Genomic DNA, 144,179 nt, shown 5'->3' with positions numbered 1-144,179 from the left:
CTAGTAGAATGCACCTGCTTTTCTTGTAGAACTGTCAGGTTATTTTTGCTGCTGTATGGAGAAGTAATTCTCCTCCCTCTTTGTTGAGCAAGGAGATCTTGTATACCCATATTAGACATTTTGCATGCTTACATGTCCCAGGACTGCCCCTTGGTCTTATGCTGACTATGTAACCCTAAGCATATATTAAGCCTCTGTTTTCTGTACTCGTCAGACTGCCTCATTCAGTTGCTAAGGCTTCTGTGTGACGTAGTCTACCTCATTTGAGGTTAATAAAGTTGTTACTTTTATATTTCAGCTTCTGTGCCAATTTCCTCTTTGTTGGTTTAAAAGGACCAGGTAGGGGGGCGTGGCCAAGATGGCGACCTGATCGGTCGCAGGTCTCAGTGGCTCCCTGCCCCGATCTCCCCGAAAGCATCTTAAATAGCATTTTTACCCCCCGGACGGTCACATATCCTGGTGGTGGAATACTGGAGAGCGCCGCTGATCCCTAAGAGTGGTTTGACCCCCAGAGCCGGCGGACAAACGAGGTGTAATCTGGCTGGGATCTCTGTAATGGCGGCCGGCCGGACGCAGTGACTGACTGAAAGCCCGCGTCTTGTCAGCCCCGGCTGGTGGAGGAGCCAGATTGCCACTGGCGAGGAATTTGGGGGGCCCTGCAGCTCACTGACCCAAGAGAAGAGTGGGAGAGGAGCTCCGACTGCTGCAGCTGACGCCCGACCGGTGGAGAGCAGGAGGGCCTGAGGTGGACTGCGAAAATCGAGGTCCTGGTCTTGGGCCTCGCCAGGGCGGAAGGTCGAAGCCTGAGTGGCGAACTGGTCTGGAGGTGGGAGCCGATCTGCCTACACGGCGACCTGCAGGGAATCCCAGTGGCATACGGCCCGGATCCCAGAAAGAGGCTGAGAACCGGAGGCCACTGCTTCGGCCTGCTTGAGAGGCCGGAGGGGCGCGAGCCGGGAGTGGCGAAAATCGAGGCCCTGGTCTTGGGCATAGCAGGAGGGTGTGACCAATGCCCCCACCGCGGTGTGGCCAGGATGATTCCAGAAGCCGGAGGTGTGGCCCGGTGAGCACCTTCTGACCTGGCGAGATCGGACGGGCCTGCCGGAGATTGGGACCCCAGTGTCGTGCCAGGCCGACTGCCAGAGGAGGAGAAATAGTGTCGCAGCACCTGATACACTCCCAGAGGCTGCGGTAAGAAGGGCAACACAGGCAACGCGGAACCGGGCGGCGGCTACCTGCGAACAGAGGTGAGGAGAGTCACGGAGGGTGGCTATGGCAGAGGCTCGGGGGGCTAAATCGAGCTCCCGGTGCAAGGCCCGGATAGGCCTGAGGACGGTGTGGCATAGTCGGGGAGTTGGTGAAAGCCGCACGCGTGACTGGGCACTGCCGCCCTGTTGGCCCCAAGCCCCCTGCACCTCTACTACTCAGAGTGCCGCCTGGGGTGGGGGGGGTGCGAAACTGGAAGAACCCCCCAATACATCGACCTGTTGGACTGGCCAGCTGGGCGGCTAAAGATTGGCCGTGAGAAAGGGGTGAAGATCTGAAATACCAGTGGCGGCTCGCCAGAGCGCTGCGGCCCCTTAGGAGCGAGGCCGCAGCCCGATCCCCCAAAGGCAGGAAAGGCTCCGGACATTCTACAGCAGGTGCCTCATAACTGCGACCGCACAGCTCGGGGGCGGACGAGACACTGGGGGATCCAGACGAAGCTGCAGGGGCACATCACTGACAAGGAACTCTGCTACAGGCGAAGGTGCAGGGCTTGGCAGGCAGCATGTCCAACATTAGCCGTAGGGGCAACAACCGCAGCATCGCTGACATGCTCAGCAAGACCACCCCAAAAGGGGGGGAAAGCTCCGACACCCGCCCCCCCCCACGACCCATGCTACAGAGCAGCAGCAAGAGGACATTTCTAGAATCCCTCTTTAATACCCTCTGAGATGACTTCCAAGCGTTGAAGCAGGACCTCGCTGGGGAACAACGGGAGCTTCGTAAGGAGGTCGATAGCTTGGGTGAAAGAGTGATCGCGGTGGAGGACTCTGGCCACGCCCGAGATGAGGAGCTGGTTCACCTACAGCAGGAGGTCCTCTGCCTTCAGGAACAACAGGTGGACCTGCAAGCCCACGCGGAGGACCTCGAGAACCGTTCCCGCAGGAACAACATTCGAGTTCGGAATGTACCAGTGAAAGCAGAGGGGAATAGTGTCACCTGCTACTTGCAGGACCTCTTCAGAGACATTTTGGGGGAAAAGCCCGATTTCACCATCCGTATTGATCGGGCGCACAGAGTGGGCATAGCGAGGCGCGCACCGGCCCGCCACCAGACATTTTGGCATACCTTCCGGATTTCCCTCTGAAGGAACGCATCTTACAGGCGGCCCGTCAAAAGCAACCACTACAGTTTAGGGGCGACTCCATCGCCCTGTTTCAAGACTTATCAGCGATCACGCTGCAGAAGCGCCGAGCCTTCAAAGCGGTCACGACGTTCCTACGTGACAAAGGGGTGCCATACCCATGGGGCCACCCATTTAAAATCATCTTTAAATGGCAGGGGAAATTACACCAACTCCGCTCTCTTACCAACACATGTGCCCTGCTGCAGCTTGAGCTACCAGAGGACATGGACCCCGGAGATTCTTCACCACACAGATCCCAAGACGCACCCGTACAGCGCTCCCGCGATGGATGGCAACAGGTCCGAGGACGGCGCCGTCCCAAAATGCCTCTCAAGTCAGACCCGGAGACGATTGCCCAGGAGCGGGCAGCAGCAGTGGAGGAGGTGGTTAAGGATACCACGGATTCCGCCTAAGAAACTCCGGTAGGGGGAGAAGACCTTCATTCCTGTGTTTGAATGGGGGGGAGGGGCAGGGGGCCAGAAGGGTTGCCACGTCCACATTTCCCACCATGATGACTCTCTACGGACCTGCACCTGGTTTTGACAGGCCCGAGACTATGGTTCACGATTGGGGTTTTCGAGTTGGGGGAATGAGGGGGAGGGGGAGGGGAGGGGAGTGGATGGGGATTGGGGGTAGGATTGAGGGTTCTGAAGTTGGGGTTAGGGGGGGAAGTGGGAGGGGAGTTAGGGTCATCCAGTGCACCAGGCAGGTCTTAACCACCTCAGTTGTGATCCCACACCTTGCTCCACCCGGCCGGACAACAGCGCTCTTGCTTCTAATACCGTACATGCCATCCACAACCGTTAAGATTTCGACCCTCAATGTGCGGGGGCTGAACAATCCAGTTAAGCGACGCGCTGTACTATTCCACTTAGAAAGCACCCGAGCGGATATCTGCTTACTACAAGAGACCCACCTGCTACCCCGCGACTGCCATAGGCTACGCTCCCACAAATTCCCAACACAACTTTTCTCATCTAGCACCAACAAGACAGCTGGGGTGTCAATCCTGGTGGCGAGGCATTTCAGGAGTGAGGTCTTACACAAATGCGCAGAACAAAAGGGGAGGCTGCTGGCAGATAGATTTAAGACAGGGGGTCAAACATTCACGGTTGGGTCCATATATAGCCCTAACGAACAGCAAGAACGCTTCTTGAGGTCGGCCCTGATGGACATCACAGCCACACCAGACAGACATGTCATTATCGGACGGGATATCAACATGGTCTTTGACTCGGTCCTGGACAGGTCCGCACAACGCATTCCGCAAACTGGGACGTTCTCGACCGGGTGTAAAGACCAGATAGCAGAATTGGATCTTCATGATCTGTGGTGTCGCACGCACCCCACCGATAGGGAATATTCATACTATTCCAATGCACACAAAACATACGCGAGATTAGATCATCTCCTGGTCACTAAGCCGGTATGCGCTTTAGCTACTGCTACAGAGATGGGAGTTATCTCCCTGTCAGACCATGGGCCAGTCACCACCACGCTCTGTTTGCCACCGATGTCTTGTCCACCCAGGGTCTGGTGCCTTATGGACACTTTCCTACACCGGCAAACAGCGGTGAAGCGCATTACAGACACTATCTGCGACTATCTCTCTCATAACGCTAACACCGACACCTCCTTAGCGACACAATGGGCGGCCATGAAAGCGCTACTTAGGGGGGACTTTTTGGCTCTTTCTTCGGCAGAAAATAAAGACAGGCAATGCAAATGGGACGAACTCACCCAGCGGGTACAGGAACTCGAGCAAAAGCATCAACGAACTGGGGCGCCCAGAATCTGGAAACAACTCAAAGTGGTGAGAAAACTTCTAGCGGCCCTGGACATGGACCGCGCGGAGTACGCAGCATTACGCTTGCGCCATGCCTACTATGCAAGGGGGGACAGATGTGGCCGTCTTCTAGCGAATAAGCTTAGAGTGGCACGCCAGCAGCAGCTGGTAAAGGAGATCTCCAACCCCGACGGGATAATGGTCAAAGAGGATGCCCAAATAGCTGATACTTTCCGCAGGTTTTACACGGATCTCTACACCAGAGACCCCCCGGATGACCTTGCCACAGCGGCATACTTAGATTCGGTCACTCTCCCCTCTCTGGCCCCCTCACAGGCAGAATACCTAGACAGAGACATCCGAATTGAGGAAGTGATTTACGCCATCGCCAAACTCAAGCACGGTAAAGGTCCAGGGCCGGACGGCTATACAGCCCTCTTCTACAAAACATTCTGTACAACGCTGGCACCGATCCTCACCCGCCTTTTTAACTCATTCTCCACACCTGGCGCTATCCCGCCTGACCTCTTATGGGCCTCGCTTACGGTTATCCCCAAGCCGGGGAAAGACAGGACTAAGTGCGGCTCTTACAGGCCGATATCACTTCTAAATGTGGATCTTAAGCTATATACTGGGATCCTAGCGTCTAGATTATGCCCCCACTAACCGGGACTTGTGGAACCGGACCAGGCGGGGTTTATCCCCGGACGGCAGATGGTGGACAAAACCAAAGGGATCGTCCACCTCATAGAAAAAGCCTGCCGGATTCCCGGTGAGAGAATGATGCTGGCGGTGGACGCCGAAAAGTCATTTGACCGCGTACACTGGCCTTACCTAGAACGCGTCCTGATGAAGGCCAGCATCAGAGAGACATTTCGCTCCCTAATATTTAATTGCTATAAATTTCCCACGGCGTTGGTGCGTTTGAACGGATATAGCTCGCAGAGTTTCGCCATTGAGAGAGGTACTAGACAGGGGTGCCCGCTATCACCCCTGCTCTTTGCCCTATATATGGAGCCATTTGCTCAAAGGATACCTCAAAATCCTGCTGTGACAGGGGTGAAGTTCGGCGGCTCCCATCATGCAGTTAGCCTCTATGCTGACGATGTCATACTGTCCCTGGACAACCCGAGCATAGCTCTCCCGGCCTGCGTAGCAGAGTTAGACGCTTTCGCTAGAGTTGCTGGATTTAAGATGAATATGGGAAAATCTGTGGCCCTAGACTTGTCACTTACACCGTCCACCAAAGCTTACTTACAAGACCTCTTTCCCCTGCACTGGTCATCGGACCTAGTGCCGTATCTCGGAATCCAGCTGGCCCCCACCCTGCCAGCCATGATCACAGCCAACTATACCAGCCTAGGAGGGAAGATTCGGGAGGAACTGAGACGTTGGAGTTGCGGCACACTCTCTTGGCTGGGCAGAATAGCGGCGGTTAAAATGACTGTCTTACCCCAAATTCTCTACTTATACAGGGCTTTACCGCTACAGCCACCTAAGGGGTGGATTCAACAAACGCAGGCAGACCTCTCGCGGTTTATCTGGCAGGGCCGGAAACCAAGACTGAAGAGGGCGCTATCCGCGCTTGCCCCGGAGGCCGGGGGGCTGGGGATGCCGGATTTGCGCAAATACTTCCAGGCAGCACAACTGCGCTACCTGGTGGAATGGAGCAGGTGGGAATCGGACAAGCACTGGCTTTTCCAGGACCAGGCAGTGGCCGGTTGACCCCTGCAGGAAATACCCTTTCTGCGTAAAGCTCATCGTCCCGCTAACTTATATGCCTCCTTTATCACAAGAGTTCCCCTGCAGGTATGGGCCGCCACTAACATTACACACGGACTCACCACGTTCCCTTCGCCGCTTACTCCTCTGGTCGATAATCCGGACTTCACTCCGGGACTAGAAAAAGGGGCCTTTACACACTGGCGGACGACGGGTGTCGGGCCTTATCCCATTTATATGGTCCAGAGGGCGCTATCCCCTTCCCGCTCATCAGACGGGAATACTCATTGGCGGAGACGGACAGACTGCATTACATGCAGGTCCGCAACTGGGCGTTACACCCGCAGGTGCGGGAAACAGAGGACAGGAAACTCCTACCTTATGAAAGATGGCTCTTATCCCGTACCTCAGACGCGAAATTGATACCAGACCTTTATAAGTTCTTGCAACCTCCATCCTCACATTTTTATAACTCAGGTAGAGAAAGCTGGGAACGGGAATTGGTCAGAACGTTGAGTCATAAAGAATGGGATCAGATCTCATACAGAGCGCGTCACTCCGCATACCATACTGGACTCACAGAAACACTGACTAAGGTATCAACTTATTGGTACTACACACCCAAAAGAATACATGAAATAGATTGCGGTAAAAATAACATCTGTTGGAGGGCCTGTGGGCAAGTAGGCACACTAACGCATATCCTGTGGGAATATCCGCTTTTGCAATCTTATTGGAAACAGGTGATAGATGACATTGACACCCATTTCAACACCAAACTACCACGCTTCCCCGCATACATACTACTGGGACTGCCGAACCGACTGATGTACCCCCTGAGACCCCCAGGGGGCGCCAGATTGCCATTCCACTTGGCTCTGCGGTGCAGAATATTCTTACACATTGGCGCACCGCCACGCTCCCCTCCGTCACAGGGTGGTTACATAGATTATGGCATGTGCTGGGCATGGAGAAACTGTCACTCACAGTAGCTGGGGATAGAGAGCAGTTTGACGACCTTTGGCAGCCATTCTAGTCCGTGCTGGTCACAGAATTCAGACAGCTCACCTGCCAGAGATACCTTCGCCTTTTGAGGCTCACGACACCTGCTGGGACAGCATCTTGAATGAACTCCGGACATGGCTTCCTTGCTGGAGGGCGACAAGGAAAGGCGGGATGGGGTAGATCGAAGCACTGGACGAAGGGTGGGCCTGGAGGGGGGTTCTAGGGGGTGGAGGGTTCGGGGGGAGGCGATCCGGGGGGGGGGGGTTCAATCTTGTTTTGCAACACTTCTTCTATCCGTGTATCTTTGCGGACTGGACTTCGGCTAGAATATCACCTGAAGAGAATTTGTACCTTGTGTGCGCCTCAGGCCGAAGCGGTCCTGCACTTTCTATGCAATGTCTGTTCTGTTTCCTTTTACTTGTATTGCACCAATAAAAATAATTTAAACTTAAAAGGACCAGGTATCAGTGGGACCCCTGAGAAGGTTTCTATTTTCTACAGTTGTGCCGATATTTAGTTAAATTGCGCGGGTGCCCACCCCGTGATATTGCCCATATTTCTATTTTTAATCTGAGTGGGTGCCCACCCCGCTTATCAGAGCCCTAGCTGGTGCCCACCCCGCTTTCTATTTGTAGTAAACAGGGAGCCTACCCCTCGTTGTGCCCGGACTCAAGAGATCACAGCCGTGGCACCGGAATGGGAATGCCGGCAAAACAGGAAGTCAGGCGATGATCTGCCTGACAGTGGGCTGGACTGTGCCCGAGTGAGGAGAAAGAAGAAGTGTTGCAGCTTGTTGCGCGGCACCCATGAGCCGAGGGAGCCCCACGTTGTCTGGAGAAGCCCCGGGTCCCAGGAGGGGACCCGGGTGAAGCACCGATGCACCGCCAGAGGCTGCCCCCGCAATGCACAGGGAGAGAGAGTCCCTGAGGAGTGGGGGCTCTCCAGTGCTTGCCGTGAGTGCTGCAGCCAGAGAGGAGACCGGGAGAAGGATTGTCGATCCCCCCGCGAGGAAGAGCTCGGTGAATGGGGGCTGATCTCGGGCGGACGGCCACTATTTGTTCTTGAAGTCCCTGTGGGGGAGCTTGGGGGGCCATATTTGTTCAGTGTCCGAGCGGCCCCACATGGCAGTGGGCCGCTCCAACGATATGGCAAGAGGATCATAGGGCCTAGAGGGCTCCAACGTATTTGGGGGAAGTTTCTTCGTGATGCATAATAGGCCCAAGTGGGGGCCCAAGGACCAGGGTTGCCTGCCCCTTTACCCTGATGGCAGTTCAGAGCGGCCCCTGATGGCAGTGAGCTGCTCCAACAACAGGGGGCATGGTTGTTCAAGGAGCCCGGTTGGCTCCCCCACTCCCATTAGTTTTCAGATCCAGAGGTCTCCCCTGGTCATACTTTATTGTCAGAGCCTAGAGGGCTCCAACATTGGGTGTGTTTGTGTTTCTAAGGGCCAGCGAGAGCCCATGTCGCAGTTTTCCTTTTACAGCTGCCCAGCAAGTAGTGGGTAGCTGCACCGTTTAGGTATTTCTGTCAGGGCACATGTGCTTATGGACTCAGGAGTGGGAAGCACTCCTTAGCCCCTACCTAGGCCTCCATAGCTGCGCAGCACTTAGTGCCAGTTGCAGCGTTTAGGCCCCATGTTGTTGTTCTCAGCTGCCCAGCACGTGGTGGGCAGCTGCAATGTTTAGGTTTGCACAGATGGCGCACCCCTGACTGGCGCTGCCTTGGCAGCGCGCCCTGACTTTATGGATACAGGGCACTTGAGCCCCTTTATGGATGGCCAGTTGGCCAGGGGGACGGGTAGAGGTAGAGGGCGCAATACCCTAATGGGCTCTATGTGCTGAAGTGATTGTGGTGCTAAGAAATGTAATGCATTTAGTATGTTTTACGCACCCTGTTTGATACCTTTAGATATGGTTTAGGCTTATGAGGTTGCTTTACCTATTTAGGTTTGTGTTAGTGAGATTATACTTCACTGTGTGATTTACTCCCCTAATGTGAGTTATATTTAGGAGGTAGGGTCTAATGTGTTTAGACTAGTGAGGAGATTGCATAATGTGTTTATGCAGGTGAGGTTGGCGCAGGATGTAATTTGTGCCTTATGTGATTGTGCATAATCTAAATTTATGTTACAGGTTGAAGCGGAGTACAGTGATTACCAGTGGCTACTGGTTGTAGGTTTATGATCTATTTTTACTTGTACCAATTTCTGCTCAGTGTTGATCCTGACAGTGGCCCACGTGGCCCTATCCTGTGTAAATATTACCTTGTGAATTTTGCCCAAGCCAGTTGGCAAAGTGTACGTTATGTGTTTACTATCTGATGTGTTTTGAGAATACAAAGGGTATTTTTGATATATCCTTGTGTGGAGTTCCTTTTGTAGTGTGCCTGGGATGTTGTTGCTGTGTGCATGTGCAAATGCTTTACACATTGCCTCCGGGATAAGCCTGACTGCTTGTGCCAAGCTACCAAGGGGGTGAGCAGGGGTTATCTTTGGTGTGTAACTCCCTTGCCCTGACTAGAGTGGTGGTATCTGCCTGGCTTTGGCGTAAGCCTTAGCCAACCAGAAATCCCATTTCTAACAGTATTCAAATTTGAAATCTTATCCTAGTGCACATGATAAGAACAGCAACTATTATGAAAATAAAGACAGTGACAATGATAGTTGTCAAAAAGTGGAACTACAGAAAATAATGTAACATTATGACAGTATGTTAGGGGTTCTCTGCATGGATATCTCCCAACAACTCCCATGCTCTACCTAACTATGCTGATACTTGCACTAAAAAGGGCCTATTTGGGTCTCATTGATGTTGGCAAACACCCTTACACTTTTTCTGAACAATAGAGGCAGTGTTAATTAAAGAGACAGCAGCTTCTGATACTGTCTCCACTTCAAGGCAGCTATGATGTCCCCAAACAGGCCTCAAAGGAAGACTCAATGTACCTTTTCCTTGGCCTTCAACAACCCCCTCAGTGTGAAATCCTTAGATCGAAGTTCCTCTCTATCTAAAAATGCTTTGTTCCAATTTATGTATTTTATCTGAATATTCCTGAACATTTTCAAAATAAACAATCAATAATTTAATGCCTCCAACTATTCATCTACTTATAAACTGTGAACATTTTAAAAAATGATAATCGAGAAACAAGTAACCAATTTCTAAAAAGCCTTGTTCATTATTTAAATACAATAGAGACACAATTCAAACCAGGTGAAAATAAACCTGAATATACTCAGGATAGTTGATTATCGTGTTGCAATGAATCAAATACTTTAACAAGAGGGGGATACCTAGAATAGAAAATATGAAGATTAAATTACACTATGCAAATATGCTTCAATCTCATATTAGCATCTCAAGCTGCAGCACAGACCACAGCTTGTTTGATTTCTTGTATTTCATAGAAAACTACAAAATACATTATATGTATTTGCCTGCCAAAAAGGTTCATTATTTGATTATACTGATTTAACCTGTTGTGAGATTGGCAAACTTGCCTTCCTTTTCAGCAAACAATTTAGCTAGAGATTCTAATCACAATACATGAATACTGTAGAATGCAGCCCCAAAATCACTTCTCCTATTTTATTCTTGTGATCTTATCTACAATACTTGTTATGAGTGGATAAGGAGGACTGGAGTAATATTCTCACACTCATAGGAGCACATGCATCATTTGAAATTGCGGTCGAAAAGGGGCAGATTCTGCGAATGTGCCCCATTGCGACCGCAATTTTTGCATTTGGGATGCATCAATCCCAAATGCAAAAATGGCAATTTGCGATTGCATTTGAAATAGCGATTTTGCTATTATAGACCCCCAAATACCGATTATTTCACCCTGATGGTATTTAGCAAAAACCTTGAAAAATGCACTAAAGTACCTAACGTGCAAATTGTGCATACAATTTCCCATTCCTTAATTGCGACTCGTAATTTGCGAGTTGCAGTTAAGGAATGTTTAGGAATCGCTATTTGTATATCGATTCCTACATGCATAGGCTTTTGCGAGTCCTTAATTGCGATTCCTTAATACTCGCAATTAAGGACTCGCAAAAGCATATCTTGATTCATGTGCCCCATAGTGATTGATAGCACACATGCACGTTTGTTATTCAGTGGAACCCAGAATGGAGCTTTAAAAATGTGTTTAGCACAAGAATCACTGTTAAAACACTAGCGGCCACATGCATCATTGTAAGGTTTTGCGATTCCTTATTTGCGATTTTTAGGGAATCGCAAATAAGGAATCGCAAAATGGGATGCATGAATTAAATCGCATAATATTTGCGATTCGGTAAAAATCGCAATTTTTACCGAATCGCAAATATTATGCGAATTCTAATTCGCGATTTCGCAATTCCCATTGATTCCTATGAGCCAAAAGGCCCATAGGAATCAATGGGAAGGCATTGACATTTTGCGAATTTCAATTAGCAATTCGCAAAATGTTAATGCATTCCATGGGTGCGGGGTGGGGTCCAAAGGACCCCCCCCTGCACCCCTGAAATGTATTTTGAAGTGCATGTTTCACACACACATGTCCTAAGGACATGTGTGTCTGTAACATGACAGTGTTTTAAAATGCAATTTTGAGCATTTTAACACCTTGGCTGCTAATGGTTTTCCCCTCCTGCGCTGATCCTACTTGAACCCCATTGTTCATGACGAGCTCAGCTCGTCATAAGCACAGCTCCAGTGTGCCTAATGACGAGCTGAGCTCATCATGAGCAGCGAAGGGGTTAATACATTTTCGCAAATTACAACGAGGTTCACCCTCGTGGTAATTTGCACCCCCTAATTGCGAATTCGCAATTTGAAACACAATCATGCATGGCTTTTAAGGAATCGCAAATTTGCGATTCCTTAAAAGGAATCGCATTTTTGGAAATCGCTAAAAATAGCAAATTTCACAAAAATGCATGATGCATCCCAAAAACTTTTTTAGGAATCACAAACGGACGAATTTACCGATTCGCACCGTTTGCACTTCCTAAATAGGTTGATGCATGTGGCTGTAGAGATTCCTGCAATATTTCAATTTTTTTGCTTAGTTTCCCAACTGCACATTTCAGCAGTGTCAAGAATGGGGTTATTCATTTGGGAGGGGGGAACACCTACCAATTCATAAATTTACTCTGGATAGATCCAAATCTTACTTTTGATAGAATTTCTGTTCAATCCCTGGTAGCTATGGCATAAGTAGGAGGCAATGCAGAGAGAAATGTGTAATAAGTTCAAGTAGTAATAGCAATTTTAGAAAAAACAAAACAACAGCATAAAAATACCAAACCAATTTAGATAATAGGGATAATTTAATGAACAAAAAGACGACAAGATCATTATATTAGCTTAAAGGGAAGTGGATAAATGTATTTTTAAACAAGCATTCGAAATGTAATAGGTCTCACAATAGTGTGGGTTAGTGCTATTGGTGTTGTAAATGACAATGTGTTTTGGTTTGGAGTGTAGTGGATGTATGAACAGAAACACTGATGTAGCACTGTCTAAAGGACGACATATGGGGAATTACCACTGGAAACAGAGGCAACTCTGTAGCACAGCCGAGAGGACTTAGAATGGAGGAGTTACAATGGGACCAGAGACACAGCTGCAGTGCTGTCTAGGGGACTAAGAATGAGGAATTACCACTGAGACAGAGACACAGCTGCAGCACTGCTTAGAGAACTTAGAATGGGGGAGTTACTGATGGGACCAGAGAAGCAGCAAGAAGCACTGTCTGGAGAACTTACAATGAGGAATTACCACTGGGACCAGCGAAGCAGCTAGCAACACTGCCTAGATGGCTTAGACTGAGGAATTACCACTGTGACCAGAGAGATAGCTGCAGCACTTCCTAGAGGACTTATAACAGGAGAGTTACTGCTGGGAGCAAAGAAGCAGCTAACAGCACTGTCTGGAGGACTTAGAATGATGAACTACCACTTTCACCAGAGAAGAAGCTAGTAGCGCTGCCTAGATGGCTTTGAATGAGGTATTACCACTGTGACCAGAGAGATAGCTGCAGTACTGCCTAAATAACTTAGAATGGGGAGTTACTGATTGTACCAGAGATGCAGCTAGCAGCACTGCCTGGAGGACTTATAATGGGGGAGTTACTGCTGGAAGAAGAGAAGCAACTAGCAGCACTCTCAGGAAGGCTTAGAATGAGGGAATTGCTGATGAGATCAGAGTAGCAGCTAGCAGCACTGTCTAGGGGATTGAGAAAGAGGAATTACCACTAGGAACAGACACAGGTGCAACACTGCCTAAAGAACTTAGAACGAGGACCTGCACCATAAGATGTCTGCAAAGGGACTGCCCCCCAACAGTGGGCAATGCATAACCATTCCTCCAGGAACCTCCCAACCATGCCCACAGTCGAAAGTTACCGGCTCAGGCCGAGCGTCAACAAAGGAGGCACAGAAGGCTCGGCAACCACCTGCTAGGTGGGTACACACTATCACAGTTTCAAGGTTGCCATGCCGGGTCTCAGCATCTCCTAACATGGGAGCAGAGCTACACACATGAATAGGTATGCAATGGTGGAATGGCCTATTCATTAGTAAGTCAGAAGGCAACCTTGAACAGAAGAGAAAATATTAACTAAATACAGTGTTCGGCTGGGGCAAACAAAATTAATAACGGGGCCTAGTTCAGACACAGCCTTACATGGATAACTCAGTGGGTTGCAGAACGTGAATACAAAGGAAATCTAATTTAGCCACACACTGCTAACCTACTATGGCACAAAACTAGTATATAATGAGAATGGTGCTTTTCAAACCTAGCAGACCCTCCTTTTAGCAGTGGAGGCTAAATGCTTTATTGGCACTATCTGGTAGGGTCTTTATAATTCTAAGCAGGGAAGAAAATAAGGCACCTGTATATCAGACATCTTTAATATTAAAAAATGCCCTCATCGATCAACATCATATCCTGTATGTCTTGCATCATCATAGGGGAGACTTTATTATCTTGCTCTGGCAATTTAGGGGTAGGGTGAGCTTGCTCACACAATAGGTACATCATGCTGGAAGGCAGTTGACACAGAAACAGCATGCAAAGACGACACCAGCTATAGCTGTTAGAAAAATAAGTATCTTCGAGAATCACCCTGACAAGGACCATGAACCATTGTCTTGATGAATATCAGATGCAAGCCTATGTAGCTTATGTATAGCAGAATATACATTAGGGGCGTGGTCAGGGATATTAACACAGCAACTGCTACTGATGTCACAACAAGCTCCACCCCTATCTGCAAGGATGATATCTAAAACCATCCGATTTTGAAGAGCAACAAGTCTGGTAGCCTAGTGCTCAGCTGTAATGTTAGTGAGTATACCTGCTGTGGTGTTGATAACCCCTTCCGCAACTCTGGTGAGGTGACAAATACTAAGTCTATTGTGCTTGGGTCCCCAGAAAGACAGAATATCCTTCATTACATCTGTGAATTGCTGTAAAGTAGTATCAGTCTGATCAATGTCTGCTGTATTATTAACTCTCCTTACTCGGAACAAGTAGGCACTCCTTTGTTGCAGTCTATGATCTCTGTGATAGTTAGATGGTGCAATGTAAATGGAAGGTAAAAGAAAAGAGAGATAGCACTGGCCAGAACATCCTCTACGGAGCCAGGTATAAGCATGGGCTTCACAAAAAAAGTATATATTAGGGTGTGTGAGCAAAGGTGGGCTCCTGGTGGTGTTCAATTGATATGTGTAATTACAGCTGCTTAGTCCCACTGGAATTTTCCCAAAACCATCAACACAGAAACTAGCTGCGGTATGGATGACAGGTACGGGCATAGTTTCATTTTCAGTGATGTTTCATGCATGGAAAGATTTAAAGTATTCAGTAACAATGAATCTCTAGAAGTCCAGCATTTCATCTCGCAGCCATTCGACATTTCTGTTATTCTCGAAGACGTTCATGCTAGCATCTGAAGCTAAAGTACCCACCTTTCCTCCTATCCTGGTAGTATAACCCTGGTGTATCACTACATACTTCAATGCTGCTTGTTAATCAGACTCTGTCATATCCATAGCATCAGCATGATAATGAATATACACCATAGAAAGCAACTGGAAGGATGTCTCACAGCTACCTAGGTACGAAAAGGGTAAAGACACCAGTAAGTCATTCTTGTGTACGACAGAGGGGAGTAACCCACACACCCAGCAATTTGTGGCATTGGCAGTGTTCTGTACCTGATGAAGCATTTGCACAAATGCGTTCTCAATGTATGTCTGTTTATGTATCTCCTTGGGAGGAGCCAATTTACCAAACAGATGCTCAGGTGGAACCGGGGTAGTCACTATCAGATTTTGTGCTGGATGGTGTTCTTCTAAATACCATATGACCCCGAACATTGTGTTCAAGAGAATGAGAAAAAAAATCCCTACGACAATCTTACTCCTAGTGGACCAGCTAGACCAACCAGGACTACTCTACCCTAGTGGTGAGGGTGCTAGGGGCTTGCAATATGGGCTGGTCGGCGACTGTGATAACCGAGGAATCCAAGATGGCGCCCGGCTCGGCGCCTGCCGAACCAACAACAATCGATCTAGTCTCGCTGGGAGAGACGAAGAGAACGTACAGGAGGAAACGACATTCAGCATTTGGACAGGTTGTGGGGAGTTAGGTGATTGCGAGGGGTCAGAGGACAAGCCGGACGTAAGGAGAAGAGAAGGAGAACCGAAAAGCGGAGCGACGGTGGGAGCCCGAGAACCGACGGAGACTGACGGTCCAGGGGGACTATAGCTCCAGGCAAGTGATGTGGAGAGAAGGGTGGAGGAGGAGGTTGGAGGAAAAGGGCTTTTGGGGGTTCTGGCACAAATAAAGGCACTTACCAGTGAATGATTGTCAAACCCTTTTCACAGACACCCTATACCTTTCCCACTCTACAAACAGTATCTTTTAGTCCTCACTACTTGCGGTGCAATAAGAATGTTGGTGATGGGGAGCACCCTATAGAGTATAGACAAACCAGATAGACAGTGACGTAGTGTCCTTTTCTGTTTGACTTTTAGGCGAGCACTGGCCCTGGTCGCAATGTGGAAGCAGTAAAGCTTGAAGAGGAAAGCTGACTACTGAAAGATTATATCCCAGAACTGTGTCCCAGGACTGTGTAGTCCCTCCCCTTTGTGTGGTGGTACAATCAAACTGTCAGGACTGTGTGAATAAATATTACTAAAGTGGAGATAATTTCAGGTCACATGTGTTTCTACTTGGAAGACTGAAAGTTCAAAGTCCTTATAACCCCCCCTACTCTATGCAAGAGAGGTAAAAACCATCACAGGACTGTTCTTCTTCCATAACAGCATGACCAAATGGATACATTTATAAAATCTCAGGAGCAACTTATATTTATCAAAAGAAAAAAATCACGAACTGGAGCCACTAATACTACAACACAACTATAGGGGCACAAGTTACCCAGTGTCCTTCAGAGCCTCACTGGTACACTCCTGTTGTTCATCAATGATGGTGCTATGAAGAAGTCTCTCGGGGGAGCTGCGCAATTGCAGCCCTTGCTGAAAAACAAATCCTCTTCTTTTAGAATAGGGCACCCTCCCTTCTAGAAAGACACCCTCAATTAATCCTGTCCAGTGTCAGGGCCAGTTCACCAATCTCTTTTCCCTACTCTTATCACAGGTACCTTAGACAGGGCACCTACAACCTGGTCTCAAGTCCTTCCCTAGCTCCTAGACTGTCCCTCTGATGTGCTGTCCTTCTGTTGGGGCGCATATTATACCTGGTGACTCCAGGCACTGTCTCATCAAAAAAAAGGGGTTGAAACTCAGGGTTAGGTGGGCAGTGAGACTTAGATTCTTGTGAATCAGAAACAGGAGTAACTGGGGCGACCCTTATCTCTGGGGGAACCGCCTCAAGCAAGGCAGCTTCACTTTCTTCGTCCATCTGCGCCCACATCAATCGAGTGTTGGAGAAGGGAGCAAAAAGGGGCACCCACTCCCTCTCCTGGTCAGCAATGCCGTAGAGGGCCCACAGGTCATAGGGAAGTGGGAGGGGAACCTTCCTGATGTGCGTCCCATGTACTCAGTGTTTCCAGCCGTCGAGCTTCACTGCAGTGCCAGTGGCAATGTGGACCAGGAGTGGCCCTTTCCAATGAGGCTCTAGGCAGCTCTTCCTCTGGAAGTTTTTTACAAGCATGTAGTCACTGGGCAGTAGCTGTTGCCTGGGCCCCTCTGGTACTGGCCACAGTGTGTCTTAAATCTGTTGATGGATAGAACAAAGATCTTTAGTCAATTCATACAGATAATCCACAAGCAGGGGGTACTCTATCTCCGAGATGTATTTGAGACTTGGAACGCCCCAGACGTTAGCAGGGCGACCGAAGACCACTTCGTAAGGGGACAACCATGTTATAGAATGCGCTGTCGCTCTGGTAGATAAAAAAGCCAAAGGTAGAGTATCTGGCCACCGTAAACCTGTACTTTCTTGCGTCTTTGCGTAACTTCAGTTTGAGGGTCCAGTTGTATTTCTCCACTAGACCCGCCGACAGGGGGTGGTTGGCTGCATGGAACTTCTGTTTAATGTGCAAATATTCACACACTAATTTGATGACCTTTGAATTGAACTGACTTCCGTTGTCACTCCCATTCAAACATGGCAATCTGAAGCACAAGAACTCTTTTAGGAGTGCCTTCGCCGTCACCACAGCTGTGTTTTCTTTAGTTGGGTAAGCTTCGATCCATTTACTGAATGCACAAATCACGATCAGTATTTTCTTCAAATTGTTCACTTATCCCATTTCGAATCCATCAAGAGGAACTCGAAAGGGAAGGAATGTGGTACAAAGTAACTTGAGGGTGCAGGAGTGCCTTTCCCTGGATTATGTCTCATACAAATAATGCAGTGTTTCACTACATGCGTGGCTACCTTAGAGATATTATCATTCTGCCATACTAGGTCCAGTAGCTTACATATTCCTTTGGCACCAATGTGTGCTGGGCCATGGGTCATGGTAACAACAGGGAGCACGTAGGCGTACTCTGAAGATCCCAGATTTTGACAGTGCATTCCATATATATTTCACCTTTCGTTTGAAAGTGATTTGTCTGCTCTTTGCAGTGAAAAGAGCGGGTGTATGAAAGGTTATATTAGACTGTGAGGAGGTGCATCAGATTATCACGTGGATGATGTCATCAGTGATGTCATTTGAGATGTCATCAGTGATGTCACTGACCATGTCATGAGTAATGTAATATGTGATGTCAACAGCAGTGCATTGCGGGGGCGCGAGTTATAGTAAGCTCATCTGACTATAACGGCCGAATTTCTCTGGTTTTGTACGAGTGAAATTTCAACTAACTATAACGTCCCTGAAACCTATGGTTTGTTAAGTGAATTTCAAAGGTTTTTTAAATTCTAATTTCTAACTATAAGATCCCTGAAACCTATGGTTTTCTCAGTGAATTTCTAAGGTTTTTATCAATGCTAATTCCTAACTATAACGTGCCTGAATACTATGGTTTTTTCAGTGAATTTCAAAGGTGTTTTAAATGCTAATTTGTAACTATAACATGCCTGAAATCTATGTTTTTTCCAGTGAATTTCTAAGTTTTTTTAAATGCTAGTTTCTAACTATTCCTACAGAGGTAGGACATCTGAAGAAAGAAGAAAAAAACACACAGAAAGAAACAAAAGAAACACAGAATTGCCTCCCGGGGCCTGGGCTTTTTATTTATTTGTATTATAATTTTAGGAGGGGGCTGGGTTGCCCCCCTCCTTAGGCCATTTATGTCCCCGGGGGGCTGCGTGGCCCCCCCTCCCGGCATTGCTTTTTCACATGGGGAGCTGCGTCTTTGGTATTTGGAAGAGAGAGCAGGGTTCCTGCTCTCTCTTCCAAATACCAAAGCAGCTTGCTATGGCAGAGTGAGTCTCCCGCCCTGCCATAGCAAACTACAGTGACCCGGGGTGGGCACCTCGAACACTGCAGGAGTCGGCCCTGGGGGGTGGCGGTCCCCAAGGCCATGACAGGGCTCCAGGAGGGGAGCCACGTTGCCCCCTCCCAACATTACCAAAGCCCCAGGGAGGTGGTGGTCCCCGGGGCTGGGGGGCCCATCAAGGACCCTCCAATTATGATACTTAGTGCCCCAGAGGAGTCCCCGGGCATGTGGGGGGCTCAAGCCCCCCACACAGGATTCATTAGCCCAGGGGGCTAAATACCAATGAAGCGCGGGAGCCCCCACTTTGTTTTTTTGGGCCCTGGTGGTCCTTGTGGGACCCCTAAGCAGGCCTAGGTTGTCAGGGTGCTTCTACCCTGCCCGCTTTTTGCGTATTGTGCCTTATTTTGACTAATTTCTTGTGCCGCGGATCTGCACAAGATGGCTGCCAACACTTCTTGGTTTGGAGTGTTGTCAGCCAATTAGCATAAAGCTTGTGATCTGGAGGGTGCACAGAAGGTGCACAGATCCTCCGAGGCCATAGATATCACTATCTTTATTCCTTAATTTCTCAAAAACTACTCAACTGATTTACACCATTTTTAAAATAGTCGCTTTCTGAGCCAAGCAGTACCCTTTTGCCAAATTTGGTGTAATTCCGTTCAACAGTTTTAGCTATAACAGTGTCTAAATTTTCCTGTGGGAAAATTATTTGTTGACCACTATTTTTTTATTTCTCAGGAACTAGTGAATGGATTTACGCCATTTATACAACAAAAGGGCGCTTTCTGAACCAAGGGCTACCTTTTTGCAAAATTTGGTTTAATTCCGTTCAACAGTTCGGGCTGTAGCCGTGTCTAAAATTTCCTATGGGAAATAACATGAGGAAAACGCTTTTTGGCCCCCCCCCTTTTTTCACATCCCCCTGCTTGACGAATCAACTCCAAATTTCCAGAATAGGAGCGGACCGGAGCTGACCATAAGTTAAAAATTTTTTGTGAAGATTCGTCAACCAGCGCCAAAGGTATTGCAAGTAGAATTTGGCAGTGTTGGCATCCATCTTGTGCTCGATAGACCGCGGCACAAGAAAGCAGAAAAACAAATGTGAAGAACACAAAAAGGGGAAATAGAAGAGGATTTGAGAAGTCACTCAAAATGTGCCCTAATTTCTCTTTCTGAAGCACTAATCATACTTTCTATTGCAAAATGAGCCCCTCATTTTGTTCCTTTTTAAATTAAATGTTTTGAGACTTACCACTTCATTCCAATCAAGATGGCTTCTGGTGTGCCATACTTTTGTCATAAGTAAGACTGTTAGCGCTCTAGTTGTTCTTTAGAACACTCTGGGACATTCTGTCATTGGGCTATACTTGGGCTACATCTGGGCGATATTTGGGCTACATTTGGGCTCTTTTGTCTCTCTTGGGCATCTTGGGAGACTGCATGTCAGAATATTTTAATGAAATAGAAGAGGATTTGAGAAGTCACTCAAAATGTGCCCTAATTTTTCTTTCTGCAGCACTAATCATACTTTCTATGGCAAAATATACCCCCTCATTTTGTTCCTTTTTAAATTGAATGTTTTAACAGATACCACTTTATTTCAATCAAGATGGCTTCAGGTCTGCCATACCTTTGTAATAAGTAGGACTGTTAGCGCTCTAGTTGTTCTTTAGAACACTCTGGGACATTCTGTCATTGGGCTATACTTGGGCTACATCTGGGTGATATTTGGGCTACATTTGGGCTCTTTTGTCTCTGGTGGCCATCTTGGGAGACTGCATGTCAGAATTCTTTATTGAAATAGAAGAGGATTTGAGAAGTCACTCAAAATGTGCCCTAATTTTTCTTTCTGCAGCACTAATCATACTTTCTATGGCAAAATGAACCCCCTCATTTTGTTCCTTTTTAAATTAAATGTTTTCAGACTTACCACTTAATTCCAATCAAGATGGCTTCTGGTGTGCCATACATTTGTCATAAGTAAGACTGTTAGCGCTCTAGTTGTTGTTTAGAACACTCTGGGACATTCTGTCATTGGGCTATACTTGGGCTACATCTGGGTGATATTTGGGCTACATTAGGGCTCTTTTGTCTCTGGTGGCCATCTTGGGAGACTGCATGTTAGAATTTTTTTAATGAAATAGAAGAGGATTTGAGAAGTCCCTCAAAATGTGCCCTAATTTTTCTGTCTGAAGCACTAATCATACTTTCTATGGCAAAATAAACCCCCTAATTTTGTTCCTTTTTAAAATAAATGTTTTCAGACTTACCACTTCATTCCAATCAAGATGGCTTCTGGTGTGCCATACTTTTGTCATAAAAAAGACTGATAGCGCTCTAGATGTTCATTAGAACACTCTGGGACATTCTGTCATTGGGCTATACTTGGGCTACATCTGGGTGATATTTGGGCTACATTTGGGCTCCTTTGTCTCTGGTGGCCATCTTGGGAGACTACATGTCAGAATTTTTTAATGAAATAGAAAAGGATTTGAGAAGTCACTCAAAATGTGCCCAAATTTTTCTTTCTGCAGCACTAATCATACTTTCCATGGCAAAATATACCCCCTCATTTTGTTCCTTTTTAAATTAAATGTTTTAAGAGTTACCACTTTATTCCAATCGAGATGGCTTCAGGTGTGCCATACCTTTGTAATATGTAGGACGGTTAGCGCTCTAGTTGTTCTTTAGAACACTCTAGGAGGCTGCAGTAGAACACAAAGGAATCAACTGACAGTCTCTGTCCTTGTTGTATGTACATGTTTTACTGAGAATGTCAGACTTCATTCTCACATGACTGAGAAAGATAATGTGAATTTACAGAAAATATGCTTTCAGATTAGCTTATAGATCTCCTTCCAAACCACTGTGGGAAAAGCATGAGATAATAGTTTTCTTTCAAACATGGTTCATGATATCCCAGCAGAAGGCTTTTTCACATGGTAAAATCACCTTAGAACACACCACAATTCCTAAAATGAGTATGGTACCATCAACAAATGATTTATAATGTAACTATTAACTACAATGCTTTTTAATGAGGTGCTATCATGCATATTGGTCCCAAGATGGCTGCCAACACTTCTTGGATGAAGTGCTGACAGCCAATCAGATCTCACAATGAGATGTGTGGTTAGGCTCCACCCAGATATATATGTGTTTTTGAAGTTAATTTTCATAAAAGCCACTGGAGCAATTTTCACCAAATATAGAAAAGGCACTTCTGCATACCAGTCCCTACAATTTTGCAAAGTTTGGTGTAATTCCATTCAGCGGTTCGGGCTGTAGCCTTGTCTATTCATCCTATGGAAATTAACATGGGGAAAACACGTTTTGGGACCCCCCTTTTTTCTCTGCCCCTGCATGACGAATCCCCCCGAAACGTCCAGGGAAGAAGCGGAGCAGAGATGGCCTAAATTTTGGAAAATTACACGCAAATTCCTCAACCGGCGCCAAAGTTATTCCCAATAGAATGTTGCGGATTTCCTATGGTAGCTAGGTCCTAACTATATATACCTACTGGCTATCGCCAGTAGGTAATATACATATATATATATATATTCCCAACTCCTTACTACAGAGTACGCCGTCGCCTGCCAGAACAGCGGGTGTGTCGTCGCAAAAAGGACTTCCGTAGTCGAGTCCTTAATATTAAATTCTCCAGCACGCAGTAGAACAACACGCTTGACGACACCATGTGCTGGCCAAAATTCTTTTATTGAGTCAGCCCCTCGGACGCGTTTCGCCTGACCTGCAGGCTTGATCACCGAAGGTTTATGTTTTGTGGCGGCCATTATAACCCATGTGCAAAGCCCCGATCATGTGATAGTAAACTACAAAGCGGTAGACATGAATAACAGTCTCGTAGTTCTGGCTGAGTTACACAATGTTATCAAATCATTAGCGCTCTTAGATCAAACGCGAAAAGCTGTAAAATGCATGGTTTAAATACTTTTTACACAATGCAAAATTAAATACATGCATGCAAGTTATTAGCATAGTAATTACAACAATTAAAATTTTAGGCTAGAGGAAACTGTGTTAACCCTATACCATAGCCCGTTTTTTTCCAAAATTGTCATTTTGTCAGCTTGCTAATCGCTTTTTCTCTTCTATACTGCCCCAGTGGGCTTAAACATCTGTGCACAACTCAGAATGAAACCCATGACATTTCCATTTTATTGAGCCTCTAGTGGGCTAAACTGTCTTATGTCTATCGCTGACCAGTGTGAAAAATCCCGTTCATCCCCGTGTTGTCATTTAATTACATTAAAAGACCAAACATTAAAACCTTAAAGTAGTGCTTAAAAAAGGTTGCTGTTCCTAATTCCAAAATTTCAAGGTTCATTTCATATCATAAAGCGGTACTATTCATAAGTGTGTGATCAGGTCCTCTTCCACATTCAGACCCATCGGTGCCTTAGTATTTAATTCAACAATATATCGCGACTCCAGACGTCTCAATTTTTTCAGTCTGTCCCCACCTCGGGCATTATGTGGCACATTGTCTATAACAAAGTAGGATAAACCTGTATCATCTTTGTTATGCTCAAGCTCGAAATGGCGTGCCACCGGGTATGCTTTATCTGCACTTCTTATGGCCCTCATGTGTTGTAGAATTCTAAGGTGGACAGGATTAATGGTGCTCCCCACGTACTTCAGTCCACATGGGCACTGAGGCACGTAAATAGCATAGTCTGACTTACAGGTGAAACTTCCTCTTATCTTTTTCTCCCTCTTAGACAGGTTTGAAGTAAACTTTTGTGTATTTCTGCCTTGTTTACATGCCTTACATTTCGTGCATCGTACAAAGCCCGGTTTACTTTTAAGCCAGGTTGTGTTTCCTTTAGTTTTTTGTGGTAAAATATTGGAAACTAACATTTGCTTAAACGATCTGGCTTTCCTGAATGTTATTGCTGGTCTTTTGGGTACTAGCGGTTGTAGTATTGGATCATTGCTTATTAAATGCCAGTGCCTATTTAGAATGTTCCGGACCTCTCTGTGTTTACGATTGTAAGTGGTAATCATCCTTACCTTGGAACTCTCTTTCTTGCTTTGATCTTTTTTATTTTTAAAAAGGATCTCCTCTCTGCTCTTTAGTTTGGCTTTGTGGATTGAGCTTTTGATGTTTTCATCTGTATAACCCCTCTCCTTGAATCTAGAACTTAGGGTGGCTAGTTCTGTTTCTAAATCAGCTTTGTCACTACAATTACGAATAGCTCTCAGGGTCTCCCCATAGGGGATACTTCTTATCAGATTTTTCGGATGGAAACTTGCTGCATGGAGTCGCGATATATTGTTGAATTAAATACTAAGGCACCGATGGGTCTGAATGTGGAAGAGGACCTGATCACACACTTATGAATAGTACCGCTTTATGATATGAAATGAACCTTGAAATTTTGGAATTAGGAACAGCAACCTTTTTTAAGCACTACTTTAAGGTTTTAATGTTTGGTCTTTTAATGTAATTAAATGACAACACGGGGATGAACGGGATTTTTCACACTGGTCAGCGATAGACATAAGACAGTTTAGCCCACTAGAGGCTCAATAAAATGGAAATGTCATGGGTTTCATTCTGAGTTGTGCACAGATGTTTAAGCCCACTGGGGCAGTATAGAAGAGAAAAAGCGATTAGCAAGCTGACAAAATGACAATTTTGGAAAAAAATTGGGCTATGGTATAGGGTTAACACAGTTTCCTCTAGCCTAAAATTTTAATTGTTGTAATTACTATGCTAATAACTTGCATGCATGTATTTAATTTTGCATTGTGTAAAAAGTATTTAAACCATGCATTTTACAGCTTTTCGCGTTTGATCTAAGAGCGCTAATGATTTGATAACATTGTGTAACTCAGCCAGAACTACGAGTCTGTTATTCATGTCTACCGCTTTGTAGTTTACTATCACGTGATCGGGGCTTTGCACATGGGTTATAATGGCCGCCACAAAACATAAACCTTCGGTGATCTAGCCTGCAGGTCAGGGGAAACGCGTCCGAGGGGCTGACTCAATAAAATAATTTTGGCCAGCACATGGTGTCGTCAAGCGTGTTGTTCTACTGCGTGCTGGAGAATTTAATATATATATATATATATATAAAGTTCCACAAGTGCCCAAGACTTCAGGACGCACTCGCCATCAGTAAATCTCCGTTTATCAGGCAGCAGCGCAGTTTAGCCAACTCACAGTTCGATATTCTAATGCCTTACGCGTTTCAGATTACCATCCTTGTTCACAGGCACGGGCGGCAGCACAATAACTGGAAGAAGACTCCCGATGTTATCACCAGCACTTTTATTGCCCACAGGTGAGGGCCTTGCATAACGTTCAAAATAGCATTCTGGGATCGGTAGTCTTTTAAATATCTTCCTCAGTTCACAATGCAACTGCTGCTGCTCGCTCGTAATTAACATGTTCCTCAATTCAGCCATAAGTGAGCTTACTGAAAGTTGCATGCTGCGTTGCAAATTATAAAATTGCCACAACTGATGGTCCGATGACAGCTCCCCACGTTGGAAGCCCATCGGCCCGCTGTCAACTGCTGCGGTGGTGCAACCTCACGGCAGGACTGCCGCGTATAGATAAAGTTCCACAAGTGCCCAAGACTTCAGGACGCACTCGCCATCAGTAAATCTCCGTTTATCAGGCAGCAGCGCAGTTTAGCCAACTCACAGTTCCATATTCTAATGCCTTACGCGTTTCAGATTACCATCCTTGTTCACAGGCACGGGCGGCAGCACAATAACTGGAAGAAGACTCACGATGTTATCACCAGCACTTTTATTGCCCACAGGTGAGGGCCTTGCATAACGTTCAAAATAGCATTCTGGGATCGGTAGTCTTTTAAATATCTTCCTCAGTTCACAATGCAACTGCTGCTGCTCGCTCGTAATTAACATGTTCCTCAATTCAGCCATAAGTGAGCTTACTGAAAGTTGCATGCTGCGTTGCAAATTATAAAAATGCCACAACTGATGGTCCGATGACAGCTCCCCACGTTGGAAGCCCATCGGCCCGCTGTCAACTGCTGCGGTGGTGCAACCTCACGGCAGGACTGCCGCGTATAGATAAAGTTCCACAAGTGCCCAAGACTTCAGGACGCACTCGCCATCAGTAAATCTCCGTTTATCAGGCAGCAGCGCAGTTTAGCCAACTCACAGTTCCATATTCTAATGCCTTATGCGTTTCAGATTACCATCCTTGTTCACAGGCACGGGCGGCAGCACAATAACTGGAAGAAGACTCACGATGTTATCACCAGCACTTTTATTGCCCACAGGTGAGGGCCTTGCATAACGTTAAAAATAGCATTCTGGGATCGGTAGTCTTTTAAATATCTTCCTCAGTTCACAATGCAACTGCTGCTGCTCGCTCGTAATTAACATGTTCCTCAATTCAGCCATAAGTGAGCTTACTGAAAGTTGCATGCTGCGTTGCAAATTATAAAAATGCCACAACTGATGGTCCGATGACAGCTCCCCACGTTGGAAGCCCATCGGCCCGCTGTCAACTGCTGCGGTGGTGCAACCTCACGGCAGGACTGCCGCGTATAGATAAAGTTCCACAAGTGCCCAAGACTTCAGGACGCACTCGCCATCAGTAAATCTCCGTTTATCAGGCAGCAGCGCAGTTTAGCCAACTCACAGTTCCATATTCTAATGCCTTATGCGTTTCAGATTACCATCCTTGTTCACAGGCACGGGCGGCAGCACAATAACTGGAAGAAGACTCACGATGTTATCACCAGCACTTTTATTGCCCACAGGTGAGGGCCTTGCATAACGTTAAAAATAGCATTCTGGGATCGGTAGTCTTTTAAATATCTTCCTCAGTTCACAATGCAACTGCTGCTGCTCGCTCGTAATTAACATGTTCCTCAATTCAGCCATAAGTGAGCTTACTGAAAGTTGCATGCTGCGTTGCAAATTATAAAAATGCCACAACTGATGGTCCGATGACAGCTCCCCACGTTGGAAGCCCATCGGCCCGCTGTCAACTGCTGCGGTGGTGCAACCTCACGGCAGGACTGCCGCGTATAGATAAAGTTCCACAAGTGCCCAAGACTTCAGGACGCACTCGCCATCAGTAAATCTCCGTTTATCAGGCAGCAGCGCAGTTTAGCCAACTCACAGTTCCATATTCTAATGCCTTACGCGTTTCAGATTACCATCCTTGTTCACAGGCACGGGCGGCAGCACAATAACTGGAAGAAGACTCACGATGTTATCACCAGCACTTTTATTGCCCACAGGTGAGGGCCTTGCATTACGTTCAAAATAGCATTCTGGGATCGGTAGTCTTTTAAATATCTTCCTCAGTTCACAATGCAACTGCTGCTGCTCGCTCGTAATTAACATGTTCCTCAATTCAGCCATAAGTGAGCTTACTGAAAGTTGCATGCTGCGTTGCAAATTATAAAAATGCCACAACTGATGGTCCGATGACAGCTCCCCACGTTGGAAGCCCATCAGCCCGCTGTCAACTGCTGCGGTGGTGCAACCTCACGGCAGGACTGCCGCGTATAGATAAAGTTCCACAAGTGCCCAAGACTTCAGGACGCACTCGCCATCAGTAAATCTCCGTTTATCAGGCAGCAGCGCAGTTTAGCCAACTCACAGTTCCATATTCTAATGCCTTACGCGTTTCAGATTACCATCCTTGTTCACAGGCACGGGCGGCAGCACAATAACTGGAAGAAGACTCACGATGTTATCACCAGCACTTTTATTGCCCACAGGTGAGGGCCTTGCATAACGTTCAAAATAGCATTCTGGGATCGGTAGTCTTTTAAATATCTTCCTCAGTTCACAATGCAACTGCTGCTGCTCGCTCCTAATTAACATGTTCCTCAATTCAGCCATAAGTGAGCTTACTGAAAGTTGCATGCTGCGTTGCAAATTATAAAAATGCCACAACTGATGGTCCGATGACAGCTCCCCACGTTGGAAGCCCATCGGCCCGCTGTCAATTGCTGCGGTGGTGCAACCTCACGGCAGGACTGCCGCGTATAGATAAAGTTCCACAAGTGCCCAAGACTTCAGGACGCACTCGCCATCAGTAAATCTCCGTTTATCAGGCAGCAGCGCAGTTTAGCCAACTCACAGTTCCATATTCTAATGCCTTACGCGTTTCAGATTACCATCCTTGTTCACAGGCACGGGCGGCAGCACAATAACTGGAAGAAGACTCACGATGTTATCACCAGCACTTTTATTGCCCACAGGTGAGGGCCTTGCATAACGTTCAAAATAGCATTCTGGGATCGGTAGTCTTTTAAATATCTTCCTCAGTTCACAATGCAACTGCTGCTGCTCGCTCGTAATTAACATGTTCCTCAATTCAGCCATAAGTGAGCTTACTGAAAGTTGCATGCTGCGTTGCAAATTATAAAAATGCCACAACTGATGGTCCGATGACAGCTCCCCACGTTGGAAGCCCATCGGCCCGCTGTCAACTGCTGCGGTGGTGCAACCTCACGGCAGGACTGCCGCGTATAGATAAAGTTCCACAAGTGCCCAAGACTTCAGGATGCACTCGCCATCAGTAAATCTCCGTTTATCAGGCAGCAGCGCAGTTTAGCCAACTCACAGTTCCATATTCTAATGCCTTACGCGTTTCAGATTACCATCCTTGTTCACAGGCACGGGCGGCAGCACAATAACTGGAAGAAGACTCACGATGTTATCACCAGCACTTTTATTGCCCACAGGTGAGGGCCTTGCATAACATTCAAAATAGCATTCTGGGATCGGTAGTCTTTTAAATATCTTCCTCAGTTCACAATGCAACTGCTGCTGCTCGCTCGTAATTAACATGTTCCTCAATTCAGCCATAAGTGAGCTTACTGAAAGTTGCATGCTGCGTTGCAAATTATAAAAATGCCACAACTGATGGTCCGATGACAGCTCCCCACGTTGGAAGCCCATCGGCCCGCTGTCAACTGCTGCGGTGGTGCAACCTCACGGCAGGACTGCCGCGTATAGATAAAGTTCCACAAGTGCCCAAGACTTCAGGACGCACTCGCCATCAGTAAATCTCCGTTTATCAGGCAGCAGCGCAGTTTAGCCAACTCACAGTTCTATATTCTAATGCCTTACGCGTTTCAGATTACCATCCTTGTTCACAGGCACGGGCGGCAGCACAATAACTGGAAGAAGACTCACGATGTTATCACCAGCACTTTTATTGCCCACAGGTGAGGGCCTTGCATAACGTTCAAAATAGCATTCTGGGATCGGTAGTCTTTTAAATATCTTCCTCAGTTCACAATGCAACTGCTGCTGCTCGCTCGTAATTAACATGTTCCTCAATTCAGCCATAAGTGAGCTTACTGAAAGTTGCATGCTGCGTTGCAAATTATAAAAATGCCACAACTGATGGTCCGATGACAGCTCCCCACGTTGGAAGCCCATCGGCCCGCTGTCAACTGCTGCGGTGGTGCAACCTCACGGCAGGACTGCCGCGTATAGATAAAGTTCCACAAGTGCCCAAGACTTCAGGACGCACTCGCCATCAGTAAATCTCCGTTTATCAGGCAGCAGCGCAGTTTAGCCAACTCACAGTTCCATATTCTAATGCCTTACGCGTTTCAGATTACCATCCTTGTTCACAGGCACGGGCGGCAGCACAATAACTGGAAGAAGACTCACGATGTTATCACCAGCACTTTTATTGCCCACAGGTGAGGGCCTTGCATAACGTTCAAAATAGCATTCTGGGATCGGTAGTCTTTTGAATATCTTCCTCAGTTCACAATGCAACTGCTGCTGCTCGCTCGTAATTAACATGTTCCTCAATTCAGCCATAAGTGAGCTTACTGAAAGTTGCATGCTGCGTTGCAAATTATAAAAATGCCACAACTGATGGTCCGATGACAGCTCCCCACGTTGGAAGCCCATCGGCCCGCTGTCAACTGCTGCGGTGGTGCAACCTCACGGCAGGACTGCCACATATAGATAAAGTTCCACAAGTGCCCAAGACTTCAGGACGCACTCGCCATCAGTAAATCTCCGTTTATCAGGCAGCAGCGCAGTTTAGCCAACTCACAGTTCCATATTCTAATGCCTTACGCGTTTCAGATTACCATCCTTGTTCACAGGCACGGGCGGCAGCACAATAACTGGAAGAAGACTCACGATGTTATCACCAGCACTTTTATTGCCCACAGGTGAGGGCCTTGCATAACGTTCAAAATAGCATTCTGGGATCGGTAGTCTTTTAAATATCTTCCTCAGTTCACAATGCAACTGCTGCTGCTCGCTCGTAATTAACATGTTCCTCAATTCAGCCATAAGTGAGCTTACTGAAAGTTGCATGCTGCGTTGCAAATTATAAAAATGCCACAACAGATGGTCCGATGACAGCTCCCCACGTTGGAAGCCCATCGGCCCGCTGTCAACTGCTGCGGTGGTGCAACCTCACGGCAGGACTGCCGCGTATAGATAAAGTTCCACAAGTGCCCAAGACTTCAGGACGCACTCGCCATCAGTAAATCTCCGTTTATCAGGCAGCAGCGCAGTTTAGCCAACTCACAGTTCCATATTCTAATGCCTTACGCGTTTCAGATTACCATCCTTGTTCACAGGCACGGGCGGCAGCACAATAACTGGAAGAAGACTCACGATGTTATCACCAGCACTTTTATTGCCCACAGGTGAGGGCCTTGCATAACGTTCAAAATAGCATTCTGGGATCGGTAGTCTTTTAAATATCTTCCTCAGTTCACAATGCAACTGCTGCTGCTCGCTCGTAATTAACATGTTCCTCAATTCAGCCATAAGTGAGCTTACTGAAAGTTGCATGCTGCGTTGCAAATTATAAAAATGCCACAACTGATGGTCCGATGACAGCTCCCCACGTTGGAAGCCCATCGGCCCGCTGTCAACTGCTGCGGTGGTGCAACCTCACGGCAGGACTGCCGCATATAGATAAAGTTCCACAAGTGCCCAAGACTTCAGGACGCACTCGCCATCAGTAAATCTCCGTTTATCAGGCAGCAGCGCAGTTTAGCCAACTCACAGTTCCATATTCTAATGCCTTACGCGTTTCAGATTACCATCCTTGTTCACAGGCACGGGCGGCAGCACAATAACTGGAAGAAGACTCACGATGTTATCACCAGCACTTTTATTGCCCACAGGTGAGGGCCTTGCATAACGTTCAAAATAGCATTCTGGGATCGGTAGTCTTTTAAATATCTTCCTCAGTTCACAATGCAACTGCTGCTGCTCGCTCGTAATTAACATGTTCCTCAATTCAGCCATAAGTGAGCTTACTGAAAGTTGCATGCTGCGTTGCAAATTATAAAAATGCCACAACTGATGGTCCGATGACAGCTCCCCACGTTGGAAGCCCATCGGCCCGCTGTCAACTGCTGCGGTGGTGCAACCTCACGGCAGGACTGCCGCGTATAGATAAAGTTCCACAAGTGCCCAAGACTTCAGGACGCACTCGCCATCAGTAAATCTCCGTTTATCAGGCAGCAGCGCAGTTTAGCCAACTCACAGTTCCATATTCTAATGCCTTACGCGTTTCAGATTACCATCCTTGTTCACAGGCACGGGCGGCAGCACAATAACTGGAAGAAGACTCACGATGTTATCACCAGCACTTTTATTGCCCACAGGTGAGGGCCTTGCATAACGTTCAAAATAGCATTCTGGGATCGGTAGTCTTTTAAATATCTTCCTCAGTTCACAATGCAACTGCTGCTGCTCGCTCGTAATTAACATGTTCCTCAATTCAGCCATAAGTGAGCTTACTGAAAGTTGCATGCTGCGTTGCAAATTATAAAAATGCCACAACTGATGGTCCGATGACAGCTCCCCACGTTGGAAGCCCATCGGCCCGCTGTCAACTGCTGCGGTGGTGCAACCTCACGGCAGGACTGCCGCATATAGATAAAGTTCCACAAGTGCCCAAGACTTCAGGACGCACTCGCCATCAGTAAATCTCCGTTTATCAGGCAGCAGCGCAGTTTAGCCAACTCACAGTTCCATATTCTAATGCCTTACGCGTTTCAGATTACCATCCTTGTTCACAGGCACGGGCGGCAGCACAATAACTGGAAGAAGACTCACGATGTTATCACCAGCACTTTTATTGCCCACAGGTGAGGGCCTTGCATAACGTTCAAAATAGCATTCTGGGATCGGTAGTCTTTTAAATATCTTCCTCAGTTCACAATGCAACTGCTGCTGCTCGCTCGTAATTAACATGTTCCTCAATTCAGCCATAAGTGAGCTTACTGAAAGTTGCATGCTGCGTTGCAAATTATAAAAATGCCACAACTGATGGTCTGATGACAGCTCCCCACGTTGGAAGCCCATCGGCCCGCTGTCAACTGCTGCGGTGGTGCAACCTCACGGCAGGACTGCCGCGTATAGATAAAGTTCCACAAGTGCCCAAGACTTCAGGACGCACGTCGCCATCAGTAAATCTCCGTTTATCAGGCAGCAGCGCAGTTTAGCCAACTCACAGTTCCATATTCTAATGCCTTACGCGTTTCAGATTACCATCCTTGTTCACAGGCACGGGCGGCAGCACAATAACTGGAAGAAGACTCACGATGTTATCACCAGCACTTTTATTGCCCACAGGTGAGGGCCTTGCATAACGTTCAAAATAGCATTCTGGGATCGGTAGTCTTTTAAATATCTTCCTCAGTTCACAATGCAACTGCTGCTGCTCGCTCCTAATTAACATGTTCCTCAATTCAGCCATAAGTGAGCTTACTGAAAGTTGCATGCTGCGTTGCAAATTATAAAAATGCCACAACTGATGGTCCGATGACAGCTCCCCACGTTGGAAGCCCATCGGCCCGCTGTCAACTGCTGCGGTGGTGCAACCTCACGGCAGGACTGCCGCATATAGATAAAGTTCCACAAGTGCCCAAGACTTCAGGACGCACTCGCCATCAGTAAATCTCCGTTTATCAGGCAGCAGCGCAGTTTAGCCAACTCACAGTTCCATATTCTAATGCCTTACGCGTTTCAGATTACCATCCTTGTTCACAGGCACGGGCGGCAGCACAATAACTGGAAGAAGACTCACGATGTTATCACCAGCACTTTTATTGCCCATAGGTGAGGGCCTTGCATAACGTTCAAAATAGCATTCTGGGATCGGTAGTCTTTTAAATATCTTCCTCAGTTCACAATGCAACTGCTGCTGCTCGCTCGTAATTAACATGTTCCTCAATTCAGCCATAAGTGAGCTTACTGAAAGTTGCATGCTGCGTTGCAAATTATAAAAATGCCACAACTGATGGTCCGATGACAGCTCCCCACGTTGGAAGCCCATCGGCCCGCTGTCAACTGCTGCGGTGGTGCAACCTCACGGCAGGACTGCCGCGTATAGATAAAGTTCCACAAGTGCCCAAGACTTCAGGACGCACGTCGCCATCAGTAAATCTCCGTTTATCAGGCAGCAGCGCAGTTTAGCCAACTCACAGTTCCATATTCTAATGCCTTACGCGTTTTAGATTACCATCCTTGTTCACAGGCACGGGCGGCAGCACAATAACTGGAAGAAGACTCACGATGTTATCACCAGCACTTTTATTGCCCACAGGTGAGGGCCTTGCATAACGTTCAAAATAGCATTCTGGGATCGGTAGTCTTTTAAATATCTTCCTCAGTTCACAATGCAACTGCTGCTGCTCGCTCCTAATTAACATGTTCCTCAATTCAGCCATAAGTGAGCTTACTGAAAGTTGCATGCTGCGTTGCAAATTATAAAAATGCCACAACTGATGGTCCGATGACAGCTCCCCACGTTGGAAGCCCATCGGCCCGCTGTCAACTGCTGCGGTGGTGCAACCTCACGGCAGGACTGCCGCATATAGATAAAGTTCCACAAGTGCCCAAGACTTCAGGACGCACTCGCCATCAGTAAATCTCCGTTTATCAGGCAGCAGCGCAGTTTAGCCAACTCACAGTTCCATATTCTAATGCCTTACGCGTTTCAGATTACCATCCTTGTTCACAGGCACGGGCGGCAGCACAATAACTGGAAGAAGACTCACGATGTTATCACCAGCACTTTTATTGCCCACAGGTGAGGGCCTTGCATAACGTTCAAAATAGCATTCTGGGATCGGTAGTCTTTTAAATATCTTCCTCAGTTCACAATGCAACTGCTGCTGCTCGCTCCTAATTAACATGTTCCTCAATTCAGCCATAAGTGAGCTTACTGAAAGTTGCATGCTGCGTTGCAAATTATAAAAATGCCACAACTGATGGTCCGATGACAGCTCCCCACATTGGAAGCCCATCGGCCCGCTGTCAACTGCTGCGGTGGTGCAACCTCACGGCAGGACTGCCGCGTATAGATAAAGTTCCACAAGTGCCCAAGACTTCAGGACGCACTCGCCATCAGTAAATCTCTGTTTATCAGGCAGCAGCGCAGTTTAGCCAACTCACAGTTCCATATTCTAATGCCTTACGCGTTTCAGATTACCATCCTTGTTCACAGGCACGGGCGGCAGCACAATAACTGGAAGAAGACTCACGATGTTATCACCAGCACTTTTATTGCCCACAGGTGAGGGCCTTGCATAACGTTCAAAATAGCATTCTGGGATCGGTAGTCTTTTAAATATCTTCCTCAGTTCACAATGCAACTGCTGCTGCTCGCTCCTAATTAACATGTTCCTCAATTCAGCCATAAGTGAGCTTACTGAAAGTTGCATGCTGCGTTGCAAATTATAAAAATGCCACAACTGATGGTCCGATGACAGCTCCCCACGTTGGAAGCCCATCGGCCCGCTGTCAACTGCTGCGGTGGTGCAACCTCACGGCAGGACTGCCGCGTATAGATAAAGTTCCACAAGTGCCCAAGACTTCAGGACGCACTCGCCATCAGTAAATCTCCGTTTATCAGGCAGCAGCGCAGTTTAGCCAACTCACAGTTCCATATTCTAATGCCTTACGCGTTTCAGATTACCATCCTTGTTCACAGGCACGGGCGGCAGCACAATAACTGGAAGAAGACTCACGATGTTATCACCAGCACTTTTATTGCCCACAGGTGAGGGCCTTGCATAACGTTCAAAATAGCATTCTGGGATCGGTAGTCTTTTAAATATCTTCCTCAGTTCACAATGCAACTGCTTCTGCTCGCTCGTAATTAACATGTTCCTCAATTCAGCCATAAGTGAGCTTACTGAAAGTTGCATGCTGCGTTGCAAATTATAATTAATTACGAGCGAGCAGCAGCAGTTGCATTGTGAACTGAGGAAGATATTTAAAAGACTACCGATCCCAGAATGCTATTTTGAACGTTATGCAAGGCCCTCACCTGTGGGCAATAAAAGTGCTGGTGATAACATCGTGAGTCTTCTTCCAGTTATTGTGCTGCCGCCCGTGCCTGTGAACAAGGATGGTAATCTGAAACGCGTAAGGCATTAGAATATGGAACTGTGAGTTGGCTAAACTGCGCTGCTGCCTGATAAACGGAGATTTACTGATGGCGAGTGCGTCCTGAAGTCTTGGGCACTTGTGGAACTTTATCTATACGCGGCAGTCCTGCCGTGAGGTTGCACCACCGCAGCAGTTGACAGCGGGCCGATGGGCTTCCAACGTGGGGAGCTGTCATCGGACCATCAGTTGTGGCATTTTTATAATTTGCAACGCAGCATGCAACTTTCAGTAAGCTCACTTATGGCTGAATTGAGGAACATGTTAATTACGAGCGAGCAGCAGCAGTTGCATTGTGAACTGAGGAAGATATTTAAAAGACTACCGATCCCAGAATGCTATTTTGAACGTTATGCAAGGCCCTCACCTGTGGGCAATAAAAGTGCTGGTGATAACATTGTGAGTCTTCTTCCAGTTATTGTGCTGCCGCCCGTGCCTGTGAACAAGGATGGTAATCTGAAACGCGTAAGGCATTAGAATATGGAACTGTGAGTTGGCTAAACTGCGCTGCTGCCTGATAAACGGAGATTTACTGATGGCGAGTGCGTCCTGAAGTCTTGGGCACTTGTGGAACTTTATCTATACGCGGCAGTCCTGCCGTGAGGTTGCACCACCGCAGCAGTTGACAGCGGGCCGATGGGCTTCCAACGTGGGGAGCTGTCATCGGACCATCAGTTGTGGCAGTTTTATAATTTGCAACGCAGCATGCAACTTTCAGTAAGCTCACTTATGGCTGAATTGAGGAACATGTTAATTACGAGCGAGCAGCAGCAGTTGCATTGTGAACTGAGGAAGATATTTAAAAGACTACCGATCCCAGAATGCTATTTTGAACGTTATGCAAGGCCCTCACCTGTGGGCAATAAAAGTGCTGGTGATAACATCGTGAGTCTTCTTCCAGTTATTGTGCTGCCGCCCGTGCCTGTGAACAAGGATGGTAATCTGAAACGCGTAAGGCATTAGAATATGGAACTGTGAGTTGGCTAAACTGCGCTGCTGCCTGATAAACGGAGATTTACTGATGGCGAGTGCGTCCTGAAGTCTTGGGCACTTGTGGAACTTTATATATATATATATATATATATATATATATATATATATATATATATATATATTGATTACCAGTCCAACTCCACACCAATTACGGAAGGCACTGACACCGTGAATCTTCAACTCAAGAAAAAAAGTTTATTCCATGAAACTGCAAAAAAGACGCGTTTCGGCGGAAGCCTCCGCCTTGCTCACTTCATCTGCACAAGGTAATGCTAACATGTTTTATGCATTCCAACACATCTGAACAAACCTATGTTTTGATTGGTTGTTCATCACCATAGTAACCATGAGTCACTCCACTAAACATAATGGACATGGAAGAGTTTAAAAGCACTTCTACCTGTGCATGTCATCTTCATAGTTCTGGCAGTGTAAAATACTCTTTACATTTGTCACAGTTATCTCGAAGGTAATATTATTGTTGCACTGTATCAGCAGCCTAGCCAAAATTAAACCAGCCGATTTTTACAATTCTAATACATTGCAGAGGCCACATTCAAGCGCTTGTGTACAAACGTGAGTGAAATAATATTGAACTCATTAATCAAACTTAATTATAATTATAAGAAATCTAGCACAGAGTTAAATTATCCATTGCAAGTGATGGCATTCTATTGATAGACTAAGGATTTTATGGCTATTTCTAAATACGAGCTGCTTCTATATAGAGAGCACTCATACACAAAGTTACATGTGCTAAAGTAAATACATCGCACTGTCAAAAGTTAAGTGTGGCTAAATTAATCGTATCAATTGAGCCCAAATATGAAACGATCCTCATCTCCAAGTGGAGTAAGGGAATTATCTTGTCTAAAGACAATATCAGCATAAATGCCTCGCTGACAACCCATTTACATGTCTATTTGTGTCAATAGCTGGTCTTAAATGTATCTTTCTGTGCTTCTAGATGCTATAATCTGTACTGTCTCTTAAATAATTATGTGTTAGATAACGTGTGCATAAAGGACATTTTTAAGAAAAAACATAGTATTTACATAAATGAAGTTGCAGATGTATTTAAAGAGTGGGTTTCAGTTAAGGAAATGGACTGCGCTGGACTATAGATGTACTGTTAACGCTTCATCCGAATTAAGTCCATTCGGGATCTTGGAATCTAACAAGATAATGTACCTAGATTCCAGGCGTCTCAGGGCTAACCTGCGGTTTCCTCCTCTAGGGTTCTTAGGGACACTGTCAATTACAAAATAGGAGAGTTGTTTTATGTTGCCTTCATGTACCTTGTTTATATGTCTGGCCACTGGGTACGTTTGATCATCATTGTTTATGGCTCGCAAGTGTTGTAGGATTCTGACATGTGCCTGATGGATGGTACTCCCAACATAGCGCTTTCCACAGCTGCAAACAAGTACATAGACAGCATACTCTGTCTTACAAGTGTACCCGCCTCTGATCATGTAAGGTCTATTTCTAAAGGGTACTATCACCTCTTTAGTATTGATACCTTGTTTACACGCTTTACATTTAGCGCATTTTTTGAAACCTTTCTGGGTTGGGGGCCATGTAACATTTTTGACCACCGCCGGTGCATTACAGACCAATTGGCTTCGCATCGACTTTGCCTTTCTGAATGTTATTGAAGGTGTGTTACCATTCAATTGGCCTATTACGGGGTCATTACGTATAAGTGGCCAGTGCTTTTGCAAAATTCTCCTAACATGATTGTGATATGTGTTGTATCCCGTTATCATTTTAGGAAGGTTACCACTGGACTTAGATTGACTATCTTTATTTGCCTCTTTATTTGCAAATAAAAGATCTTTCCTGTTCTTATCTTTGCATTTTTGTTCTGCCTTAGCCAAAGTAGATGTCGTGTATCCTCTTTTGCCAAGTCTCTCAAAAAGATTGGCTTTTGCCAGTTCCGTACCTGCTACTGTACTGCAGTTACGGGTCATACGCAGACATTCCGCGTAGGGGATCGACTCCTTGAGTTTGACCGGGTGAAAACTTTGTGCATGAAGCACCGCATTTACTGCCGTAGGTTTTCTGTATGTTCTGGTTTGTATCCTGTTCTGCTCTACATACAGTTCTAAATCAAGGAATTGGATGGTCTCTGTGCTCGTGGAACATGTAAACTTCAAATTCAGTGCATTGTCATTTATTTCTGTGGCGAATGCTACAGCACTCTCAACAGACCCCTTCCATAAGATGAAAATATCATCTATATATCGTTTATAGAGTATCACATGTTCTCTCATGTTGGTTTCCTGCGTGGTTGCCAGTACTTGCTCCTCCCACCAGCCCATATGCAGATTAGCATAACTGGGGGAGAAGCAAGTACCCATAGCCGAACCTTGTAGCTGTTTATAATGCAGTTTGTCAAAAAGGAAAGTATTGTTATTCAAACACCACTCCACCATGTGTAATACCATTAAAGAGTGTTGGTACAATGCAATCGGTCTCTTGTCGAGGTAATGTTGTAAAGCTCTCAAGCCATCAGCATGGCGAATACTTGTATATAAAGACTGCACATCCAAAGTTATGAATACATATTCCTCATTAGGCATGGGCGTAAAATCCGTTCCGCTCGCGGATTTTGCGGATTTTCGGTAAATCCGCAATCCGCGAGATTCGCGGATTTCCCGCAAAATCCGCAAATCCGCGCGCTGCGGATTTTTTGCTTGTGTTCGCACTGCTCGCGGCCCGCGGCGCGGGCAGCAACAATCTCGCACTCGCGAAATTACAAAAAAAAAAAAATGGCGGAGGAGTGAAGGAAGGAAGTGGCCCAGTCTCCAACTTCCTGTTCCTGTCCAGCAAGTTCCTCCATTGGGGAGGGGTGAAGGAAGTGCCCCAGTCTCCAACTTCCTGTTCCTGTTTCCTTTCCTGGCCATTTTGGATTCGATCTTGACTGGGAAGGATTACTTTTTGTGGATGCTGCTGGATATTTGGATTTGAGGCCTTTTGGATTCAAAATTTGATTTCACAAGTAAGTTGATAAGTTGATGTTGTTTGTGGTGATTTTTGTGTGTGTTTTTCGACTTTTGGGGTGGTGTTGGGGGCTGGCTATGTTGCAAAAGGAAAAGCTATGAGCAGGTGCAAAAGTTCAACCTCATCATTTGTAACCATTCCCTGTAGTGCTTCCTGAAGGGGCCCTCCAGAATTCGGTTAGGTTCCTGTTAAAAAAAAATTACATTGCAAAAAACAGGAAAAGGAAAGGAAAGGGAGCAGACAAGCAGGTGCCAGCCTTCATTAATGTCAGTTGGGGCAGGGCAGGTGTTGTTGTAATTTAATTATGCAAAACTTAAGGCACTTAGCAGGTGTGCTTTGCTTTGCCACAATAATGTACACTCACTGGTCAATCAGAGGGTGCTGTGATGACACCGAGGGTGGCATGGGTGTGACAGCCAGAGGGTGGCATGGGTGAACCAGAGTGCCAGTGTTGACAGAGGATGGCAGTGCTTTGTTTGCCCCAATAATGTACACTGGTGAACCAGAGGGTGCTGTGATGACACAGAGGGTGACATGGGTGAGCCAGAGGGTGGCATGGGTGAACAAAGAGAGTGCCAGTGGTGACAGAGGGTGGCAGTGATGAAGAAAGGCTTGCAAACAGGCTGGGCACGTAGAAACAACAAGTTCGCAAAACTGGCGACCTGACAAGTAAGTTCGCAATTTGCGAAATTGCACAAAACCCTCGCGAACTTGCAGAAACCCGTGCGAACACCCAAAAAAAAAAAAATCCGCAAAATCCGCGAGGATTCGCGGATTTTGCGGATTTTCGCAATCCGCAAATCCGCAAATCCGCAAATTCGCGGACTGCGAATCCGCAAAATCCGCCCATGCCTATTCCTCATTCCAGTCAAAATTATACACTTTTCTAAGGAAATCTCCACTATCCTGTACATAGGCCGGTAAGTCTTTGACATAAGGTTGTAGGAAATGGTCCACATAAGTACTAGTATTTTCAAATAATCCGCCAATGGCCGAGATTATTGGTCTCCCAGGAGGTCGTGTATGGTTTTTATGCACCTTAGGTATCAAATATAATTGGGGCATGGTACGATAATAATTTTAAAAAAAGTTAAATTCTTGCTTGTTGATCAGCCCCATGCCTTTCCACCTATATAGTTCTGCATGGTACTTTTCTTGGATTCCAACAATCAAGGTGGGACTCACTCTGCAATAACATTCGTGATCGTGTAGTTGACACAATGCTTCCTCATTGTACATCTTGAGGGGCCACAACACAATATTCCCACCTTTATCAGACCATCTCACTACAATGTCTGTTCTAGATTTTATTTTTAACATCAGTGCGTTATATTCTTGTCTCTGATTCTGAATTTTAGTACAAAACTTCCTCGTGCTCATTAGTGATAGATCTTTCAGTTCCTTTATTACGTTTTCTGAAAATAAGTCAAGACCATCTTTCAGCAGGATAGGCATAAACACCGATTTGGGCTTAAAATGAGTTGTGACCATTTGGTGTGTGTTCAAATTCGCTTGGTCCGCTATTTCCCCTGGAGTCAATTGGCTTAATGATTCGTAGTACTCCAGTGCATTCATGTCACCTAGAGTTGCCATATCAGCAATAGATAATATGTTATGAGTTCCAGTGCCGGTCTCTTTATCAAGGATTTTTCTGTTACAGTTCCAGAAATGTTTTTGTAATTTTAATTTCCGTATATATTGAAACAAATCTATTCTTGTTTGGGCATAGTCAAAATTTGTCGCTGTACAATACGTAAGTCCCAAGGATAGAATTCTAGTTTCCTGTGTGGTTAGCTCCAAATCGGTTAGGTTGATAACCGTATTATCCAAATTTCTGTTTTGTTCGTCACCCATTATTGTTTCCTGTTCATTCTGTAGTTTGACTTCGCTTTCTTTGCGGCTCCGTTTGCCCCAGCGTCTGTCCTTTCTTTGTCTGCTTTTTTATTTTTGTCTTTTAATTTGCCTTTGTTCCAGTCCTGCCGCGTTCTCAGTGGTCGTAAGGATTGTAAGCGCTGTAAACGAAAAAAAGCTAGTTCTTGTGCTGGGTTGGGGATCGGGCCCATTGCCCCCAATGAACTGTTACTGTCTGAATCCGATTCAACTGATGTACTGAACTCTGTTCCACTCGTGGCGGGTGTTATGTCTACCCCACTTGCTGTTGCTGAAAGTTGTTGTCTTTTAATGTTATCGAATTTTCTGGCGAAGGTATATATATATATATGTCACTATGCTAATCCTATGCTTAAAGACTTTGATAGAAAAGCAGACATTTGAGGTTAGCAAATTCAGAGTGTCACTGGTATTGAAAGTGCTCTTTACAGGAGCCGCCTCCCACCTAATCTTGAGAACTACCCAGAGTTCTCTACTTTTTTTGTTATAATTTATGCCTGAAAGGGTTTTGTTTTGACTTATGCTGGGTTCTCCCTTGTGTCTGGATAAAGCTATGCCTCTCTGAAGAGCTCTAATGAGAGCGGGCCACGTGTCAGGGGTTGCTTTTATTAATTTCAGGGTGGCTTGGATGATATTTTACCAATCCAAATACTGTGCCTGGGGTGCTAAAAGGCTTTGATCATTTTACAGCTTGGTATGAATATCACTGTGCTAAAGCTATGCTGTAAGACGTTGCTGTATAAATGGCAAAAGACTTTGTCCCTTTCTATCTTGGCATGGATGGTACTATGCTAATCCTATACTTAAATACTCTGATAGAAAAGCAGACATTTGAGTTTTGCTGGTGTTGAGAGTGCTCTTTAGAGGAGCTGCTTTCCACCTAAACTTGAGAACTACCCAGAGTTCTCTGCTTCTTTGTTGCATATATACATATATATATCATTGAATAAAAGCATGCATGAACTTAGTGACAAACACATTGGTTACCTGGAACACACCCAAATGCTTGCTGATATGATGATGTTGTGTTTGAACAATAACATCTTTTATTTTAATTGGAGAGCTTTACAGGCAGGTGCGCAGCACAGCCATGGGGATGTGCTTCGCACCAAGCTTTGCAAACCTTTTCTTGGGCATGTGGGAGGAGGAGATTTGCAACAAGAATATGCCCGCCTAGACTTTGAGAGAGTAGTAGTTTGGCTAAGGTACATAGATGATTCATTCATCATTTGGAGAGGGAACAAACTAGAAGCAACATACTTTGTTGAGGAATTGAACATCAACCAATGCAACTTAGTACTTACCCAAAACATGAGCAGACATTGCATTGCATTCCTGGATCTTATCTTATCTTATCTTATCAAAGTCTTATAAAGCGCTCGCACACCCAAAGGTTTCATGGCGCTGACCAGCAGGGGAACTAACTTACAAGAGGCCGTTAGCACTAGGCAGCAACCTGGGTGAACAGCCATGTTTTTAAGAGCTTCCTGAATGGAAGAAGGGCAGTGCATGAGCGAAGCTCCTGGGGGAGAGAGTTCCATAGCTTGAGAGCGAGGGTGGCAAACCTACGGCCTCCTTTGCGCAACAGCTTGTAGCGAGGGACCGTCAGGAAGATTTGGGAGGCAGAGCGAAGGTTGCGGGAGGGGGTGTACCTAAGAAGAAGTTTTTGGATGAACTGTGGGCCAGAGTTGTGAAGGGATTTGAAAATCATGCAGGCCGATTTGAAACTGACGCGGTGTTGAATCGGAAGCCAATGGAGCTGCCTCAGAAGCGGTCTGGCGGACTGCCATCGGGGGTGGTGATAAATCAGTCTCGCTGCCTGGTTTTGTGCCAGCTGTAGACGTTTGCTAAGGGTGACAGGTAGACCAAGATAGATGGCATTGGCGTAGTCTAAGTGAGACAACACCAATGCTCTTACAACCTGCGTCAGAGCAGGTCGAGTGAGCAGCCGACTGATCTTCTTTATTTTCCGTAATTGAAAGAAGCAGGTGGACACAACGGAATTGACCTGAGGTTTTAAGGAAAGCTCATCATCGATAACTACCCCCAGGCTTTTGACTGATCTAGACGGCGCAGGTGGGGACCCCAGCTTAGATGGCCAGTATTGGGGGCCCCAGAAACGGTGACTATCGCCGAACAGGACCAGTTCAGTTTTTCCCGGATTCAGCTTGAGTTGATTCACATCCATCCACCGGCAGATGTGGAGCATGGTGTTTTGGAATTGGTGGATTGAATCAGGGGAGTTATCAATTGTGAAAGTGAGCTGCAGATCATCTGCGTAGTTAAAGGTAGTGACTTTAAATGAATGAAGGGACTGAAGCAGAGGGAGCATGTAAATGTTAAACAATAACGGTGAGAGGGAAGAGCCCTGGGGAACTCCACAGGTAGTGTGGAGTTTGTGGGAGGAGAAAGGGGGGAGTCCGACCGCTTGGGTGCGATCGCAGAGAAATGATCTGAGCCAGTCTAGGGCATGGCCGCAGATGCCCACCGATCTGACACGGTCGAGGAGGATGTAATGGTCGACCGTGTCAAACGCGGCCGACAAATCCAATAAGACCAGCGCTTGAGGTATTCCCAAGTGAGCACTCAGGCGTAGGGAGTCCAAGACCGCTACGATAACTGACTCGGTTGAATGGGCTGGTCGAAAACCGGCCTGTGACGGATGTAACACACCTGACTGTTCAATGAATAGTGAAAGGTGGGAGGTGACGTGCGCTTCCAGTACCTTGGCCAGATACGGAAGCAGGGAAATAGGTCTGTAATTCCAAAGGGTATTGGGATCCGCTCCTGGCTTTTTCAGGAGAGGCAGTAGGACTGCATCCTTAAACGATGCCGGTACAGTCCCTTGGAGCAGAGAGGTATTAAGAAGACTCAAAGCCGGAGTGGGGGCAGCGGTAAAAGCCGTCTTTAGTATGTGAGGGGGGCAGCAGTCAATGGGGGAGCCTGATTTTACCCTGTTTAAAAGGGATGCGAGGGTAGTAGTGTCCAGAAGAGGAAAGCAGTCCAAAACTGGGTGGTTAGGTGGATGGGCCAGGAAAGGCAGGTCCGGGACCATGGCAGGAATGCTAGATTTGATTAAGGCAATTTTATCCAAGAAATATTGATTCAAGGTGTTGCAGAATTCTTGACTGGCAGCGGGTTTACACTCAGTTCTGGCGGGGTTCGAGAGTTTATTAACAATGGAAAAGATCTCCTTAGGACTATTGTTTGATTGCTCAATTAAATTGCAGAAGAACTTAGATTTGGCAGACAGGATAGCTTTCATATAGTCTGCGCGGGCAATCAGGTAGCTGGCCCTATCAGGGGAGTTATAGGTTCTCCTCCATGCACGCTCTTTTTGCCGAGCAAAGAGCTTTTTTTCCCTCAGATCCGATGAGAACCATTTATGGGCTTTGGAGTGCCGAATGGTATTGCATTTAATGAGAGGGGCGTGGGTGTCGCTAGCAGCCTTGAGCCAGTTAAAGACATCTGACTCGGCGGAATTGAGGTTCGAGTTTTGGGCTGGTTGCGAGTCAATTAAACTTTCCAGGAAAGCAGGGGTGTCTAAAGTACCCCATTTCCTGATGAGTCCCTGTTCAGTGACTGCCTTAGTTGAAGAATCAGAGATGGAAATGTTAAACTGAATCAGAAAGTGATCTGACCAGATGCACGGCGAGACAGTGGGGGGAGAGATGTCAACGTGGGTGCTCCAGACTTGGTCCAAAGTGTGCCCTCCAACATGGGTCGCGACATTGATATGAGGCAGAAAGTTGAGTCCCGCAAGAAGCTCCGTGAGCTCCGTGGCTGCAGGGCCTCCCTTCGTACAGTTGAGCCAGTAATTAAAGTCGCCAATGAGCAGTATATTAGAGTAGTTAGTGACCAGGGAGGACAATTGATCACATAGGGAGAAAGGAAAAGACGGCATGTTTTGGGGGGGTCTGTATAGCAATATGCATACAAGAGGTCCCGAGCTGGATTCTAGCTTAATGACCAGGTTTTCAACTTCGGTAAAATCAAGCGGTGCCATCTTAAAAAAGGTAAGATCCTTATTAATAATCGCAGCGACTCCCCCACCTGCTTTCCCTGTTGCACGGTCTGCCTGGAGGATGTAATAATTGTCGGGTAAGGCAGCTAGAACATCAGGGGAGGAGCCGGTATTGAGCCACGTTTCCGTTAGGAAAAAGATGTCCGGTTTATGATCAGTAAGAAAAAGGAAAATGTCCAGGTGGTGTTTGGGGAGTGACCTCGTGTTCAGATAGGCGATGTTGAGGTGTCGGGTAGTGGTGGAGATGGGCTTCAGAGATAAGGTTTGGTGACACTGGGGGGACGAAGATGGATGAGTGCTGGTTGAGGAGAGAGAAATACCTAATAAGTTCAGCGTCCCTTGGGTTGCCAGGGGCAGACAGCAGGCAGAGCCGCGAAGACTCAGCAAGTTTTCAGAAGAGTAGGCGATACGGCCAGCGGAAGGCCAGGGCCCTGGGCCCGTCCCGGCGCGGACGGGCGCAGACGGGCTTGCCTTAGGCGCGCCTTCGGCGCGCCAGCGGCGCGCCCGCTGCGCGGCCGGGCACATTATATACAGTCAGGCGAGCGAGTTAAAAAAGAACTACAGCGCCGACCCTGGGCTACTCCCAAGATGGCTGCTGCCCTCCCAGTCCCTATCCCTGTCACAGCGTTCAATCGGCTGCAGCAAGGGAGAGACAGTACGAGAGAGGAAAAGTCGGGGAAGGCGGGCAGATACGAAGAAATAGAAGCGCTGTGCAGCTAATGTGCAATAACACAGTCAGAGCGGTAAAATGCGGGTAGGTCCGCCGAAATACAAAACCAAAGTTAAAAATACAACAGTAATTTTTTAAAACATAAAACAGGCAGAGACACACAAATGCTCCCGGCTTTCCGCCTCAGGAGTGAAGAAAGTAGCCTACTAGTGCCTCGCGCTGAGTGTAAGTGAGGTTTATATACAGTCAGGCGAGCGAGTTAAAAAAGAACTACAGCGCCGACCCTGGGCTACTCCCAAGATGGCTGCTGCCCTCCCAGTCCCTATCCCTGTCACAGCGTTCAATCGGCTGCAGCAAGGGAGAGACAGTACGAGAGAGGAAAAGTCGGGGAAGGCGGGCAGATACGAAGAAATAGAAGCGCTGTGCAGCTAATGTGCAATAACACAGTCAGAGCGGTAAAATGCGGGTAGGTCCGCCGAAATACAAAACCAAAGTTAAAAATACAACAGTAATTTTTTAAAACATAAAACAGGCAGAGACACACAAATGCTCCCGGCTTTCCGCCTCAGGAGTGAAGAAAGTAGCCTACTAGTGCCTCGCGCTGAGTGTAAGTGAGGTTTATATACAGTCAGGCGAGCGAGTTAAAAAAGAACTACAGCGCCGACCCTGGGCTACTCCCAAGATGGCTGCTGCCCTCCCAGTCCCTATCCCTGTCACAGCGTTCAATCGGCTGCAGCAAGGGAGAGACAGTACGAGAGAGGAAAAGTCGGGGAAGGCGGGCAGATACGAAGAAATAGAAGCGCTGTGCAGCTAATGTGCAATAACACAGTCAGAGCGGTAAAATGCGGGTAGGTCCGCCGAAATACAGAACCAAAGTTAAAAATACAACAGTAATTTTTTAAAACATAAAACAGGCAGAGACACACAAATGCTCCCGGCTTTCCGCCTCAGGAGTGAAGAAAGTAGCCTACTGGATGTCAGGATTGAAGTACGACAGGGTTACCTTATCGCCAGTATGTACCGCAAGGAAACAGCAGGGAATAGTCTTCTTCATGCCCTCATCAGCCACCTAGATGCTCTCAAATGAAACATACCCTCTGGGGAACTGCTGAGGGCAAAAAGAAACTACAGTACTGACAAAGCCTACCTCATAGAACAAGAAACCATGCTTTCCAGGTTTAGAGCACAGGGGTATCCTGATTGGGTACTGAGAAAGGCCATCCTTAAGATGAGCACGTTCAACAGAGAGCAAATCCTTGAAACCCTTGATAAAACCACAAAGAATACCAACACCAGGGTCATCATGACATTCAACAGGAATTCTCAGAAAATCCACAAAATCCTGGCAGACAATTGGCAGATCCTTAAAACTGGTCCCACTGTGGGGCCCACCCTAAGTATAAGACCTATGATCACATATAGGAAAGGAAGGAGCCTTAGGGACATGTTAGTACACAGGGAAATTACAGAACCACGGATGGATAATAAAAATTACCTCAAGGGTTTCTACCCATGTGGGCACTGCAAGGCCTGCAGATTTACCCTCATGGTAAAAGAACTCAAAGTCCAGGGTCAAGTAGGAATAAAAGCATTACCCAGTTTCTAACATGCAGCAGTAGCTTTATCATATATGTCCTGGAATGCCCCTGTAGAAAGAAGTATGTGGGCATCATGACCTTCATGGTCAAAACAAGGATTTTAGAACATCTCAGGGCAATCACCAACAAAGATATGCATTCCCCAATTGCGAGGCATTTCCAGAATTATCACCAATCCAACAATTCCCTCCTATACTTCTATGCCATTGAACAAATAAATATGGGACACAGAGTCGGCAATAGGGAACTAGCACTGCGAAAAAAGGAATCCAAGTTGATACTTGAGTTGGAAACTAAATTTCCTGGAGGCCACAACTTGGATTAGGAGTTAGCAGCACACTTACATGAAGACTGAGAAGTCCCTCCAATTTGTACCTTAGTTCCTCCATGCTTCTGGTTTTTGTTTTCTGTTTTCTCACAAAAACAGCAGACAATTGTTTTTTTATTATTAGATGTAAATAATAACTTATATTCACATTAGGTGTGGTCACGAACACAAGGTTCATTTGGTTTCTTTTCTTGTCTTTTTTACAGGAGGAAAGGAAGGGACCAACCATACTTCGACAGATAGTTCACGGGTTCCCTACCCTCTTCTTACCCCAAGCTCGGGTGTACACTTTGGACATGATAAGAACCTTTTAATGCACTACTTAAACAAATTATTTGGAACCTTTATTGTTTCATTCACATGTGATCTTCATGTTAGTAAACCTGGACTGCTCAATACTTTGCTTTGCCACTTGGAGAATGAAATTGTTTATGGACATTGTGGTTTTTGTGTTTGATCGGCTGCCCGGCAATTTTGACATGTTTCATCTACGAGATACATGTCTTCTTACACCAGAATTATTAGCCACTTGGCATTTATGTTTGCAATCCCCGGATGTGAGAAACTGGCCCAAAGTGAGCGTTACCAACATGCTCACATGGGCTTTTGACACCTACCACCATTTGTGCCTCGCAACTCACTGACACTGTCACACAGCATCTGCACCGCTTCATACAAGCGTAGACATTGTAAATATTATTCAATTGCAATTGCTGGGTATATACACTTGTCTTGCTAATGTTTCACTTGATTAGGCGGTTGGGTACCTCTTTTGAATCATTGCAATAAAGCAGTAGCACATTTTGAGGCAATGTGTGACCTTCAATTTATGATTGAACCAACTTGTGTTATTATAGCTTTTTAAACGTGTGTCTTTACACCTTGCATACTTTTTATTGGCATATGTACGTTATAAGATGGCCGCCAACTTCACGCTGCCATTTGTCATTTGTTTTTGAGCAACAGTCCATTTTCTATGTCACTCTTTTCCATGTAATGCACATGATGCTCTGGCGACGAATCACTGTTAATATTCAATGTGTGTCCAATCAAAACATAAGATTGGTCAGGTGACAATGTAGGGACATAGAAAACAGACTGCAATTTAGAAAACAATTTCACGGCTAATGGCCCCTATCAAGAAAGAGTACTAACATAGAGTGCCGTACAAATAACAAAAAAAGAACAGTTGATATTTTAAAAAAAAACCAATAGATCATGTACACTAGAATAGATTGTAGTAAAATGGAGATATATATAAAACCTTATATTCATGATGAAATATTGTGATTGTAAAACCATATCTACAATAATTACACAGTGATAACTGTCACTGCTTAATAAAGTGTAAGCGCTGTAAGCACAGGTTGTTGTATTTAAATCACAGATACTCTCCCCATCTATAAGTACCATTCTACATAACACACTAAATGGGCAAAATATAAACATACTGTTCCTGAAATTTAGTGGCTGTACACTTTATAAGTACGGAAACCAATGGACAAATTCGTTTGCAATGTATATCCAAATTGTGTGTAAAAAGTGCAAGTGCAAAAACAACCCCCCAAACCTCCAAATGTACACAAATATATATAATCCAAGAGAGGCTGTGCAAAGGCGCATATTAACAATGAAACACAACCAACTGGTTGTAATAAAAGTGCAAGCGCTGAGTTGTTAAAGTGCCTGTGCGACAACTATTGTGAACCATAAAGCATTTCATCAAGAATAAAATTACTCTTGGTAAAGCTCATACAATGAATACCAATGAATAGCAGAACAATCAAATAAAAGATAAAAATACAAAAACCATCTGCATTCAGGAGGAAGAGACACCAGATCTAAAAATAGTCCGAGCTACAACACAAAGTACTAGAAAATTAGAGAGAGAGACCTACCAAGAATAACAGTACTACAATAAATTGTGTAGGTCCTCACTTGTGTTGATCCCATTGGGCATCTTTGTGTCGAGACTCATGATGAAAAAAGACTCCATATGTTGCAGCTTCCTCTCCCTGAGGCCCTGCATAAAAATAGGGACTGCCCCAATAACTGAATATTTCAGGTCATGAACTTTGTTCTGATGTACTGTCTTGAAGTGGTACAAAAGAGGGTGGTAATGGACGGAGCATCTGAACCAATCAAACACTCACACCCAGTCAAAAGATCTGGGTTTAATCCATCACCGTTCTTTAGCCCACTCTGCCACCCCCAGTTCAGACATGGCTATATGCAAATCAGTCTGACCCTGTGCCTCATGGGAACAGTCCAGCCCGAACTGCCAAGCCATGCCTTCCCTGGACCGGAAACAAGCTTCCGAGGACCGGTTTCTGGCATTCCAGCTGTCTTCAGCCCGGCTTGCTTGAATCCAGTGGCAAAGTGAGCAAGGGATTCACGTCTGAGCATACCCTGCCACACTTATGGCGGCCAAAAGCGGTACAAAAGAGGGTTGTAATCACCACCCCCTTTTGTACCGTACTGTCTTGAAGTGGCAGGCCACTGGATAATTAGGATCAAATTAATAACGGCTCGCATGTGCTGCAAAATTCTAATGTCTACTGCAAGATTGGTGCTGCCAATGTATTTGAGGTAGGAAGTACATTCTAACATGTACACTGCATATTCGGTTCAACATGTGTAGTGCTCTTTCATGGGGACCGGGATGGTACTGAAAGCAGTCACATATTCAGTTAGGTTAGTAACAAATTTGCAGGCTCGACATGCTGCATTTTTATAAAAACCTGATTTAGACAGCCAGGTGTTCTTAGATGTTAATTCTGGGCTGGATTTGACAAGAGCATCCCTCATTGAGGGCGCTTGTCTGAATGTAATGGCAGGAGTAGCAGGCACAAAGTTTTTAACGTCAGATCTGTTAGGACAATGGGCCATTGGGCATTTCTGATCCTACGAATTTGATGTTCCTGTTTGCCATAGGTGGTGATTAATCGAATAGGTTGATTTTCTGTACTAACATCATCAATTGTGAGTCGAGTTTCTGAGTCAAAATTACAGTTGTTTTGGGTACTAAACACATGTCACAAGTTTGAATATTGGTTTTGTCCAAAGCCAATTGTAAATCACTGTGTTTGTAGCCACGTCTTAAAAAGCAGTTAAAGGCTTCAAGCTGGCTAGCTCTCAGATCTGATTCTAGACTACATATGCGCCGTATACGAAGAAATTCACTATACGGTATTCTACGTATCAGATGCTGAGGATGCAGGCTGGTGGCATAGAGGGCTGAGTTCCCTGCAGTGCTTTTTCAATGCAATTTGGTTTGTATGCAATTGTCTTAACAAACACTTCCACATCAAGGAATTCCACACTCTGATCACTGATAGAAGTTGTAAATCTGAGATTGAGCCTATTGTCATTAATCAACGTTACAAACTGCAAAGCTTGCTCCTTGGTGCCCTCTCATACCATAAAAACGTAATTGATATATCTGCAATAGTATCTGATATATGTGTCCCAGACCACTTTGTGAAGTTTTCTGAGAGTGTGCTCCTCCCACCAGCCAACCAAAAGACAGGCCTAACTGGGAGAGAAGCACACCACCCATAGCCACTCCCCTAAGTTGTTAAATAAAACTTTATTGAAGAGCAACAAGTTGTTGTTTAGGCATAACTCAATCATGGTGAGTAACATGCAGTTATGATCATGTAGGCTACGATCTCGATCATTTAAAAAATACTGTACAGCCACAAGACCATCAGTGTGGTGAATGCTCATATACAATGAGTCCTTGGACATTCACAAAAAATTGGGTTGCCACTCAACTTCCTTGATCTTTTTCAGGAAATCTCCTGTGTCCTGAATGAAAGAGGCCAACCACATTATATGTTCTTGTAAAAAGAAATCCACGTATTTGGACATAGCTTCCAAGAATATTGTTCCTTGCTAAGATTATTGGTCTACATGGCACAGAAGATATGCCCTTGTGTACCTTCGGATAGAAGTACAAAATGGGTATCGTTGGATGGGCACTCTTTAAAAAAAGATATATATATATATATATATATATATATATATATATATATATATATATATATATATATATATATATATATTACCTACTGGCGGTCGCCAGTAGGTATATATAGTTAGGATTTTTTCCCTATGGGATTTCTGAAAATTCTATGCCTAATAACGTTTGCGTTTGTGGACGGAATTGGCTGAAATTTTCAGGAAAATGGCACATTTTGTTTCTGAGCAGCCCTTGAAAATTTGGGGGGGGTTTGTGGAGGGGGGGCCGAGATAAAAGGGGGGTCCCAAAACACCTTTTTCCCATGTTAATTTCCATAGGGCGGTTGGACTCACTTTTAGCCCGAACGGCTGAATGGATTTTCACGAAACTTGGCAAAATTGTAGGGACTGTTAGCCCGATGTGCCTTTGCTAGGTCTCAATATATGTGCTTCAGTGGATTTTGAGAAATTAACGTTTAAATCAAGATATATATCTGTAACAGCGCTCCGGGCAGCGATCCGGTTAGCGAACCTTTCGCGTATCGGAACTTTGCGATGCGAAGCTGATTGGCCCTCCGGTGTCTGTCAACATTCTAAACAGTCCGGAGCAGCCGCCATCTTGTCTCTCGGTAGGATCGAGAGACAAGAGGAGGCCAAAACAAAGGGGGAAATTACCATAAGGGGGCATAGTAGATCCTCGTTGACCCCCTAGGTTTTATGTGGAGGTTTTAAAAGGGCCTAGGAGGGTCCAAAAAAAAAAAATTAACATTTTTTTTTTTGCGTGGTAAGCGCCAAGTTCGCGAACCGGAAAGCGTTCTGGGCAGCGAACTTTATGGATAAAAGAATGAAAGACTTTTCTAATACTGTATGTTAATTATTTGTTGGTTTTGTTGATTTTTTTTTAATATTATTATTTTTTCAGCAATTTTTTATTGTTGTGATTGTGTTTCAAAATTTAATAACATTTCTTACATTTAACTACTTTATGAATTACATATAAAAATGATTAAAGACTCAAACAATTTTTTAATATTACATATAATTTTATTTTTCGGATTGTTTTTCGAAATTTAATAGAACGTCTAGCATTTCACTGTCTGATATGTGTTCTTGTTCAGTGAACATAAGCTCAAACATTTGACCGTCATCATAATGAAGTAAATGATCCACTGATTCCACACATTGAACTAATTCATGGTCCCGTGATTGATCCATGAAATCAGAGTCTTCATTGTCCTCAATTTCTTTTTGTGTGTTGGTCTCCAGAACAATTTCGAAGGAAACATTCTGCTCACCTTCCATTTTTTTGCTGTAATTTGCATAAAAAATAAATATATAAGTAGAGATAGGGCACTGTTGGGTTTAAGTTCAGACAGGCACTTGTGAGTTTATACCAGAGAAGTAATCTATGGGCACTGTATGGTTTCAGGCGTGAATTAGTACTATTAAAAAGTGCCTGTGAAGAAGCCTAAGTAAATTTATAATTATACCACAGAAACCTAAATCAGTCCATAATTATAATAAAGAAGCTTTTCTCAATGTCTAACTCTTACAGAGGGATAGTATATAACTATCTGAAAAAGTTTACCATATTTACTTATAGTGCACAATATACTTCAGTTTTAAAAATAACAACTTACCTTTAGAAACAAGTTGATGTTATTATTGATATTCTAAATGATATATACAACAACAAGTAGTAGTCAAAATGGCTGTGTTTCCTTCTCTCCCTTTATATATATACAGGTATATAACCAATCAAATGTCAGGTAATAAAAGTAGAAAATGAAAGTAACATTTTCATTGGTTGTCAATTCCAACACTTCAGATGTGTTTTGTGAAGTAATTTACCTCACGGTACTTGGAGAGGTCTACAGGCTAAATGGCTAAATGAAATTTCAATGAAATTTGTGAGAATGGAAGGGATTGTTATGTAGTATGAGCTAATGTATATTTGGTGAGAGTGTCTCTAGTCGTTTTTCTGTAAATTACTTTCCCACCTTTTTTTTGGACCGCTTTCCGGGAAGCGGCCCGGTTAGCGAACCTTAAGCGTCACGGGAGTCCACCATTTTGTGTATCGGTCGCATTAAGATACAAGATGGAGGGCAAATAATGTTTAGAATGGGTAGAAGGGGTCATGGTAGACTTATCTTGACCCCCTAGGTTTTCTGAGCGTGGCTGAGGAGGCTTATATGTGCGGGAAAAAAAACTTTTTTTTAAAAAATTCCGCGAGGTTAGCTTTCGGTTAGCGAACCGGGTAGCGCTCCGGGGAGCGAATTTTGTGGAAAATTAGTGAAAAAAGTTAGAGAAAAATAATAATTGTGAGTGATCAGATGTAGGGTAGCTCTGAGAAGAGCTTTTGGGTTTATGGTACATTTAGGTACTTATAAGTAGGTACCAATGCACAGTCTTAAATTCAGAATGAAAATTCTGTTGCCCTCATCTGAGAAGTGAACTCCATCTCCTCTGTAGATATCTTGCATGTAGTAACGCAAGTTATTGTTGTAAAGAGAGCCCATTCCATGGTCTCTCATGTAAGCTGAAACAGATTTGTTTACATGCTTCCTCGCTTTCTCAATTTGTGGACAAAATTGGTTGGACCACCTCCATTTCTGTCTTTGGCATATATTGGAATATACCAAGGCAGTTTGAGGAAAAAGTGCCATTAATTGCTCCAAGGTGTCCTTTAAAAGCATTTCCAGACCTACCCCTGTCAAAGTGCCCAAATCATTACCTCCACAGTGCACTATTAACAGGTCAGGTTTTGGCAAATGCATAAAGGTTTTCACCAATGGTATCAATTGGTGACATTTTAATCCTCTTTGGCCCAACCACTTAATTTCCACATCTTGTAAATTGAGGTTGTGTAAATTTCTGCTCTCAGCATACCTTTGAGCCCAGTGGATGTAACTATGTCCAACAATCCAGACGTTAAACATGGTGGAAGAAGGTTGTTCTGCAGTCAGATGAAGTGTGGTAATGAAAGGGCAGTTGAAACAGTAGGAGTTTCTAAAGAAAAAAACTGTGGATTTACAATGCTAATGATTCATTAGCAGTGATTGGTGCATTTCCATTTCTGAAAACAGAAAGTTAGGGTGCATGGATGTGTTCTTTGAAAGATGTAATTTGAATGGTCAAGGAAGAAACATTTAATGAAAGATTGCACTGGATACGCAGGTGCACTGAGAGTTCAGAGTTCAATTGAAACATTGTTGTGTGAATTTGCAAACATGAGAGGTCTTCCAGGAGGTGGTTGCTATGGAAACAAGGCAGACAGGGCAGAGGGGGGAAGGGTTTTGATTTGAAAAAAGTGAGGGAAGAGGTATGATTGGCTAATATGAGAGATATGTGAAAAGAATATCTGTATTTCTGTGCTTTCAATAGCTGCAGCCTTTGGAGTGCATCCTTTTTCTTCTGCTGAAGACAATTTGGTGTATTTCTGAGACTGTTTTCAAAACTCAAAAAATATTTGCTAAGGTGAGAAAAGATTTATTTAATTTAGATAGAGAATAGTATGATTTAAGGAGAAAATGATGAAGAAAGCTGTGTTTTTAAAATGTGGTTTTGTCTCTAGTGATATACTAATAGAATTAGTTTCATAGAGAAATTATAATTGCATATTTGGTGTAACATTCTGGCATGCAGTAACACAAGATATTGTGATACATGGAGCCCATTTCATGGTCTGTTATGTAAGCTGAAACAGATATGTTGCTTTTAAAAACGATTTAAGAAATCAATTACATTTCTGGATATGTACTGCTAGAGCTTCATAGGTTGTTTTGGGCCATATTTATAAGGTATTTGAGTGTCTAAGATGTTATGTTCGCCTTTTAAAATGTAAAGTGTTCCTCATGGGGCAAGTGTCTTGTAAATACGCTCCCACTTGTGCTTGGCAAATTTAGATTTTGATTATGGGAGTTACCTAGCCATATTAATAGTGTCCCAAAAATGGTGCTAGGGCATTCCAGAAAACACAATCATGTGTCTCAAGGACATTTTTAGTCATTTCTTCATGACTGCAGGTATACAATTGATTTATATGCTGTGTTTAAAAACGAATTTTGAAATGAATTAAATTTCAGGATATGTACTGTTAGAGCTTCATAGGTTGTTTGGGGTCATATTTAGAAGGCATTTTAGTGTCTTTGATGTTATTTTTCCCTTTTTAAATGGAAAGCGTTCCTCATGGGGCCCTGAGCAGTTCTTAGCCATGTTATTTAATAGGAAGTGGATAACATGGCTAAGAGCATTTGCTGGAAAATGCATGAATATCGCTGACTTTTCTGCGATATTATGTTTACCTTTCAAAATGTAAAGTGTTCCTCATGGGGCAAGTGTCTTGTAAATACGCTCCCACTTGTGCTTGGCAAATTTAGATTTTCATTATGGGAGTTACCTAGCCATGTTAATAGTGTCCCAAAAATGGTGCTAGGGCATTCCAGAAAACACTTTCATGTGTCTCAAGGACATTTTTAGTCATTTCTTCATGAATGCAGGTATACAATTGATTTATATGTTGTGTTTAAAAACGAATTTTGAAAAGAATTAAATTTCAGGATATGTACTGTTAGAGCTTCATAGGTTGTTTGGGGTCATATTTAGAAGGCATTTTAGTGTCTTTGAAGTTATTTTTCCCTTTTTAAATGGAAAGCGTTCCTCATGGGGCCCTGAGCAGTTCTTAGCCATGTTATTTAATAGGAAGTGGATAACATGGCTAAGAGCATTTGTTGGAAAATGCATGAATATCGCTGATTTTTCTGCGATATTCATGCATTGCGGCCTTTTTTTAATCACATTTGCAAGCACTTCTTAGCCATGTTATCCAATGGGAGGTGGATAACATGGCTAAGAGCATTTGCTTCAAAGGTTGTTTGGGGTTATATACCATTTTTGGGAAATTATTAACATGCCTATCTAACTCCCATAATCAAAATCTAAATTTGCCAACCGCAGGTGGGAGCGTATTTACAATAAATTTGCACCATGAAGAATGTAAAATAGCATACTAGATACTCAAATAACTTATAAATATGACCCAAAACATCTTATGAAGCACTAGTAGTGCATATTTCCAGAAATGTATTGGTTTTCATTTAATGATTTACTTCATTGGTAGGCCTTCACATGTTTTTTTACCTTGTTTTTTTTCAGTGAAAATCTTATCTGCAACCATGTGTTGGCCTCACCTCAAATAAACAAAACAGGTGATGGACTGAATGTGGATCAATGACACACATTCACCCCAGTCCAAAGATCTGGGCCTAAACAAACCTTTAGATAGGCTACATCTTATCGTCATCCTGAATTAATGATTTAAAATATTAGGGAGTGATTTATGAGTGTTGTATGCCTGTTTTGTACCATTGAGTGTCATTTTTGTGATGCAGTGCTGGTGGAAAATATTTGCTATGTTAAATAATTAGTACGGCATTAAGTTTTAGATGACTGTTATTTATTTACTGTTTGGTAATAGTGGTTAATAACATTTTATATTATATTTTTTCACAGATTCAACTGCAGATTCTTTCATAGTTTGGAAAATGCCTTCCAGAAGTCGAATACGAAAGGCTAGAAAACGTCAAAGACAGCAGGATGATGTTTTATTGCAGCAGTCCTCTTCCCCAAATACTTGTCAAAACACCAAGAAAGGTCCGGGTAAGAGCACGAAATCATTCTTAAGAAATATTTGTAGTAAAAAAAATTTTGCTCAAAAAAATGTTTCTGTTCACAAAAAGAAAAGTAATTTAAATGGAAAGGAGAGACCCATCACAAATGTTACTGGTAGAGGAAGAGATAACTCTGTGCATGATAGTAGAAGGAAACAACAGTTTAGGGACATTCGACAACGAATGTTCCGTAATAGGATATTAGTTAATTTATTGAAAAATATTAAAAAGAAAGGCCAACAGAAAGCGGCATTTTATAGGAAGAAGAAAAATGTAGAGAAAATTATTGATCATGCTTTTGAAATCAAGCGAAAGTTGTTTATTTTGGTAATCAATAGAATTAGGAAACTAAGCAAGGTAATTTCTGATTTCAAAACAAAAAGTAGATGGAAGAGAGTAGTAAATCGTACTAACTTTTGTGAAGTTTTTTCTGGAGAATGGATGCATAGTTCAAGTTCTGAGGCATTTTTTAATGAGGAGACTTATTTTCAGGATAATGATTTGGTGCATGCAGTTGACATCAGTGGTCGAGCTTATGAAGTGAAGGATGGTTGTCCAGTTGAAAAAGAACAACTTGTGACAACAGAGACAGAAGAGGCGCTAAGTGATGAGGTTTTAGGAAGACGTCCTAAGGGTCCTGTGTACATTTTGAAGTGTAGTTCTATTTGCAGTGTGCGACAGGTTTCCATCAATTTGCTTTGTGATTTTATACGGACATTTAATAAGAAAAGTTTGAAGCAGAAAATGAAGTTGTTGCAAGATTTAGATCCTTGCAGAGTGAGACAAATGACAGGTTTGCGTGGTCATTCACTGGCTTGTCTTTCCAGGAGAGTATGCCAGAGTGTTTTTCATCATTTCAGGATGCTAGCAGTGCATCATAATAAAGTGAGAAAATTAGTGAGAATGTTGTATTATGCTAAGAGTCCAGCAATTATGCTTAAACAGTTATGTGCTGCTCTTTTGCATGGTTCTGAAATAGATGTGAAGAATCTTTGTGAAGAAATTGAGTTTTGTTACTTTGGTAGTAAAGATGAGAATGTTCAAATTGACCCTGAAGTAGAGGGTAATGTGGAAGATAATGTACAGGTTTCCAGTACAGATAATTTTCAGAAGGAAATTGCCACGTTTCAGATGAAATCAAGTGAGAGGCCTAATTTCACTTGTGTATGTTGTCGACGCACTTATTATAAGAATCAGACTAAGGTAGTGGATTTATATGCAAAAAGTGAAAGGGAAAATAATAGTGAATGGAAGGATTTAGCCACATACTTGATGGTAGAAAATTATTTTGATTTGGGATCGGATCAACGTGTGTGTACTTATTGTTGTAATAAATTAAACCAAAACCAGATGCCTGCTAGGGCAGTTCATAATAATCTGGAATTGGTTGAGATTCCTTCTGAATTGAAGGATTTAAATACTTATGAATCTATTTTTATTCAAAGTATCCATCCCTTTCAGGCTATTGTAAGAATGGAGCCAAAGACAGGGAAGTTGCCTCCAGCAGATTTACAGAGAGGATTAAAGGGAAGAGTTGTTTATTTGCCTCTAGATTTGAACAAAAACATTAACACAATTGGAATAGAAAAAGTGGAAGAGGAACCTCTGGTTATCTTGGTTAATGGGGTTCCGACAAAGAATAAGAAAATATGGCAAGATTTAGTGGATGTTAGGAAAGTCAAAAAGGCAACAGTGTATTTGAAGAAAAATAATAAGTACTATAAGAATGTATATGTTGCAGAAGAGGAAGTAAGTGATGAAGAGGATAGCGATTTGTGTGCTGGCCAAATTGAGAAAGTAGAGGCCTCTAAAAGTGAAGAAATATATGAACATTATAGTGTTCATCCTTTGCATTCCAAGGAAGTCATGGGGAATGCTATTGAGTTGTTTCAAATGAAACAAGCCAAAGGGAGTCCCATTAGTGTTTGGGAGGAAAGTTTGGAAGCTCGGTGTTTCCCACAGCTATTTCCCACAGGTCAAGGAGGAAGATATGATGAGCGACCTCGTGAAATTCCTGCGTCTGAATACCGGACTTTACGATTGTATGCAGAAGATCCTAGGTTTCGGCAATGCATTCCCTATTTGTTTCATCTCCTGTTTGAAAGCGATCTGTCTGGACTGTCATATGCAGTGAACCACATCTTAAAAAGTGGTATACAGATGCAAAACATCTCGGCAAGTGACTTTATGCATAAAGTCAATGTCCAAGACAGTATTTTGGATTCTCACTTAATTAATCTCATGGCGTGTCAGCGTGGTACTAATGAGTACTGGTACCGTCGTCATGGTGATTTAAAATGTATGCTGAGGAACTTAGGAACTCCGACATGGTTCCTCACTCTGAGCTGTGCCGAGTATGGCTGGGATGACTTACTTGAATTTCTACGAGAGGCAAATGGAAATATTGAAAACATTGAATTCAAGACACCTGGAGAACTGTGTTCTTTGGATCCTGTGAATGTATGCAGGTACTTCAATCATAGATTTGAAGCTATGATGTCTTTCATCACAAATAAAAAGAATCCACCTCTTGGAGAGGTGTTGGATTTCTTCTGGAGAAAGGAGTACCAAGCAAGAGGTGCCCCTCATATACATATGTTGCTGTGGATCAAGGATGCACCTAAATTTGGAAAAGATCCGGATGACTTAGTGATGAATTTCATCGAACAGTATTCTACGTGTGCTGTTCCAAACGCAATGGAGAAGAAAAGTCTAAGAGAACAAGTTCTACGTTTCCAAAGCCATCGTTGTGGAAAGTACTGTCGTCGTAAATTCAGAAACAAGGACAAGTTCTACACCAAATGTCGTTTCAACTTTCCACGACCGGTGATTTCTAAAGGAAGAGTGAACAGTTTGATGTCTTCGCTGCGACATAATGTGACGAGGAAATCACCCAAGAATACATACAATTTGAAAAGGAACGAAGAGTCCAAGTACATCAATGACTACAACCCAGTGATTTTGTCCATGTGGAATGCCAACATGGATATACAGTTTGTGGCTGACAACTGTATGGCTGTGGCTCGGTATGTGACATCTTACATCACCAAAAAAGAAAAGACCGAACTGAAGGATATGTGGGAGGACATTTCCCATGAAAAGAGCCTCAGCAAGAAGTTGTACAGTTTCAGTCTGAAGATGTTGTCGCATCGAGAAATCGGAGCTTACGAATGTTCTGATCGATTGTCTTCAGCAAGTCTCTATGCCAAATCCAGGAGTCTCGTTTGGGCGAGTCTTGGTCTTGCTGCAACGCGAAATCGAGTTCTAAAACCTGTTCGGGAAATTGAGTATTTGGCAGAAAAGGAACCAAACAGTACCGACATTTTGAAGACCAACATGTTGGATACATATTATCCAAATCGAAGCAGTCACCTTGAGAATGTTTGTCTATATGAGGTTCTCCAAAATTATATATTCAAGAGGAACATCAAAGAAGATATTGAGAAAGGAGTGTATGCTGTAATTGGAAGTGAGGGATGCCTGGTCAAGCAAAGAAAATGCCAATTAGTAAACCATCGAAAATTAAGTGGCGAATCTCCAGAAAAAAAGGAGTTTTTCTATTTAGCACTTTTGCAACTTTTCAAGCCTTGGCGTGCAGAAGAGGAACTGCTTGGAGATTTCCTCTGTTACGAAGACTCTTTCAATGCAGCCAAGGAGTCCATAGAATGTCCTGCTTTTTCTAAATATCAAGAAATGCTAACTTTGGAAATTGAGCAGGAAGCAACGATTGCAGCCGAGATTGCCAGAGACAGTTCTCAGGACAGTCAGAGTTCTGTTTCATTGAGTCAAGATCCACTTGGAGGACCTATTATCGAAAATGAAGCTGCCACTGCTATGAATGAAGTAGAAAGAGCCATGGCACATGCTCAGGAGGATTCAGTTAACTTACAAGACTTGGAAAAACAACTCAACGTTGAGCAGAGGAAAATATATGATGAAGTTACCAAGGAAATTGAGCACGGATTAAGTCATGAGAAGAAAGAGTGCTCGTGTACGTCGTTGAAGCCTGTCCGACTGTACGTGAGTGGAGAAGCGGGAACTGGAAAAAGTTTCCTCATTAAAGCAATCTCTTGTTATTTGCAGGAAAGGACTGAGTCATCGCTGTCTTGTGTTGTCACCGCTCCTACTGGACTGGCAGCACATAATATTAAAGGTATTACTTTGCATCGTCTACTGATGCTGCCGGTGGAGCATGACAACAAATTACAATACAACAAGTTATCTGGAGATGCTTGCTGTGAAGTTTCAAGAGTTTTGAGGAAAATGAAACTACTTATCATTGACGAAGTAAGCATGGTTTCCAATGTCATGCTTGCCTTTGTGCATTTGAGAATGCAAGAAGTACTTAAAACTGAATATGATGTCTTATTTGGTGGGAAACACATTATTGTTTTCGGAGATCTTCTACAGCTGACACCAGTAAAAGGTCAACCTGTGTTCAAAATACTCACGCATGAAGATACCAGGAAGTGCCTAGGGAGCATTGGCAACGTCAATATATGGTTAAACTTCAATTATGCAGAACTGCATCAAAATATGCGTCAGGCAAAGGATGAAGATTACAAGAATATTCTACAAGATATTAGAATTGGAAAAGTGACCGAGCATGGGAAAGAAGCTTTAAATGCACGGTTACTGTCAAATTTGTATCCCAAACAAGAGATTGTGCCTGAGAATATTTTTCAGAAAATTACTGAGAAGAAATCCGGGATATGTCTCATGCCAACTCTTGCAGAATGTGCCATCTTCAACAACAAAATGTTGAATTTAGAAAAGCAAGACATTGTGAAACTGGAAGCTATCGACAAATTAGAGCATATGGGATCAACAATTATTTTGTCAGATAATTTGAAATCAAAATTGGATTCATTAGAGAAGACTATATCTACGACAGCGGGTTTTGAAAAGACTCTGAATGTGTGTTTAAATTGCCGAATCATTTTGAGACGGAATTTTCATGTAGAAAGAGGTCTGGTAAATGGATCAATGGGTAATGTTGTTGATTTTGAGAAATATAGAAATAGAGATGGAATAGAATTTTTAAGAATTAAATTTGATGGCATTGAGGAAGTACAGATAATTGCTCGTTGTTCTGCTAGGTTTTTGCTTGTTAAAGACTTATATGTTCGCCGTAAACAGTTTCCTGTTTGCTTGGCATATGCGGTGACAATCCATAAATCGCAAGGTTTAAGTGTAGACTGTGCATTGGTGAATATTGGCAGTTCAGTGTTCAAGGAGGGTATGGCATATGTGGCATTGTCACGAGTTAGAACTTTATCGGGATTGTACTTGATTGACTGTGATGTCACAAACATTTGTGCGGATCTAGATTGTGTTAAGGAATACAATAGGTTAAGAAGAGAGTATGCGCCACATTTGCCTCAATATCCTTTGTTTGAGAAACGTGTGGTAGGCCGGAAACGTAGAAATAGCAGTAATAGTAGGGAGGTTGTTGCAAAAAGACTAAAAGTCAATGAACCGAAAGTTGTTAGCAGAAAGAAAGTGGATACTGTTGAAGAGATTGTTGGTTTTCAATTTGAAAACAGTTCTGGTGTCAACTGCTATGCAAATGTCGTTGTTAATGTTCTCTTTTCACTAGAGAGTTTAAAACAACAGATTGTGTTCAATTCAGAACAAAGTTTATGCTGCTTGTTGAATTCTGTGTTAGAGAAATGTAGCACTGATCGAACAAAAGTAGAAAGTGTGTCTGAAGTTCGTTATCTGTTAGATGAATGTTCAGGTCAAACAGACTTCTCTGAAAATAATCAGCAAGATTGTCAGGAGTTTTTAATGTATATGCTTGATATATTGCAAGATGAGGGTGTAGATGTAGATCACCTGTTTGGGCTTTCTTATCAATGGCAGCATGACTGCGAGAACTGTATGGTATCAAGTACTACTAGTGTAGACTCAGAAAGATTTATATATTTAACTTTGCCAGACAGTAAATCAGTGTCCTTTAATAAGCTAGTAAATGCAGCGGATCACAACATGGAGTGTAGCCAATGTAAATGTGATATGATGTCAACATTATTTATACGTAGATATGGCCAGTATGTCATTTTAATGATGCAACGATGTAGGCCTGATGGATCAAAATTGTCAACTTTAATAAAAAATTTTGTGGCTTCTCAGCTGTCAATATCAGGGAGGACTTTTGTTACTGTAGCAATTATCTATCACGATGGTCCATCAACAACATCAGGACATTATACAGCTTACTTAAAGTCTGGAAACGGCTGGTCATTCTGTAATGATTCTGTTGTAACTTTCAAAAAAAAATTGCCGTTTGACCTTAAAAATTCTTACCTGGTGTTTTTAAAACCAAAATTTTAAGTAGAGGGAATGTAAGTCTGCAATGCTGTCTCGATTAAAAATCCAACTATATAAACCTGATGCAAGTAAGTCTGCTTCATAGTAAGCAGTATCAGTGTCATAGGAAAAGGAGAACATGAGTGACAAAGAAGAGTAAGATATTAGTAGTCCAGGATTGTGAAAATAATCTCAAATATTTTATTTTTGAAAGTTGCGAAAATAGAAAATGTCGGGATTTGATTGGAAGAATTACAAGACTTGCGAATCGCGGCAACATGATTTGGCCTAGTGGAAACATGTGATATAATGAGAGAAGTTTTTTTTCTATGTAACATATTTCACGTATCGATGGAGGTTTTCTTTCAGAAAGTGGCGGGCTGAAAATATTTAAAGCACAACAGAGTGGATGCTGTTTATAGGAGATCGTTTGACGTCATTGAAAGTAAGTTAATTTTAAGAAGTTTTGAAATCAGATTTCTTAGGTTGTATGGGTTTTTTAAACACAGTCATTTTGATTGTGTTTTTTTTTCCCCGCTGTTACATGATGAATACCTTCAAGTCACTGATTTAAGTGAAATTTGATACATTCTGAGAACAGCAAAAATAAACCATTTAACATGTATAATTAATGTTATGCTTTTTGTCCTTATGATATACATTTAGAAATGTGTGGTACATATGGGTAAGCTGAGTTCTGTAAATATCAATTTTAATGCTTAGAGTGCTGTACTTCTGGGTAGTGTTTTTTTTTTTTTAAAAAAAAAGAGGCCTCACCTCAAAGAAAGCTCTTGAAAGCACACATCTTATTTGCATCCTAAAACAATCATTTACAATGTTAGACACAATTTTATTATGGCTTTACATCTTTTTTGCGCTGCTATTGCATCACTATTGTGAGACATTAGCAGTGCAAGAAAAACATCATGTTCCAAAATAGGCCTCAGTTCAGCAATATCAAGATACAGTTTCTTTCGAATATATATCTTTAGGATTGTGTAGGGGACGTAGAGAAGCAGAGACTTCTGTAAATGTCAAAGTTGTTGAAAAACTGTTTGTTTTTGAACCTTTTCCCTTGTCTTTTCTAATTTTTAAATACATGTTTTAATATTTTTTGAAATGTTTGTTCTTTGTTTTACAGATTGAAAGTATGAAAAAATATTTAAAAAAGGTAACAAGAATTATAAGGTAAATGTTTTCCACTCTTTTTACCCGCAATGCACTGCTGATGATGTCATTGACACTATCTCTCATTTACTCTCTCTAGCTGTCTTTCTTTTTACATTATTCTCTGTTTACTTCCCTTATACTAACTCTTCTTTTTTTTAAAAAAATATTTTTTTAGTTCGCTTAAAGTTCACGAACCGGTCAGCGAACTTGAAGCGAACCAAAAGAAATAGAGCTTGCCAGAGTGATAAACATTCTAGCAATTTTGTTTGAAAGGGGAGGTAGTTCTGAAAAGAACTGTTTTTTTTTGTTTTTGTTGTTTTATATTTTTTTTTTATTTTTTGAACATTTTTTGATTTTTTTGTATTTTTAGAACTGTTTTATGTTTTTTTTGTGTTTTTTATGGAGGGGAGACAACAAAAAACAGGCTTTCAAAACGGCTCAACTGGAGCAAAAAAAAAAAATACTTTTTGGGTGCATTAGGGCATTTATGATTTTCAAATGCAATGTTCATCAGGTTGACACTCATGTTGCCATATGACAGCATAGCACCACAGTAAATACAAGATAACTTCATATGCTGGAAGTTGGGTTGGATGTTTGGCACAGTCTCTTGTGCCTCTCTTCCCGTCAAAGACAATGTGGATGTAGATCTTGCCACAGGAGTTGCCGTCGGATTGTCTTCAAGATCCCTTAACTCAGCCCGGCTGTAGTTCAAGGGATGCCACCTGCTCATGTGACGATGCATTGTATAGTTCCCCATACTGTACTTCTTTTCTGTGCCTCTCGACAATCTGTAATCACAGATGAGGCAGGTGGCATATTTTGCATTCACTTTCTTTGATCCAGGAGGGATGGTGAAAAACTGCCAGATGAAACTGGTTTTTCGTTTAGAAACCCGGGGCAACTCTTCGACAAATTGTTGTTCCTCTCTCTCCTCTTCTTCTTCTTCCTCATCTTCCTCCTCTCTGTTAGTCATAATTTGACTAGGTGGTCCTCTCTTCTTATGAGGAGGTGGAGGTGGTGGTGGGGGTGCACCAGCTGCAGCAAGAATGGAAGCCATTGTGGAACTTCAGATAAATGGTCTTTCTCTCACCAAGATGAAAGTCAGAGTGAGGAAATAAGGAGGGGTTTACATGATTTGGGGAAAACAAAAGTTCTGAGCCAATGAAAAGTGTTATTTTTAGGTCACATGACCTAGTCATACATCATTTGAAACCAAAAGTGAAATGAACCAATGAGAAGTTTGATAAACAAGTCACATGACCTGTTCCGCTTACGTTACGCGGCGCGCGCCGCGTCCCAGATCGCTTCCGGTTCGCGGTCCGGAGCACTTCCGGGAGCGCTAACGCGACGCGTCATTAGACGCATTACGCGATAACGTGATACGTCGCGCTTCCGCGACGCGTCACTGTTCCGCTAACGTAACGTTGACCGGTTCGCGGACTAGATCGCGGCATCAAGATGAGCTAACGGAAAGCTTCCCGGTTCGCGAACTAGAAGCGAAGAAAAAAATATTTAAAAAAAATTATCAATAAATATCTAAATATATTTTGGGATTTAAAGAATAATACATTTTACAGCTACAGATGTTAGCTTTTAAAAAACCAATGAAATTCACTGAAAAAACCATAGGTTATAGACCATATATAGTTAGAAATTTGCATTTAAAAAACCATTGAAATTCAATGAAAAAACCATAGGTTATAGACCATATATAGTTAGGAATTCGCATTTACAAAACCTTATTTTACTCGCACAAAACCATTGAAATTCCATATATAGTTAGTTGCACTAACTATATATCGCGCACCCGCAATCCACTGCTGATGATGTCACATATTACATCATTCATGACATGGTCAGTGACATCACTGATGACATCACTGATGACATCTCAAATGACATCACTGATGACATCACTGATGACAACATCCAGTGACTGTATGTTTCTGTAAAGTTAAAATATGTCTTATATTTTGAAGAATGAGTGGATGTATAAGTGTCTGGATGAAGGATTTAGTAGGTGCATGACTGACTGATTGAGTGAGTGATTAAATGTGTCTCACTGAGTGCATGGGTTAGTGACTAAACTGTTTTAATTTGTGCATCATTATATCTGTTGTTCTACAAACTGCTGCATATGTTGATCAGTAGCTATATGAGTAACTGTATGGGTTGATTGGTTGTCCAAGTATTTGTATGGGAAACTGAGTGTGTGTGTATGGGTGGCTGGAAGGTGTGTGACTCTGTACATAGATGTGTGAGTAGTTGATTCACTATATGTATAGATTCAAAAGTGCATGTGCAAACAGCTGTATGGGCGGTTGACTGTGCATGAGTGTATTAGTGAGTGAATGGATATCTCAGTGCTACATGTCAAATTAAGTACATATGTAAAACACAGTACATGTGAGAGTTGACATCTATAAATAACTGTGCATAAGAGCCAGTGAATGTGTGAGTGGCTGTATGGATCATTGTGAACATGTATCAGAGATTGTATAAGAGAGTAAAGTAAATATGTGTTAGTATATGTTTGAATAAGTAAGGTGTGTATAACTGTATAGTTGAGAAAATGGAGGTGTGATTGATTTTTGGCATAACTCACTAGGTGTGTGAGTAACTCCATGGATGAGTGACAGTCTGTGACTGTCTGTTTACACTGATTGTATCTAAGGTTATATTAGAGTCTGAAGAGGTTCATGGTATTATCACATGAATGATATCATCAGTGATGTTATCAGTCATGTCAAATGAGATGTTTTCAGTGATGTCATCAGTGATGTCATTTGAGATGTCATCAGTGATGTCATCAGTGATGTCACTGACCATGTCATGAATGATGTAATATGTGACATCATCAGCAGTGGATTGCGGGTGCGCGATATATAGTTAGTGCAACTAACTATATATGGAATTTCAATGGTTTTGTGCGAGTAAAATAAGGTTTTGTAAATGCGAATTCCTAACTATATATGGTCTATAACCTATGGTTTTTTCATTGAATATATATATATATATATATATTCTTTCACCACGTAACAAGGATGATGACGCTGTGTACAAGTGCAACAAAGGGATTTTATTCACCGGCTCTAATTGGACGTGTTTCGCCTGTCTTGCAGGCTTGCTCACCAACAAAGAAGTAAAGTTTACCACTCAATCTTCAACATGCATTTTTTGTTGTGAATCATATGTGGACTACCGTGGAATTAAAACTGTAGACAGACTCGCAGTTTTTCAATTCAGTGCATTAACAAGTCAAAATTCAGTTTGACTCAAATCATTTTACATGCCGATCGATAAAAAATGTATTGTACAATTTATACCAGAATATATAAAAAATATATAATAATAATAATAATATGAAACTTATAATGCGCTCAGCTTACCCTGGGGCATCCCGGCGCAGACAGACCAAAAGGGGAGACTCAACTTCATGCGTTTACCAATGCCCTGGATAAAACTAACTCACCACAATTTAATGCAAGTCTAGACAACGGTATTCTAGAATAGACAGCTTTCTCAATCTTTTTATCGTCTCATAATATTCCATGTTCAAAAATTCAAATTCCGCCCAAGTGGGCTTTTTGTACACACTGCTAATGCATATCAACAGTAATTTTTATCGATCGGCATGTGAAATGATTTGATTCGAATTGAATTGTGACATGTACAAGGATTGTAAAGAGGGTTTATATGGTTCAGAATTAAAAGTGCATTATCATTTTAAATAAATTCCACATTTTGTTTAGCTAACAACTATGGAGCTATTTGAAGATTTTTTCACAACAAAAATCATTCACCTTAGCTCTATCCTTAAAGGTTCTATGTTAAGTCATCCAGCAGGGGCCAAGATAAAGGGAATAGAATGAAATTGCATCAAAATTATCACAACGTTGGAACATTACTCAGAAAGTATGTTTTTTTTTAAATTTGGTTTAAATCCTTTCAGCCTTTTTTGAAGTACCAAGGTGCAATAAAAATAATTGAGAAAAACACAACATAAGTGTTTGAGAGATGATTGATGCCTATTGGGGGTTGGGCATTGGACCTTTCGGGAGGAAACACCCAACCCTCTAGTGCCCAGGGACAAGTACAGCACACAGTAGGGGGCCGGCTGTCCATGGAGTGTTGAATCAAACCTCACACTGCACACAGCATTCCATGCTTATTGAGAGGGCTGAGCCCCCACAATCGGTTGGGTGCAGGGCTTGGCTGGAGGCAGACAAGACTGCCCAAGGCCTAACTATACTTTCACTTTAACCTTTGATTTTTCAGCGAATATATGTATGCTAATGTGTGTTTTCTATATTATCAGAATTGACTAGTTCTCTTTAAAGTGGACAATTAGATAATATCTGGATACCAACAGTCCAGATATGCCCAGCTTTTTAACTCCTCCGTGATCAACCTATGCACCTCTTTAAATTTCTCTTAAATTGCAAACTGGATTTACACTTAATAACACAAAGAATGCTTTCTGAATAATGTTGTAACTTCTATCATATTTGGTGTAATTCCCTTCAGCTATCTTTTCTTTATTGCTGACCAATATTTCCTACAGGAAATATTATTTACTCAGAATGTGTGCTTTTTGTTTTTACTGCAAATCTGTTCACCCATTTTTGAGAAACGTTTGGTTAAAGAGGCGCTTTGGGTGGCCATGAAGGTTAAGAACTAGTTATATCTGGACAGTTGGTGTCCATATATGTTCAAATGGCCACTGTAAAAGGGATTAGTCAATCCTGATTGCCTGATCACAACCTGAATCATTTGTGGTGGCAGCCATTACAGGACTCACTGACATGGTCCCTGCAGCTTGAAAATAAATTAAAAAAATTATATAATTGGACAGGGTGACAACACGCTGACCCCAAGGGGCATGTGGCAGTCCCGAAGGGATCACCATAGGTTGGATGTCCACACCATGGGCAACATGTTATGGTAACCATTACTTGACTCAATGCCATGGTCCCTATTGACATGCATTCTTGTGAATGGCAGGTTTTGATGGTCACAAAACAGAGCACATATAAAATGTCATTCAGGTTAATCATTTTTTGGCTGTGCCATACTAATTTTAGGATTTGTGGTGTGTTCTAAGGTGATTTTACCCAGTGAAAAATGCTGAACTAGTTGATGGGCTTTGAAGAACCATGGTTGTGAGATATACTCATGATTTTCTTATAGAGCACATTTTCACTAATTACACATTATTTTCCTCAGCCTGGTGAGAATAAAGTATGACATTCTGAGCAAAAGATGCACTTCCAACAGTAGCAGCAGCAGCAACAGCAAATTGCCTACATTTTTGATTGCTGTTAAAAAAATGGCACACATAAAGCCATCTTGATGGATTCAAAGATGTATAATTTAAAGCATTTCCTTTAGAAATGATCAAAATCAATGTGTTCGTTTTGTCATAGAGATTACAGTTAGTGCTCTAGCAAGATGAAATGTGAAAACATGTTATATGAATTCTCAAATGTATTTTTCATCCATGTCAGTGAAACATTCTGACATGCAGACTAAAACATACTTTCAATACCATCAGAAGTCTGTCAGCTAACTCCTCAGCGTGCTACTGCAGCTTCCCACAGTGCTCTATTAAGCAAATGGAGTGCTAATATTTGTATACACCTGAAGCCATCTTGAAGAAATCAAAGTTGTAAAGCCTAAAACATTTAGGAATGAAAAATGTTGGGTTATGTTTGACATAGACATTATATAGAGTTCTCTAGAAAGCTAAAATGAGGAGAAGCAGGTGACAGGGGCAATGGCAGCATGACAAACTGTAGAGAGCAGAAGGGAGCCTTCAGGGGTATGCACACAGATAATGGATGGCACCTGGGGCTGAGGGAAGGGGTAGGAAGTTGACCTCCTAGGGTAGCAAACATGTTTAGGGATAGCAAGCTGACCATGAAGTGCAGGTGGAGGTGGGATAGGTAGACAGAGAGTGAACAGAGGGCAAAGGCAGGCAGATAGAGAATGAAAGGCATGGTCAAAGGGCAGGGGCAGCAAGATGACCACAGAGAGCAGACTGGCATCTACAGGGGTAGCTATCTGACCACAATGGCCAGTCAGGGTGTGCCAAGTGAAAACAGACAGAGAATAGAGAGCAGGTGGGAATGGGCAGGGCAGGGGCACCAAGCTGATCAGAGAAGACAGGCCAGCATGGAAATAGCAATATTCTGACCACAGAGGGCAGAAGGAATGCAGCAGATAAAGGGGCATTAAGCTGACCATTCATGGCAGGCCGGCAGTGGCAGAGCAATGGACTACTGCTGGAGGTGACTTGGTGCAGGGACTCTCATATGGGGAACAGGGGGAGCAAGCTGACCAAAGAGGGGTGAATGGAATGGGCAAGGGCAGCAAGCTGACCATGGAAAGCAAGCTGGTGGGGCAGTGGCAGTAGCAGCAAGCTATCTTTTCAGGTCATGATGACATGGGGACGGGCATTATGCTGATCAAAGAGGGCAGATCGAAGGAGGCATTGGCATGCAGACCCAGAATGGAGGCAGGCAAGACAGGGCAGGAGCAGCGAGCTGATCATGGGAGGTAGGCTACTGTTAGTTTGCCATGGGTTGCGCTCACCTGGAGTGCTGGCTGAATATGATTACAAAACTGAAATTCAATAAAATAATCAAGGAGAAGTTATAGTTATATCACTGATGGCATCATCTACCAAACAACTCACACATCCACTGATACATGCAACCTCTTATATGCCCACTCACATAACCACTCACAAACCCATTCACAGATCCATACCAGTACTCACACACCCACTAACAAGTACATAGAGCCACTCACACATGTACTCACTCATATAGCTACTCACAAAAACATTCACTCACCCATACAGCTATTTATATAACCAGTCACTCACTAATACAGCCACTTATATAGCCACACAATTAGCCATACAGCTACTCACACACCCACTTATTAACCTAGACAGTCACTCACACATATACACACACTCACTCAACCATACAGCCTCTCAACATGGCCACTCACGCACCCATACAAGCAGTCTCACACTCATACACAATCACTTCCACACCCATTCACACAATAATGGTGATTTACATATGACAGGAACTTTGCAACAAAATGTGACAATTTCCTGCGAGTCACCAAAAAGGAAATAAATCGGTGCTGGGAAGTAATGTCATTGGACAATAACATAGAAGTGGAAAGAGTGCCGTGGGGCTTGCTCATTCTAATAACATCAACTTAACAAAGCCCTAACCCCAAGCTTTTGGATGAATGGTCTACCTTAATGGCGAGCACCTGTAAGACAATGCTGGGACTCCTATCTAAGTATGCAGCTATGGAATTATAACAGGTGGGAGAAAATATTAAGAAAATCCAAGAAGTATTAAACAAACAACCAGCACAGGATGAGATCAAAGTCTTCATGGAGGCTTTGGGAACAAGGTTGACAAAATATGAGGAGGAAATTAGAGATAAAAAGAAGCACAAATTCCTTAGGGACAAGATTGATTATGTCACAGGTAGAATTTTCACGTTTGGCAGAAAATATAATGTGGCAAGGAAAGAGTTAAGGCAAATTAATGCCTTGAAACAGCAAGAAGCAGTCACCTTAGAATTAAGCTCAGATAATTTCACGGATTTCGAAGAGAACGCTACCATCAAAGAGTCCTGCCCTTTTCTACTTTGAGAGAATATAATTTTTTACAGCAAACCATATGCCACGTAGAAAACCACCAAGAAGAAGAGGAGGCAACAACAACAACAAAAATCAGAAGGGGAGGACTCAGCGCAAAAAAGCAGTGTGCCGCATGGGAGGAATACAAGGCAAAACAAGAACAAATAATGGGTGAGAAAAACTTTACAGTTGTTAATCAATCTACCCATAAATTGTCAGATGATGAACGTCCCCTCCTTGATTTGGGTTCATCCTTTTGTCCCATCGCCAATTTTAACTTTGCGGAAAGTCGCATTGACCTTTTTTTATTTGTGTGGAAATTGAAGCTACTTAATTTCAGGAGAGTAGTCTACCAAGAAGAAGGATGGTCTTGGGGGAGGACCCAAGGGACATAAAATCTGACATTTTGAACATTAGTGATATTCAGGAACTCGCTACCCTACATGAGTTTGAGGTGGGTGTGAGAGAATTTCTGTGTAAACTGGGTTTAGAAATATATAGAAGTACTAGGAATGATTTCTGCCCAAAATCTTGATTCTACCTGGTCACACCCTATGACAACATCAACACCTTTTATGAGGTACTTGCCTGTGATCTTTTGAAGCTCTGGAAGTAGAGCAATAATTAGTACACACAAAATCTGACACCAGACCAAAGATTTGCCTTAAAAACATTGAAAGAGAATACATAATCTATCATAAAACAATCTGACAAAAGTGAAAATGTTGTCTTGTGGGACATTTATGAGTACAACCAAGAAGCCAAAAAACAGCTATTGTGGTCAAAATGCTATGAGAAATCCTCTTTTGAGGCATACAATCAAACTATGACACAGTATCACACTTCATTGGTGGGATGGCAGGAGAAGGGACTTTTGATTTGGGATGAACATCAATTTTTTTTGTGGTGAAAGTTCCAGTATCACCCTGTGTGTACCTACTACCCAATGTACACAAACACAAGACTGACCCACCAGGCAGACCCATCATTTCAGCTAACAATAGCCTATTAGACAACACCTCTATCTATTTGGATTTTTTCTTATGCTCTTATGTTCTCAATCTCCCAGCTTACTGTAGAGATGGAAGTGATTTTCTTACTGAAGTACAGAACATTCCCTGGAAGGATACTGACATTTTAGTGACAATTGATGTTGTATCCTTATATACATGCATTGATCATGAATTTGGAATCGAGGCATGTGAATATTTCTTTAGGGATAAACCAATTGCACAGAATTATCATTCTAGCATGGTTTTGAAAACGTTAAGATTTTGCCTAAAAAATACGATATTTTTTGGGGAGACTGTGAGAAGTTGGCCTGGTATTTGCTGTCCACTAATTAAAGTGGGCACCTTGCACCAATCCAAACAACCCTTATGGTGAATTAAGAGTTCAAAGATGACCTTAGAGTGGTCCTTATGACCTATGGTCCTAATGACCTTAGAGCTATCCAAATAGTAGCTGTGGAGAGCAGCCTTCCGGCTTAGAATGTTAAGCAGTTTGTTTTACCAGAAGCAATCCTAATAGTATTGGTTAAATGATCGGAGAACCACACAGTAGTTATAAAAAATATGTATTTATTAATAAAAAAACTCTAACAACGAAACAGTATCTTCTACACGAAGATACTCTCAAAGCACACAATACTGTAGCACAGAAGCAATAGTGAATATCACTAATGCCCAGTGGTCTCCAGGGGAAGACCAAACCATACACTAAAATAGTGGTATAAGAAACACGACTCGAGTCAAGACAGTGTCTAGAGGATGTAGAATCGATGGGACCTCAAGGAGCAACCTAAAGTGAGTAACTAGGGACCCCACGGTACAGTGTGGGAACACGACCGCATGCGCTATACAATACTAAGGTAGAGTCGCGGTTGCAGTTTTAAAATTTAAGGACCCTTCTAAGTGGACTTAGAAGAAAACCTGTGGAAGTTAGGAGTTTGGAGAGCCACCCCACAAGTGGTTACCATAAAACCAGAGTTTCTTATCCCATGGAAGCCAGGTGCATAGGCCTGAAGTGCCTCGGAACCTGCAGTCGATCTATATGGAGGACTACGAAGAAGAGCTACTGCTGAGAAGAAGAAAAGTGTCCGATGGAACCCAAAGGTGGATTATTCTTGAAGAGTACCTGAAAGCAGAGGGGACAGGGTCTGGGTCACTCAGGAGTGACCAGGGGCTCGGTAGACGAATGCCCACCGTTGTCGGGTACTTCAGATGCATTGAGGAAGTTCTTGACCCTGCAGCCATAGGGACCAGGAGACCTCGAGTATGACCAGGAGCCAAATATGAGTTGTCCCACAAAGGATGTCGAGTGCTGAGGGGTCGGTGTCGGGCAGAGCACCAACAAGCCTTGGTAGCATCAACTCATGCAGAAGGTCAAGAAAGGTTAAGGTTCGGACCAGCAAGGTCCAGGAGACTCGCCAAACACAGAGGAGTCAGGGCCAGCCTGGAGTAACCAGGGGAGCCCAAGAACATCAGTTTTGACCCTCAAGAGGACACACAGGCACAGGAGTCGTGAGTGGACTTTGAGCAGTTTCACAAAGCAGCAGCCAGCTAAGCACTCGGTGTGACGAGGCCGGAGTTCTTTGTAGGAAAAGGTGCCAGAGGTTTGGGCTACTCGGAGCCCAGTGCACTTGTTATGGAAATGCCAACAAGCATATGTACATGCAAAAGTACACAGTGCACAGGGGTAGATGTATTGCAGCCCCCACGAGGGATTCTAACCTCAAACTTGGTGAGAGGGCAGCGCAAAGCTCAAGGGATTTGCAAACCCTAATTCTGTGTTGATGAAGCCTTTGGACTCAGTAGTAGCTCAGGAGCAGCAGACCGGTCAGTTGAGATGAGGAGCCTGCGGTTGCAGTGGAGTGACTCCTTCACTCCAAGGGCGGTATCTTCAGTTGTCCTTGATGCTCTACAAGTCCTGCACAGAGCCTGTATAGTGGAGCAGGGGCAAAGACAATGCTTTGGATGGAGTGGGAGATGAAGTCGGGCCCAAACGAAGTCCAGTGAAGTCCAGAGTGTCCAGATGGTTGAAGCTCAGTGGTTTCTGGTTCAGAATCTGGGCCATGTCAAATCTTTGATCCTACAGCCAGGTAACCACTTCTGTACCCATAGGAGAGGGTTGGACAGGTTCAGGGGGCACTCCAAGGGGAGGGTCAGGACAGTGGGGAGGATACATCCCTGTCCTTTGTCCAGTTGTGCACCAGAGTAGGAGCCACTGGCTCCCAGTACTGGTTTGAATTGGACTATCCACAGGGACACCATGTGTGCCCCAGATACAGACTTTCTAGCACTTTGGAAGTGCACACACCCAGCCCCAATATACTAAATCCAATCTGGGAGGTGTTCACACCTCCTTGTGTCGGATGCCTGTTCTGTCTTCCCTTGCTCAAGCTTGACTCAGCAGCAGAGGGCAGAAATGTGTCTCTGGTTGGCAGCAACCCTTTTGGGCTGCCTGGGAGTAGAAGGCTGCTACCGGAAACACCAGGGACCTCACAAAGCTCATTTCAAAGGGGTGGAATCATACATCCGGTGCGGGGTTATGATTCCACAATGTTTGATACCAAACACAATAGGTTTACTTTCAGCCGTTTTATAGTTGGTCATTACGCTGATTGCATAATGCCACTCTATATGTCGTAAATGGCTGCAGCACTAACAACTCAGGAGAATGAACTCCGTAGGTTGCAGGGGTGCCCTGCTCATGCAGTGGCACCCTCTCACTTAGAACCAAGCACACTGCCTTCAGGATTGTTAAGGCCTGCAATAGGGGTGATGTTAGGTTTTAAGTGTAGTGACCCTTAGATTTAGAAAACCTATATCTTAAGTAAGTGGTGCATCCACCAGCTTACACAGGCTGCAATGGGAGGCCTGTAGGATCTATTTTGCATGGCCTATCATGGGTGACATAATACATGCTTTAGCCCATGGGAGGCCTCTGGGGTACCTATGCCATGTGTACATGGGTGCCATAAGCTAGGGACTGACAAGGGTACCCCAGTATCCAATCTGGAGTGTACCTAAGTACAATATATCACAGTTTAGTGAGACAGCAGTTAAACTGGTGTCCTAATTAGCAGGATCCCAGTCAGACTAGTCAAAAACAGTATCGCATGAAGCAAAAAGTGGGGGTAACCATAAGAAGCAGATCCTTCTTTCCTACGTAACCCTCCAAACGTAAGGAGATGAGACTAACCTTGCCCAGTAGAGTATTTATTTTCTGAGTGGAAAGATCTGGAGAGTCCCTCTGCATTGGCATGGTTACTCCCAGGTCAATGTTCTACTGTATAGTCCATCTCCTGTAGGGAAATGGATCACCTCAAAAGTTTAAGGTTTTATTCCTTCATCTGTTTTAGCCATAGGAGGGGCTTATGGTCTGTCTGAACAATGAAGTAAGTACCTAAAAAGTGTGGGCTCACCTTCTTCAGGGCCCAGACCACAGCAAAGGCTTCCTTCCCTATAGCTGACCAACATTTCTCTAGGGGGCAACCTTCTGCTGATAAAAGCTACTGGTTGATCCTGACCCTCTGCATTCAGTCAAGTGTCGTGTCGTAGTCGTGTCCTGTTATATATAAGGGAACAGGATTTTCCGCAATCACAAAAAAGTAATATATAAATCTTTTTAGAAAGGTTAGTTATCCGACAATATAATTTTTCACTGGAGAAAGTCAGTCACACTGTTCATCATGTAATGTTTACAACGGAGTTTTTACAATCGGGTTCTGGGTCTATATTTCTATTTCACTTTCTTTTCTTTTCTTTCTTCACGTTTTGACAACTGCAGTAGTATGTCTGCGTACACTTGCTGGAACACTTTTATTCTTTAGGAATGATGATCTTTCCTATTGTTCACGGGAAGATTATACACTTAAGCACTGCCTTTTTCTCTTTGGAGATTATTTTCTTGGTCTTGACTCAATTAACACTTATGAAAGATTTTTTTTGAGGATTATGGTTGAATAATTCTTTCACGATGCAGGCTAATTGAAATATAAAGACCAATAGCATGTATGCATTTCTGTTATTGTTTTTACAGCCTTGAGGAAGTCACTGGATGTGACGAAACGCGTGTCAGCTGTTGGAGCGCATCTTGATCAAGACTGTATATCTTTGAATTCTCTTTTTAAAAAAGTTTCCCTATTTATTTGTTCTCTTTAACAGGGGTCTTTTACAGTCTTGACTGAAATTGTGATGTTTTCAAAATATTTGTCTAAATTAAAAGGAACGTTTTTTGTATAAACTTATCTCTGTTGTTTGCCTGTGAAATATTGGTGACACAATCTTGTGAAGTCAACAGAAAAAAGTCATACATGAGATGATACACAACTTTTAGAGTGCTGAGGTATTATCATGTTATATTGTACCACACAGTGACTGTTGTTTGTACCTGTGTATTTAAGTACCTAAGGTAGTAGGGTACTATTTTTACCCTGAGAGGCACCACAACCAGTTGTTGCTTTTGTTGAGAGTGACTATGATATATGAAATTATTCACCGAAGCCACGTCTGATTAAACATACTTTCTCTGAGGTGCGATCCATTATACACTACTACTGCCTTTTTTTCGTATCCAATTTGTGTAGAGGTCGGCACTCAGTTCTTTAGATTTAGGGCATTAAATAAGGGGACTAACACATCATTCTAAGCACTACACATTACCGCTGAAGGTAATGGACACTTTTGTTGAAGAAAGAGATGCTTTGTTGAAAGAACTTTTCACCGGCTCTACGGAGAGGGTAACCAAAATGAGTCAAACCACGGAGCAAGAAGGTCTCAAACAAAAATTCATTAAACTGGAAAGAGCATGTAAATAGGAGGGTTCCCGTTGGTTGGATTCTACTGTCTTAAAAAGATATATACACATCAAGCAGGTCCTGCGTGGCTTGCAAATTATAACTTTTCCTACCTTTGAAGCTCTAGCCCCATATTTGTTATAGGAATGGGAGGGTTTAATCTTCTCATCCTCCTATACAATGATTGACATACTAATAAGACACGCAGACGGTAAAAGGGAAATCCTACTAAGAGAAATATAGAAATTGGAATCAGAAATAAAAATGTATTGAATGCACAGCAACTCTACATCAAAGAAAATAAAATGAGGAAACTAAAATGGGACGAAAACGACTACAAAAATGGTAGATTTTTCAATTTCACTAAAAAATTTGATGACATCCAGTCTAGACAGGCAGTGCCCACTAAGATTAGCAGCATTCCCAAATTAATGCCTTCAATCAGTGAGTCAGATGTTTCCAGCATACACAGTGAAATCACTAATGAGGAAGATTCAACATCACCAATTGCAGGTCTATCATCCAAAGCCATCTCTTCCTCTTTTGTAGAGGAAATGAAATGATTTCAAAAGGGCAATCGGACCAATTATGGTCAACAAAATGCAAAAAAAAAGGAGAGGGCGATCAAAACACAAACGTAAGTATGTCAGTATCAAGAAATCTGAAGAACTGAGTCAACCTCATGATTCAAGATATTTGCCGGACACGACTGCCTCTATGGAGAATGTCTCTGTTATACATTTATCTGATCTTGTTCTTTCTGAAAATGACATCAATGTGCTTAGCAAGGGATTGAGTTTTTGTCCCACAATGTTACAAGACTTCACGGGTATCCATGTTGATTTGCTCAAGTTTGATCATCAATTAAAACTAAAGAAGTTTTTTGAAAATCAACCTGCACCTCTGTATCCAGGAAATCTTGTTTCTAGACCATGTAATAAGACAATAAGAGAAATACAGGACTTACATCTGTTGTTATGTCCAGATGATTGTTCCGGTACACCCCCTTCTCTGTCAGATATTCTTTCAGACCTGGACATCATGCCAGATCACAATTTGGTCAGTGGCCTCAAACACAAATCTGTGTTCACTCCTACTTCACAATCTGATAATTTAGTGGACACATTTTATAAGGCGGTAACATCAGACTTATACAAGCTAGAGGATAGATACATCACAAATCATGGCCACATACATTACACTATAACAAAGGAAGAAAATAAAGCTTTGAAACACTTAGCAGCCCAATCAGATGTGATAATCAAGGAGGCAGACAAGGGAGAAACATAGTCATAATTCGAAACACTGACTATGTTAAAGAAATCGAGAGACAACTAACTGAGGGAGAGGCCTACATAAATTTAAGTGGCAACCCCCTACAAGATATTACGTCATCAATACACACTACACTTACAGGGTGGAGAGATCAGGGTCAAATTACAGATATAGAGTTTAAATATCTCTATAATCCAACACCCAGGTCACCATGTTTTTATATCTTACCAAAGATACACAAACCAAGCATCTTCCCACAGGGTCAGACAATAGTTTCTGGCATTGGTTCCCCTACGGAGCACATCTAAGAGTATATAGACGTTTTTTTACAGCCACTAGTACATAATCTTCCCTCTTACATAAGGGATACAAGTGATCTTTTGATCAAATTGGAGGTTGTAGCATGGACTAGTGATTTTTCATTTGCTACACTAGATGTTTGCACATTATACACCTGCATACCACTGGAATAGGGCATACAAGCCCTAGCAGAGTGTTGAGTACATAGGGACGCCACATTCTATGAACACACCCAGATGCTGCTAGACTTAACTTGATTGATTTTGGAAAACAATGTATTCGTGCATCAGAATACTTGGTACCGACAAGCCATAGGAGTATCTATGGGTTCAAAATTCTCACCCTCTTACGCTCACTTGTACATGGGTTGTTTTGAACAGCAACATCTGTTGAAAACATCAAGCAATGAACTTACTGAACACATAATATACTGGGGTCACCACTTCGATTACATTTTTATCAACTGAACGGGTAGCGACCGATGTTTCCAAGAACTACTGGCACATCTCAACAAAAATTCATACAACTTGAAATTCACGCACAAGATCAGTAAATTGGAGATAGAGGGGCATATTATCAAGGGGGTTTATCTCCACTTCTTTGGCTTTAAAAGACAAAAAAGCGTAGATAAAATTATCTCCCTATTACCTAGCTGTGGCTAACACCAGTTAGCGACAGCTAGTAGGAGATAGCGACCATCTTGGGCCCCGCTTTGCATGTCAGTGATATTTATCACTAATGACATGCAAAGTGGGCGTGCCAAGATGTTAGCGACTGGAAACAGTCACTAACATCGCTATCTCCTATTATCAACTTTTGGAGATATTCGCTCTAAGCGCGAATATCTCCGAAAGCTAACACCTGCCCCTGAGCAGTTCTTAGCCATGTTATCCAATGGTAGGTGGATTACATGGCTATGAGCATTAGCTCGGTAATGCATGAATATCACTGACTTTTCAGCGATATTCACGCATTTCAGACGATTTTTATCGCTTAGGAGATAAACCTTGATAATAGCAAGGTTTCTAAGGGATAAAAATCACCGCAGCTCGGCGATAAAAATATCGCCGCTAAACCAACATAGCGATAATTATCGCTAGTTGTTGGTAATATGCCCCAGAGTTTTTAGATCTGGTCCTTTATGTAAAGGAAAAAAGGATTGTATCCAAACTTTTTCGCAAACCTCATGTTGCATGTGAGCAGGGCTCACTCAAGGTCCCAGATAAACTCCATCCCCTTTGGAGAAATGGCAAGATTAAAAAGAAACTGCAGCGAAGACAGGGTCTTCCATATGGAACTCTAGAGATGTATTTATTTATTTATTAATGACATTTAATAAAGTGCGAACAATTGCCCGTGGGTGTCTCGGCGCTGTTACTTCAGCAAACTTCTCCACTACTGAGTTTCTGACAATTACTGATTAAACAACCACGTTTTCAGTTTTTTTCGAAATGATATGAGAGAGGGGCTGGTCCTAATGGACTGGGGTAATGTGTTCCATAGTTTTGGGGCTGCAACCAAAAAGCGGCGATCTCCCCAAGAGACGGACTTTGTACGTGGCACCACTAGTTTGTTAAGAGTGGAAGAACGAAGTGGTCTTGAGGGGCAGTAAGGTGTCAACTGGTCTCTCAGGAACTGAGGTGCTTGTTTGTGCAATGATTTATATACTATGCATAGTGTCTTAAATTTAATGCGGTTTCTTATAGGGAGCCAATGATAGCTTCTGATTGTATCAGCTATGGGTTTGTGCCTAGGAATTCCAGAAAGAAGTCTGGCCGCCGCATTCTGTACGGTCTGCATTTTCTTAATGACCCTGATCTGGGCATTGGCAAATAAGCCATTGCAATAATCTAACGAGGAAAAAACTAGAGAACTTACCAGAGTTTTGCCTACACTCTTCGGTAGAAAAGGAAGATTTTTTTTCACCAATCGTAGTTTATGGAACGCTGTAGCAGCAGTCTGATTGGCATGGGCAACAAAATTAAGGTCATTATCAAAAACAACTCCCAGGTTCCTAACCTTAGAAGCCGGTTTAGGCAGAGTTCCAAAAGAAGTTGGCCACCAGGCGGGGGACCAACTTGGAGATAATTGTCCAAAGGTTACCACTTCCGTCTTTTCGGAGTTAAGTTTTAGAGAATTTGCACACATCCAATGTCCAATTGCCAACATGCCTACTTTGAACCCCTCGGCTACTTTTTCTCCATCATTTTTGATGGCCAGAACCAACTGTGTGTCATCTGCGTATGAGGTAAGGTTCATCCCGTGTGCTTTGATGATTTTAGCTAGGTCTGACACATAGATATTAAAAAGTGTCGGACTAAGGGATGAACCTTGTGGTGCCCCACACGGCAGAGACAAGTTAGCCGACTGGAACGGTCCCAGGGTCACCGCCTGAGATCTATCGTTCAGAAAAGAGGCCAGTAGGCTCTTGGCTGTCCCTTGAATACCCATTTTTTCGACACGGTCAACCAAAATCTGATGGTCGACCGTGTCGAAAGCTGCAGAGAGATCCAACAACACCAATAGTGCTGAGCCTCCTTGATCTCGGATGACTCTAATGTCATCAGCAGCCTTAATCAGGGCCATCTCTGTGCCATGGAACTTGCGGAACCCAAATTGGGTCCCGTCCAGTTGGTGATGTTCCTCAATAAAAGCTGCTAACTGGGTATTCATTGCCTTTTCTACGACTTTTGCCAAAAATGGGAGATTGGCAATAGGCCGGTAATTTTTCAACTCCGCTTTGTCTAGGCGTGGTTTCTTTAAAAGGGGCTTCAGGAGGGTTTTTTTTAACATGCTTGGATAGATTCCTGATCTAAACATGGAATTACAAATTTGCGTGATAACCGGAATCAAAGAATCCATGATCGGGGAAAGGGTTTTTAAAGGACATGGATCCAAGGCTGATCCAGATTTAATAGAGCTTACAAGATCTCTGGTTTGGGCCTCTGTAATATCACTAAACTGAGTGAGTACACTGCTAGGAGAAGAAGGGTGTGCATTGTGTATAATATGATTAGCATTGGAGGAGAAAGCTAAATAAATATCATTCACTTTTGTGAAAAAGAATAGTGCTAATGCATCACAAAAGGATTGGGAAGGGATTGGAGGGGAGATTTCAGAATAGAGAGTACACCCAAGTGATATTGGAGAGTGCCAGTAACAAAGTACACAAGAAATCTAGGTCATGCCTTTTGAAGTCCAAAAGCAAAAAGAAGCGACAAAATAAGGACTGTAAGATTGCTCTGGTGACGGACTATAACACACACAGTCACCAGATTTACAACATCTTTCAGAAACACTGAAATATCCTAAAGCTAGATAAAACATTGGAGAAATACATAGCCAACAAACCCACAGTGTTGCATAGAAGGGACACAAAGTTGAGGGAACTGTTGCGTCCCAGTAACTTGCCCCCTGAGAAAAAAGAGGCCACCTGGTTACCACCGAAACCACATGGCTTCTTCAAATGCACCAATTGCTGTATCTGTCAGTTTGCAGCGAATAAGACCTCTGACTTTCAGTATAACACTGCCACGAGACATCGCATAAAACAGTTTATGAACTGCAACACTAACTATGTGGTTTATTGCATCATCCGTTGTTGTGGACTCATTTACATAGGGAGCACCATATGGCCCCTGAAGGAGAGGATACAAGAGCATGTGAGGGCAATACGTATCAATAACAGCAGTTATCCCTTTGCGGTTCATTTCAACCAGACTCAAACTGTGGAAGACATGAGAAAAATCAGGTTTCATGGCATAGCACATACCCCATGTGTCCCTAGAAAGGGTGATAGAACACTAGCACTAAGAAGAGCGGGGACACAGTGGATCATTAGATTGCGGGCTGTGGAGCTGCGGCTCCATTTTGATAAGGAACTACATGTAATCCTATCTGAATAGGATCCAACACTTGGTGCATAACTTTTAAGGCTAAATGAGAATCCCTAACTGTATATAGGATTATAGACAATCTGTCAGTATTCTGTCAAGAATTATGGAAACTACACTTATAATGTATGCATGGATTAACAACTGACAAACTAGTAACAGTTGAGATGCTATGAGACAGTGCTAATGTGATAATGTTATTTGTTTTTAATTTAAAAAAAAGATATGCCAAAAGAATTAATGACAAATATTCATAATATTGTAACACCATGAGACAGTGCTAATATGGTATTAAATCCTCTCTTGAGTAAAGATATGTTGAAGAAATGTATATAAGTTATACATGACCATTGATCTGATAACTTAGGGACAATGGTGATGTATATAGCCTTGTACGTCTTTATGGCTTCAACATTTGATAGGTCACAAAGAATGTTGATTGTTTTTGAACGTTGGGTCTGCCTGTTCTTACATATCGCCTGACTATCATTGGGTGTTTCTAAAGCTCTACATAATATACTAACACACTATGACTCCCTCACACCAGTTCTTATTAATAGGTTACTAGGGTGTGAACACGTCATTTATTGGCAAGATCGAATTTGAATGCCAATATGGACATCCAACATGGTACTTTGCAGTTTTTGACACTAATCATCACCATCCTAACGTTCTAATCTATACCAATATGAAGTAGGATTTGGTATCATGTAGTAGCGATCTATTTTGTATCGCTTGTCGTTAATATTAAAAATTTGCGGAAAGTATAGAGATCTAAGAAGATTTTAAACAGTTACAGCACCTATTATGAGTTTCCGTAATTAGGATTAACTCCATGTCAATATGGCCGCCACGGCAGCTTAACATCTATATCCCTTGGGGAGGATAGAAAGACTGAAGGGGACTAACAGTCTCCCTTCCCTCATGCTCTGGTTCACTTTCGGGTGTTCGCCTTGGTTAATAGTTTAAAGAGACTGTTAAATTACACACTTGGTGGATGTGAAGTTGAAAGGTGAAGCCGCCGGACTGCGGAATTGACTATGCAGTGAGTGCTAGGGTCACTGTGGTCGCCACACTTCGTCGTAGGAGTCTACATTAGTTACTGCACTCCCAACCGGTCCTGCTCTTAGTAACCACACACTTAATGAAAGCTTGATCAGTACCACCCTTTGTCTACGGTTTATTATATATTTCTTTTTATCGCGCCCTTGAAATTGTGTCTGTGGGTGTTAATGTCGCATTGTGAACAGGAGAAACCGAATATCAGAATTAAGTGATGTCCAATGCGACTGAGTATTAGCAGGTAAATTAATAGGAGACAGTATATTTCTTATCACGCTTAGAAGGGTGCGACCGAGAAGTAGCAGGAAAATAAATAGGAGACAGGATATTTTCATGCGCTTAGAAGGGTGGGTCATCCTCTCATCGCTTCAATGGTTTTTTACTTTTTTTTTCATAGGACCCTCATCATAGCCCAATTTGGATATTGGATATGGATGCGGTTCTACAATTAGATTTCTAAATACAGAAACCACTTCAAGCGTCCAGTAACTAGCATATTTTGAAAATGGTCTTTGCACTTGGAGTGAAATAATGTGTTCTGAGAATATATTCTAGACGTGTCATCCTACAGACAGATACTTCTAGTAAGTATGATGGGGAGAATCACTTTCATAATAGATACACATTGGATGGGATTGATGGTTCCAGTTGTACTCTTCTTTGTTGCCTATTAGGGAAACACGACATAAGTCTTTGGGGATTACCTAACAGATTGGGTCCCCAGGGGGACTTGGCAAAGCCAATGTCCCCCTGGGGTATTTCGCGCGAGGGACGACCTCACGCGGCCTGATTGGGTGGTGGGAGGGGCTAGGTCCAAGTGAAGGGAGGGGAGGGAGGGTTTGACGTCACTCTGAGCGAGTGAGAGGAGCGGTGGTGTCGTGTTTGACAGGAGCAGCTGTGTGGTAATCCTGTCAGCGCTGTCACACGTTCTGTGAGCTGTTTTTTCGACGATTTCTTGTCAGTATTTGAAGAATGGCGGCTGAGGATATTGCCAGAGAGTCAATTAGAGCATTGGTGGCAGTTGGTCGGAGTGATTTGCTGAGACCCGGCGCTGTGGTAGATACCTCAGTGGCTGTGAAGCGTCCTCGTCGCCTAGCAGCGGAGGGAGTCCTGCGCGCTGTGGCTGCCTGCCGGTCTGTTCCCAGTAATGTTTCTGAGGAGGAAGGTGGCGTGAAGGTGCCGGCGGCGAGAGCCAGGAGAGCGCGTTCAGTGAGCAGAGGCGGACGGGGTAAGAAGCTTCCACCCCTGCGCTCGTCATCGTCCCCAAGTGCATTGCAGGCGGGCCGAAAGTTGGCTACCACACCAGCCAGACGAAGGGCCGGCAGGCGCGGAGGCAGTGCCGGTGGCGTGTTTGACACACGTGTGTCGCAGTTTCAGCTGGCTGAGGGAGAGGCTGACAGGGTGTTCGAGGAACATATGGTCACTGCGTCACAGGTGTCCAGAGGGGCTCTGTCACGATCCGGCATGAAGGGGTTTGCAGACACGCCTAGGAGGTCAGACGGTCTGTCGATGAGCGGCAATAGAATTGAAATAGCACCAGAATTAGCTTCTGACAGGCAGAGACAGATTTTGGTAGACTATTCCAGTGATAGTGAGTCCGATGAATATGGTCTGTCAGGAGCTGAGGAAGGCGACGGTCACAGGGGAGGTGCGCCAGAATTAGAGGAGCAACTGCAGCAGGAAGAGTTTATGGACTGCCAAGACATTATTGTTCCTCAGCCTAGAGGCCCCCCAAAGCAATTTATTGATGAGGATGTCGGTGGAAATGTAACATATGATTCTTATTTTCCACTGGATAAGCAACTGGTGGGGGGTGTGATGTGGAAGCCTCGAGTTGGGCAGTTCAGGAGCGAGAGGTGGGGGGATATGGGTGGCAGGGTTGGTGGCAGGCAAATGAAGGATACTGCTGCATTGTTTCCAGACGCTAGGCCTCCGCCTGGGCGTACTCAGGTGGCTTTTGACGTGTGGTCTGCGGCTCCGCAAGGCCAATGGGTGTGGGTGGAGCATACGGAGTTGCCAGTGACAAAAAGGTCTGGTAACTCAGCTTCGCAGGTATCGGGTAAGTATGGAACGGGTCCTCGCTCGAGCGGCGAGTACCTTACGGAGGCTGCTGGTTTGGTGACGGATGAGCAGTTCTTTTTCTCTCAGTCTGCGCCGCAGAGTGCGGCGATTGGGGGAGGGGTTAGTTCAAGAAGCGGATCTGGTGCGGATTTCATACCTGCGACTGGGCGCTTTTCACGGAGGCCTGAGTCAGAGGTTCATGGTCGGTTTATTAACTTGGCGTCTGGCAATAGGCCAGGTACAAGTTTTGCAATGTCAGAAAATGATAAACATTTTGAAGGTGATGATGGTGAATCTGATAAAGAAAATGAGAAATATTCAAGAGGTGGTTTGTTTCATGATGGCCGGGTGGGGGTTGGGAGGGGGGTGAGACAAGTAACTTCTGCCAGTGTGTTTCAGAGTTCTGGAGCGGTTCTCTCACCGGCACGCGGGAATCAGAGCGGACATCATAAGCGTGATGGTGTGGAAGACTTTCGTCAACGAGCTTCGCAGTTACCAGCAGGTAAGACAGACTGGTGGGCTGCTTGGACACGGCCGTTGGCAGGTGGTTCAGGTGTTGCGCCTGCTGAGGTGGTCATGAGGTGGTGGTTGGGGGTGAAGGTTTGGGGACAAAACATGGGGAAAGCTTACAGTCAACGGCAGGGCAAGGTGGGAGGACGGATAAAGAGGGGGGAGGGAGCCCAAGTTCATCGGTTACTAGTTCAGGACAGAGTGAGACACCGAGATTAAGCGGTGCGAAACTGCCTTATATGGGGGTGTCGATGCCGTTGGGTATCCATTTGTCAAACAGAACTAGGCAACGTATTTGGAACCATGATTACGTGGATGTTTTCCGTCTTCTTCATCGGGATTTACAGGCAAGGGAAGGGTCTAAAGAGGAAGAAGCGGAATTGTCCCCGTCGCCCCAAAGTGCCGAAAACGATAGAAAATTGGACAGCGGCGTTCCTTATTTATGCCAGCGTTTATTGCGAACGTTACCCCGAGAGGGCGGTTTCGCTGTTTAAATACATCGATGTCATTAGAAGGGCGCATTTGCAGGCGGGGGGGTATGCGTGGTTGAACTACGACGAGGAGTTTCGGGCGAGGGTGGGTTTATTTAACGATAAACCCTGGGGGGAAGTTGATCAGGAGTTGTGGTTACAGTGGTTGTCTCGACATTCGTCTGCTAACACTATCCATACGGCAAGTGGGTTGCCAATTCCTTATCGGCCCTTTTCCCAGCGTCCCGCCACACTGGGGGCGGGTAGTGTCGGACAGGGCCAGTTGCCCTCAACCGGAGCGTGTTGGAGCTTTAATAGAGGTTCCTGCGTGCGCCAGTACTGTAAATTCAAACATGAATGCACTCAGTGCGGGGGCAGACATGCCATCTTTCAGTGCTTTCCCAACCAGCAATCCGGAGAGCATGGGAGAGGTCAGAGGGGGCGCGGGTCAGTGCTGCCTCTTATGCCAAAAGGCTCCTACCCCAATTAGATTGCAGGCCATGTTGAGTTATTTGGAGAGGTACCCGGACACGGAAGAGGCGGCTAAGTTGTTTTGGGGCTTTTGTCTAGGTTTTAGAATTGGCTACCAAGGCCCCAGAGTTTCGCGATGGGCTGATAACCTTAGGTCTGCAAAGGAGCTGGCTAGGGTGGTGCGGGTGAAGTTGCAAAAGGAATTGGATTTAGGCAGAATAGTTGGCCCTTTCAGGGTTTGCCCCTTGCAAAATTTAATTGTGTCACCCCTTGGCGTTATCCCAAAGAAAGCGCAAGGCGAGTTCCGCCTGATCCATCATTTGTCTTGGCCGGAAGGGCAGTCTGTGAATGACTTCATCTCCACTACTGATTCAGCTGTGTCATATTCGTCAGTGGACGACGCTCTGGAAATGGTGCGTAAGGCCGGGGTGGGAGCTGACCTTGCTAAATGTGACATTCAGGCAGCCTTCCGCCTTTTGCCTATTCATCCGGTGGATTTCGAGTTGCTGGGTATGTATTTTGAAGGAGAGTACTACGTGGACCGTGTGTTACCCATGGGCTGTGCTATCTCTTGCTCACTGTTCGAAACATTTAGTACATTTTTGGAGTGGTGTGTAGTCCAGCGATCAGAGCACGTGGCTGTATGTCACTACTTGGATGATTTTTTGTTTGTAGGAAAAGCTGATACGGAGCAATGTGCTAAGGTTTTGGCATGTTTTCAGGCCGTGGCCAAGGAGTTTGGTGTGCCATTGGCTGAAGACAAGACGGAAGGTCCAACGTCCACATTGACCTTTTTGGGTATAGAGATAGATACCAAGGAAATGGTGGCCCGTTTGCCTCGGGCGAAAGTGCAGGAGATCAGGCTTTTTCTTCAAGAAGTGTTGGGAGCAAAGAAAGTGCAGTTGAGGCAGGTCCAGAGGCTTCTGGGGTATTTGACTTTTGCATGCAGAGATGTCAGGGCAGGTAGGACCTTTTGCAGGCGTCTGGGTTTTGCTATGGCGGGAGCGTCTTTGCCCCACCATCACATACGTTTGACATCAAAAATCAAGGAGGACTTGCTCATATGGTTGCGATTCTTGGAAGAGTTCAATGGCGTGTCCGTCAATTTTGTGACGGAAGACACGGTTTGGCCAGTGCAAATATTCTCGGATGCGGCTGGGGCCATGGGCTTCGGCTTGTTCTGGGAAGGAAGGTGGTGCGCAGAGCGGTGGCCTTCACTGTGGTTGCAACAAGGTCGCAGCATCGCTTTTTTGGAATTTTTCCCTCTGTTAGTGGCGCTGCAGGTTTGGGGAGAGGAATTTAGAGACCGCTGCGTGTTGTTTCATATCGATAACATGGCAGTGGTTAGTCTGGTTAATGGGCAGCGGGCTAAGGATGTATGGGTGCTGCAATTGTTACGGGCTTTCATGTTGCGTGTTCTGCAGTTGAATATTGTTTTTAGAGCTCAACACATTCCTGGTGTCAACAACTCAATTGCCGACGCTTTATCTCGTTGCCAGTGGCAGAGGTTTCGGGAGTTGGCACCTGGAGCGGACAGATGCAGGACACCGATCCCGTCGAGCATGTGGGACCTGGGGAACTGAGAATGGCAGAGTTTGTTGAGCAGTCATTAGCAGGCTCCACGTGACGCAGTTATTAGCTGGCATGGTCTAGTTTTTTGGGATATGCGGCACAGCGCGGCATGAACGGTACAGGGGTGCAAAATGAAAAGTTTATGTGGGAGTTTGTGTTATATTTAATAGACAAAGGTTTGTCGCCATCGACCATTTCAGGCAAGTTGGCTGGAATTTCGTTTTATAGTCAATTGTTTTTGGGGGGTGTGAGGTTCGAATGGGCTTCCGTTTACAAAAAATGTTAAAAGGTTTTGGGAGGTCCATTTGGCATGCGAAAAAGTTGAGAAATCCCATTACTTTTGCATTGTTACAAAAATTGTTGGGTGTTCTGCCAGTCTGCTGTTATGATGAATGGGAATGGTCTCGCTTCAAGTTATGTATGGTGTGGTTGTTCTTTGGCGCATTTAGGATATCAGAGTTGCTGGGGTTGTGAAATCAAGCGGGGATCCAGTCATCTGATATCGAAATTTTGGGAAATGGATTGTTGCAAATTACGTTGAGGCAGTCAAAGACAGACCAGAAAGGGAGTGGGATGCTGGTGCGGCTTGGAAGGAGCGGGGTTGGGGGTTGTTGTCCGGTGGGGGAGTGGGAATCATTTGTTGATTCTGCGATATTTCAAGAAGGAGTGATATTTTGCCATAAGAATAAAACACAGTTGAATTGTTTCCAATTTTTAGCTGTTTTGAGAAAGGCTTTGGTGTTGGTGGGGGAAAATCCGCAAAGTTTTGGGACGCATTCTTTCAGAATCGGTGCAGCTACCGAAGCGGCTAGGCTGGGTTGGGGGAAAGAAGATTTGCAGCGAATCGGGAGATGGAAATCTAATTGTTGCTTTAAATATGTCAGGTTGTAAATGTTTAAAAAAAAAAAAAACTAATCAAAAGGGGTTTTCTGGTTAGTATTAATGTTACTTTTTCCATCACAGGTCGAGTGGCGGATTTTCCTCGGAAAAAGAGGACCTGGATTGTCGGCCATTCAATAGTAAAATGGGCAGCGAACTTTGCTGAACAGCAGCTGTGTGGGAGAGGTCTGGGCTTGTATGGTAATGACCATGAGGTGATTTGGAAAGGTTTAGGGGGGATGAAATGGGGGGAGCTGTTTCCGGTTTTAAACAAAATGGCTGAGGCATGGGGTACTCCAGACTTATTGATCCTGCACTTAGGAGAAAACGATCTGGTTGAATGGTCTGGATTAGCTTTAATCAAACAAATGAAACTTGACTTGGCGGTGATAAAAGACAGATGGGTGGGGACTAGGGTAGTGTGGACGGAATTTTTGTACAGGAGTCAATGGAAAGGTGCCAGGGTTCATGCGGCGGTGGAAAGAGCTCGCCGCAAAGTTAACAGGGCTTTGAAAATATACTGTGCAGCAATGGGCATCACGGTAATTGCACATGAGCATTTTAACAATGAAATGCTGCATTTATTGAGGAATGATGGGGTTCACCTCTCGCAGATGGGTCAATCTTATTACCTAATGGAACTGAGAGACACGTTGGCCAATCTATGGTGTGTTGACTTGTGGTGCTCCAAACCAAAGAATTGATTGGATGAACAATAAAGGCAGTGTTTTCCTTCAATGTGAATTTACACCTGACTTGAGCGGTCCATTTATGATTATGGGAGAAGGGTGTTTTGGGTGGGGCAGGAAAACTCAGAGGTTTTCCTGGGTGGCGTGTGTGAAGGGGATAGGATAATCTAGAGCGGATTCATCCTTTCTCTAAGGGGGAGGGCTTGGGAGGGTAGGTGGGGGAAGAGATGGAAAGAAGGAAAACATACGGATGGTATGAAAACAAGTTATGGCTATTTGGAAATAAAGCATTGGAAAAGGAAATGGTTTATATGGAAAAGGTTTGGAGAAAATAAAAGCAAAAGGATTGTTTGGAAAAAGTTTATGTTGCGGGTCTGTCTTTGGCTGTCCTGGTAATAAAGGTGACCTTTTATGCTATATTCAGAGTTGTGTGAGAGTCCTTATTTGCGCGATGGGTCCCCAGGGGGACCTGGCAAAGCCAATGTCCCCCAGGGGTATTTCGCGCGAGGGACGATCTCACGCGGCCTGATTGGGTGGTGGGAGGGGCTAGGTCCAAGTGAAGGGAGGGGAGGGAGGGTTTGACGTCACTCTGAGCGAGTGAGAGGAGCGGTGGTGTCGTGTTTGACCCACCCACCCACCCTGGTTTTGAAAGAAGTCAAGGGTAGGGTGTTCTTTGTCCATAGTCTCATGTTAGTGTTGTTATGTGTTATATAAAAAAAAATACAGATAAGAAATAAATAAATAAATACATACAAGCATAAATACTTATGATACATGAAAAAATTGTCCAGGATGTCACCTCAGGACACTACGGGCAGACTCTTTTGTTGTGTTGTCGGCGTGTGTGAAGGGGATAGGATAATCTAGAGCGGATTCATCCTTTCTCTAAGGGGGAGGGCTTGGGAGGGCAGGTGGGGGAAGAGATGGAAAGAAGGAAAACATACGGATGGTATGAAAACAAGTTATGGTTATTTGGAAATAAAGCATTGGAAAAGGAAATGGTTTATATGGAAAAGGTTTGGAGAAAATAAAAGCAAAAGGATTGTTTGGAAAAAGTTTATGTTGCGGGTCTGTCTTTGGCTGTCCTGGTAATAAAGGTGACCTTTTATGCTATATTCAGAGTTGTGTGAGAGTCCTTATTTGCGCGATGATATCCGGAATTCCAGCCTAGTTTTTGGGGACAAATGAGACAGTGTGTACATATGATATATACTATAGGATTATCTTATCAGGAACTTCAGCGTGTGCAGCATTTATGAATTATTCTTGTGCTCTGATTATATTTCTTAGAATACTGTCAAGTGTTGTGTTGTAGTCGTGTCCTGTTATCTATGAAGGAACAGGATTTGCTGCAATCACGAAAAAGTAATATATAAATCTTTTTAGAAAGGTTAGTTATCCAACAATATAATGTTTCACTGGGGAAAGTTTTTAAAATCGGGCTCTAAATGTATGTTTCTATTTCACATTCTTTTCTTTTCTCTTTTCACATTTTGACAACTGCAGTAGTATGTCTGCGTACACTTGCTGGAAAACTTTTGTTCTTTAGGAATGATGATCTTTCCTATTGTTCACGGGAATGTTATACACCTAGGCACTGGCTTTTTCTCATTGGAGATTATTTTCATGATCTTGACTCAATTAAGACTTATGAAAGATTTATTTCGAGGATTATGGTTGAATAATTCTTTCACGATGCAGGCTAATTGAAATATGAAGACTGGGACCAGTTTCGGGTTCATAACCCTCATCAGCCAGGCTATATTGAATCCAGTGGCAAAGGGAGCAAGGGACCCACGTCTGAGCATACCCTGCCAACTTAGGGTGAACAAAGCGACATAAAAGACATGGCTTGGCATTTCGGGCTGGACTGTTTCCATGAGGCACAGGGTCAGACTGATTTGCATTTGGCCATGTCTGAACTGGGGTGGTGGAGTGAGCTAAAGAATGATGATGGATTAAACTCAGATCAGTTGACTTGGGGTGAGTGTTTGATTTGCTCAAACGCTCCGTCCATCATCCCCTTTGGTATCGCTTTGATCGCCCTAAGTTGCAAGGGTATACCCAGGCGTGGTTCCCTTGCTCACTTTGCCACTGGATTCAAGATAGCCTGGCTGATGAGGGTTATGAAACCGAAACCGGTCCCAGGATGCTTGTTTCCCGTCCAGGGAAGACATGGCTTGGCAGTTCAGGCTGGACTGTTCCCATGAGGCACAGGGTCAGACTGATTTGCATATGGCCATGTCTGAACTGGGGCAGTGGAGTGAGCTAAAGAATGATGATGGGTTAAACCCAGATCAGTTGACTGGGGGTGAGTGTTTGATTTGCTCAAACGCTCCGTCTATCATCCCCTTTGGTATCTCTTTGCTCGCCCTAAGTTGGCAGGGTATGTCCAGGCGTGTGTCCCTTGTTCACTTTGCCACTGGATTCAAGATAGCCTGGACGAGGTGGGTTATGAATCTATCATCAGGGTTCAGTGAGAGGAGGTCAGGGAGTGGCTCACTCTCTTCCTCCTGTCCCTTATCAGTTGCCAAGAGCAAACCCATGTCAGCCCTGTCAATTTATTGCTTGTGCCTGTTCACATGGAGCACCCGGAGGGGGCTCCTGGGAGTACCACAGTCCACCAGGTAGGTGACCTCTCCCTTTGGCTCGCTCAAGAATGGTATGGGGTACACTCCATTTTCTTGGAGAGCTGCTGGGGCCACAGGCTCCAGCACCCACCCCTTCTGCCCTCACTAATAACAGTCAGAACAGCATTTTGGTCATGCCAAGCTTTATGTAATTCTTGACCTGCCTCAAGGTTTTTAATGGCCTTCGTCATGTACTCAGCCATCCTGGAGTGGAGACCAAGTACATAGTCCACTATGTTTTGTTTAGGAGGTTTGAGAGGTAACTCCCTTCCCTTCTTCACCAAACACAAGGGACCCCTAACAGGGTGCCCAAACAAAAGTTCAAAAGAGCTGTACCCAACCCCCTTCTGTGGGTCCTCTCTGTAGGCAAAGAGAAGGAAGGGCAACAGGACATCCCATTTTTGCCTCAACTTTTCTCGGAGGCCCATAATCATGCCCTTGAGGTTTTGGTGAACCTTTCAACTAACCCATTGGATTGTGTGTGATATGGTGTGGTGAACTTGTATTTCACTCCACACTCCTTCCACATTGAAGTGATATAACTTGACATGAAGTTTATACCTCTATCAGTTAAGAGCTCCTTAGGGAAACACACCCTGAAAAGATTCTCAGGAGGGCCCTGGCCACCACAAGGGATGTGGTGGTTCTAAGGGGTATTGCTTTTGGATACCTTGAGGCATGGTCTACCACCACTAGTATGTAACTGTGTTCAGATGCTGTAGGAGGGTTCATGGGACCAACAATATAAATCCCAACCCACTCAAAGGGAACCCCCACCACTGGTAGTGGTATGAAGGGCGATTTTGTAGTACCACCTGACTTACCACTGGCTTAACAAGTGGTACAGGAGCGACAACACTCCTTTGTGTCCTCGGACATGTGAGGTCAGTGAAAGTGAAGGATAAGCCTGTTCCAAGTCTTACTTTGGCCTAGATCTCCTGCTAAGGGAATGTCATGTGCTAAGGTGAGTAGGAAGCTCTAAACTTCAGAGGTAGGGCCAACTCCTGGTGGCACCAGGCTTCGGGTCTCTACCCTCTGAGTATAGGAGTCCCTTATCCCATAGATCTTGTGAGATCTACTGACACTTCCAGCAGCCTCAGCAGCAGCTTGCTGTCTGGGGGGTTCAAGAGAAGGGCAGGTTTGCTGCTCCAAACTCAAGTCTGCCCTGAAAGGGCCCCCAGTCCCCATGAACTCAACCTGATCAGGTTCCAGTTCATCTGAGACAGTTCCTTCGCAGGGACTGAGATCATCTCCCTCAAGAGATTGATCCTCACACTGTGTCTGGGGGGAACATCCTTTCCCCTCCTGCTCCTTCTCTTGGAAGGTTCTTGGTCAGGATTCAAGGTCTGTTTAGTGTTAGCCAGCTTGGCCTGTGACCTGGTCACAGCAAAAACATCTGCAGTGATGCCCAGCATTGTTGCATGATTCCTTAACTCTATCTCAGCCCAGGCTGAAGTTTCCAAATCATTGCCAAAAAATATTCCACTGGAAGGTGTGAGCGAACCACAACTTTTTTAGGGCCAGTTACCCCTCCCCAGCTGTAATCAACAACTGCCAAGGAATGATCACTCCGTACATTGTTAGCATTGGTCATTTGGCACATTCTTCAAGTATAATTTGGTCAGGGCACACAAGATTCTCTGTTACCATAATAACACTTGCACCTGTACCCCTGTATGCCATGATCAAAGGCTGTTGTCTGTATTTGCTAAGATTACTGGGACTGACAAATAAGGTGGCAAGATCCATGCCACCATCACAGACTAGCACAGCCTGAGCTGGAGTTCTGACTAGGCCAGAACCCATCCCAGAGCCCAAGGTTAACCCTACTAATACCCTGTTCCTGGTACCACCACCTGTACATGTTCTAGGGGGCGCAGTTGCCTTAGGGGCAGTGGTGGTAGGAGGATTTTCCTTAGGCTTTTGGACAATCCGCATCCTTTTTCCAATGTGTCTTCTGTTTACAGAGATAACACCAAGGTTTCTTTTTGCCTTTACCTTTGTTGGATTGTGACTCCCGCCCCCCCCCCCCCCCTTACGAGATGCAGGTTTTTGTGGCCCTAATGAAGATCTCTGATCTTTACCCTAGTCTCCACCTGTATCTGGAGTTTTAGCATCTTGCTTCTTTTGGTCACCACCAGGGTTCTGGTTTCTCTGTTTCACCCTGGTTCTGACCCACTTATCTGCCTTCTTTCTCAATTCTCTGGGAGAAGTCAGATCAGAGTCAACCAGGTATTGATGCAATAACTGGTTTTGGCAATTATTGAGGATCTGTTCCCTCTTAAACAAATTGTACAATCCCTTGAAATCATTCACTTTGCTGCCAAACAACCAGCCTTCCAGAGCTTTAATGGCACAATCCACAAAGTCTATCCAATCTTGATTCTGTTTCTTCTGGGTATCTCTGAACTTAATCCTGTACTGTTCAGTGATTGAGTCAAACCCATCAATAAGAGCAATCTTCAACATTGAATAGTTGTCAGCATCCTCTTCTCTAATAGTGAGGAGCTTATCTCTGCATTTGTCAGTAAAGGAGAGCCACACGATAGCTGACCACTGCTCTTGGGGGACCCTCTGAACTTTATAAGCCTTCTCCAAAGCACTTATCCATTTATGGATGTCATCCCCAACATGGTCTGGGGGGACAATCTTGCTCAGTTTCCTATTATTAAAGGAATGTTCCTTAATTCTAGGGACACTGTTGCTGCCACCATGGGACTCTAGTCCTAACTTTATTCTGGCTCTCTGGATTTCTAAGGACTCTTTATCAAAGACCAATTGCTCTTGCCTGAGCTTAAGCCTAGCTTTCTCAAGTTCAAGCAATTGACATTCCCTATCATAAGAGTGCTCCCTCTTGCTAGATACAGAGGCCCCTACAGACTGTCCTGAGTGATTACTCTCTGCAGAGGGAGATCTAGATCTCCTTGGTACACTCTGCACTCTTCCATGAGGGGTGAAGAGTGGGCCTTCTTGGCCTTCTCCATCACCTCCCTGAAGATCTGAGTTATCCAGGTGGGAACCATCTGGTTCCCCCTGGTCAGGGTTGGAGTCTAGGTCATAAAATGTATAAATTCCTGATCTGTCCTCATTCCTTGTCCCACCCACTCTGTCCTGTTCATCTGACCCAGGGTTCTTCTTTAGGTCATCTAACTGTAACACCTCTACAAGGCAGTGAGTGTTGGCACTTCTCCTTGTCTTCAGCTTTCTAGAGGCACAAAGGGCTTTCAATTCTTAGAATGAAATCTCACTGAATCTAGAGAGCAGAGAGCCGCTTGCATCGTTTTTAGTAGGCATACTAAGTGTGGGGAGGTGTTGCACCAACCTAAACTAGTGGGAACTAAACTCTCTCAGGTTGAAGAATGAGTGTGCTAAACCCTTGACTTACCCAACCCTCTAAGTTCAGTAGAACTTCCTTATTCTAAGCTAGTAATATGTGAACCTAGTACTTAATGGTTTTCAGTTAATCAATACAAAGATTAATCTGGTAAAACAACGCAGGTTTGAAACCCAACCACTGCACATCAATGTGAGAAGTTGGCCTTGTTTATGCTGTCCACTAATTAAAGTGGGCCACTTGCACCAGTCCAAACAACCTTTATGGTGATTTAAGAGGCCAAAGATAACCTTAGAAAGCTATCCAAATGGTAGCTGTGGAGAGCAGCCTTGTGGCTTAGTCTTGAAGGAATAGTAAGCAGCTTGTCTTACCAGAATGCAAACTTATAGTATTGGTTAAATGAAAGGAAAGCACACAGTAGTTATAAAAAATATATATTTATTAATATAACACACTATAAGTACAACACAGTATCTTCTACACAAAGATACTCACAACGCACACAATACTGTAGCACTGAAACAATAGTAAACAGTACTAATACACAGTTGGCTCCAGGGGGAGACCAAACCATATACTAAAATAGTGTTATAAGAACCACGACTCGAGTCAAGACAGTGTCTAGAGGATGTAAAATCACTGGGAACCCAAGGAACAATCCAAGGTGAGTAAGTAGGGACCCCGCGGAGGACGGGTGAAGTGTGGAAACATGACCACGTGCTCCATACAATTCTATGGGAGAGTCGCGCTTGCAGTTTTAAAGTTTAAGGACCCTTCTAAATGGACTTCGAAGAAACCCCGTGAAAGTTAGGAGGTTGGAGAGCCACCCCATCCGTGGATGCCTTAGTACCAGAGTTACTTATCTCAGGGAAGCCTTGTGCATAGGCCTGAAGTGGCATCGGAAACCGCCTTCGATCTCTATGGAGGACTTCGAAGAAGAGCCATTGCTGAGAAGAAGAAAAGTGTCTGATGGAGCCCAAAGTTGGATTCTTTGTGAAGATTACCTGAAAGCAGAGGGTACGGAGTGTGGGTCACTGAGAAGTGACCAGTGGCTCAGTAGACGAATGCCCACCGATGCCGGGTGCTTCAGGTGCATTGAGGGGGTTGTTGACTCTGCAGCCACAGGGACAAGGAGATGTCGAGGATGACCAGGAGCTGGATGTGAGCTGTACCATGAAGGATGTCGAGTGCTGAGGCATCAGTGTCTGCCGGGAGCACCAACAAGCCTTGGCAGGGGCAACCCACGCAGAAGGTCAAGAAAGGTTATGGTTTGGACCAGCAAGGTCAAGAAGACTCCTCAATACAGGGGCATCAGGGCCAACATGGAGTAACCAGGGGAGAGTAGTGTTGACCCTCAAGAGGACCCCAAGGCCAGAGGCACAGGAGTTGCAAGGGGACCTCAAGCAGTTTCACAAAGCAGCAGCCCACAAATAACTCAGTGTGAGGAGGCCGGATTTCTTTGTAGGAAATGGTGCCAGAGGTTGCGGCTATTTAGAGCCCCGTGCACTTGTTTAGAAAATGCCAACAAGCATATGCACTTGCATAAATGCACAGGGGGTACGGGTATTGCAACCCCCGCGAGGGATTCTGACCTCAAAATTGGAGAGAGGTCAGCTCAGACCTCAAGGGAATTGGAAACCCACTCCTGTATTGCTGGAGCCTTTGGAGTCCATAGGCTTTAGGAGCAGCAGACCAGTCAGTTGAGATGAGGAGCCTGGGAGATATCTTCAGTTGTCCTTGATGCTCCACGGGTCGTACACGGATCCTGTATGGTGCACGGGTACAGACGAAGCTTTGGACGGAGTAGCAGTTAAAGTCGGACCCATATGAAGTCCAGCGAAGTCCAGAGTTTCCAGACAGTCGGAGCCCAGTGGTTTCTGGTTCAGAATCTTGTCCACCTCGAATCTAGGGTCCTACAGCCAGGTAAGCACTTTTGTACCCACGGGAGAGGATTGGACAGATTCAGATGACCCTCCTAGGGGAAAGTCTGGATAATGGGGAGAATAGTCAAATGTCCTTTGTCCAGTTTCACGTCAGAGCAGGAGCCAATGGCTCCCAGGACTGGTTTAAACTGGACTATGCACAGGGATACCACGTTTTCCCCTCCTGCACCCACCCAGGCCTAATGCACTAACCGCCCGATTCATGACCCTAAATTGCGCTCGCAAGGGGCCGGATTCTGAGAATCCGGCCCTTTGCGAGAGCGATTTTTGCATTTGGGATTCAGCATCCCAAATGCAAAAATCGCTAATTGCGATGTCGCAAATGTGCGAGGAATTACATTTAAGGAATCTCCATTAGAGATTCCTTAAATGCAATTCAACATCCAATTTAAATTTGCGAATTCGCAATTTCTTGCCGCAATTTACCGCGAGGTCAGACCTCGCGGTAAATTGCGAAAACTCAGAAAAATGCATTTAAATGCATTTTTCTGAGTTGCATGTTACACACACACATGTCCTTTGGACATGTGTGTGTGCAACACCTGTGTGAAATTTCATTTGAGGGGTGCTACAGGGTGTCCTGTGGACACCCCTGGCACCCTTCAAATCGCAATCTTATTTGCGATTAGCTTATTGCTAATCGCAAATAAGGAATACTCCCCATTCATTCCTATGGGCCTTTTGGCCCATAGGAATGAATGGCGAGTTCTTCCTTATTTGCGATTAGCAATTTGCTAATCGCAAATAAGGAATCAGTAGGAATAGCATTTTATTATGCGATTCCTACATGATTACCGTTTTGCGAGTCCTTAATAGCGAATCGCTATGATTCGCTATTAGGGGCTCGCAAAACGGCCCGTTGATGAATCAGGCTGTAAATCATGTCTGGGAGGTGGTCACACCACCCTGTGACAAGATGCCTATTGTTCAGCCTTCCCCCGCTCGAGTTTGGCTCAGCAGCTTGTGGGCTGAAATGTGTCTCCGGTCGGCAGCAACCCTTTCCAGTATCCAATCTGGAGTGTACCAAAGTACAAGACATCACAGTTTAGGGAGAAAGCAGATAGACTGAGGTCCTGATTAGCAGGATCCCAGTCACACTAGTCAAAAACAGTATCACATGAAGCAAAAAGTGGGGGCAAACATAAGAAGCAGATCCTACTTCCCTAGAGAGACTCATGCCGTAAACAAATCAGTGGGTCAACCATGGGAGCTGCTTTGCTCCCAGTTTTGCTTGGATTTTTATGGGGTGGTGGGAGGCTCTACATATCTGGACAGTCACTAACTTGAATTAGACACAGCACATTGTGTTTTGGACACGTTATATATTGATGACCTATTTGTAATCTGGGATGGACCACAGGACAAATTAGAGTCACTCTTAGAATGGATGAACATCAACAAACTGAATTTGAAATTCACTTGGAAAAACCATGAAAAAGTAAAGGAATTTTTGGACATTATGGTAATAGTGGAGAACGGCATGGTACAAACTAGCCTTTTCCACAAGAAAACTGCTCGGAACAGCATTCTTCATGTTAGCAGTCATCAACCGTCCAAATGGAAATGGAGCATCCCCTATGGGAGTTGCTTCATGCAAAATGAAATAACAACAGCCATGAATAGTTTCTAAGGGAACACAATACGCCCGTTCAGGTGAAGGGGCTATGCCACCAGGGTCATCAACCTTGTCCAGCCGGGCAAGGAATTTATTTATCACAAAATAGAAGGTAAATGATTATGATGCATTTCTACAACAATAGCAAGACACAATCCTGTGCTGTACTAGAAGGGAAAAGAAAAATAGAAGAGAGTGAAAGGGGAGTTTCAGGCAAAAGAAAAGAGCAGACAGGGTACTGTTATAAATAAACAATATTGACAGTATCGCCTGGAGTAGCACATATAACAACAAATATAAATTATTTTTATGTATGCCCACTCATGGGTGTCGACGTTTCGATCCCTCGCTCAACAAATCAAGGAGATCATCTTCAGGACTTATGAAATAAGAATTGCCTGAATTGAGAACGCCTGTTGAGGAAATAATAAAGAACAACAAACAGGGAAATTATCAGAAAGGAGTCTTGGAGAGCGGTCAATTCATACCCTTCTTGGCATTTACAATATTCAGAATCGCGGTGTGGGTGCAGTGCTGTGACAGTGGTCTCGTGCTGAATTAAAATCAACATTGAAATACATGAAGTCCTCGGAATCGCAGTGTGAGACTTATATTGATGGTGAGTGATCAAAGGGTTGTGAAGAGGCAAGTGAAAAAGAAGCTCGGGGCCCGGTGCTATGGTGGTTGAGCCGAGCATTGTGCACCTAAGGTTACACAGTGGAGAGGGTTCTCTGTGGCTAGGGTGGAGGGTTGGCTTTGCATAGAACGTACCTCTTGGTTAGAGGTAAAGGATGGTAAGGTTGGCGGAATGGATCTTAAACGAAGCCTTTAGGCGAAGTATTGATGGTATCCCCGGGGCTTGGCAATCAAGTGCTAGTTCCTATATTTGAGGAATCATGAAAAAATGTTAAGTACTGTTATTGTTATTTGTGGTGTGGTACATAGTAAATAGGCGCGAGGGCGATGTACCTTAAAAATGTTGGGTAACTGATTGCTAGCTTGAGGATGAAGCAATAGCGGTATCCACGTAGCGTCGGTTACGGTGTGTAGCCGATCTGTTGGGAAAAATTAGGGAACCGTTACTGATGAGGTACGGGCGTTGAAGTGCATACCAGGGTGTGAACGGGTGAAGGGTTAAAGCCATACCATTCAGCGTTTCTTCAATGCCAGAATGGGAGAAGATATAGTCTTCACGGGAGGCTCAATGGCCGTCACCGAAATTCGAACAATGTCAGGGATGAACCGCTGTAAAGAAAGTGTACAGCTATTACCCATCCGTCAGGACGTGAGCAACGAGGGGCTGTGGATTAAGAGAGGCTCAGAGGTGCTTACTGGGTCAGATTCGAGCTCGCGGAGCACCGCCGGCGTCCTAGGTCCTGCTTCCGGGGTGTAGAGTGGAAGCTAGGCGGGACCTTTTGTGCATGGTGACAGGTGGTCACGTGACGGTGGTAATGAGCGCCATCTTGGAGTGGAGGTCACCCCAGCAAACAAATGGGGAAAGTTAATCGTATTTAGGTGATATTAATGGTGCGGTCTGGGTACAATGGAAATAACAATATTTTATTGACAATTAGGTAGTTTTATTATTTATTTCTATTTCGAAAAAAGTACTCCTAAATTGGACATCAGGATAGCGCAAGAAGCGTTTGGGTGTGCTGAAGGGCAGGCACTCTTAAGGGTTTCGTGGTGGTTGATCTAGGTAGTATCACATTCGCACAGGGGATATGGCATGCGGGAGTGAAGGTGACATAGAATTATAAACACAAGTGATGATTAAAAACAGCATTCTTAGTTCAATCACTATCAGAGGCAGTATCAACAGGTTGCTGAGCCCAGCAACACTGTGTCTTTGGTCAATGTTCAGCTTATCATGAGACTTATAATGACAAAATGTTCTTTCAAAGAAGCGTTGTCCAGTCCTCACTCCGGTTGAGTCCCGTGTGGATGGTGTTGAATTGGATTATGGATTTCAGCTCCTCTCGGTTCAAGAGTTGTTGTAGGTTGCCTCCTCTCGGTGGTAGTTTCACAGATTTCAAAATGGTCCACCTCATTTCATCTGCTGTATGTTTCAAGGTCACATAATGTTCAACTAGAGGGGCAGTGGGAACCCCACATCTAATGCGGCTCCTATGCTGACCTATGCGTGTCTTGACCTTTTGGGTAGTTTGACCCACATACATTTTTGGACATGGACACAGAACTGCATAAATTACATTTGTACTATTGCAATTAGTAAGACTTTTCATATTGACAGTTACATTGTTGTGACTGAAAGTGCGAATCTGACCCGGTAAGCACCTCTGAGCCTCTCTTAATCCACAGCCCCTCGTTGCTCACGTCCTGACGGATGGGTAATAGCTGTACACTTTCTTTACAGCGGTTCATCCCTGACATTGTTTGAATTTCGGTGATGGCCATTGAGCCTCCCGTGAAGACTATATCTTCTCCCATTCTGGCATTGAAGAAACGCTGAACGGTATGGCTTTAACCCTTCACCCGTTCACACCCTGGTATGCACTTCAACGCCCGTACCTCCTCAGTAACGGTTCCCTAATTTTTCCCAACAGATCGGCTACACACCGTAACCGACGCTACGTGGATACCGCTATTGCTTCATCCTCAAGCTAGCAATCAGTTACCCAACATTTTTAAGGTACATCGCCCTCGCGCCTATTTACTATGTACCACACCACAAATAACAATAACAATACTTAACTAGCACATGATTGCCAAGCCCCGGCGATACCATCAATACTTCGCCTAAAGGCTTCGTTTAAGATCCATTCCGCCAACCTTACCATCCTTTACCACTAACCAAGAGGTACGTTCTATGCAAAGCCAACCCTCCACCCTAGCCACAGAGAACCCTATCCACTGTGTAACCTTAGGTGCACAATGCTCGGCTCAACCACCATAGCACCGGGCCCGAGCTTCTTTTTCACTTGCCTCTTCACAACCCTTTGATCACTCACCATCAATATAAGTCTCACACTGCGATTCCGAGGACTTCATGTATTTCAATGTTGATTTTAATTCAGCACGAGACCACTGTCACCAGCACTGCACCCACACCGCGATTCCGAATATTGTAAATGCCAAGAAGGGTATGAATTGACCGCTCTCCAAGACTCCTTTCTGATAATTTCCCTGTTTGTTGTTCTTTATTATTTCCTCAACAGGCTTTCTCAATTCAGGCAATTCTTATTTCATAAGTCCTGAAGATGATCCCCTTTATTTGTTGAGCGAGGGATCGAAACGTCTACACCCATAAGAGGGCATACATACAAATAATTTATATTTGTTGTTATATGTGCTACTCCAGGCGATACTGTCAATATTGTTTATTTATAACAGTACCCTGTCTGCTCTTTTCTTTTGCCTGAAACACCCCTTTCACTCTCTTCTATTTTTCTTTTCCCTTCTAGTACAGCACAGGATTGTGTCTTGCTATTGTTGTAGAAATGCATCATAATCATTTACCTTCTATTTTGTGATAAATAAATTCCTTGCCCGGCTGGACAAGGAAGGTAAACGTATAGCAGCCTATTGTGGTCTGTTTATTATCTGTTCAATTCCCAAAAAGCTAAGAACCTTTGTTTTAAAAAAAAAACTCAATTGATACACATGGTTCATAGCTACCCGCTGGGTCCCCCTTGTTTTCTTAAACACCAGGGTCATCAAAGCAGCATTTGAGAAGGTGGCAGAAAGGAGTAATGAGAGCCTTTTAACATCGAAAATTAGGTGACAGGGTTCAAGTGCTGTGAGACAATAATGAATCCACAGCAGTCAAGCACTTAATTGGGAAACATTGGACTCTGGTAAAATCAGATCAGATAATTGGACATCTAGAGAGCCCCCTTCCCCAGGTAACATACAGGAAGAGCATTGCCCATATGTATATATTGGTACAAAGTTATCCTCCGAATCATCAAGCTAATACAGGGTCCTGGTTAAGGGAGCAACTAGGATTTTACAAGTGTGGAACTTGCATGACCTACACACACAGTAAAAACAAGAAAACATACACTTTGACCATGGGCAGGGAGGACAAGATAAAAAATGTTATCAATTGTAACAGTGACTTTACTGTATATGTACTTGTATGGCTGTGTGGCTTAAAATTTGTAGGGAGCACCATCTTGCTAGTGAAGAAAAGAGTTTTTGAACATTTGCGTGCAATCAGAAACAAGGATCAAAGTTACCTTTTTTGCAAGGCACTGGCAACAGTTTCATTCAAAGGAGACTGATAGAATTTCATTTTTTGGAATTGACAGGGTGACAGTGAGCAAGCAAGGTTAGGACTGAGAATGAGCCCAGCAGAAACTGGAATCTAAATATATTAAATTGCTGAAGAGTATCCATCCCACTGGACTCAATCAGGGTAAGGAGAGGAACACACACGTGTTTTTTTTTTTAAGTTTCAAAAACCTTTATTGTACACCGGATAATATGATACAGAGTCGTTTAGAGCTATCCGCTCTACAGCAGCATGTATTTTACAATCGTATATCAGAGATAAAACAGTCTCCCCTCAATCCCCCAACTTCACCATCATTCCTGTCTACCCCTAAGTCCCTCCCCCTCCCCCAGCACACTAGATAGAGCTTGGCCCAACAGGTCGACTATATAGAATGCAAGGTCCGAAAGTCCACTCGCTTAGCGAGGCATTATCCTGGTTTCCTCGGCTAACAGCATACTAGGGTCTACAGTCAACTCACACCATGACCCTCCTCCTTGGTATCTCAGTGCCCATTCGCTCTTCAATTGCCTTCCAGTCTCTCACTGCATCTCATTCATTCCCCCGCAGCCCTCCCTCGGCTCCCTCCTCATTACTCTCCAGCTGCAATAAATAAGGCAGCAAGGGCCCCCAGATGTCCCGGGGCCTCGACCGCAGCGGTAGTTGTTCTGAATACACATGTAGGTACTCCTGCCAGGTGGACATTTCGTGGAGCCAATCCTTAAATTAAGGGGCTCTCCCCCTGCCCCATCTGCAAGCCACCTGTCTATGCGCTAGTAGAATACCCATGGCAAGGAACTGTTTGGGTGTTGTGCGTATGTCCCCTGTCAATCACAATAGGGCTCTCACAGGTGTCAGTGTCAATGGTTGGCCCACCATGCTGGTTAACCCTGTGAATACCTCCTCCTAGAAAGAAGCAACGTGAGGGCACCTCCAGGCCAAGTGCATAAAATCCGCCTCCCCTTGTCCACATCGCAAACATTTGTCATCTTCTCTAAGGTGAATCTTTTAAAGGCGTGCTGGGGTGTGATAGAGTCGGTGCAAAAATTTATAGTGTACCAATCGCAGTTGACAGTTTCTAGATATGGCGTCTGTTTGAAGACAGGCCATCTCCCACTGCTCGCCCGTTAGGGGGCTGTCTAAATCCGCATCTCACTCCCGGTGAGCGCGGACAGAGTGAGTGGAGGGTGCGCTGCGCACCCTTTTGTATAGCATGGAGATTACATGTGAGGGTGCTTCCGGCTGCAACATTAAATATAATGACGTAAACGTTTCCGGTTCCTGCGGGAAGTCCGGAGTTAGAGCACGAACACTTTTCCTAAGGCGCGTGTATAAAAACATATCCATGAAGGAATATTCCTGGTCTTCAAAAAACTGTTCTGCCGTGCGGAATTTCCCTGCAATATATAGGTCTCCCCACATCCCCAGCTTCAATCTATCTAACAGGCGGTGGCAAATCTTTTCACCTGTGACAGACAGCAACGGACAGTGGCGCAAGGACACTCTGGGGGAGTACATCAGTTGCACACCCTCAGTTTTTGCTAATCAAATCCACGCCCGTACTGTGCAGTCAACTGTGGAAGGGTCTTCCTGTCGCCCCCCAGAGGGCATGTATACATATTCGGGCGTAGGAGTAGGGGCCATGTATCCGTTCTCAACCGCGTGCATATATGTGGGTGGGTGAAACTAATATACAACGAACTGTGCCTGGGCACTGTAATAGTATTGTTCAAAATTAGGGACATCAAAGCCACCCTTGCGGTATGGCAGCATAAGAGTGGTCAATTTCAATCGGGCCTGTTTGCCCCCCCAGATTAGTCGGACTACTTGTGAATTGAGAGAGTGGAAGAAGAAGGTTCCGGGATAGTACGGAATGTTGATGAATAGATATAAGAATTTTGGGAGAATGTTCATTTTAATAAAGGAGATACGGCCAGCCATGGAAAGGGGCAGTTTAATCCATGTAGAGACATTGTCTGTCACCCTGTCCATGGCTTGTCCATAATTAAGCCTCATCAGAGTGTCCTTGTCTCTGGAAACGTGGATGCCTAAGTACTTAAAGTCATCCATTTCCCACGCTAGGGGATTATCTGGCGGTGTTGCCTAGTGTGTTCAGTCAAAGGGAAAATCGCTGATTTGTTCCAATTTATTTGCACTCCAGCCACCGCTCCATACTTAGGGCCATATGTAGGTAAAAGGAGAATACCGATTCCTTAATACCGAATTTTACCGAATCGGTATTAAGAATTCGTTAAACACTATGTAGATAAAAAATCGGTAAAGTTTACCGATTTGTTAAGATTCGGTATTAAATACTGAATCTGAAAGAATCGGTAAAAAAAAAAAAAATCCAACAATGAAATACCGAATCGGTGTTACCGAATCCATTACGGAATCGGTAAAAACCGATTCGGTAATTCAAAAATTCGTACGTAGGAGAATCAGCCAATCCTGATCAACCAATTACCTTACAAACAGGAAGTGGCCACACCCAGCCAGGTGTACAGGAGCACACAGTGAGGCAGGCAGGCAGTCAGTCAGGAGAGCTGAGGAGGCAGCAGCAACACAGCCACACAGCCACGAAGCAAGACAGAAGAACCCGAAAGCAGTGAAATGGCAAGCCAGGACAAGGAGAAGGAGGGAGGTGACAGAAAACGAAAACTGAAGTTCAGTGACAAGGAGCTGGAGGTCCTGATCCAGGATGTCAACCAAGAGCACCACAAGCTGTTTGGAGCCCAGTCCCAACAAGTGCCAGAGTCACAGAAGAGGCAAATCTGGAGTGGCATTTGTGACAAAATCAATGCCATAGAGGACATCAGGAAGAGGTGGTACGACCTCAGGAAAGCAGCAAAACAGAGGATGGCAGAGGATGGCAGAGAGTCTAAGGGGGAGTCAGACTTAACTTGACCAATTAATTCTTCAACCTCACTCAGGCTAATAACAGGAAACGCAGTGAGCAAGATGGAATTAGTAGCCGTAGAATTCTGTGATGAAAACAAAGGGCAACTCATAGGGTTGCTCATCCTGATGATCTTATCATAGATCATCTCTATCTTATTGGTGAAATATAGAGAGATGTCATCACATAGTTGTTGTGAGGGCAGATCAAGGCTCTCACAAGCCTTAGGCTTAGTGAAGGATTGTAAAATCTGATACAATACCCGAGAAGAATTACCAGCCTCGGCCAGCTGTAAGGCAATATGGACCTTTCGGGCGAGTTTGATGTTTTTATGGTAACTGGCCAGGGCGACATGATAGCAATTATTATCCTCCTCAAAGTGAGTTCTCCTCCAGACCTTTTCTAACTTTCTACATGCTTTCTTTTGCGAGCGTAGTTGATCTGTATACCAAACTTCCTGACACTGTGTGGGACGCTTCCTGCAAGGTTTCATGGGAGCTATGGAATCGACCGCAGCGGTGATAGCAGAATTATATTTAGATAAAGCCATCTTGATATTATCTGAGGCCTCAATTTGGGGTTCAGTTAGAACATTTTGAAAACTTTCCAAAGAAATCTTGTACCACTGTCTACGCGAGAAAGATGAAGCTGGAATCCAATTGCTGGATTTTACCATGGTGTGCATGGCGAATTCAATAACAGAGTGGTCCGACCAGTTCACCTGCATGGGAGGGCCACATACAATCTTCGATGAATTGGAAAGAATCATATCCAGCATATGGCCAGCTAAACGGGTAGACCCTTATTATGCTGCACTAGTCCTAATGGGGATAGGTCCGCCAGAAGGGACTGGGCCTCAGGGTTTTCAGTCAAATCACTATGCACATCAAAATCCCCTAACAATAAAAAATCATTGCCGGATTTAATATGTGGGGCCAACAATTCGACTAATGAGATAGCAAAATTAGTGATTGGACCCGGAGGACCGTATACCAATGCCCCTTTCCAGCAGGCCTTTGTGGGAGTATTGATCCTAAAGACCATTACTTCCATACTGGCAGTACTACTCTGATCCAGTATCAAGACAGTAATCCCACTCTAATAAATAATGGCAATACCACCACCAGTTTTAACTGGGCTATCCAGCCTCAGCATTTTAAATCCCTCTGGAATGCCCAAGGAGATTGCTGGGACCGAGTGTGGCTTCAGCCAAGTCTCGGTCAAGAAACTCATCTCAGGCTGGACAGTGGAGATGAGATCCCATACCTCTGCATAATGTTTGGGCAAAGATCGAATATTGCATAGCAGATTCTTCCTCCCTCTCAATGTGGTTTCTGTAGGGGGAGATTTGGGATGATCTAGATAAGAAGCCTGAAACTGACAGTCCCGGCATGAGAACGGGCTGTCCAGACATGACCATATTTCAGGGGCACAGCTTGGAGATGGTACTGTCTGCAGACTCAGTAGCTTCTGTTTTGTATATCTAATGCGCCTGTCTGCATTATAATCGTTAGCCAGACAACCAGGGTTTTTGGCCCCTGGCCCCGGTCGGCCGCGGACAGGTGCAGACGGGCTTCTCTTTGGCGCGTCTTCAGCGCGTTGACGGCGCTCCCGCTGCGCACGAACGCTGCGCGTCCGCAGATACATGAGGGCTAAATAGCCCTTCTCTTCCTGCAATTAGAGCGCTAACCGCTTCAGTGGTAAAGCGTAAGTACTTGGTTCTCCCTGTCCCACCTAACAAAGAGAGTGCATAGGCATTAGAGAAGGGGTAAGCTCTATTTTACTAATACATTCGAAACATATGAGTAACTGGAGGATATCCACAGCTTCTGTAATAGTCTTTATTTGAGTTCAAAAGGGAAGCTATAGAAATATGTGGATCTGAAATAAAGACATACCAAACAGAACATGCCTGTAGTATAATATAATGTAAGTCTGCAATATATACAGGGCTGTGAACGGAGATTTATTAAATTAGAAAGAATAGACCGCTGATTGAGACATATATAGGATAATATTACTCTGGATGTGATTACATCCTTAACTTTGGAACATGTCCCAGGGTAATAAAACAGGGAACAAAGTGGAAAACAAGGTATTTATGATATCGTAACACAACCTGTCTTGGGCTATTAGTAGACACAGTATTAGCAAAAGTCATAAGGCTGTGGAAATCCCGTAGGATGGACTTACGGAAAATGACTATCTCTACATCAAAATACACCTCACTCAATCTACATGATAATAAGGTAGCTAAGTAAGCAGTCTACAATGAATTTTTAATGGGGGAATGAGAAGGGACATTTGGTTTTTATCCACTAAAATAAATAACTGTTTCTATAAATAAAGATTTTATTATAAATGTGTCCAGAATAAGATCGATATTTGATACCTCTCATATATATATATATATATATATTCACTGAAAAAACCATAGGTTTTAGCCCATATATAGTTAGGGATTAGCATTTACAAAACCTTAATTTACTCGCACAAAACCATAGAAATTCGCATATATAGTTAGATGCAATAACTATATATCGCGCACCCGCAACCCACTGCTGATGATGTCACATATTACATCATTCATGACATGGTCAGTGACATCACTGATGACATCACTGATGACATCTCAAATGACATCACTGATGACATCTCAAATGACAACATCCAGTGACTGTATGTTTCTGTAAAGTTAAAATATGTCTTACATATTGAAGAATGAGTGGATGTATAAGTGTTTGGATGAAGGATTTAGTAGGTGCATGACTGACTGTATGAGAGAATGATTAAATGTGTCTCACTGAGTGCATGGGTTAGTGACTAAACTGTCTTAATTTGTGCATCATTATTACTGTAGTTCTGTAAACTGCTGCATGTGCTGATCAGTAGCTATATGAGTAACTATATGGGTTATTGATTGGTTGCCCAAATATTTGTATGGGAGACTGAGTGTGTGTGTGGGGGTGGCTGAGAGGTGTGTGACTCTGTGCATAGATGTGTGAGCAGTTGATTCAGTAGATGTATGGGTTCAAATGTGCATGTGAAAACAGCTGTATGGGCGGTTGACTGTGTGCATGAGTGTATTGGTGAGTGAATGGATATCTCAGTGCTACATGTCAAAGTAACTACATATGTAAAACACAGTACATGTAAGAGTTGACATATATAAATAACTGTGCATAAGAGCCAGTGAATGTGTGAGTGGCTTTATGGAACTTTGTGAACTTGTATCAGGGATTGTATAAGAGAGTAAATATGTGTTAGTATATGTTTGATTAAATAAGGTGTGTATAACTATATAGTTGAGGAAATGGAGGTGTGATTGATTCTTTGCATGACTGACTCGGTGTGTGAGTAACTCCATGGATGAGTGACAGTCTGTGAGAGTCTGTTTACACTGATTGTATCCAAGGTTATATTAGAGTCTGAAGAGGTTGATCGTATTATCACATGAATGATATCATCAGTGATGTGATCAGTAATGACAAATGAGATGTTATCAGTGATTTTACAAGTGATGTCATTTGAAATATCATCAGTGATGTCATCAGTGATGTCACTGACCATGTCATCAATGATGTCATTTGAGATGTCATCAGTGATGTCATCAGTGATGTCACTGACCATGTCATGAATGATGTAATATGTGACATCATCAGCAGTGGGTTGCGGGTGCGCGATATATAGTTATTGCATCTAACTATATATGCGAATTTCTATGGTTTTGTGCGAGTAAATTAAGGTTTTGTAAATGCTAATATCTAACTATATATGGGCTAAAACCTATGGTTTTTTCAGTGAATTTCAATTGTTTTTTAATAGCAAATATCAAAAGCTGTCAAATGTCAAGTACGTGATAGGTAAAAACTTTTTCGTGTTTATGCACGCTGATGTGCTTTGAACGCTGCCCCCCCCCCCTCTTTTCTCTTAGTAGTACTCTCTCTTTGCAGATAGTGAAGGGTAGTTAACGCAGGCCTTTACCCCCGTTGTAATCCGTCGTGCCTGCTTGTCTCTCGATTTGATTGATTGTTATCCAAGCATTTACTGTTTTACAATTGATTCTCTTTGGTTCATTCTCTATTTACAAACAAGCACAAAGTCGCAATACTCTATTTAGTCTTTGCAGATAGTGAAAAATCGTGTAAAAAAACAAAAGTAATCGAGCAAAATCAGTAGGCCACTAATGGGATCTCTTTTTGACCTCGCTAAAATAGAAACATTAGGAACAACCCTTCATGAGAAATACGAAAATAGTGAGATGAACTGAGCCACACCATGAGGGCTGCAAGACAGCTCGGCTCCGCCACCCACCCCGCCCAAAATAACGATAAACTCTATGCAAATATTATAAATATATACAACACACCAGCAAAGTAACAGGGTAAAACATTTTATTAAATAACTATTTACATAACTATTTTATACTTTTTGTTGCCTGATCCGGCTAGCTCAATCGATCGAGCATGAAACTCATAAACTCTGATAGCAAGCGTTGCTGCTGATGCTATGCAGACAAAAACTGGTTTTCAGTTTGTACATTCATCAAGATTTTTCCATCCAAGGCTGGTTGAGAGTTTGTAGAACGATAGCTTCAGATTTTCAACATACGGTGTGGTGGCGCGGACTGGGAGGGGGCGCTTGGCTCCTGCCCCCTCCCCAAGTTGTGTTGCCCTGGTGTGGCCTAAGATCGCCCCCGACATAGGCGGCCGGCTCCCGGGGTCCAGCGGAACTTTTTGCCTTTTGATGACTCTTCCATTCTGGACCTTGTCCCACAATCCGTTTGACCTGAAGACACGCTGTAGTGGGGCGCCCCTTTACCGTTTCAGTTGCCATTCCGCCCGCTTTTGCTACACTGTGCCTCTTCCGCCATTCAGCTGTTTACCGCCCGCTCTTGCGACTACAGCGTCTCGCTCACCATGTAGTTGAGTTGCTCCCGCTCTTGCGATGCAGCGATAGGCGGCTGCCACAAGACTCTCAAAATGGCGGCCGGCTCTTCAGATTTGGGCGTGATCCGCTAAAATGGCCCTGGGACACCTTGGAACTCGGACGCTTGTCTGCTAGGGCTTGGGCCCCATTCTCGAAAGCGTCCCCTGAGCCTTGAAGATTCTACAAAAGTCTTGGGGGCCCGACTCCCGCAGGCTTCTGGTGGGGAGCGGCTGCCATGGTTGCTCGTGGAATGGCCACAACTGAGCTACGAGAGGGTGGTGCTCTCATGCTGGCGCCAGCTTCAGTCTGAAACATCCAGAAACACTGTAGACTACCAATTCGATCAGTTCCGGTAGCGCCCCAACATGACCCGGTAGGGAAGAACTTGCCCTCCCCTCTTTGACTGATGGTTCTTGTTGCCTGTCCCTTCTGTTGTCATTTAACAGAACTTTTTAGACTACTGAAAGGGGTTGTGTTCCGACCACTGGTTGGTGGAGACATTTTGACTATATTCTGGACCTACGTTGTCGCGTAATGCGTTATATGACACGCGCGTTAGCGCACCCGGAAGTGCTCCGGTGCGCGAAGCGCAGCTTCCCGGAAGCGGTCTGGGGCGCGGCGCGTAACGTAAGCATAACAGGTCATGTGACTTGTTTATAAAACTTTTCATTGGTTCATTTTACTTTTGTTATTCTAATGATGAAAGGCTTGGTCATATGACCTAAAAATTACGCTTTTTATTGCTTTCGAACATTATTTTTTCTTAAACATATATGTTATAATGTTCCAGGCTAATGTACTTTCCCGGAAAAATTACAACTGTCCTGCAAGTAAAATATATTGCTTTTTCTCGCAAAAGGGCGTTTCTTCGTCCCATGACGGAGCCGTTGAGCAAAAGATGCTCGGCCTGCTGTCTTAGTCGCCGATACGCCTGAATATCAGATTCTTATCGATCACTTTATGTTGCAGGAGTAAAAAACACAACAGCCCTTGACCATTTATCTTAACTGCGTTCCTGCGTATTATACCTTTTATCCGTCATATAATTGGACTGCTTTATTTCACTTGCCTTTTACTGATTCGAAAACAGTGACTAAAATTAACAACTTTACCAATGTAAATACTACTACCATGTTTTGTTTTAAAAACCTTTATTGTGAAAATGTCAGTATACAAATACGGGCCTATAACCACGTGGGCCGGCCACGGAGCAAACTGGAATCGTATATGATGAGGAAACATTTACACTGTAGAGGAACATAACGAGCGGGCCATTAGGTTGCAAGAACTAAGGTGTCTAACAGTTGCAGAATCGGTGGACGTACATTTTGTAATTAAAATACGACAGGGCCACTTACAATAAAATGTTCTAGATATACATTTGCGGGCAAGTACCATGGGTGACGTTAATTCGAACTTACAATAGTACAGTAACCAATAACACTTAAGAACTTAATATCAATAAGGATGTCGAAATATTCAATCAATTCTCGTCCCCGCCCGCCATGTGCTTCAAAACTGCATACGTATCTCGTGATATCAAGGTTGTTCTACCAGTAAACAACAAGGAGTTACGAGTCCCATTTATACCGGCGCCATTTTGGGCGAGGCCGGGCAGGTCCAGGATATAGTCAAAATGTCTCCACCAACCAGCGGTCGGACCAGAACCCCTTTCGGCAGTCAAAAAAGGTTCAGTTAAATGACAACAGAAGAGATAGGCAACAAGAACCAACAGTCAAAAGAGAGGAGGGCAAGATCTAAAGCCATTGTTCTACAAACTCTCAACCAGCCTTGGATGTAAAAATCCTGAAGAATGTACAAACTGAAAACCATTTTTTGTCTGTATAGCATCACCAGCAACGCTTGAGTCAGCTTTGTGTGAAGCCGCCATTTTGATTCAATCAATAGCGTCCCCCTGCACACATTCAGGGACCTGGTCGTGTCTTCAGGTCAAACGGATTGTGGGACAAGATGCAGAAAGGAAAAGGAAAAAAGTTCCGCCGGACCTCGGGAGCCGGCCGCCTATGTCATGGGCGATCTTTGGCCACACCAGGGCAATAGTGAAGCTGCAGCAGGTGCAAATAAGCTTCAGACAGTGTTACAAGCACTGCTCAGAACTCTCAACTATGGCACCCAACATCCAGGACTTGCCATCCGGATCTTGGCTCTCAACTATGGCACCCAACATCCAGGACTTGCCATCCGGATCTTGGCGCCTTGTGCTCGTTCCGGCCTATTCACACATCGGTCCGCTACTGACACCACCTCATAAGCCAACGGGGCACCCCACGCCGACTTTCGGCGCAGCATTGTAGGATGGCCAAACCAGTGCGGCAACTTGCTGGACACCACCTCGGTGCCATCCAGATCTCGGCGCGTTGTGCTGCCTTCGGCCTACTGTAGCCGCAAGTGCGGACGCAACTCAGCTGGATAGCGAGTGAAATACCAAGGGGCGCCCCACTGCAGCCGAGGAGCCTCCATCTTGGGGGCGACGCACAGCATCACATTGCTTTCTCAAACAGCCCCCACTGACTGACGCGACCTCACAGGCCAACGGGGCGCCCCACGCCGACTTTCGGCGCAGCATTGTAGGATGGCCACACCAGTGCGGCAACTTGCTGAACACCACCTCGGTGCCATCCGGATCTTGGCGCGTTGTGCTGCCTTCGGCCTATTCGCACATCGGTCCGCTACTGACGCCGCCTCACGTGCCAACGGATTTTCTACGCTTTTTATACCAGCGCGTAACGTAAGCATAACAGGTCATGTGACTTGTTTATAAAACTTTTCATTGGTTCATTTTACTGTTGGTTTCCTAATGATAGAAGGCTTGATCATATGACCTAAAAATAACACTTTTCATTGGATTAAAACATTTTTTTTCCCAAACGATGAAAGCCCCACCTTGTTTCTGGATGTTTCAGACTGAAGCTGGCGTCAGCATGAGAGCACCACCATCTCGTGGCTCCGTCGTGGTCATTCCGCGAGCAATCATGGCAGCCGCTCCCCACCGGAAGCCTGCAGGAGTCGGGGGCCCTCAAGACTTTTGTAAAATCTACAAGGCTCAGGGGACATCCGAGTTCCAAGGTGTCCCAGGGCAATTTGGGTGGACCAGGCCCAAATCCGAAGAGCCGTCTGCCATTTTAAGAGTCCTGTAGCAGCCGCCTATCGCTGCACCACAAGAGTGGGCGCAACTCAACTACATGGTGAGCGAGACGCTGTAGCCGCAAGAGCGGGCGATAACCAGCTGAATGGAGGATGAGGCACAGTGTAGCAAAAGCGGGCGGAATGGCAACTGAAATGGTAAAGGGGCGCCCCAGTACAGCAGACGAGCCTCCACCTGGGGAGGCCCGTTCACGCCGCCTCCCCCCCCCCCACCCCCCGGGGCGCCCCACTACGTTTTTCGGAGCAGCATTGTAGGATGCCAAAACCAGTGCGGCAACTTACTGGACATCACCTGGTTGCCATCCACATCTCAGCACGTTCTGCTGCCTTGGGACTATTCGCACAACAGACCGCTACTGACGAGGCCTCCCCCCGCACCACCCGGGACGCCCCACGCCGTTTTTCGGAGCTGCATTGTAGGATACCAAAAACAAGTGCGGCACCCAGGTAACATCACCTGGGTGCCGTCCAGAACTCAGCACGTTGTGCTGCCTTGGGACTATTCGCACAAAACACAGCTACTGACCATTGTTGCTTCTTTTTAAAAAAAATGTTTAAATGTATTTACTGTTTTTGTTGCGTTGTATATATTTATAAGTTATTAAAATGTTATAATCCTACTACTTTGTTGGAGTGCTATATATTTTTAATGTGACACATAATTGTAAAAACTTTGATGTACAAAGAGGCATCCCTGGAATCTTCCGCTTCAGGCACACACCCTCACAGTGAGAATCCCCTCCCCAAGCACAATACAGGATGGTTATCAGATAGTAGGAACGCGTGTGGTGTGACGGATCTCATCGGGTGGGGGCCTTGATCTACTGTAACTCCTTTGAAGAGGGGTGATTCTCTACAGCTGGGGCCATAAACTACACCTGCAGGACTAGGTGATAGCCTGGGACCGGCCTGGACAATCGGACACAGAGGAAGAGGAGTGTCAGAGGGTGCGGTAGTGAATAGGGTGAAAGGGAGGTGTCGGGCGGGCACAGGGTGTGATTCTCAGAGAAGAACAGCGCAGATGGGAGGAGATTTCTGGCCCATGCATGAGAGAGAGAGCGGGGGTGACCAGTGCGTGGGGGAGATGCTTGCGAGGGTGGGAAGCCGTGCTGAGGATCAGCGGCGTGCAGAGAGTGGGTCTGGTCAAGGCATCTAAAATGGCTGCCGTGCTCAACAAAAGTGTGGCATTGCAAAAAAGGCAAGATGGCGCAGACAATGTTTATCAATAAGGATTAATTTATAACAATTATTTTTAACAAAATATTTAATCGCAGTGACAAAATGGCGGTCAACCGTTCCTGATTTCCATCGAATCGAACGTTAACAGACGTCACGCGGCAAAAAAAAAAAAACGCTCACGAACAGCCCAGATGGGAGGAGATTTCTGGCCCATGCATGAGAGAGAGAGCGGGGGTGCACGCAGCAAAAAAAAAAAACGCTCACGAACAGCGCAGATGGGAGGAGGTTTCTGGCCCATGCATGAGAGAGAGAGCGGGGGTGACCAGTGCGTGGGGGAGATGCTTGCGAGGGTGGGGAGCCATGCTGAGGATCAGCGGCGTGCAGAGAGTAGGTCTGGTCAAGGCATCTAAAATGGCTGCCGTGCTCAACAAAAGTGTGGCATTGCAAAAAAACGCAAGATGGCGCAGACAATGTTTATCAATAAGGAATAATTTATAACAATTATTTTTAACAAAATATTTACTCGCAGTGACAAAATGGCGGTCAACAGTTCCTAATTTCCATCGAATCGAACGTTAACAGACGTCACGCAGCAAAAAAAAAGAAAACGCTCACGCACAGCCGCTGGAAGACATGTATCAACATATATGAGCCTCCTCAGCCACCCTCAGAAAACATAAGGAGTCAGGATACGTCTCCCGTACCCCCTTATACCTAGTAATTTAATTAAATCGAAACACAAAATGGCGAATTCATGTTTCGCTACCAGTTTGCGACCCGGTTCGCGCACCGAGAAGCGCTTCTACCGCGAAAAATCTAATTTTTATTATTTGCCCCACGGGACCCTTTAATAACCCCAACATCATTCCTAGGGGGTCAAGAAGGATCTACCTTGCCCCCTTTCATTAAATTCCCCCTTCGTTTTTCTCCTCCTCTTGTCTCTCGATCCTACCGAGAGACAAGATGGCGGCCGCACCGGACTGTTTAGAATGTTGACAGACACCGGAGAGCCAATCAGCTTCGCTACGCAAAGCTCCGTTACGCGAAAAGTACGCGATCTGGTGCGCTATCTGGGACGCTGTCACAGATATATCTGTTTTTTTAAACGTTAATTTCTCAAAATCCACTGGAGCACATATATTGAGACCCAGCAAAGGCACATCGGGCTAACAGTCCCTATAATTTTGCCAAGTTTCGTGTAAATCCATTCAGCCATTCGAGCTAAAAGTGAGGCCAAAGGCCCTATGGAAAAATGAATGGGAAAAACGCGTTTTGGGACCCCCCTTTTTTCTCGGCCCCCCCTTGACGGAACCCCCCCCCCCAAATTTTCAGGGGCTGCCCAGAAACAAAATGTGCCATTTTCCTGAAAATTTCAGCCGATTCCGTCCACAAACGCCAAAGCTATTAGACATAGAATTTTCAAAAGTTCCATAGAGAAAAAATCCTAACTATATATACCTACTGGCGACCGCCAGTAGGTAATATATATACATATATATATATATATATATATATATATATATATATATATATATATATATATATATATATATATATATATATATATATATATATATATATATTCATTCCATAAATCCCTTGTTGTAAGAGAATAAGTCAGCACTCACAAAGGATATTCTTCCCCAATCTTTTAATTCGTTTGTCAAAACTCCAGCAGTTTCAAGTACTTGAAACTGCTGGAAATTTGACAAACGAATTAAAAGATTGGGGAAGAATATCCTTTGTGAGTGCTGACTTATTCTCTTACAACAAGGGATTTATGGAATATATGAAAGCGGGGTTCTGCTGAGAAGTCCAAGCACCGGTGGCAAGAGCGCCATGGGACCGCAAATTTGAGCCAAGGCTGTGTATATATATATATATATATATTCACTGAAAAAAAACCATAGGTTATAGACCATATATAGTTAGGGATTCGCATTTACAAAACCTTAATTTACTCGCACAAAACCATAGAAATTCGCATATATAGTTAGTTGCAATAACTATATATCGCGCACCCGCAATCCACTGCTGACGATGTCACATATTACATCATTCATGACATGGTCAGTGACATCACTGATGACATCTCAAATGACATCACTGATGACATCACTGATGACATCATCCAGTGACTGTAAGTTTCTGTAAAGTTAAAATATGTCTTACATATTGAAGAATGAGTGGATGTATAAGTGTCTGAATGAAGGATTTAGTAGGTGCATGACTGACTGTATGAGTAAATGATTTAATGTGTCTCACTGAGTGCATGGGTTAGTGACTAAACTGTCTGAATGTGTGCATCAGTATGTCTGTTGTTGTGTAAGATGCTGCATGTGTTGATCAGTACCTATATGAGTAACTATATGGGTTATTGATTGGTTGCCCAAGTATTTGTATGGGAGAGTGAGTGTGTGTGTGGGTGGCTGGGAGGTGTGTGACTCTGTGCATAGATGAGTGAGTAGTTGATTCACTATATGTATGGGTTCAAAAGTGCATGTGGAAACAGCTGTATAGGCGGTTGACTGTCTGCATGAGTGTATTGGTGATTGAATGGATTTCTCAGTGCTACATGTCAAAGTAAGTACATATGTAAAACACAGTACATGTGAGAGTTGACATATATAAATAACTGTGCATAAGAGCCAGTGAATGTGTGAGTGGCTGTATGGATCATTGTGAACTTGTATCAGGGATTGTATAAGAGAGTAAATATGTGTCAGTATATGTTTGAATAAGTAAGGTGTGTATAACTGTATAGTTGAGGAAATGGAGGAGTGATTGATTCTTTTCATGACTGACTAGATGTATGAGCAACTTCATGGATGAATGACAATCTGTGAGTGTCTGTTTACACTGATTGTATCTAAGGTTATATTAGAGTCTGAAGAGGTTCATCGTATTATCACATGAATGATATTATCAGTGATGTGATCAGTAATGTCAAATGAGATGTCATCAGTGATGTCATCAGTGATGTCATTTGAGATGTCATCAGTGATGTCATTTGAGATGTCATCAGTGATATCATTTGAGATGTCATCAGTGATGTCATCAGTGATGTCACTGACCATGTCATGAATGATGTAATATGTGACATCATCAGCAGTGGATTGCGGTTGCGCGATATATAGTTATTGCAACTAACTATATATGCGAATTTCTATGGTTTTGTGCGAGTAAATTAATGTTTTGTAAATGCGAATCCCTAACTATATATGGTCTATAACCTATGTTTTTTAAGTGAATTTCAATGTTTTTTTAATAGCAAATATCAAAAGCTGTAAAATGTCAAGTACGTGGTAGGTAAAAACATTTTCGTATTTATGCACGCTGATGTGCTTTGAACGCTGACCCCCCCTCCCCCCTCCCCCCCTCCTCTTTTCTTTTAGGAGTATTCTCTCTTTGCAGATAGTGAAGGGTAGGTAACGTAAGCCTTTGCCCCCGTTGTAACCCGTCATGCCTGCTTCCCTCTACATTTGATTGATTGTTATCCAAGCATTTACTGTTTTAGAATTGGGTGCTCTCATGCTGATGCCAGCTTCAATCTGAAACATCCAGAAACACTGTAGACTACCAATTCGATCAGTTCCGGTGGAGCCCCAACGTGACCCGGTAGAGAAGAACTTGCCCTCCCCTCTTTGACTGATTGTTCTTGTTGCCTGTCCCTTCTCTTGTCATTTAACAGAACTTTTTGGACTGCTGAAAGGAGTTGTATTCCGACCGCTGGTTGGTGGAGACATTTTGACTATATTCTGGACCTGCGTTGTCGCGTAATACGTCATATGACGCGCCGCGTTAGCGCACCCGGAAGTGCTCCGATGCGCAAGGCGCAGCTTCCCGGAAACGATCCTGAGCGTGGCGCGCAGCGCGTAACGTAAGCATAACAGGTCATGTGACTTGTTAATAAAACTTTTCATTGGTTCATTTTACTTTTGTTATTCTAATGATGAAAGGCTTGGTCATATGACCTAAAAATAACGCTTTTCATTGCTTTCGAACATTTTTTTTTTTCCCAAATGATGAAAGCCCCACCTTTTTTTTTTCTCACTCTGACTTGTAAAGCAAAGGACCCAGATGCATTTACAGTTTATCACTAACAATGTTCCAGGCTAATGTATTTTCCCGGGAAATGTACAACTGTCCTGCAAGTAAAATATTCCTTTTTCGAGAAAAAGGGCGTTTCTTCGTCCCATGAGGGAGCCGTTGAGCAAAAGAGGCTCGGCCTGCTGTCTTAGTCGCTGATAGGCATGAATATCAGATTCTTATCGATCACTTTATGTTGCAGGAGTAGAAAACACAACAGCCCTTGACCATTTTTCTTTACTGCGTTCCTGCGTATTATACCTTTTAACAGTCATGTAATTGGACTGCTTTATTTCACTTGCCTTTTACTGATTCGAAAACAGTGGCTATTATTCAAAACTTTACCAATGTAGGTACTACTACCATGTTTTTTTTAAAAAACCTTTATTGTGAAAATGTCAGTATACAAATACGGGCCTATAACCACGTGAGCCGGCCACGGAGAAAACTGGAATCGTATATGATGAGGGCACATTTACACTGTAGAAGAACGTAACGGGCAACCCATTAGATTGCAAGAACTAAGGTGTCTAACATTTGCGGAATCGGTGGACGTACATTTTATAATTAAAGTACGACAGGGCCAATTACAATAAAATTATCTAGATATACATTTGCGGGCAAGTACCATGGGTGACGTTAATTCGAACTTTCAATAGTACAGTAATCAATAACACATCAGAACTTAATATCAATAGGGATGTCAAAATGTTCAATCAATTCTCGTCCCCGCCCGCCATGTGCTTCAAAACTGCATACGTATCTCGTGATATCAAGGTTGGGCAACCAGTACACAACAAGGAGTTATGAGTCCCATTTATACCGGCGCCATTTTGGGCGAGGCCGGGCAGGTCCAGGATATAGTCAAAATGTCTCCACCAACCAGCGGTCGGACCAGAACCATTTTCGGCAATCCAAACATGTTCCGTTAAATGACAACAGAAGAAATAGGCAACAAGAACAATCAGTCAAAAGAGGGGACGTTTTGGTGAATGGGGCCCATGCCCTAGCAGGCAAGCGTCCGAGTTCCAAGGTGTCCTAGAGCCATTTTAGTGGACCAGGCCCAAATCCAAAGAGCTGGCCGCCATTTTGAGAGTCTTGTTGCAGCCGGCTATCGCTGCACCACAAGAATAGCCGCAATTCAGCTGGATGGCGGGTGAGTCACTGTACCGCAAGAGCGGGCGGAACTCAGCTGGATGGGGGTTGAGGCACTGTGCCGCAAGAGCGGGCGGAACTCAACTGGATGGCGGGTGAAACGCTAAGAGGCGCCCCACTGCAGATGAGGTGCCTCCACCTGGGGAGGAGGGAGAGGCCCGTTTGTGCTGTCTCCCCCCCCCCCGGGCACCCCATGCCGTCTTTCGGTGCAGCATTGTAGGATGGCCACACCAGTGAAACTTGCTGGACACCACCTCGGTGCCATCCGGATCTCGGCGCGTTCGAGTCACTGTACCGCAAGAGCGGGAGAAACTCAGCTGGACACGCCGTCTTTCGGCGCAGCATTGTAGGATGGCCACACCAGTGCGGCAACTTGCTGGACACCACCTCGGTGCCATCCGGATCTCGGCGCGTTGTGCTGCCTTCGGCGTACTGTAACAGCAAGAGTGACCGCAACTCAGCTGGACACGCCGTCTTTCGGCGCAGCATTGTAGGATGGCCACACCAGTGCGGCAACTTGCTGGACACCACCTCGGTGCCATCCGGATCTCGGCGCGTTCGAGTCACTGTACCGCAAGAGCGGGAGAAACTCAGCTGGACACGCCGTCTTTCGGCGCAGCATTGTAGGATGGCCACACCAGTGCGGCAACTTGCTGGTCACCACCTCGGTGCCATCCAGATCTCGGCGCGTTGTGCTGCCTTCGGCCTACTGTAGCAGCAAGTGCGGGCGCAACTCGGCTGGACGGCGTGTGAAACGCTAAGGGGCGCCGCACTGCAGATGAGGTGCCTCCACCTGGGGATGCGGAAGAGGGCCGTTCGCGCCGCCTCCCCCCGGGCACCCCACGCCGTCTTTCGGCGCAGCATTGTAGGATGGCCACACCAGTGCAACTTGCTGGACACCAACTCGGTGCCATCCGGATCTCGGCGCGCTGTGCTGCCTTCGGCCTATTCGCACATCGGTCCGCTACTGACGCCGCCTCATGGGCCAACGGATTTTGTACGCTTTTTATAGCCCAAAGCCGCATAACAGGTCATGTGACTTGTTTATAAAACTTTTCATTGGTTCATTTTACTTTTGGTTTCCTAATGATGGAAGGCTTGATCATATGACCTAAAAATAACACTTTTCATTGGAATAAAAGATTTTTTTTTCTTAAACGATGAAAGGCCCACCTTTTTTTTTCTCACTCGGCAATCAGAAAAGGTTCCGTTAGATGCCAACAGAGAGGACAGGCAACAAGAACCATCACTCAAAAAAGGGGAGGGCAAGTTCTTCCCTACCGGGTCACATTGGGACTCCACCGGAACTCATCGAATTGATAGTCTCAGTGTTTCAGGATGTTTCAGACTGAAGCTGGCGTCAGCATGAGAGCACCACCATCTCGTAGCTCCGTCGTGGCCATTCCGCAAGCAATCATGGCAGCCGCTCCCCACCGGAAGCCTGCGGGAGTTGGGGGCCCCCAAGACTTTTGTAGAATCTTCAAGGCTGAGGGGACGCTTTCGAGAATGGAGCCCAAGCCCTAGCAGACAAGCGTCCGAGTTCCAAGGTGTCCCAGGGCCATTTTAGTGGACCAGGCCCAAATCCGAAGAGCCAGCTGCCATTTTAAGAGTCCTGTGGCAGCCGCCTATCGCTGCACCGCAAGAGTAGGCGCAACTCAACTACATGGTGAGCGAGACGCTGTAGCCGCAAGAGCGGGCGATAAACAGCTGAATGGCGGATGAGGCACAGTGTAGCAAAAGCGGGCGGAATGGCAACTGAAACGGTAAAGGGGCGCCCCACTACAGCAGACGAGCCTCCACCTGGGGAGGCCCGTTCACGCCGCCTCCCCCCCCGCCCCCGGGGCGCCCCACACCGTTTTTCGGAGCAGCATTGTAGGATACCAAAACCAGTGCGACAACTTACTGGACATCACCTGGGTGCCATCCAGATCTCAGCGCGTTCTGCTGCCTTGGGACTATTCGCACAACAGACCGCTACTGACGAGGCCTCCCCCCCCCTCCCCCGGGGCGCCCCACGCCATTTTTCGGAGCAGCATTGTAGGATACCAAAACCAGTGCGGCGCCCAGGTGACATCACCTGGGTGCCGTCCAGAACTCAGCACGTTGTGCTGCCTTGGGACTATTCGCACAAAAGACAGCTACTGACCATTGTTGCTTCTGTTTTAAAACATTTTTTTTTATTGTGTTTACTGTTTTTGTTGCATTGTATATATTTATAAGTTATTAAAGTTTTATAATCCTACTACTTTGTTGGAGTGCTATATATTTCTAATGTGACACATAATTGTAAAAACTTTGATGTACAAAGAGGCATCCCTGGAATCTTCTGCTTCAGGCTCGGTCCCACACACCCTCACAGTGAGAATCCCCTCCCCAATCACAATACAGGATGGTTATCAGATAGTAGGAACGCGTGTGGTGTGACCGATCTCATCGGGTGGGGGCCTTGATCTACTGTAACTCCTTTGAAGAGGGGTGATTCTTTACAGTTGAGGCCATAAACTACATCCGCAGGGCTACGTGATAGCCTGGGACCGGCCTGGACAATCAGACACAAAGGAAGAGGAATGTCAGAGGGTGCGGTAGTGAATAGGGTGAAAGGGTGGTGTCTGGTGGGCACAGGGTGTGATTCTCAGGGAAGAGCAGCGCAGATGGGGGGAGGTTTATGGCCCATGCATAAGACAGAGAGCGGGGGTGACCAGTGCGTGGGAGAGATGCTTGCGAGGGTGGTGAGCCATGCTGAGGATCGGCGGCGTGCAGAGAGTGGGTCTGGTTAAGGCATCTAAAATGGCTGCCGTGCACGACAAAAGTGTGGCATTGGAAAAAAAGCAAGATGGCGCAGACAATGTTTATCAATACGGATTAATTTATAACAATTATTTTTAACAATATATTTACTCGCAGTGTCAAAATGGCGGTCAACACTTCCTGATTTCCTTCGAATCGAACGTTAACTGACGTCACGCAGCAAAAAAAAAAAAAACGCTCACGCGCAGCCGCTGGAAGACAAGTATCAACATATATGAGCCTCCTCAGCCACCCTCAGAAAACATAGGGGGTCAGGATACGTCTCCCGTACCCCCTTATACCCATTTCTCACATTGTTTTTCCTCCATCTTGTAATTTAATTAAATCGAAACACAAAATGGCGAATTCCAGTTTCGCGTCGCGGTTCGCGAACCGGAAAGCGCTTCTACCGCAAAAAAATCAATATTTTTTTATTTGCCCCACGGGACCCTTTAATAACCCCAACATCATTCCTAGGGGGTCAAGAAGGGTCTACCTTGCCCCCTTTCATTAAATTCCCCATTCGTTTTTCTCCTCCTCTTGTCTCTCGATCCTACCGAGAGACAAGATGGCGGCCGCTCCGGACTGTTTAGAATGTTGATAGACACCGGAGAGCCAATCAGCTTCGCTACGCAAAGTTCCATTACGCGAAAAGAACGCGAACTGGTGCGCTACCCGGGACGCTGTCACAGATATATCTGTTTTTTTAAACGTTAATTTCTCAAAATCCACTGGAGCACATATATTGAGACCCAGCAAAGGCACATCGGGCTAACAGTCCCTACAATTTTGCCAAGTTTCGTGCAAATCCATTCAGCCGTTTGAGCTAAAAGTGAGGCCAAACGCCCTATGGAAAACTCAATGTTAAAAACGCGTTTTGGGACCCCCCTTTTTTCTTTTTATACTAATTTCTGACATTTTTATTTTTTTAATTATATTTCATATTCTTAATGTAAAATAATTCCAAAACTAAATCCCAATTTCTTTTTTTTATAAATAAATTTTACCTATTGTATACTGTAGTACCTCCGAAGCACTTCAATGTAACACATCCATATAAATATGTTACAAGTCTATGCTTCAATTTGCACTGCTGGCGAAACTGTCTGGGTGAATTTGTATGTGTTAGGAGCGGCTTTACAACCCCCTTGTGCCTCTTTTACACATCTTTTCCCTCACTTTTGTGATGCAGCGGTGGTGCAAAAGATGTGCCATGGTGTCTGATATTTACAATGTGATGCATATGGAAGGTACATCACATTCTAAAGCCCTGCACCAGAAAGAGGCTTTCCTGTGCAGAGAGGGGGGAGGGAGTGGAGGTTTTCTCGCATTGGAACGCCTCCTAAAAGTGACTAAGTGAAATCTATAGGATTTCATTCAGTCACTTTTAGGCCTATGCTAAGTCAAAAGCCTGCACCTGCTTGAAACAGGTGTAAGGATTGACACAGCATTGTGAGCATAGAACCCCAAGACCATTGCTGGAGCTGCGTTGCGCTTGGAACGCAAGTCAAGCAATGCACCACCTTCACAACACAAATACATCACATATCTGTGCCGTTTTTGCTCTATAATACACCACATTGTAAATACGATACATCCATTGTGGTGGTATCACAGTGCACAACAACCAGCATATCTCTGGGGGTGTACCACTTATTGTACATCTGCTGATTACTGTTTGAATGTAGTGAATGGATTACTATACACTGACCAATGAGTCACTACAAAACTATAACAGGAATGACAGAGTGCTTGGTGGAAGTGTAAAGATAAAGACTGAGGAATTCAAAATATAAAATGAATTTGCAGGTGCATAGAACAGTACATGCATATTAAATAGGAGTGTGAAGCAGTCCATACACTAAGGCCTACTTTGGTCCATAATTGCATGGGTACTGACTGCATGATTACAGTTCTGCAAAGAGAGTGCATGACTGAATTTATAGGAGCTTTAGTTTTACCACAGTACATATATAAGGAAATACTGCTGAATGGCTCACTACAATATTGAAACAAGAGAGTTAGATTGATTGTGAAAGTCTAATGATACAGACTGGGAAATTGAATGTATAAAAAACAAGTGGGCAGCTACATAGAAGACTGCATGCATAGTCTATACATGTTTAAAGCTGTACATGGTCTAAGGCCTACTTTGCACCATGACTACTTGGGTACTGGCTGAATTATTACAATTCTGCAAGGAGAGTGTCTGGCAGAATGTATAGCAGCTCCACTTTTAGAACAGTGTATACATAAACACAAACTGCTGAATGGCTCACTATATATAGCAGTACCAAAATGTTTGGAGGAAGTGTAAAGATACAGACTGGGCAATTGAAAGTTTAAAAGCCAAGTTTGCAGGTGCATAGAAAAGGGCATTTATTATTTATTAACCTTCCCAAAGCCCCAAGCGCCAGCACACCTTTCCGAGGGTAAGATTACGATTTACAAATGCTAGTATTTTTTAAATTAAGAATCATAAAAATAACAAATAATAAACCTTTTGTTTTTTCTTCGAATGATAACGATATTCTTTTATACATGTTCTATTAAGATGCTTTTAATCATGAAAATGCACAGAACACATTTTACAGAGTAACACTTTTTAAACTCTCCAACGTATGTAGATAATAATACCTTATACGTGTTACTATCAAAATCGAAACCTTTACAGCTTCACAGTTTGTAAGTTTTCCAAACACGTGCAGAAGAAAAACAGTTAAAACGTATGCACGTGTAAACTGCAAAACGTGCCATCTAAATAGGCGGGGCCACATCTTCCTTCCATATACTACTAAACAACCAAAAACTATATAAACCACACCTACTGTACAATTAGTTTCGTTTTCGCGAGTTATTTCTGAATCAGCAATCTCTGTTGCAGGTTCCGTTTTCTACCATCAGATTCTCTTTTTGCGTCAACAAGCATATTCTGGAGTTGTAAGTTGTTTCAATACGGCATAGGCATAGTATTTAGTTATAAATTGTGGCTATTTGTCAATATTTAAACATTTATATGCAGAAAAAATGTTATTGCATGTTTTTTGCTTTTTCTCTGTAACGTCAGCAGCTTGTTTTTAGAAACAGATAGATTATAACAAAGATTGCTCCTTTTCTGGCTCCTTTCACCTTATATTTAGCGACTTTATATATTATAATATTGATACTGTACTTCGCTCGAGAGGTGCTGCTGACCCGTCGACGCAAACCCTAAACATTTACAATCAACGTCACAATCTTACACTTGTTATTGTGTTTTCCCCTAGAGATCACATACTGTTAATATGTATATTATAACATTAACGGTCTTGGTGATCTTAGTGGAATTCACAATCCGTCGTCACAAACAGTAACGATAAGTAAGCAACGTTACCGGCTTGCGGCTTTCAGTCTATTTTTCCCTTGTGATCATATGCTGTGAGAATATATACATATTATTATTCTCACCATCATGATCTCAGAGGAGTTTATGACCCATCGCCACGAAGATCAATATTTTTCACCTCCCGGAGAAAAGAAGTTCAGTAAATAATTACCGCTCAACAGTATCTCATTATGGATGTTCTGTTAAATACATAATTTTATTGTCCTTTTCTTTTTACTGTAACAATGGTATCAATTGTTATATATTATAGATTGTCCTATTGCTAAAGAAGAGGAATGGTAGATTTTTCAGCGCCATCTGTAATATAATTATCAAATATTTATAAGTACTTGATTAAGCATTTTTATATATATTAAAATATAGCTATCATGCATACTTTGGGGCATATTATCAAGGGGGTTTATCTCCGCTTTTTTGGCTTTGAAAGCCAAGAAAGTGAGATAAAATTATCTGCCTATTACCTAGCTGTCTCTAACATGAGTTAGCGACAGCTAGTAGGAGATAGCGACCATCTTGGGCCCCACTTTGCATGTCAGAGAAATTTATCACTAATGATATGCAAAGTGGGCGTGCCAAGATGTTAGCGACTGGAAACAGTCGCTAATATCGCTATCTCCTATTACCAACTTTTGGAGATATTCGCGCTAAGCGCGAATATCTCCAAAAGCTAACACCTGCCCGGAGCAGTTCTTAGCAATGGTATCCAATGGGAGGTGGATGACATGGCTAAGATCATTTGCTCGGTAATGCATTAATATCGCTGACTTTACAGCGATATTCATGCATTGCGGCCGATGTTTTTCGCATTTGCGATAAACCTTGGTAATACCAAGGTTTATCTGCGATAAAAATCGCCGCAGGTCGGCGATAAATTTTTGTCTCTAACCAAGCAATAGCGATAATTATTGCTATTGCTTGGTAATATGCACCTTTGTTACTTTAAATATTTAATAAACCTTACATTTCTGAATATTATTTTCTAATTTCTATTCTTATTTGCAATTCCTATTCACCTTCTCCCTAAAGAATATATAGGACCTGTACTATATATTATATGAGTACCATTCTATATATTCTTTAGTGAGTATGTGATTTATTAGCGGAACAGTCTGCATCATGTAAACACTACGACAGCACGTTTCTGAATTGTACAGAATACAAATTTGAAAAATAATAATGCATGCATTTCTATGTAATATGAAATAATTTATATTTAACTGTTTTACTTGTTCTCTTGATCTGAAATAATGTAATGCAGGAGTGTTTGTTGTAGCACTTCTATTCTACTTTACCTAAAAGTAACTGATGCCCTCTTACATCAACAAGAATGTGGGGCAACACTTTTACAAACTGTAGCACAAAACAGAAGTATATAGCCACGCTTAACTGATATTTTATGAAATTCCATTTTTAATTGGCACCCCTTTCATATATACAGCTACAGTTTCTGAAGAAAGTTTATTTGTATTTGCTTAATAAAAACAGTTTCAAACCGAGACTGATTTTTTTGCTGCGCAACCACACCTCCCCATCAGGAAAGTAAACACCACATTATAGGTAAATAATACTCCTAAGAAGTATGTCACCTACAAACTTTATAAAAGAAAACAGCAAAATTGTTTCCCTCATAATTCCTCTCCACCACCTTATGGGCACTGTACAGAGTTAATAGTGCTCCTAACCTGCCCTCTACTACTTTCTTTCCCCATATTCCTTTGGAAAATGCATCACAACATCACTGACAACAGTGAACCGTTCCCACCCAATAAGGAGCAAACTTGTGCTCGGAACACTTTAGCCAATAAATGAATGACTGCTAAACCTTCTACTTTTAACACTATACACCCAATGAACATTAAGCTTCATAAATTTCCGCTTGGAGCACGTTACCCTAATACTCCCCGAACAGGAAGGAATCCCTAACAAAACTTTTCCACTGACTTCTTCTACGACTAACGGTTGCTATGAAAAAAAATATATATAAATCTCCAGCACAGTAACTATTTCAATTAGCAACATATTGTGCTGAGCTTCTAACCTCTGTACTAATGCAAGTGATCCATGAACAGTTACTATGGTAACAGGCAGAAAGATAGTGGCTGTACAAAAAAACATTATATTTACCCTGGATCCTCTACAAGACAGAAACAAAAGCAAAATACCACATTTACAACCCCTTTGCACACTTTTTTGTAATAAAAAGAGGCCCATGGGGGGGAGCTCGAGTGGGGAAGGAAGCGGTCCCCAGAACTCCGGGGTAGTGATCCCTGCGCAGGGGAGACCCTCTAGGCCCACCATTATGAAAAACAAATTGGCCCAGGGATTTAGCCCCCCCCGGAGGCTAATTAACAATAAAGCGGGCTTCGCGATTTTTTTCTTTTTTGCCCAAAACTCGTACCCTGCGTTTAAAAAATATATATATATATATATATCCCGCGTGACGTCATATACGGCGCCCGTACGCGTACGGCGCGAAAGATTCTAATTGTTCAAAAACATATATTTATGAATTTAATGTACATATTAAGGGAAGACATTATCTGGGATAATCATGAAAATAGTTTTTTAAAACTTTAAAATAGCGTATATTACTTTTACAATCAATTATGGAAATAGCGGCCGTTACGTCATAAGAGTAAAGATAGTTTGAAGACTTATACCTTTTATAAAACAATATAGTACTGCACGCTAAAGGAGAAAAGTCAGCACAATTATTGACCCCTCTCCCAACATTTAAAAACCCCTGGGGGAGGTGGTAAATTTATCGAGACTGAATACATTAGTACAGCCTACTGTGCTTACGCTACCAGGAAAACACAACAACAGTACAAAGCCCAGATTTCCATTGTAGTGATTTCTTAGTTGCAGGTCTAGTTGTCAGATCGACACACACTCTCTAATGGCTGGTATACACCCACACCACACCCATCCACACATTCGTCACTACACATGTGACCTTAGATATAAAAATGACGGAGCGCACGTGTTGTACACCATTTTAGAGTTGTTCCCAAACTACCGAACCAGGGGGCCCACTACTACATGTGTGGCCTCTTTGGTCACTGAGTTAGTGGTGCCTGAAGCACTGAGCGGGTGAAGAACCTGCGATGATAATGATGGGAGCACGAGTATGTCATTAGCCAAATATATTTACCACCCATGATAAAGGCATAAGCATGATAATGGCTTTCTGTTGACGGACACGCGTTGTAATGGCTGTGGCTTCATCGGAGGCCAAGGACAAACACCGTAGTGTCTGTGGCAGGAAATCTCATCGATCACAGACAACATAGGCAGAGGGGAAAATGAAAGTAACAGGTATAAAAAAATAACGGAGGAAAAGTACTAAAATGGCGGAGTACGCAGTATGTAATCAACGTTTGGTGCCTCGACAATATGATTATTAATATATTACAAAAGTATAGCATCGGATGACACACACGGCCCGGGAAAAGAAAGCGGCAAATTTAATACCTGTAATGAGGACAGCTTTGCTTGGCGAACTTAAAGAAAAAGAATGAAACATGGGCTTGGAAACGAGGCTGCTCATGCATAGAGAGTACAACTGGTGCACAAAAAAACCCGGAAAGTTTCACATACTATCATACAAATATAGCTCTTTTTTTCATCAGTAAAGTTAGTTCTCAAAAAAAACTGTTTTTTTTTTTAGCCCCAATGCCCCCATGTTCCTCCCCGCGTCCTTCGAGAGCCGGCATTGCTTTGTCAGAGAGAGCAGCTTACATGCTGCTCTCTCTAACGAAAAGCAATCTGCTTTCCTACTTGAAAGAGAGAGCAGATTAACTTGCTCTCTCTTTCGAATAGGAAAGCGGTTTGCTGTGGTAAAGTGGGAACAACGACGCTCCCGCCCTACCATAGCAAACAGCAGTGTCCCGGAGGTAGGTACCCTGGGACACTGCAGGAGCTGGCCCTGGGAGGCGGTGGTCCCCATGGCCATCAACGGCTCCAGGAGGGGGGCCGCGTGACCCCCTCCCAACATTAAAAAGCCCCGGGGCAGGACCCGGGGCTGAAAGGTCATTTTACATATTACTGCCCCAGGAAGGTAGCGATCCCCGGGGTGTGTACGGGGGGAGGGGGAGCTGAAAACATATAAATATATATTTTTTTAAACCCCGAGGGGGTGGCGGTCCCTGGGGCTGCGGGGGGCCTTTAAGCCCCCCATTATGGAAAAAATTGCCAACGAGATTTGGCCCCCCAGAGGCTAATTGAGAATAAAACCGACTTCTAGTTTTTTTTTACCTATACGCGATCCCCACGATTTTTAAATTTTTTTTTTTTAATGGGAGCCTAAAGATCCATGTGGGACCCCCTTAGCAGGCCTAGAAGGTCAGGATGTTTCTACACTGCCCCCTTTACTTATTTTTCAACTTTGTTTTACTGTTTTCTTGTGACTCGGTTTTACCGAGGCACAAGATTGCTGCCAACACTTCCTGGTTTGGAGTGTTGACAGACAGTTGACATCCAATCAGCATGCAGCTCGTGCTCGTAATTGTACGGATTTCCGTACGCGTGCAGGACTTCGTCTCCAGATATCACTATGATTTTACTTTTGATTTTCTCAGGAACTACTGAACGGATTAACACCATTTAACAAAAAGCACAATCTGCGAACCGAACTCTACCTCTCTGCCAAATTTGGTGTAATTCCGTTCAGCCGTTCGGGCTGTAGCCCTGGCTAAAGGTCCCTATGGAAAATTGCATGGGGAAAACACGTTTTGGGACCCCTTTTTTCTCGGCCCCCACTTAACGAATCAGGGAAGGAGAGGAGTGGAGCAGGCCTTGTCTTGGAGAAATTCACGAAGATTCGTCCACTGGCGCCAAAGTTATTCCAAATAGAATGTTGTGGATTTCGTATGGAAAGTAGGTCCTAACTATAACAACCTACTGGTGACCGCCAGTAGGTAATATATATATATATATATATATATATATATATATATATATATATATATATATATATATATATATATACACAGTATATATAGTTAGGATTTTTGAAAATTCTATGTCTAATAACTTTGGCGTTTGTGGACGGAATCGGCTGAAATTTTCAGGAAAATGGCACATTTTGTTTCTGAGCAGCCCCTGAAAATTTGGGGGGGGTTCGTCAAGGGGGGGCCGAGAAAAAAGGGGGGTCCCAAAACGCGTTTTTTCCAATGTTAATTTCCATAGGGCGGTTGGCCTCACTTTTAGCTCGAACGGCTGAATGGATTTGCACGAAACTTGGCAAAATTGTAGGGACTGTTAGCCCGATGTGCCTTTGCTATGTCTCAATATATGTGCTCCAGTGGATTTTGAGAAATTAACGTTCAAAGTAAGATATATATCTGTAACAGCGCTCCGGGCTGCGCTCCGGTTCGCGTACTTTTCGCGTAACGGAACTTTGCGATGCGAAGCTGATTGGCTTTCCGGTATCTGTCAACATTCTAAACAGTCCGGAGCGGCCGCCATCTTGTCTCTCGGTAGGATCGAGAGACAAGAGGAGGCCAAAATAAAGGGGGAAATTACCATAAGGGGGCATAGTAGATCCTCGTTGACCCCCTAGGTTTTATGTGGAGCTTTTAAAAGGTCCCAGCAGGGCCAAAAAAAAAACATTTTTTTTTTTTTGCGTGGTGAGCGCCTAGTACGCGAACCGGAAAGCGTTCTGGGCAGCGTACTATAAGGATAAAAGAATGATAGACTTTTCTAATACTGTATGTTAATTGTTTGTTGTTTTTGTTGTTTTTTTTTGTTTTCTTTATTTTTAAAGTATTTTTTTTTATTTTGATTGTGTTTCATAATTCATTAAATTTTCTAACATTTCATTGTCAGAAATTTCAAAATTGAATATAGGGTGTAACATGTCCTCATTTTTAAGCAGGTTATCCACTGCTTCAACACATTGTAGTAGTTCCTGGTCTCTACTTTGATCCATAAAATCATCAATTTTTCCTTGGCTGCTCTCCTCCAGTACAATTGTAAATTTAACTTGTTGCTCGCCTTCCATTTTGCCTGAAATTTTGATTAAAAAAATATATATTAGTAGAGATAGGGCACTGTTGGGATTAATTTTAGATAGGCAGTTTTTATCAGTGAATTTATCTTTTGGCAGTGTATAGTATCAGAGTGGAAATAGGACTATAAAAAAGTGTATGTGATTTAACCAAGACAAGCCTAACTCCATTCATAACTATAACAGAGAAGTCTATCTAAATCCATAACTACTACAGAGGGATAGTATATATCTATCAGAAAAAGTCTACCATATTAAGTTATAGTGCACAATATACTTCAGTTTTAAAAATAACAATTTACCTTCACAAACAAGTTGAAGTGTTTGATAGCTATTCAAATGTGATGTACAACAAGAAGTAGCAGTCAAAATGGCTGTGTTTTCTTCTCTTCCTTTATATATATTCAGGTATATAACCAATCAAATGTCAGGTAATATAAGTAGAAAATGAAAGTAACATTTTCATTGGTTGTCAATTCCAACACTTCAGATGTGTTTTGTGAAGTAATTTACCTCACGGTATTTAGAGAGGTCTACAGGCTTAATGGCTATATGGAATTTCAATCAAATTTGTGAAAATGAAAGGAATTGTTATGTAGTATGAGCTAATCTATATTTGGTGAGAGTGTCTCCAGTCGTTTTTCTGTGAATTACTTTCCCACCTTTTTTTTTGGACCGCTTTCCGGGTAGCGGTCCGGTCCGCGAACTAGGAGCGTAACGGAAGTCCACCATTTTGTGTTTCGGTCGAATTAAGATATAAAATGGAGGGCAAATAATGTTCAGAATGGGTAGAAGGGGGCACGGTACAAGTATTTTGACCCCCTAGGTTTTCTGAGGGTGGCTGAGGAGGACCATATGTGTGGGGAAAAAACATTTTTTTTTTAAATTTTGCGCGGTTAGCTTCCAGTTCGCGTACCGGGTAGCGCTCTTTGAGCGTAGTTTGTTGAAAATTAGAGAAAAAAGTTAGAGAAAAATAATAATTGTGAGTGATCAGATGTAGGGTAGCTCTGAGAAGAGCTTTTGGGTTTATGGTACATTTTGGTACTTATAAGTAGGTACCAATGCACAGTCTTAAATTCAAAATGAAAATTCTGTTGCCCTCATCTGAGAAGTGAACTCCATCTCCTCTGTAGATATCTTGCATGTAGTAACGCAAGTTATTGTTGTACAAGGAGCCCATTCCATGGTCTCTCATGTAAGCTGAAACAGATTTGTTTACATGCTTCCTCGCTTTCTCAATTTGTGGACAAAATTGGTTGGACCATTTCCATTTCTGTCTTTGGCATATATTGGAATATACCAAGGCAGTTTGAGGAAAAAGTGCCATTAATTGCTCAAAGGTGTCCTTTAAAAGCATTTCCAGACCTACCCCAGTCAAAGTGCCCAAATCATTACCTCCACAGTGCACAATTAACAGGTCAGGTTTTGGCAAATGCATAAAGGTTTTCACCAATGGTATCAATTGGTGACATTTTAATCCTCTTTGGCCCAACCACTTAATTTCCACATCTTGTAAATTGAGGTTAGGTAAATTTCTGTTCTCAGCATACCTTTGAGCCCAGTAGATGTAACTATGTCCAACAATCCAGACATTAAACATGGTGGGAGAAGGTTGTGCTGCAGTCAGATGAAGTGTGGTAATGAAAGGGCAGTTGAAACAGTAGGAGTTTGTAAAGAAAAAAACTGTGGATTTCCAGTGCTAATGATTCATTAGCAGTGATTGGTGCATTTCCATTTCTGAATACAGAAAGTTAGGGTGCATGGATGTGTTCTTTGAAAGATGTAATTTGAATGGTCAAGGAAGAAACATTTAATGAAAGATTGCACTGGATACGCAGGTGCACTGAGAGTTCAGAGTTCAATTGAAACATTGTTGTGTGAATTTGCAAACATGAGAGGTCTTTCAGGAGGTGGCTGCTAAGCAAAAAAGGCAGAGAGGGCAGAGGGGGGAAGGGTTTTGATTTGAAAAAAGTGAGGGAAGAGTTATGATTGGCTAATATGAGAGATATGTGTAATGAATATCTGTATTTGTGTGCTTTCAATAGCTGCAGCCTCTGGAGTGCTTCTTCTTTGTTCTGCTGAAGACAATTTGGAGTATTTCTGAGACTGTTTTGAAACTCAAAAAGTATTTGCTAAGGTGAGAAAAGATTTATTTAATTTAGATAGAGAATAGTATGATTTAAGAAGAAAATGATGAAGAAAGCTGTGTTTTTAAAATGAGGCTTTGTCTCAAGTGATATACAAATAGATTTTGTTTTTTGGGAGAAATTGTAATTGCATATTCGGTGTAGCATTCTGGCATGCAGTAACACAAGTTATTGTTGTACATGGAGCCCATTCCATGGTCTCTCATGTAAGCTGAAACAGATATGTTGTTTTTAAAAACGATTTTTGAAAACAATTACATTTCTGGATATGTACTGCTAGAGCTTCATAGGTTGTTTGGGTCATATTTATAAGGCATTTGAGTGTCTATGATGTTATTTTTCCCTTTTTAAATGGAAAGCGTTCTTCATGGGGCAAGTTTTTTGTAAATACGCTCCCACCTGTGCTTGGCAAATTTAGATTTTGATTATGGGAGTTACATAGCCATGTTAATAATGTCCCAAAAATGGTGCAAGGGCATTCAATAAAACGCTTTCATGTGTCTCAAGGACATTTTCAGTCATTTCCTCTTGAATGCAGGTATACAATTGATTTATATGCTGTGTTTAAAAACGATTTTTTGAAATCTATTACATTTCTGGATATGTACTGCTAGAGCTTCATAGGTTGTTTTGGGTCATATTTATAAGGCATTTGAGTGTCTATGATGTTATTTTTCCCTTTTTAAATGGAAAGCGTTCCTCATGGGGCAAGTTTCTTGTAAATACGCTCCCACCTGTGGTTGGCAAATTTAGATTTTGATTATGGGAGTTACATAGTCATGTTAAAAATGTCCCAAAAATGGTGCAAGGGCATTCAATAAAACGCTTTCATGTGTCTCAAGGACATTTTCAGTCATTTCCTCTTGAATGCAGGTATACAATTGATTTATATGCTGTGTTTAAAAACGATTTTTTGAAATCTATTACATTTCTGGATATGTACTGCTAGAGCTTCATAGGTTGTTTTGGGTCATATTTATAAGGCATTTGAGTGTCTATGATGTTATTTTTCCCTTTTTAAATGGAAAGCGTTCCTCATGGGGCAAGTTTCTTGTAAATACGCTCTCACCTGTGGTTGGCAAATTCAGATTTTGATTATAGGAGTTACATAGTCATGTTAAAAATGTCCCAAAAATGGTGCAAGGGCATTCAATAAAACGCTTCCATGTGTCTCAAGGACATTTTCAGTCATTTCCTCTTGAATGCAGGTATACAATTGATTTATATGCTGTGTTTAAAAACGATTTTTTGAAATCAATTACATTTCTGGATATGTACTGCTAGAGCTTCATAGGTTGTTTTGGGTCATATTTATAAGGCATTTGAGTGTCTATGATGTTATTTTTCCCTTTTTAAATGGAAAGCGTTCCTCATGGGGCAAGTTTCTTGTAAATACGCTTTCACCTGTGGTTGGCAAATTTAGATTTTGATTATGGGAGTTAAATAGCCATGTTAATAATGTCCCAAAAATGGTGCAAGGGCATTCCTAAAAACGCTTTCATGTGTTTCAAGGACATTTTTAGTCATTTCCTCTTGAATGCAGGTATACAATTGATTTATATGCTGTGTTTAAAAACGATTTTTTGAAATCAATTACATTTCTGGATATGTACTGCTAGAGCTTCATAGGTTGTTTGGGTCATATTTATAAAGCATTTGAGTGTCTATGATGTTATTTTTCCCTTTTTAAATGGAAAGCGTTCTTCATGGGGCAAGTTTCTTGTAAATACGCTCCCACCTGTGCTTGGCAAATTTAGATTTTGATTATGGGAGTTACATAGTCATGTTAAAAATGTCCCAAAAATGGTGCCAGGGCAATCTAAAAAAACGCTTTCATGTGTCTTAAGGACATTTTAAGTCAATGAGGAAACACAGGTGATGTAATTCTGAAATGAGGAAAAGAAACTCTACATTTTTCAATTACATCACTAGTGTTTCCTAAGTTTATGAATGACATTGTGCAGATGAAGTTTAGGTGTGACCACAGATTCAAAAGAGGTCTGCCCTTTGTTCAAGAGTGAAGTGGACATGACTTACTTCATTGGTAGGCCTTCACATGTATTATCTCCTTTGTTTTCTTCAAGAAGTGAAAATCTCATCTGCAACCATGTGTTGGCCTCACCTCAAAGAAACAAAACAGGTGATGGACCGAATGTGGATCAATGACACACATTCACCCCAGTCCAAAGATCTGGGCCCAAACAAATCTTTAGATAGGCCACACCTTATCGTCAACCTGAATTAATCATTTAAAATGTTAGGGAGAGATTTATGATTGTTGTATGCCTGTTTTGTACCACTGTGTGTCATTTTTGTGACGCAGTGCTGATGCAAAAGATTTGCTATGTTAAATAATAAGTAGGGTGTTAAGTTTTTGATGACTGTTATTCATTTACTGTTTGGTAATAGTGGTTAATAACATTTTTTATTATATTTTTCCACAGATTCAACTGCAGATCATTTCAAAATTTGAAAAATGCCAACTAAGAATCGAATTAGAAAGGCTAGAAAACGTCAAAGACAGCAAGATCATGTATTATTGCAGCAGTCCTCTTCCCAAAATACTTGTGAAATCACCAAGAAAGCTCCGGGTAAGAGCACGAAATCATTCTTAAGAAATATTTGTAGTAAAAAAAGTATTTCTACAAAAAATGTTTCAGTCCAGAAAAAGAAAAGCAATTTAAATGGAAAGGAAAGCCCAATCAAAAATGTTACTGGTAGAGCAAGAGATAACTCTGTGCATGATAGTAGAAGGAAACAACAGTTTACGGACATTCGAAAACGAATGTTCCGCAACAGGATAATAGTTAATTTATTAAAAAATATTAAGAAAGGCCAACAGAAAGTGGCATTTTATAAGAAGAAGAAAAATGTAGAGAAAATTATTGATCATGCTTTTGAAATTAAGCGAAAGTTGTTTATTTTGGTAATCAATAGAATTAGGAAACTAAGCAAGGTAATTTCTGATTTCAAATCAAATAGTAGATGGAAAAGAGTAGTAAATCGTAGTAACTTTTGTGAAGTTTTTTCCGGACAATGGATGCATAGTTCAAGTTGTGAGGCATTTTTTAATGAGGAGAGTTATTTTCGGGATAATGATTTGGTGTTTGCAGTTGACACCAGTGGTCGAGCTTATGAAGTGAAGGATGGTTGTCCAGTTGAAAAAGAAAAACTTGTGACAACAGAGACAGACGAGGTGTTAGGTAATGATGTTTTAGGAAGACGTCCTAAGGGTCCTGTGTACATTTGGAAGTGTAGTTCTATTTGCAGTGTGCGACAGGTTTCCATCAATTTGCTTTGTGATTTTATACGGACATTTAATAAGAAAGGTTTGAAGCAGAAAATGAAGTTGTTGCAAGATTTAGATCCTTGCAGAGTGAGACAAATGACAGGTTTGCGTGGTCATTCACTGGCTTGTCTTTCCAGGAGGGTATGCCAGAGTGTTTTTCATCATTTCAGGATGCTAGCAGTGCATCATAATAAAGTGAGAAAATTAGTGAGAATGTTGTATTATGCTAAGAGTCCAGCAATTATGCTTAAACAATTATGTGCTGCTCTTTTGCATGGTTCTGAAATAGATGTCAAGAATATTTGTGAAGAAATTGAGTTTTGTTACTTTGGTAGTAAAGATGAGAATGTTCAAATTGACCCAGAAGTAGAAGGTAATGTTGAAGATAATGTACAGGTTTCTAGTACAGATAAATTTCAGAAGGAAATTGCCACGTTTCAGATGAAATCAAGTGAGAGGCCTAATTTCACTTGTGTGTGTTGTCGACGCACTTATTATAAGAATCAGACTAAGTTAGTGGATTTATATGCAAAAAGTGAAAGGGAAAATAATAGTGAATGGAAGGATTTCGCCACATACTTGATGGTAGAAAATTGTTTTGATTTGGGATCAGATCAACGTGTGTGTACTTATTGTTGTAACAAATTAAACCAAAACCAGATGCCTGCTAGGGCGGTTCATAATAATCTTGAATTGGTTGAGGTTCCTTCTGAATTGAAGGATTTAAATACTTATGAATCTATTTTGATTCAAAGTATCCATCCCTTTCAGGCTATTGTAAGAATGGAGCCAAAGACAGGGAAGTTGCCTCCAGCAGATTTACAGAGAGGATTAAAGGGAAGAGTTGTTTATTTGCCTCTAGATTTGAACAAAAACATTAACACAATTGGAGTAGAAAAAGTTGAAGAGGAACCTCTGGTTATCTTGGTTAATGGGGTTCCGACAAAGAATAAGAAAATATGGCAAGATTTAGTGGATGTTAGGAAAGTCAAAAAGGCAACATTGTATTTGAAGAAAAATAATAAGTACTATATAAATGTATATGTTGCAGAAGAGGAAGAAAGTGATGAAGAGGATAGCGATTTGTGTGCTGGCCAAATTGAGAAAGTAGAGGCCTCTAAAAGTGAAGAAATATATGAACATTATAGTGTTCATCCTTTGCATTCCAAGGAAGTCATGGGGAATGCAATTGAGTTGTTTCAAATGAAACAAGCCAAAGGGAGTCCCATTAGTGTTTGGGAGGAAAGTTTGGAAGCTCGGTGTTTCCCACAGCTATTTCCCACAGGTCGAGGAGGAAGATATGATGAGCGACCTCATCAAATTCCTGCGTCTGAATACCGGACTTTACGATTGTATGCAGAAGATCCTAGGTTTCGTCAATGTATTCCTTATTTGTTTCATCTCCTGTTTGAAAGCGATCTGTCTGGACTGTCATATGCAGTGAACCACATCTTAAAAAGTGGTATACAGATGCGAAACATCTCGGCAAGTGACTTTATGCATAAAGTCAATGTCCAAGACAGTATTTTGGATTCTCACCTAATTAATCTCATGGCGTGTCAGCGTGGTACTAATGAGTACTGGTACCGTCGTCATGGTGATTTAAAATGTATGCTGAGGAACTTAGGAACTCCAACATGGTTCCTTACTCTGAGCTGTGCCGAGTATGGCTGGGAAGACTTACTTGAATTTCTACGAGAGGCAAATGGAAATATTGAAAACATTGAATTCAAGACACCTGGAGAACTGTGTTCTTTGGATCCAGTGAATGTATGCAGGTACTTCAATCATAGATTTGAAGCTATGATGTCTTTCATCACAAATAAGAAGAATCCACCTCTTGGAGAGGTGTTGGATTTCTTCTGGAGAAAGGAGTACCAAGCAAGAGGTGCTCCTCATATACATATGTTGTTGTGGATCAAGGATGCACCTAAATTTGGAACAGATCCGGATGACTTAGTGATGAATTTCATAGAACAGTATTCTACGTGTGCTGTTCCAAACGCAACGGAGAAGAAAAGCCTAAAAAAACAAGTTCTACGTTTCCAAAGCCATCATTGTGGAAAGTACTGTCGTTGTAAATTCAGAAACAAGGACAAGTTCTACACTAAATGTCGTTTCAACTTTCCACGACCGGTGATTTCTAAAGGAAGAGTGAACAGTTTGATGTCTTCGCTGCGACATAATGTGACGAGGAAATCACCCAAAAATACATACAATTTGAAAAGGAACGAAGAGTCCAAGTACATCAACGACTACAACCCAGTGATTTTGTCCATGTGGAATGCTAACATGGATATACAGTTTGTGGCTGACAACTGTATGGCTGTGGCTCGGTATGTGACATCTTACATCACCAAAAAAGAAAAGACAGAATTGAAGGATATGTGGGAGGACATTTCCCATGAAAAGAGCCTCAGCAAGAAGTTGTACAGTTTCAGTCTGAAGATGTTGTCCCATCGAGAAATCGGAGCTTACGAATGTTGTGACCGGTTGTCTTCAGCAAGTCTCAATGCCAAATCCAGGAGTATCGTTTGGGCGAGTCTTGGTCTTGCTGCAACGCGAAATCGAGTTCTAAAACCTGTCCGGGAAATTGAGTATTTGGCAGAAAAGGAACCAAACAGTACCGACATTTTGAAGACCAACATGTTGGATACATATTATCCAAATCGAAGCAGTCACCTTGAGAATGTTTGTCTATATGAGGTTCTACAAAATTATATATTCAAGAGGAACATCAAAGAAGATATTGAGAAAGGAGTGTATGCTGTAATTGGAAGTGAGGGATGTCTGGTCAAGCAAAGAAAATGCCAATTAGTAAACCATCGAAAATTGAGTGGCGAATCTCCAGAAAAAAAGGAGTTTTTCTATTTAGCACTTTTGCAACTTTTCAAGCCTTGGCGTGCAGAAGAGGAACTGCTTGGAGATTTCCTCTGTTACAAAGACTCTTTCACTGCTGCTAAGGAGACCATAGAATGTCCTGCTTTTCCCAAATATCAAGAAATGTTGACTTTGGAAATTGAGCAGGAAGCAACGATTGCAGCCGAGATTGCCAGAGACAGTTCTCAGGACAGTCAGAGTTCTGTTTCATTGAGTCAGGATCCACTAGGAGGACCTATTATCGAAAATGAAGCTGCCACTGCTATGAATGAAGTGGAAAGAGCCATGGCACATGCTCAGGAGGATGCAGTTAACTTAGAAGACTTGGAAAAACAACTCAACGTTGAGCAGAGGAAAATATATGATGAAGTTACCAAGCAAATTGAGCATGGATTAAGTCATGAGAAGAAAGAGTGCTCATGTACATCGTTGAAGCCTGTCCGACTGTACGTGAGTGGAGAAGCGGGAACTGGAAAAAGTTTCCTCATTAAAGCAATTTCATGTTATTTGCAGAAAAGGACTGAGACATCGTTGTCTTGTGTTGTTACCGCTCCAACTGGACTGGCAGCACATAACATTAAAGGGATTAATTTGCATCGTCTACTGATGCTGCCGGTGGAGCATGACAACAAATTACAATACCACAAATTATCTGGGGATGCTTGTTGTGAAGTTTCAAGAGTCTTGAGGAAAATGAAACTTCTTATCATTGACGAAGTAAGCATAGTTTCCAATGTCATGCTTGCCTTTGTGCATTTGAGAATGCAAGAAGTTCTTAAAACTGAATATGATGTGTTATTTGGTGGCAAACACATCATTGTTTTTGGAGATCTTCTGCAGCTGACACCAGTAAAAGGACAACCTGTGTTCAAAATACTCACGCATGAAGATACCAGGAAGTGCCTAAGGAGCATTGGCAACGTCAATATATGGTTAAATTTCAATTATGCTGAACTGCGAAACATAAAAAAAATTGTCT

The sequence above is a fragment of the Lissotriton vulgaris genome, chromosome 3_1 (genome assembly GCF_964263255.1).
Source record: "Lissotriton vulgaris chromosome 3_1, aLisVul1.2, whole genome shotgun sequence".
In the NCBI taxonomy this organism is placed as follows: domain Eukaryota; kingdom Metazoa; phylum Chordata; class Amphibia; order Caudata; family Salamandridae; genus Lissotriton; species Lissotriton vulgaris.
The sequence above is the reverse complement of the archived record's forward strand: the minus strand, read 5'-3'. Positions refer to the sequence as shown.